This window comes from Rhinoraja longicauda, chromosome 5 (assembly GCF_053455715.1).
Source record: "Rhinoraja longicauda isolate Sanriku21f chromosome 5, sRhiLon1.1, whole genome shotgun sequence".
Taxonomy (NCBI): domain Eukaryota; kingdom Metazoa; phylum Chordata; class Chondrichthyes; order Rajiformes; family Arhynchobatidae; genus Rhinoraja; species Rhinoraja longicauda.
Window position 1 is genome coordinate 87,753,493 of NC_135957.1, and position 121,896 is coordinate 87,875,388.

The window sequence follows — 121,896 nt, forward strand, 5'->3', positions numbered from 1 at the left end:
AATAGGCAATAGACAATAGACAATAGGTGCAGGAGGAGGCCATTCGGCCCTTTGAGCCAGCACCGCCAGTCAATGTGATCATGGCTGATCATTCTCAATCAGTACCCCGTTCCTGCCTTCTCCCCATACCCCCTGACTCCGCTATCCTTAAAAGCTCTATCTAGCTCTCTCTTGAATGCATTCAGAGAATTGGCCTCCACTGCCTTCTGAGGCAGAGAATTCCACAGATTCACAACTCTCTGACTGAAAAAGTTTTTCCTCATCTCCGTTCTAAATGGCCTACCCCTTATTCTTAAACTGTGGCCCCTTGTTCTAGACTCCCCCAACATTGGGAACATGTTTCCTGCCTCTAACGTGTCCAACCCCTTAATAATCTTATACGTTTCGATAAGATCCCCTCTCATCCTTCTAAATTCCAGTGTATACAAGCCTAGTCGCTCCAGTCTTTCAACATATGACAGTCCCGCCATTCCGGGAATTAACCTAGTAAACCTACGCTGTACACCCTCAATAGCAAGAATATCCTTCCTCAAATTTGGAGACCAAAATTGCACACAGTACTCCAAGTGCGGTCTCACTAGGGCCCTGTACAACTGCAGAAGGACCTCTTTGCTCCTATACTCAACTTCTCTTGTTATGAAGGCCAACATTCCATTGGCTTTCTTCACTGCCTGCTGTACCTGCATACTTCCTTTCAGTGACTGATGCACTAAGACACCCAGATCACGTTGTACGTCCCCTTTTCCTAACTTGACACCATTCAAATAATAATCTGCCTTCCTATTCTTACCACCAATGTGGATAACGTCACACTTATCCACATTAAACTGCATCTGCCATGCATCCGCCCACTCACACAACCTGTCCAAGTCACCCTGCAACCTCATAGCAACCTGTCCAAGTCCCAGGGAGAATGTGCTGGCAGCACCCGTAGTCACCCACGGCCCAACTCACCCATGCCGACCAAGATGCCCAATCTAAACTAATCGCATCTGCCTCCATTCGCCCATATCTCTCTCATCCCAACCTATCCATGCACTGCCCAAATGTCCATTAAACAAAACAAACATCTAGCACAGGGCGGCACAGTGGCACAGCGGGTAGAGCTGCTGCCTCACAGCGCCCAAGACCACTGCTCAATCCTGACCGCGAGTGCTGTCTGTGTGGAGTTTGTATGTCGTTCCCCCTATGATCGCGTGGGTTTTCTCCGGGTGCTCCGGTTTCCTCCCACACTCCAATGGCGTGAGGGTTGGTAGGTTAATTGGCTTCTGTACGCTGGTGTGTGGGGAGTGGATGGGACAGTGGGATAAATGTGAAAAGGTGATCGATGGTGGGTGTGGACTCATAAACAAGCCAGAGGAGTAGAACTAGGCCATTCGGCCCATCAAGTCTACTCCTTGGCTGATCTACCTTCCCTCTCAACCCCATTCCTCTGCCTACCCCCCACAACGTTTGAACACTCACGACTCAAGACGGTGCTCAGTGGGCCGAAGGGCCTGTTTCCACGCGGTATCACTAAACTAAAAACCTAATAGGTTGGTTGCCTAGAGTTGGACAACACCAATCTTAATACCCAAAACACCACCCATTCCTTCTCTCCCGAGATGCTGCCTGACCCACTGAGTTACTCCAGCACTCTGTGAAACGTCACCTATCCATGTTCTCCACAGATGCTGCCTGACCCGCTGAGTTACTCCAGCACTTTGTGTCTTTCTTTGGTGTAAACCAGCACCTGCAGTTCCTTCCTGAATGCAGTATTTGTGAGAAGTTTCCTTGAATCAGATCACAATGTTTAAGAGGTACAACACCTTGCTTATAGGTCGCACTTTGGGCTAGAAAACAAGAGGGAGCTCCAGGGGAAATGTGTCTCCAAACTGGATCTGATAAACTGTAGCAGTGATGGTTTGAGTGTGGGAGCCAATGTAGGTCAGAAACGTGAGCCGCTGTGCCGATGAGCAGTATTCTGGCATTCTGTGCATGACAGTCAGCTCACCCTGCGATGCATTAGGATCGAGTGCCTTGCAAAGCTCACTGCTTGCTATTGTACCTTGACAAAACACTTCCACAGCAAGGTTACCAGGAGGCTGAGGGGCGACCTTATTGAGGTGTACAAGATCACAAGGGGCACGGATAAAGTCATCACTCACAGTCTGTTTCCCAGGGTAGAGGATTCTAAAACTAGAGGGCACAGGTAATAGATAAATAGGCAGGGTAGATGCACAGAGTCATTTACCCAGAGTAGGGGAATCAAGAACCAGTGGACATTATAGACAATAGGTGCAGGAGGATGCCATTCGGCCCTTCGAGCCAGCACCACCACTCACTGTGATCATGGCTGATCATCCACAATCAGTAGCCCGTGCCTGCCTTCTCCCCATATCCCTTGATTCCACTAGCCCCTAGAGCTCTATCTAACTCTCTTTTGAATGCATCCAATGAATTGGCCTCCACTTCTCTCTGTGGCAGAGAATTCCACAAATTCACAACTCTCTGGGTGAAAAGGTTTTTCCTCATCTCAGTTCTAAATGGCCTCCCCCTTATTCTTAAACTGTGGCCCCTGGTTCTGGACTCCCCCAACATTGGGAACATGTTTCCTGCCTCTAACGTGTCCAACCCCTTAATAATCTTATACGTTTCGATAAGATCTCCTCTCATCCTTCTAAATTCCATGTATACAAGCCTAGTCGCTCCAGTCTTTCAACATACGACAGTCCCGCCATTCCGGGAATTAACCTAGTAAACCTACGCTGCACGCCCTCATTGGTTTAAGGTGAAGGGGGAGAGATTCTATAGGTACCTGAGGGGCAGCTTTTTCACACAGCGGGTGGTAGTTACATGGAATCAGCTGCCAGAGGAGGTAGTTGAGGCAGGGACAATCGCAACGTTTAAGGAACATTTGGAGAGGTACATGGATAATAAAGGTTTAGTAGAAGATGGGTCAAACGCAGGCAGGTGGGACAAACGCAGGCAGGTAGGTCAAACGCAGGCAGGTGGGACAAACGCAGGCAGGTGGGACAAACGCAGGCAGGTGGGACAAACGCAGGCAGGTGGGTCAAACGCAGGCAGATGGGTCAAACGCAGGCAGATGGGTCAAACGCAGGCAGGTGGGACAAAACTGAGGCGAGAAGAAACCTTTTCACCCAGAGAGTTGTGAATTTGTGGAATTCTCTGCCACAGAGGGCAGTGGAGGCCAATTCACTGGATGCATTTAAAAGAGAGATACAATACAATACAATACAATATATCTTTATTGTCATTGTACCCAGGGGTACAACGAGATTGGGAATGCGCCTCCCATACGATGCAATAATTTAAGTAATTAAGACAGCAGCAACCCAACGAAACGAAACAATTGTAACAGTTTTTAGACAGGGTAAAGTGCAAGTTGATCTATGCGTTGTGGCCATCCGGCTCAGCAGGACCAGTTCATAGCAGCTATGGCCCTGGGGATGAAGCTGTTCCTGAGTCTGGAGGTGCGGGCGTAGAAGGCCTTGTATCGTCTGCCCGATGGAAGGAGTTCGAACAGACTGTTGCAGGGGTGTGAAGAGTCTTTGTGGATGCTGGTGGCTTTTCTGAGGCATCGTGTGTTGTAGATGCCCTCCAAGTCTGGTAGCTGTGTTGCGATGGCCATCTGAGCTCTATGGACTACCCGCTGTAGAGCATTCCTTTCTGCCTCCGTGCAGCTGAGGTACCACACAAGGATGCCATGCGTTAGGATGCTCTCTATGGTGCAGCGGTAGAAGGTCGTCAGCAGCTGTTGGGGTAGACCAGACTTTTTCAATGTTCTTAAGTAGAACAGTCGTTGCTGTGCCTTCTTGACCAGCGCAGCAGTGTTATTGGACCATGTTAGGTCCTCCGAAATGTGAGTGCCCAGAAACTTGAAGCTGGACACTCTCTCCACACTGTCCCCGTTGATAGAGATCGGGGCATATTCCCCGTTGTGTGACCTACGGAAGTTGATGATCAGCTCCTTGGTCTTGGTGGTATTTAGGGACAGGTTGTTATCCGAGCACCAGTCCGCCAGGTTCTGCACCTCCGCTCTGTATTTTGTTTCATCCCCGTTGGTGATCAGCCCGATCACCGTTGTGTCGTCTGCAAACTTGACAATGGTGTTGGTGTCGAATGCAGGAACACAGTCGTGTGTGAAGAGGGAGTAGAGCATGGGGCTCAGAACACAGCCCTGTGGTGTGCCGGTACTCAGGGTGATAGTGGAGGACAGGTGCGGGCCCATTCTCACTGCCTGCGGTCGTTCCAGCAGGAAGTCCAGGATCCAGTCACATAATGACGAGCTGAGGCCTAGCTGGTGGAGTTTGGTGATGAGCTTGGTGGGGATGACCGTGTTGAAGGCGGAGCTATAGTTAATAAATAGCATCCTCACGTACGTGCCCTGTCTCTCTTGGTGAGTCAGGACAGTGTGAAGAGCCAGAGAGATGGCGTCCTCTGTGGATCTATTTGCCCTGTATGCAAATTGATGTGGGTCCAGTGAGTCAGGGATGCTGGATTTGATGTGTGAGAGGACCAGCCTCTCAAAGCACTTCATGACTACCGGAGTTAGGGCAACCGGGCGGTAGTCGTTCAGGTTGGAGATCTTTGTTTTTTTCGGCACCGGAACTATGATAGCCGACTTCAGGCACTTGGGGACCGTAGCCAGAGATAATGACAGGTTAAAGATCCTGGTGAATACCTCAGCCAGCTGTTCAGCACAGTCCTTCAGTACCCTTCCTTGAACTCCATCCGGTCCTGCAGCCTTGCGTGGGTTGACCTTTTGCAGAGCGCGTTGTACTTCCTGTGTGCTCAGTTGCAAGACCTGTCCCTCCGCCTCGGCTGGGGTTCTTCCACTCAAGGTGGTTTTGCCAGTTTTAAAGCGGGCAAAGAAGGTGTTAAGCTCGTTGGTCAGTGCCATATCGCTGTGGGGGCAGGCAGGGCTGCTCTTGTAGCCAGTGATGTCCCTGACACCCTGCCACATGCTTCTGGTGTCCGTGGTGTTGAAGTGGTCTTCCACCCGTTGCCTGTGGGTGTCTTTGGCCCTTTTAATACCTTTGTTCAGGTTTGATCTGGCAACACTGTATACTGAGGTGTCACCAGATTTAAAGGCATTGTTGCGTGCCCTCAGCAGGTTCTGTACCTCCTTGTTCATCCAGGGTTTCCGGTTTGGGAACATCTTTATCTCCTTGTCCTCCGTGACATTCTCCACACAGCAGTTGATGTAGGAGAGCACAGTGGATGTGTATTCCTCCAAGTCTATCTCTGAACCGCAGGTGGCCTGTTGTTCAAACAGGTCCCAGTCGGTGCGATCAAAGCAGTCCTGGAGTTGTAGGGTGGCATCCTCGGGCTATATTTTGACCGTCTTTATTGTGGGTTTGGTCTTGCGGATGAGGGGTTTGTATGCGGGCAGTAAAAACAGTGAGAGGTGATCGGATTGTCCCAGGGGTGGGCAGGGGAGAGCTCTGTAGGCGTCCTTTACATTGGTGTACACCTTATCCAGTGTGTTTGAGCCCCTGGTAGAGCACTGCACATGCTGATGGAATTTGTGGAGCGAGGCTCGTAGGTCGACCTGATTGAAGTCCCCTGCAACAATGAAGGCACCGTTGGGGTGGGCATCCTGCTGCTTACTGATGGCCGAGTGCAGCTGTGCTAGCGCTAGGTTAGCATTAGCCTGTGGGGGAATGTATACGGCCATGATGATGACCACAGTAAACTCCCGCGGCAGATAGAATGGCCTACATATGAGCAGTAAGTACTCCAGGTCTGGGGAGCAGTAGCTCTCTATTGCGGAGCGGTTGGTGCACCAGTCATTGTTAATGTAGATGCAGAGCCCACCACCCTTGCTCTTACCGGAGTCCTTTGTTCTATCTGCACGATGTAGTGACCGGTTCATTAGCTCCACAGCCCCGTCGGGGACCAGCGTGTTGAGCCACGTCTCCGTGAAGATCAGCGCACAGCAGTCTTTCAGATAGAGCTCTAGGGGCTAGTGGAATCAAGGGATATGGGGAGAAGGCAGGCACGGGTTACTGATTGCGGATGATCAGCCATGATCACAATGAATGGCGGTGCTGGCTCGATGGGCCAAATGGCCTCCTCCTACACTTATTGTCTATGTTTCTATGTGTAGGCCATGTTGGTCGGTGTGGGCAAGTTGGGCCCAAGCTCCTGGTTCCACGCTGCATGACTCTATGACTTTACGAAAAAGGTACAAGGGGAGAGATGTTTAGGTTGGTTTATTATTGTCATGTGTAGTGAGAAGCAGTGGAAAGCTCTGTGTATACCTCACATAAATACAATCAAGTCAAACCCAAGTGCAATAGGTGGAGCAAAGCGGGACCTGAGGGGCAACGTTTTCACTCAGAGGAATGAGCTGGAATGAGCTGCCAGAGAGAACTCTTGGTTTGTTTTATGTGGGGAGGGGGGGGAGTTGGGGAAACTGTTTTTCAATCCCTTACCTCGACGGAGATGTGATGTTTCTCCATGTCGTATCTCCGTCCCCACTGGGGCCTGTGGACTTTAACACCATGAAGCCCGCGGTCTCTGGTGAGAAGGGGCCGACTCGGGAGCTCCGTGCCGCGGAGAGTTCAACCGTCCCGACGCGGGGAGTTCCGATCGCCCCGACGCGAGGGCCTCGGACAGTCGGCAGCTGCGACTGTGGACGGTTCAACAGCCCCGACCGCGGGTGAACAAAGAGGAAGATGGTTGGACTTTATTACCTTCCATCACAGTGAGGAATGTGGAACCTGCTGTGGTGGATGTTCATGGTAAATTGTGCTTTATGTGGCTGTGTGTCTTGTTGCTTTTCACTTAGTGTGGCTGTATGGAAACTCAAATTTCACTGCACCTTAATTGGTGCATGTGACAATAAACTGATCTTGAATCTTGAAACTTGAATCTAAAAGTGGAGACAACTACGATGTTTGAAAGACATTTGGACAGATGTATGGTTAGGAAGGGTTTAGAGGGCAATGGGCCAAATGCAGGCACTAGGAACAACAAACTATAGATGCTGGTTTAGATCGAAGGTAGACACAAAATGCTGGAGTAACTCAGCGGGTCAGGCAGCATCTGTGGAGAGAAGGAATGGGTGACGTTTCGGGTGGAGACCCTTCCTCAGTCAGGGACTAGCTCAAATGCCAACTTGGTCGGCATGGACAAGAGGGGCGGAAGGGCCTGTTTCCGTGCTGTACGTCTCGATGATTCTGTGAGGACAACACTCTCCATCCTGAAGTGTTCAGGATTTAACAAGAACATTGGTGCCCTGCCTCTCTGATCACCTTTAACAAGAACATAGGTGCCCTGCCTCTCTGATCACCTTTAAAGATCTCCTTTAAACTCACCTCTTTGATGGAGCTTTTGATGTTGCTCCCACAATTATTCCTTCTCACAGAAAGGAAACAGGTCCTTGGGCCCATCAGGTCCACACTAAGCACCAAGCACACGATCACTGGAGCCTGCAGAGTTCCCATCTGTTCTCCAGTGATGCTGCCTGACCCGCTGAGTTACTCCAGCACTCTGTGAAATGTCACCTATCCATGTTCTCCACAGATGCTGCCTGACCCGCTGAGTTACTCCAGCATTTTGTGTCTATCTTCTACGTTGTATACTCTGAATGATGAAGGCCAATAAAGCCTTCTTGACCACCTTATCCACACTGCATAGTGGGCTGACTCACACAAGGTAAAGCAGATTATGTCCCAGAGTATTGCAGTAGATATGTGTCTTTCTTGTTAAATGAGACATAGGAATGTCAGGTAAAGGAATGTTAACTATTTATGAGCTACCCAAATGCACCACATTACTTTGGGTACGAAGGGCAGCACTGCTGTGGAATGTGAAAATTCTTCCCTCATTCACTTTCTGCAGAGTTAGCTCCCAACCTGTCCCCTGCCACATGGATAATGTAATTAGGGATGCCAACTATCTCACTTCCAACTATGGGACAAGGTGACGTCACCGCCCCGCGCCCCACATGACCTCACCCAGCCAGCGGCCACGTGCTCCCGCTCCACCAATGGCGGCCGCCCGGGCCGGGAGGCAGCTTGCTACGCAACCTCCGTAAGACGGCACCTGGACCTCCGGACCTACAGTCTCCGGGCCTAGAGTGTCCGGGCCTACAGTGTCCGGAGCGAAAATGTCAGAAACCTAGAGTGTCAGAAACCTAGAGTGTTGGGAGCTAAACCGTCGGGACCTACAACCTCCGGGCCTACAGTATCGGGGCCTACAGTGTCCAGACATACAGTATCGGGGCCTGCAGTGTACGGGCCTACAGTGTCCGGGCCTACACTGTCCGGGCCTACAGTGTCGGGGCCTACAATGTCGGGGCCTACAGTGTCGGGGCCTACAATGTCGGGGCCTACAGTGTCCGGGCCTACAGCGCCACCCGGGCCTAAGACGGGACAAGGGCGGTCCCATACGGGACAAACCAATTTAGCCCAAAATTCAGGATGTCCCGGCTAATATGGGACAGTTGGCGACCCTAAGTGTAATCTTCCCATGTATGTGTGCACTTCCTGTCACCCAGCTGGGCTTGAGTTACAGTGAAAGGTTGGATAGGCTGTGACTTTGTTCTTTGGAGCGTAGGAGGCTGAGGGGCGACCTTATTGAGGTGTACAAAATCATGAGGGGCACGGATAAAGTGAACACTCACATTCTGTTTCCCAGGGTAGAGGATTATAAAACTAAAGGGCACAGGCTTAAGGTGAGAGGGGAGAGATTTAAGAGGGACGTCAGGGGCAACTTTTACCTAGATTTTCAGAAAGCCTTTGATAAAGTGCCACACGTCAGGCTGCTAAGGAAGATGAGAGCCCACGGTATCAGAGGGCAGATACTGGCATGGGTAGCAGGGTGGCTGGATGGCAGAAGAGAAAGAGTGGCAATGAAGGGGGCTGTTTCAGGTTGGCTGCCAGTGACTAGCAGAATTCCACAGGGGTCGGTGCTGGGGCCACGACTCCTCACGTTGTATATAAATGATTTAGACGAGGGGATTGAAGACTTTGTGGCCAGGTTTGCAGATGATACAAAGATAGGTGGAGGTGCAGGTAGTGTAGAGAAAGCAGGGACTCTGCAGAAGGACTTGCATTTATATTGGGAAACAAGGAAATGGCAGAACAGTTAAACGAGTACTTTGGTTCTGTCTTCACTAAGGAAACACAAACAATCTCCCAGAAATACTAGGGTACCGAGGATCTTGTGGGAGGGAGGAATGAAGGGAATACACATTAGTCATAAAATGGTGTTAGGTTAACTGTTGGGATTGAAGGCAGATAAATCCCCAGGGCCTGATGGTCTGCATCCCAGAGCATTTTCCAATGTTCTCTCGACTCTGGATCAGTTCCTGTGGACTGGAGGGTAGCCAATGTAACTTTTTAAGAAAGGAGGGAGAGAGAAAACGGGGAATTATAGACCAGTTAACCTTACATCGGTAGTGGGGAAGATGCTGGAGTTGATTATTATCGAAACGGAGATGAGGAAAAACCTTTATCAGTCAGAGTTGTGAATCTATGGAATTCTCTGCCTCAGAAGGCAGTGGAGGCCAATTCTCTGAATGCATTCAAGAGAGAGCTAGATAGAGCTCTTAAGGATAGCTGAGTCAAGGGGTATGGGGAGAAGGCAGGAACGGGGTACTGATTGAGAATGATCAGCCATGATCACATTGAATGGCGGTGCTGGCTTGAAGGGCCGAATGGCCTACTCCTGCATCTATTGTCTATTGTCTATTGTCTAAAGATGTTACAGCAGCACATTTGGAAAGCAGTGACAGGATCGGTCAAAGTCAGCATGGATTTATGAAGGGAAATCATGTTTAACTAATCTTCTGGAATTTTTTGAGGATGTAACAAGTAGAATGGATGAGGGAGAACCAGTTGATGTGGTGTATCTGGACTTTCAAAAAGCTTTTGACAAGGTCCCACACAAGAGATTAATGTGCAAAATTAGAGCACATTGGGGGTAGGGTGCTGACATGGATAGAGAACTGGTTGGCAGGCAGGAAGCAAAGAGTAGGAATTAATGGGTGCTTTTCAGAATGGCAGGCAGTGACTAGTGGGGTGCCGCAAGGCTCGGTGCTGGGACCCCAGTTATTTACAATACATATTAATGATTTAGATGAGGGAATTAAATGTAACATCTCCAAGTTTGCGGATGACACAAAGCTGGGTGGCAGTGTGAGCTGTGAGGAAGATGCTATGAGGTTGCAGGGTGACTTAGACAGGTTGTGTGAGTGGGCGGATGCATGGCAGATGCAGTTTAATGTGGATAAAAGTGAGGTTATCCACTTTGGTGTCTAGAACAGGAAGGCAGATTATTATCTGAATGGTGTCAAGTTAGGAAAAGGGGAGTTGCAACGAGATCTGGGTGTGCCTGTATATCAGTCACTGAAAGTAAGCATGCAGGTACAGCAGGCAGTGAAGAAAGCTAATGGCATGTTGGCCTTCATTGCGAGAGGATTTGAGTTTAGGAGCAAGAAGGTCCTACTGCAGTTGTACAGGGCCCTGGTGAGACCGCACCTGGAGTATTGTGTGCAATTTTGGTCTTGTAATTTGAGGAAGGACATTATTGCCATTGAGGGAGTGCAGCGTAGGTTCACCAGGTTAATTCCCGGGATGGTGGGACTGACATGATGAAAGAATGGGTCGACTGGGCTTGTATTTGCTGGAATTTAGAGGGATGAGAGGGGATCTGATAGAGACATGTTTATTTTTTAGAGGTTTGGACAGGCTAGATGCAGGAAACATTTGTTGCGGGAGTTGAGAACCAGGGGTAAAGGCGTGGATTATTTTCTAATTGTGGACAGAATCAAGAAATCAGAGGTTGAGTTGAATTGAATTGAATTGAATATTTTGTTGTCACATACGACAGGTCAGTGAAATTCTTTGCTTGCATACCCAAAGTATTTAAATAGTCGCCACGTAATCAGAATGATCAGCCATGATCACATTGAATGGCGGTGCTGGCTCGAAGGGCTGAATGGCCTACTCCTGCACCTATTGTCCATTGTCTATTGTCTATTGTAAAGGGTGCTGACAAAGCTACCCCACGCTGGGTCCACCATTGTCCCTGGCTGAGTAACCCCTGGCTCTGTTCAACGCAGGCACTGGCCATGGGCAATTGGACCTGGGAGTGAAACGTAGAAAATAGGTGCAGGAGGAGACCATTCGGCCCTTCGAGCCAGCACCGCCATTCATTGTCATCATGGCTGATCATTCACAATCAGTAACCCGTGCCTGCCTTCTCCCCATATCCCTTGATTCCGCAAATCCTGGTGCAGGATTCCCAAAAGATTCATCTACAAGTTGAATTGGTAGTAACGCAATGCTAGCATTTATTTCAAGAGGGCCAGAATACCAAAACAGGGATGTAATGCTGGGGGTCTATAAGGTGCTGGTCAGGCCACATTTGTGGGATGTTGTGAGCAAATTTGGGCCCCATATCTGAGGAAGGATGTGTTGGCTCTGGAGAAGGTCCAGAGGAGGTTTACAAGAACGATCCCAGGGATGGGTCAGTTTGCAAATGATGAGCGTTTGACGGCACTGGGCCTGTACTCGCTGGTTTTGTAGGTTGAGGGGGGACCTCATTGAAACTTACTGAATAGGGAAATGAAGTGGATGTGGAGAGGATGTTTCTACTAATGGGAGAGTCTAGGACCAGAGGTCACAGCCTCAGAATTAAAGGGTGTTCCTTTCGGATGAGGAGGTGGAATTTCTTTAGTCAGAGGGTTGTGAATCTGTGGAATTCTTTGCCACAGAAGGATGTGGAGGCCAAGTCAATAGATATTTTTAAGGCAGAGATAGATAGATTCTTGATTAGTGCGGGTGTCAGGGGTTATGGGGAGAAGATAGGAAAATGGGGTTGGGAGGGAGAGAAAGATCAGCCATGATTGAATGGCGGAGTGGACTTGATGGGCCGAATGGCCATATTCTACTCCTATCACTTCTGACGACCTTTTCCACTCAGTGGGTGGTCTGCATCTGGAATGAGCTGCCAGAGGAAGCCATAGAAGTGGATGCTATTCCAATTTTTAAAAGATATTTGGGCTGAAATACAGATCGGAAAGGTTTATGACGTTAATCCCCAGGATGGCGGGACAGTCATACGAGGAAAGATTGGAAAGACTGGGCTTGTATTCACTGGAGTTTAGAAGGATGAGAGGGAATCTTATAGAGACGTATAAAATTATAAAAGAACCGGACAAGTTAGATGCAGGAAAAATGTTCCCAATGTTGGGGGAGTCCAGAACCAGGGGCCACAGTCTAAGAATAAAGGGGAGGCCATTTAAAACTGAGGTGAGAAGAACTTTTTCACCCAGAGAGTTGTGAATTTGTGGAATTCTCTGCCACAGAGGGCAGTGGAGGCCAATTCACTGGATGAATTTAAAAGAGGGTTAGATAGAGCTCCAGGGGCTAGTGGAATCAAGGGATATGGGGAGAAGGCAGGCACGGGTTACTGATTGTGGATGATCAGCCATGATCACAATGAATAGCAGTGCTGGCTCGAAGGGCCGAATGGTCTCCTCCTGCACCTATTTTCTATTTTTCTAAGTTTAGAGGAATATGGGCCAAATGCAGGGAGATGTGACAAGCCCAGTGTGCCATTGTGGACAGCATGGACATGGTGGGCCAAATGGCCTGTTTCCGTGCTGTATTGCTGTGTGAGCTGATGTTTTTTTTTAGATTTAGAGATACAGCGCAGAAACAGGCCCTTCGGCCCACCGTGTCCGCGCCAACCAGTGATCCCCACACATTAACTATCCTACACCCACTAGGGACAATTTTTTTAAAACATTTGCCCTGCCAATTAACCTACAAACCTGCACGTCTTTGGAGTGTGGGAGGAAACCGAAGTTCTCGGAGAAAACCCACGCAGGTCACGGGGAGAACGTACAAACTCCGTACAGACAGCACCCGTAGTCAGGATGGAACCCGGGACTCTGGTGCTGCATTCGCTGTAAGGCAGCAACTCTACCGCTGCGCCACCGTGCCGCCCCTGATGTGATGAACTATTTCTTGACCGCAGCCCCTGAGGCAGGAGTGGTGCCTGTGGTCTCTAGTATCTCTCTCTCACTCTGTGATAAGGATCGGCGGCATTGCAAGAACACATGGATCTTGTTTTTCTGGAGCCGCTGAGAGTTTACATTCCTCAAGAATCTGACCATCATCTGCTGATGCTGCATGAATATGCACGGCATTCCACTCAGCTCATTCATGTTCCCAAACACAAACATCATCCCCACCTTCCCTCTGTATCTCCATCATTAATCTGCCATGGAAGGAGAGAGAGGGAGGAGTTCTAGTGAGAATATTTTGTGCTGAATTCATTTCAACAATCTCCCTTCAGGGCGGGCACTCCCAGCGTCATTTGTCACCCCATGTTCCTTCGGCCCTCTGAGTCCACGCCGACCATCGGTTGCCCGTTCACACTAGCTCCACGTTTTTTCAGCCACACCCGACACACTCGGGACGATTTACAGATGCCCATTAACCTACAAACCCACACGTCTTTGGCATGTGGGAGGAAACCGGAGCACCCGGAGGAAACCCACGCGATCATAGAGTCACATGGTGTGGAAACAGGCCCTTCGGCCCAACTTGCCCACACCAACCAACATTTCCCAGCTACACTAGTCCCACCTGCCTGCGCTTGGTCCCAACCTCAACTACCTCCTCCGGCGGCTTGTTCCATACACCCACCACCCTCTGTGTGAATGGTCTTGGTTTGTATTAATAGAAGTATTTTATGTGACCTTTGCCACAGAGACTGTCACCCCCACATTGGCCTCTTCAGCCACAAGCGACGCTGCTCTACCCGAGGTGTGGAGCAAGCAGCCAACCAGGATGCATCGCCCATTGTCGGCCATGACCGAGGGGGCCTAAGATGAAGAAAGAAGAAATATTGAGCGTTTTTGAATTACTGGACCTGTGATGCAACAGAAAGTTAATTTTGAAGATGGGTCCTGACCTGAAACGTCATCAATCCATGTACTCCAGTACTTTGTGTAGTTTGTTAACCAAGACGGCACTCCAATGGATCTACTTCAGTTGGAGACTAAGGAAATTCAGCACGTCTCCGCTGACTCTTACAAACCTCTACTGATGCCCCATAGAAAGCAGACTGGAGGGTTGGCTCACAACTTGGTTTGAGAACAGTTCAGCCCAACACTGCAAGAGATTGCAAAGAGTTGTGGAGGTAGCCCAGTCTATCACACACACCACACTCCCCACCATTGTAGATGTAGCCCAGCCCATCACACACACCACACTCCCCACCACTGACTCCATCTACATCCCACACACCACACTCCCCACCATTGTAGATGTAGCCCAGCCCATCACACACACCACACTCCCCACCATTGTAGATGTAGCCCAGTCCACCACACACACCACACTCCCCACCACTGACTCCATCTACACTTCACGCTGCCTCGGGAAAGCAGCCGACATAATCAAAGACTTGTCCCACCCCGGTCATTCCTTCTTCTCCCCACTCCCGTCCAGCAGAAGGTACAGAAGTTTGAAAGCTTGTTCCATGCACCCACCACCCTTTGTGTGGAAACAGTTACCCCTCAGATTCCTATTAAATCTTTTCTCCTTCACCTTAAACCTGTCAGCATAGGAGCTCCGCAAGGCTGCGTACTCTCCCCTCTCCTTTACTCTCTCTACACCAACGACTGCACCTCCACAGACTCCTCTGTCAAGCTCCACAAGTTTGCGGATGACACTACCCTGATTGGACTGATCCAGGATGGGGAGGAATCTTCCTACAGATGGGAAGTGACACAGCTGGCGTCCTGGTGCCATCGCAACAACCTGGAGCTCAATGCCCTCAAGACAGTGGAACTAATTGTAGACTTTCGAAGAGATCCCCCTCCCCTCCCCCCACTCACCATCAACAACACCACAGTCACATCTGTGGAGTCATTTAAGTTCCTTGGAACCATCATCTCCAGGGACCTTAAATGGGGGAGCCACCATTGACTCCACAGTCAAAAAGGCCCAACAGAGGATGTACTTCCTGCGGCAACTGAGGAAACACAATCTGCCACAGGCAATGATGGTCCAATTCTATGCTGCTATCATTGAGTCCGTCCTCACCTTCTCCATCATGGTCTGGTTTGGCTCAGCCACCAAGCACCACATCCGGAGGCTGTAACGGATCGTTCGCACAGCTGAGAAGGTTGTTGGCTACAACCTTCCCCCCATTGACGAACTGTACACTGCAAGGGCCAGGAAGCGAGCGGGCAAGATCATCTCTGACCCCTCTCACCCTGGCCACAAACTCTTTGAAGCACTTCCCTCTGGAAGGCGACTCCGGACTGTCAAAGCAGCCACAGCCGGACATCAAAACACCTTTTTTCCACGAGTGATAGTTCTACTCAATAACTAAAGTCCGTAGTCTCTTTTTTGCTCTGGTTTATTTTCACTCACATGTTTAGACCATAATGTTGTATCCTTAATGTTTTGATGTGTTTATGCTTTATTCTTAATTGTTAACTGTATGTTTGTGTTGTCATTTGTGAGCGGAGCACCAAGGCACATTCCTTGTATATGCACATACTTGGCCAATAAACTTATTCATTCATTCATTCATTCATTCATTCATTCATTCATTCATTCATGTCCTCTGGTCCTCGATTCCCCTACTCTGGGCAAGAGACTCTGTGCGTCTACCCGATCTATTCCTCTCATCATTTTGTACACCTCCATAAGATCTTAAGGGCGGCACGGTGGCGCAGCGGTAGAGTTGCTGCCTTATAGCGAATGCAGCGCCGGAGACTCAGGTTCGATCCTGACTACGGGTGCTGCACTGTAAGGAGTTTGTACGTTCTCCCCGTGACCTGCGTGGGTTTTCTCCGAGATCTTCGGTTTCCTCCCACACTCCAAAGACGTACAGGTTTGTAGGTTAATTGACAGGGTAAATGTAAAAATTGTGCCCAGTGGGTGTAGGATAGTGTTAATGTGCGGGGATCGCTGGGCGGCGCGGACCCGGTGGGCTGAAGGGCCTGTTTCTGCGCTGTATCTCTAAATCTAAATCTAAAAAAATCACCCCTCATCCTCCTGCGCTCCACGGAATAGAGACCCAGCCAACTCAACCTCTCCCTGTAGCTCACACCCTCTAGTCCTGGCAACATCCTCGTAAATCTTCTCTGAACCCTTTCAAGCTTGACAATATCTTTCCTATAACACGGTGCCCAGAACTGAACACAATATTCTAAATGTTGTCACACCAACGTCTTACACAACTGCAACATGACCTCCCAACAGGAAGGAGATCGAGAAGTTAGTGCCGTGGTGTCAGGACAAGAACCTCTCCCTCAATGTCAGCAAGACCAAGGAGCTAGTTACTGACTTCTGGAAGCATGGTGGAGTACAGGCCCCAATCAGCATCAATGAGACGCACGGGTGAAAGGTTGAGCTTCGTTCCTTGGTATTTATATGACCAACGATCTGTCATGGACCAACTACACTGATGCAATGGCCAAGGTCACACCAATGCCTCGACCTCCCGAGAAGATTCAGCACGTCTCCAGTGACTCTTACACACTTCCACAGATGCACCGAGAAAGGAGACTGTCAGGTTACATCTCAGCTTGGTTTGGGAACAGTTCTGCCCAAGACCACAAGAAACTGCAGAGAGTTGTAGATGTAACCCAGCCCATCACACACACCACACTCCCCACCATTGTAGATGTAGCCCAGTCCATCACACACACCACACTCCCCACCATTGTAGATGTAACCCAGCCCATCACACACACCACACTCCCCACCATTGTAGATGTAGCCCAGCCCATCACACACACCACACTCCCCACCATTGTAGATGTAGCCCAGCCCATCACACACACCACACTCCCCACCATTGTAGATGTAGCCCAGTCCATCCCATAGACCAGACTTCCCAGGAATGAATAGAATTCTGGACACGACGGGAATCAAGGAAAAGCCACAACCGGGACAACGCTGAGCTCTGTGAACCTGTGACAACTCGAGGGCAGTGCAGCGGTCGAGTTACTGCCTCACAGCGCCGGAGACCCGGGTTCCATCCTGACTGCGGGTGCTGTCTGTATGGAGTTTGTACGTTCCTCCCGTGACCGAGTGGGTTTCCTCAGGTGCTCCGGTTTCCTCCAACATTCCAAACATGTGAATGGGTGGTTGTTGGCCAGTGAAGACTCGGAAGCCCTGCTTCCATGTTGTATCTAGGGTTGCCAACTATTTCACTCCCAAATACGGGACAAGGTGACGTCACCGCCCCGCGCCCCACGTGACCTCACCCAGCCAGTGGCCACGTGCTCCCGCACCACCAATGGCGGCCGCCCGGGCCGGGAGGCGGGTTGCAACGTAACCTCCATTAGGCAAACACACTCCGTTAGCCAACACTGTCCTGGCCGACAGCAGCCCGCGGGCAAAATACAGGACAAGGGCGGTCCCCTACAGACAAACTAATTTAGCCCAAAATTCGGGAATACCCAGCTAATACGGGACAGTTGGCAACCCTAGCTCCGTTAGACTGGGCAATGCTCGAGGCCCCACTACAGCCTGGGGCTGGAGTGGATGGGACAGGGCCCAGGGTTACCATCTGTCCCGAATTAGCCGGGACATCCCGTATTGTGGGCTAAATTGGTTTGTCCCGTATGGGATCGCCTTTGTCCCGTATTAGGCCCAGACGTTGCTGTGGGCCCCGACACTATGCCTGGACACTGTAGGCCCGGACACTGTAGCCCGGGGGCCTCTGTAGTCCCAGACAGTGTAGGCCTGGGCGCTGCCAAACGGAGGTTGCGTAGCAACCCTCCTCCCGGCCCGGGCGGCCGCCATTGGTGGAGCGGGAGCACGTGGCCACTGGCTGGGTGAGGTCACGTGGCGGTGACGTCCCTTGTCCCATATTTGGGAGCGAGGAAGTTGCAACACTAACGGGGCCTGCAGCAGCGGCACGGAGCGGTGGGGCCGCGGTGTAGACACCGACAACATCACCAGGCCAGGCCAGGCCCACTCTGCAACTCCCACCCAGTGCCGTCGCCACGACAACCGGCCATTGTGGCCAAGGCAAGACTCTACAAATGGTACGCGCATGGTACAAGATGGCACCGCCACTCTGCACTCTACTATCAACACTTCTGTACTTATATATGATTGTGCTTATGTACAGTATGATTGTACGTTACTGTATGCAAAACCAAGCCTTTCACTGTATCTAGATACATGTGACAATAGAGTAAGTATGTTGATGGGCACCTTTTAATAAAACTAATTCCACATCGTTTGTACATCAGTCGACTGATGTAGCTTTCCGAGTCAGGCCCAGGAAATCGTAGCTGATCTCTGAAATATCAAAAACACGGTATGCGTGCTCTGGGGAGAGGAGGCTGTAGAGCGAGCCATTTTTCTCGGCTGTTTGGTGCAAGAAGCTGGCGATGTCCTTCCACCTGCTGCCTTCCACCTCGTCATCACCCGGTTTGTTCGCTGGCAGGGTGGTGGAGCGCAGGAGAGGGTACACACAGTCGTGGTACACCTGCACAAAGAGCCTCCTCATGAAGGCATCGTCCCTCTGCAACAACACAAACACGTGGAAACATGGACACTAGGTGCAGGAGGAGGCCATACGGCCCTTCCAGCCTGCACCGCCATTCACTGTGATCATGGCTGATCATCCACAATCAGTAACCCGTGCCAGCCTTCTCCCCATATCCCTTCGTTCCACTAGCCCCTAGAGCTCTATCTAACTCTCTTTTAAATTCATCCAGTGAATTGGCCTCCACTGCCCTCTGTGGCAGAGAATTCCACAAACTCACAACTCTAGATGCTTTCAAGAGTGAGTTAGATAGAGCTCTTGATGATAGCGGAGTCAAGGGATTTGGGGAGAAGGCAGGAATGGGGTACTGATTGTGGATTGTCAGCTATGATCACGGTGAATGGCGGTGCTGGTTCGAAGGGCCGAATGGCCTCCTCCTGCACCTATTGTCTATTGTCTCTGGGTGAAAAAGTTTCTTCTCGCCTCAGTTTTAAATGGCCTCCATCTTAAATGTAAAATTGTCCCGAGTAGGTGTAGGATAATGTTAGTGTGCGGGAATCGCTGGTCGGCGCGGACCCGGTGGGCTGAAGGGCCTGTTTCCACGCTGTATCTCGAAACTAAACTAAATCCAGATTTGCCTCAGTGGAGTTTAAATGTATTCCTTGAATCCTTGAGTTTTACTGGTGGGAGAGCTAGTTTGGTTTTTCTTCTAGCCTGCAAGTTGTGTTAGATTGTGTGAATCGTATACAATTAGACAAGTATCTATGGAATGTGTGGCCACACTGATGTTATCAGTTTACAAGGCCAGAGGGCACACTCAGATGCACGGTGAATGTTTCCCTCCCTCGATAACAATATGTGCATTGTGGAGTCGGATCAGTCTCAGAAACGTAGAATAACTGGAGACAGCACATCCTTCATGGTCAACATCTCTGACTAACTTTTCACAGGAGCAGATTACCCAGCGGTCTGAGAGAAGGCACAAGGATGTGCTCAAAGTCCCCACACTGAATGCCAACACTTCAGGCCCATGGCCACCCAGAATACAGGCACAAGGAACTGCAGATGCTGCAATCTTCAGCAAAACAAAAAGTGCTGGAGTATCTCTCACTGGGCCAGGCAGCATCTCTGGACAATATGGATAGGTGACGTATTGGGTCAGGACCCTTCTTCAGACAGATGTCTGAAGACCTCAGTCTGAAGAAGGGTCCTGACCTGAAACGTCACCTATCCATGTTCTCCACAGATGCTGCCTGACCCGCTGAGTTACTCCAGCACTCTGTGAAACATCACCTATCCATGTTCTCCACAGATGCTGCCTGACCCGCAGAGCTACTCCAGTAATTTGTCACTTTCCATTTTAACGCTGTTCTGCTTTAAGGATTGTATTAAGTTTTAAGTTAAGATGGTGGCGGTGGAACGTGGGGACTCTCTGCGTGCTGTTCCACAGGATGTTCTATTCTACTCATGCAGGATTTGAGTGGATAGCATGAAGAACATTGTTTTACTGTATCTCAGTACACCAGGCAATAAATACTCAACTAAACTAAACCCTGGTAAAAAAAACTGTGGGCGTTCCCTTTATTCATGCCCCTCATGATCTTGTACACCTCAATAAGTCACTGAAAGGAAGCATGCAGGTACAGCAGGCAGTGAAGAAAGCCAATGGAATGTTGGCCTTCATAACAAGAGGAGTTGAGTATAGGAGCAAAGAGGTCCTTCTGCAGTTGTACAGGGCCCTAGTGAGACCGCATCTGGAGTACTGTGTGCAGTTTTGGTCTCCATATTTGAGGAAGGATATTCTTGCTATTGAGGGCGTGCAGCGTAGGTTTACTAGGTTAATTCCCGGAATGGCGGGACTGTCGTATGTTGAAAGACTGGAGCGACTAGGCTTGTATACACTGGAATTTAGAAGGATGAGAGGGGATCTTATCGAAACATATAAGATTATTAAGGGGTTGGACAAATTAGAGGCAGGAAACATGTTCCCAATGTTGGGGGAGTCCTGAACCAGGTGCCACAGTTTAAGAATAAGGGGTAGGTCATTTAGTACAGAGATGAGGAAAAACGTTTTCAGTCAAAGAGTCAGGCAGCATCTCTGGAGAGAAGGAATGGGTGACGTTTCGGGTCGAGACCCTTCTTCAGACTGATGTTAGGGGAGTGGGCGGGACAAAGATAGGATGTGGTTAGAAACATAGAAACATAGAAAATAGGTGCAGGAGTAGGCCATTCGACCCTTCGAGCCTGCACCGCCATTCAATATGATCATGGCTGATCATCCAGCTCAGTAGCCTGTACCTGCCTTCTCTCCATACTCCCTGATCCCTTTAGCAAAAAGGGCCACATCTAACTCCCTCTTAAATATAGCCAATGAACTGGCCTCAACTACCTTCTGTGGCAGAGAATTCCACAGACTCACCACTCTCTGTGTGAAGAAATGTTTTCTCATCTCGGTCCTAAAAGACTTCCCCCTTATCCTTAAGCTGTGACCCCTGGTTCTGGACTCCCCCAACATTGGGAACAATCTTCCCGCATCTAGCCTGTCCAACCCCTTAAGAATTTTATATGTTTCTATAAGATCCCCCCTCAGTCTTCTAAATTCCAGTGAGTACAAGCCCAGTCTATCCAGTCTTTCCTCATATGTAAGTCCCGCCATCCCAGGCATCAATCTGGTGAACCTTCTCTGTACTCCCTCTAAGGCAAGAACGTCTTTCCTCAGGTTAGGAGACCAAAACGGCACACAATGCTCCAGGTGCGGTCTCACCAAGGCCCTGTACAACTGCAGCAGAACCTCCCTGCTCCTAAACTCAAATCCTCTTGCTATGAATGCCAACATACCATTCGCTTTCTTCACTGCCTGCTGCACCTGCATGCTTGCTTTCAATTTATTCACAAAATGCTGGAGTAACTCAGCAGGTCAGGCAGCATCTCGGGAGAGAAGGAATGGGTGACGTTTCGGATCGAGACCCTTCTTCAGTCTGAAGAAGGGTCTCGACCCGAAACGTCACCCATTCCTTCTCTCCCGAGATGCTGCCTGACCTGCTGAGTTACTCCAGCATTTTGTGAATAAATCGATTTGTACCAGCATCTGCAGTTATTTTCTTATGCTTGCTTTCAATGACTGGTGCACCACGACACCCAGGTCACGTTGCATCTCCCCTTCTCCCAATCGGTCACCATTCAGGTAATACTCTGCTTTCCTGTTCTTGCCGCCAAAGTGGATAACCTCACATTTATCCACATTATATTGCATCTGCCATGCATTTGCCCACTCGCCTAATCTATCCAAGTCCTGTTAGAGACAGGAAGACTGGTGGAAGAACTAGGAAGGGGGAGGGGATGGAGAGGGAGAGCAGGGACTATCTGAAGTTAGAGAAGTCAATGTTCATACCTCCGGGGGGTAAGCTGCCAAGCAAAATATGAGGAGCTGTTCCTCCAATTTGCGCTGGGCCTCACTCTGACAATGGAGGAGGCCCAGGACAGAAAGGTCAGATTGGGAATGGGAGGGGGAGTTGAAGTGCTGAGCCATTGGGAGATCAGGTAGGTTAAGGCGGACTGAGCGGAGGTGTTCAGTGAAATGATCGCCGAGCCTGTGTTTGGGTACAGAGAAGATTTACGAGGATGTTGCCAGGACTCGAGGTCTGAGCTATAGAAAGAGGTTGAGTAGGCTGTGAAGTTACATCAGGGTGTAATGCTGAGGCTGTATAAGGCGCTGGTCACAGGGGTGGGTGTAATGCTGGGGGTCTATAAGGCGCTGGTCACAGGGGTGGGTGTAATGCTGGGGCTGTATAAGGCGCTGGTCACAGGGGTGGGTGTAATGCTGGGGCTGTATAAGGCGCTGGTCACAGGGGTGGGTGTAATGCTGGGGCTGTATAAGGTGCTGGTCACAGGGGTGGGTGTAATGCTGGGGGTCTATAAGGCACTGGTCACAGGGGTGGGTGTAATGCTGAGGGTCTATAAGGCGCTGGTCACAGGGGTGGGTGTAATGCTGAGGGTCTATAAGGCGCTGGTCACAGGGGTGGGTGTAATGCTGAGGGTCTATAAGGCGCTGGTCACAGGGGTGGGTGTAATGCTGGGGCTGTATAAGGCGCTGGTCACAGGGGTGGGTGTAATGCTGGGGGTCTATAAGGCGCTGGTCACAGGGGTGGGTGTAATGCTGAGGGTCTATAAGGCGCTGGTCACAGGGGTGGGTGTAATGCTGGGGCTGTATAAGGCGCTGGTCACAGGGGTGGGTGTAATGCTGAGGGGCTATAAGACGCTGGTCAGGCCGCATTTGGAATATTGTGAGCTACTTTGGGCACATTATCTGAGGAAGGATGTGCTGGCTCTGGAGAGGGTCCAGAGGAAGTTTACAAGAACGATCCCAGGAATGAGTGGGTTAATATATGATGACTTTTAACAGCACTGGGCCTGTACTCGCTGGAGTTTAGAAGAATGAGGAGGGACCTCATTGAAACACACAGAATAGTGAAAGGCTTGGATAGAGTGGATGTGGAGAGGATGTTTCCACTAGTGGGAGAGTCTAGGACCAGAGGGCACAGCCTCAGAATTAAAGGATGTTCCTTTCGGATGATGATGAGGAATCTCTTTAGTCAGAGGGTGATGAATTTGTGGAACATCCCAATGAAGGCAAATGTGCCAAGTGCCTTCTTCACCTCCCTGTCGTCTGCACTCCTCGTTAATGGAACCGGGCACTTGTTCACACCCTGATGATACATCCTCTCATCCAGCTTTCCTTGTGATGACTCCAGTAAAGTTTCCTCATTCTAGACATTTCAAGCATACTCACTTTGGTCTCGGATTTCCACAACACCTCTGACCTACATTTCATAGCTTGGTCACTATTTTGTTATTCTATTCCTCTCTCCCGAACAGCTCTCAGCCCACTTGTCAACTAGAAAACACTGAGATCATCGGGGAAACTTAGATTATTCCCTTTGTCCTACTGATTGGTGAGACCGCACATGGAGTATGTGTGTTCAGTTTCGGCCACCCTGCTAGAGGGAAGATGTCGTTCAGCTGGACAGAGTCAGAGGAGATTTACAATGTTGTTGCCAGGACTCAAGGGCTTGAGCTAGTGGGAGCGGCTGGCCGGGTGATTTGTAATTCCCTGGAATGCTTGTGGCTCAGGGATGATCTTATAGAGGTGTATAAGATCACGATGGGAATAGATAGGGTGAATGGACAGAGTCTTTCCCCCAGGGTAGGGGAATCAAGAACCAGAGGACACAGGTTGAAGGTGAAAGGGGAAAGATTTAATAGGAACCTGAGGGGGTAACCTTTTCACACAGAGGGTGGTGGGTGTATGGAACAGGTTACCAGAAGAGGTAGTTGAGGCAGGGACTATAACAACATTCAAAAGACATCTGGACAGGTACTTGGATAGGAATGGTTTAGAGGGATATAGCAAATGGGATGTGTAGATGGGGCCATTGGTTGGCATGAGCAAGTTTCGCCGAACCACCTATTTGCTTGCTCCTGTATTCAAATCCTCTCGTTATGAAGGCCAACATGCCATTAGCTTTCTTCACTGTCTGCTGTACCTGCACGCCTACTTTCAGTGACCCAGGTCTCATTGCACTTTCTCTTTACCTAACCTGACACCATTGAGATAATAATCTGCCTCTTTGTTTTTGCCGCCAAAGTGGATAACCTCACATTTACCTCACATTGAATGGCGATGTGGACTGATGGGCTGAATGGCCTGATTCTGCTCCAATGTTTGATGGTCTTATCGAGTCGTACAGCATGAGAATGGGCCCTTCAGTCCAAGGCTCCCAGACTGACCACGATTCCCCATCTGCCTGCATTTGGTCCATATCCCCCTAAACCTTTCCTGTCCATGTACCTGCCCAAATGTCTTTCAAATGTTGTATTGTATCTGCCTCAACCATCTCTTCTGGCAGCTCGTTCCATATACCCATAGGGCACAGCAATAACTACAAGAGGGAGGAAGTCATGATGCAGCTTTATAGCACTTTTATTAGGTCGCGTTTGAAGTAACTGAAATTAAGCGTGCAGGTACAGCAGGTAGTGAAGAAAGCTAATGGCATATTGGCCTTCGTAACGAGAGGATTTGAGTATAGGAGCAAAGAGGTCCTTCTGCAGTTGTACAGGGCCCTAGTGAGACCACATCTGGAGTGCAGTTTTTGGTCTCCTAATTTGAGGAAGGACGTCCTTGCTATTGAGGCAGTGCAGCGTAGGTTCACCAGGTTAATCCCTGGGATGGCAGGACTGTCATATGAGGAAAGATTTGAAAGACTGGGCTTGTATTCACTGGAGTTTAGAAGGATGAGAGGGGATCTTATAAAGACTTATAAAATTATAAAAGGATTGGACAAGCTAGATGCAGAAAAAATGTTCCCAATGTTGGGCGAGTCCAGAACCAGGGGCCACAGTCTAAGAATAAAGGGGAGGCCATTTAAAACTGAGGTGAGAAAAAACTTTTTCACCCACAGAGTTGTGAATTTGTGGAATTCTCTGCCACAGAGGGCAGTGGAGGCCAATTCACTGGATGAATTTAAAAGATAATTAGATAGAGCTCTAGGGGCTAGTGGAATCAAGGGATATGGGGAGAAGGCAGGCACGGGTTACTGATTGTGGATGATCAGCCATGATCACAATGAATGGCGGTGCTGGCTTGAAGGCCCAAATGGCCTCCTATTTTCTATGTTTGTATGTTTCTATGTAATAATCAGTATGAGGTGCTGGTGAGGTATTGCACGATGAATCTTCACCTGATACACTTTGTTAGGTTACATGCCTGGGGTGCTTGCTGCCATTATAAATGCAACCGCTTGTTCCTCCTCTTGCCACTTCCGCAAGGCAGCTTCCCTCTCACGACCAACCTTTCACAAGCATCGCATTCCTCCCGCATTAGCATTACTGTGCTTTATTGTTAACTTGCTAACAAATTAGACATGCAATTAAATTAAAACAGAACAATTACCTTCTCGGATCGCTTCACGGTTAATCCCCTTTCAGACCAAGCGCTCTGTCAAAAAGGGGAAAGAGTCAGGTGTCAGTGAGAGTTTTACACAACAGCAGGAGTGCATTCCCATTCCCTGTCACAGAACCGATAACACCGCACCGAACAGTACAGGTGCTCCTTGACTTGCGATTGGGTTACGTTCCGATAAACCCATCATTAATCGATACTATCGTAGGTGGAACACGCATTGAATTCACCAAACCCACCAAACATCCCAGCATCACGAGAGAGTTGCGTACTGCATATCGCCAGCCCAGCCAAAGACCAACTTTCAAATTTGAAAACGGTTTTTACTGAATGTGTCTCGCTTTGCAACATCGTAAAGTCGAGATATCGTAAGTCGAAGCATCGTACGTCGAGGAGCATCTGCATTGTGTTTTAAATAAACCACAGACAATTCCACAGACAAATCATGATACAATTCACAAAATGAAAATCTTTTTTTTTTCCCCGATAACATCTGCAATTAATCAAATTGTAAATGCAGTTGAAAATCAGGACTCAAGAGTTTCATTGTTATTTGCAAAGGCAATGGAACAATGAGATTCTTACTTGTTGCAGCTTAACAGGCTCGTTAACACAGTAAGACACAAAAAGAGAGACACAAGAAGAGAGACACAAAAAGCCGGAGTAACTCAGCAGGTCAGGCAGCATCTGTGGAGAACATGGATAGGTGATGTTTCAGAGTGCTGGAGTAACTCAGCGGGTTAGGCAGCATTTGTGGAGAACATGGATAGGTGACGTTTCACAGAGTGCTGGAGTAACTCAGCGGGTCAGGCAGCATCTGTGGAGAACATGGATAGGTGACGTTTCACAGAGTGCTGGAGTAACTCAGCGGGTCAGGCAGCATCTGTGGAGCACATGGATAGGTGACGTTTCACAGAGTGCTGGAGTAACTCAGCGGGTCTCAACTCTGGAGTACATGGATAGGTGATGTTTTTCATCCCGACCAGAAATGTCATCTGTCCATGCTCTCCAAGAATGTAGCCTGACCCAGTGAGTTACTCCAGCACTTTATGTCTTTGTTGAATATAGTTGGGAGTTATGTTAGTCGTACATAACGTTGGTCAGGTTACAATTGAGTACTGCATTCAGTTTTTGTCACCCTGTGTGAGGAAAGATGCCATTAAGCTGGAAACGGTGCAGATAAGATTTACGAGGATGTTGCCAGGACTCGAGGGTCTCAGCTGTAAGGAGAGGCCGAGCAGGCTAGCACTTTATTCCTGGGAGAGCAAGAGGAAGAGGGGTGATCTTATGGAGGTGTGTAAGATCATTAGAGGAATAGATCGGAGGAATGCACAGAATCTTCTTCCCAGGTAGGGGAACAAAGATCAGAGGATTAAGGTGAGAGGGGGAAGATTTAATGGAGGATTTAATAGACGTAGTTTGACATTTGGACAGGTACATGTATAGGAAAGGTTTAGATACACAAAAACATAGAAAATAGGTGCAGGAGGAGGCCATTTGGCCCTTCGAGCCAGCACCGCCATTCATTGTGATCATGGCTGATCATCCACAATCAGTAACCCGTGCCTGCCTTCTCCCCATATCCCTTGATTCCACTAGTCCCTAGAGCTCTATCTAACGCTCTTTTAATTTCATCCAGTGAATTGGCCTTCAATGCCTTCTGTAGAAGAGAATTCCACAATTTCACGGCTCTCTGGGTGAAAAAGATTCTTCTCACTTCAGTTTTAAATGACCTCCCCTTTATTCTTAGACTGTGGCCCCTGGTTCTGGACTCCCCCAACATTGGGAACATTTCTCCTGCATCTAGCTTGTCCAGTCCTTTTATAATTTTACACGTTTCTATAATCCCCTCTTATCCTTCTAAACTCCAGTGAACGTACACACAATGTGCAGGCAGCACCCGTAGTCAGGATGGAACCCGGGTCTCTGGCGCTGTGAGGCAGCAACTCTACCGCTGCCTGTATTACAATTGGAAATTTTGAGTTGACAATTTTGGGGGAGAGTTTGTGGCAGAAGGAAGGAGTCATGTGTTGTCATCCATAACAAGGATGTATTATTTTCAAAAAGTTAATCATTATGTTGGACATGAGTTTCACCTTTCAGCTGATTTACCGGCTGCATGCATCTTTTGAACAAGATCTTGTTTGTTTTAATGTGGTTGGGGTTAGGAATAACTCTTGTTAGTAAAATGCAAATATACAAGCACAGGCAGGAATATTCTTTCGGCTGATAATATGCAAATCAGTATTTTTACCGAAAGTATGCAAAATGACAGGCCTGCTGATAACTAACCGGAACATTCTCTAAACACAGTGTAGGTTGAATTACCAAGTTTGGTCAAACAAGAGAAATCAGCTTTTTGTAATCCTTTCTTACAGGTCCATCACAGTTACTGATCTCCCCACCATCGAAGGCATCTACAGGAGGCGCTGCCTCAAAAAGGCAGCCAGCATCATCACTGACCCACACCACCCTGGCCACACTCTAACTGACCCACACCACCCTGGCCACACTCTCACTGACCCACACCACCCTGGCCACACTCTCACTGACCCACACCACCCTGGCCACACTCTCACTGACCCACACCACCCTGGCCACACTCTCACTGACCCACACCACCCTGGCCACACTCTCACTGACCCACACCACCCTGGCCACACTCTCACTGACCCACACCACCCTGGCCACACTCTCACTGACCCACACCACCCTGGCCACACTCGCACTGACCCACACCACCTTGACCACACTCTCACTGACCCACACCACCCTGGCCACACTCTCATCTCGCTGCTACCATCGGGAAGGTCCAGGAGCCTGAAAACCGTGACCTCCAGGTTCAAGAACAGCTTCTTCCCAGCAACCACCAGGCTCTTGAACACTGCACAACACTGACCCCAGCAACTGTGATCTTCTACAGACGGTGTCTTTGATTGCACTATCAACTTCGGATTAAGGTTATGAATTTACTGTATTATTGATTATATATATATGTATGTGCGTGACTGTTAAGTGCAGCAAGCAAGAATTGCATAGTTCTGTTGTCAGTACATTTGACAATTAAATATCCTTCACTCCTGTATGGTCAGGTTAAGAGGAGGTCAGATAGAGATGGAGATGGCAAGTTGGAGCTGCTGGGAGTGCGATAGTTTAATTCATTAGCTTGTTCCACACCTTCTCCCAAGTATTGAAGTAAAATAACATGGGAGAATGGTAGCCCTCCTCCTCTTAATTGAAATGATTCCAACTGAGACGTAACTAAAGTCCCGTAGAGCTGCATTATGGCTTCCTGACGCTTACACCGATTAGCCAAAACATTATGACCTGATGAGCCAGAACATTATGCCCACCTGCCTAATATGCTGTTGGTCCTCCGTGTGCAGCCCCATACGCAGCAGGGTGCGATGCACTGTGTATTGTGACACATTCCTCCCGTGACCACCATTAACATTTTCATGACTTGTGCCACAGTCGACCTTCTGTCGGTTCGGACCAGACGGGATAGCCTTCGTTGCCCTCGCACATCGATGAGCCTTGGGCGCCCAACACCCTGTCTGTCGCCGGTTTGTGGGTTGTCCCTCCTCGGACTACTGTCGGTCGGTACTCACCACTGCTGACCGGGAGCACCCCACAAGCCTTGCCGTTTCAGAGATGCTCTGACCCAGTCGTCTGGCCAGAACAATTTGGCCCTTGTCAAAGTCGCTCAGGTCTTTACTCCTGCATCTAACACATCAACTTCAAGGAGTGACTGTTCACTTGCTGCCTAATATATCCCACCCCTGACAGGTGCCATTGTAACAAGATAATCAATGTTATTCACTTGGCCTGTCAGTGGTCATAATGTTTTGGCTGATCGGTGTATATTCAATGTCCCTACCAATGATGAACCAATGCACTGTGAATGGAGACAGAGATGGAAGCCAAGTGTAGCCCTGGCGAACATGGTGCCAAAGGTGCACCTCCTCCAATCTGATCTACTGCATTCAGTGATCCAACAGTGGCCTGTTCATGAATGAGACCAAGTGTAGACTCAGCGACCATTTTGCCGAACACTTGCACTCGGTCTGCCAAGTCATAGAAACATAGAAAATAGGTGCCGGAGGAGGCCATTTGGCCCTTCGAGCCAGCACCGCCATTCATTGTGATCATCCACAATCAGTAACCCGTACCTGCCTTCTCCCCATATCCCTTGATTCCACTCGCCCCTAGAGTATCTAACTCTCTTTTAAATGCATCCAGTGAATTGGCCTCCACTGCCCTCTGTGGCAGAGAATTCCACGGATTCACAACTCTCTGGGTGAAACCCCTGCTGGATCTCCCGGTTGCCGACCATTTTAACTCCCCTTCCCATTCCCACATTGACCTTTCTGTCCTGGGCCTCCTCCATTGCCAAGGTGAGGTCACACCTAAACTGGAGCAACAGCTCCTCATATTCCACTTGCCCAGCTCACACCCCAACGGTTTGAACATTGAAGATGGACACAAAGTGTTGGAGCAACTCCTCTCTGGAGAAAAGGAATTGGTGACGTTTGGGGTCAAGACCCTTCATCAGTCTCACTGAGTATTGGATTCTCCAAATTCAAGTAAAACCTCACTCCCTCTCTTTCCCCCACCCCCACCCCCACCAAAGTTCACACGGATTTCGCCTGCCATCTCTCCCCCCCCCCCCCCCGTCACCCTGTCCCTATCACCTCCGCACTCATCCCCCACCCACAAGTCCCCCATTTCCTTTTTATCTTCCACCCACATCCCACCCTCCGACTCTACATTTCTCTCCGTATCTGACTCGCTTTGGTCTCCTTTTTACTTCCAGCCTTTGTCACTTACTCCACCCATCTGCCACCCCCCTCCCCCCCTCACCTGCATCCACCTATCACTCGGTAGACGCAAAATGCTGGTGTAACTCAGCGGGTCAGGCAGCATCTTGGGAAAGAAGCATTGGGTGACGTTTCAGGTCAAGACCTTTCTTCAGACTGAACCACCATCTGCAGTTCTTTCCTCCACTCGCCAGGCTTTGTCCCGCCCCCACCTCTCTTTCCCAGCTTTCTCCCTACCTCCTCCATCAGTCTGAAACGTCACCTATGTTCTCCGCAGATGCTGCCTGACCCGCTGAGTTACTCCAGCACTCTGTGAAACGTCACCTATCCATGTTCTCCACAGATGCTGCCTGACCCGCTGAGTTACTCCAGCACTCTGTGAAACGTCACCTATCCATGTTCTCCACAGATGCTGCCTGACCCGCTGAGTTACTCCAGCACATTGTTTTGAACACTGCATGCACAGACTGAACAACACAACAAATGTGAAGGACACTCGCTATCTGCTATGGAGGAGGAAAAAACTGCAGATGGTGGTTAAAATCGAAGGTAGACACAAAATGCTGGAGTAACTCAGCGGGTCAGGCAGCATCTCGGGAGCGAAGGAATTGGTGACGTTTCGGATCGAGACCCTTCTTCAGACTGATCCGTTTCGGGTTGAGACCCTTCTTCAGTCTGAAGAAGGGTCTCGAACCCGAAACGTCACCCATTCCTTCTCTCCCGAGATGCTGCCTGACCCGCTGAGTTACTCCTGCATTTTGTGTCTACCTGCGCTATATGCTATGTTTTTTATATATATATAGTTTTATGAACAAGGTTTATTATTTGAAATAAAAATATATAGTTAAAAGTTTGTAAGCAAAAGAACATTTTCACAGAGTATCGGAACCACCAGGGATGAGATGAATGAGAGTCAGGTGGGACTTCCCACAGTTGGAAACACTTGCGGCAAAAGGAAGCTACATTTTTAAGCAGATGTTGGTAAAAGATAACATTCCTGTCCAATTCCACTGAAAGAAAACCAGTAAAACAGCAAATGAAATGGGTTATATTGAAACCTGTTGAATATTTGATGTGTTCATTCCTTTAAGATAACAAGTTCCTTCACTGTCAAATGTATGTCCTCTAGTTCTTGATTGCCCCACTCTGGGCAAGAGACTCTGTGCGTCTATTCTTTCATCACTGTAGCTTTGTGCCAGAATATATAGCAGTAACCAAAGCCTTACCCTCAGAGCATCTACGATGTCAGTTTGTTCCAGAAGTTCTGAGAAGGTGGCCAGCACTGGGTTACAGAGGAGATCTGTAACACACGTAAAGAAGTCAATGCTGATACATGCACTTTATTCAAACATCTCGCATCTCTTTGAGCAAAGCACATTAGACAAAGTCCAAGAACTGTCTCTGTTTGTGATAGATATAAATGACTTGAACGTAAAAGTAGACAGGTTGGTTAATAAGTTTGCAGATGACACTAAGATTGATGGGGCCCCAGGCTGGAAGAATGTTTCTTTCAGCAGCATATTGATCAGCTACAGAAATGGGCAGAGAAATGGCAGATGGAGTTTAATACGAGCAAGTGAGAGGTGTTGGGAGGTCAAATGTAGGGAGAAAGTATCCAGTTAATGGTATGAACCTTAACATCAATGATGCACAGAAAGATTTTTGTGAAAAGCACTTTGGGTTGCATTCAATTGTACGAAAAGTACTATACAAATAAAGTTATTATTATTATTATTATTAGACCAACTATTAAGACCATCTTCCCAATGTTGGGGGAGTCCAGAACCAGGGGCCACAGCCTAAGAATAAAGGGGAGGCCATTTAAAACTGAGGTGAGAAGGAACTTTTTCACCCAGAGTTGTGAATTTGTGGAATTCTCTGCCGCAGAGGGCAGTGGAGGCCAATTCACTGGATGAATTTAAAAGAGAGTTACGTAGAGCTCTAGGGGCTAGTGGAATCAAGGGATATGGGGAGAAGGCAGGCATGGGTTACTGATTGTGGATGATCAGCCATGATCACAATGAATGGCGGTGCTGGCTCGAAGGGCCAATTGACCTCCTCCTGCACCTATTTTCTATGTTTCTATGTTTCTATTCTGAATGAGCTGTAACTTGTTGGTGGATTTTAAAGGCAGACGGGTACAATAAGGCACTACTTGGCATCATGTTCAGCATGGACATTGTGGGCCGAAGGGCTTGTACCTGTGCTGTACCGTCTACGCCTGTATGATGCTGCCACAGCCACTCACTGCATGAATTAATTCAGCAATCTGCTTGAGGTAAAATGCTCTGCTTTTAGAAACACACGAGACAGGCGCCGGTCCTCCCACCGGGGGGGGGAGGGGGAGCGCATTTATTAAAGTTTAATTGTTTTTAAAATGTAACAAAACAAGACCGCAGAGGAATGGTGGGTACGGTGGGCGTATAATTGTAGCGCTATCGTGTACCGTTATGGTGTATTTCGGGCATGTACTAAAATGCAATATATATAAACATAGCACAAAAAGTAAGGAAATTTGTGTTTGGTAGATTATTTCTTCAGAGCTGAGTATATGGGTTGCGCCCATGAAAAATTTGCCAAATCTTCTCTGCCAATGCCAAACAGCTTATTCTGCTGTTGCTATTGACTCTTGTTTTGAGCTTCTGGTACCCCCAGGTGCTGACAAGAATGGGATGCCATCCCACAACAGTGTGTGACCAGGCTGGTGACCAGCATGAGGAGGAGGAGGTGCCAGGCTGTTATGGCTGTGTATGGTTCTTCCACACGCTACTGTGGCTCCTGTTCATTAAATGAATAAATTGTTAAATTGCCAATATGTCTTGTTTCTTCAGACTTCAATCATCCAATCCACCAAACAACACCGAACAAGAGTCAATGGCAGAATAAGCTGTTTGGCATTGGCAGAGAAGATTTGGCAAATTTTTCATGGGCGCAACCCATATACTCAGCTCTGCTGCTCATCCCACAAATGCATGTTCCTTACAAATGTGGCACCATTTAAAAGGGAAATAAACAGGCTTTCCAACGGTATAAGATTTATTGCCAAGAAGCATTGTTACAACAAAGAAATAATCTACCAAACACAAATTTCCTTACTTTTTGTGCTATGTTTTTTATATACATACACCGACCGTCGGTAGGTACTCACCACTGCTGACCGGGAGCACCCCACAAGCCTTGCCGTTTCAGAGATGCTCTGACCCAGTCGTCTGGCCAGAACAATTTGGCCCTTGTCAAAGTGGCTCAGGTCTTTATTCCTGCCCATTTCTCCTGCATCGGTGTATGTATGTACGATGAGAGTTTTAGATTTATGATGATTGAACATGTCCCCAGTCTAATACATTGGAACCTGCTGACACATAGTGAGTTTCATGTGTGGGGGAGTGTTGCAATGGCTTGTGACCCAGTATTCTCACCAGCACTGAGCATATGAATTCTCTCTTCAAGGGCCTCCGCAAGTAACTGTCGATAATAGGCCAGTAGGTGGGCGTAGCACTTGGGACCAACCAGAGTCTCTGGAAGCAACCTGCAAATAATGCAAGAATTACTTCATAGGGGCAGAACTTTAACTGTTGCACCACATTCCCAGGCTCAACACCTCCACAGTTTCACCCTGGAAACACTCAGCAACTCAGGCAGCATCTGTGCAAAGAGAAAGAGTCACCTATCCATGTTCTCCAGAGATGCTGCCTGACCCGCTGAGTTACTCCAGCACTCTGTGAAACGTCACCTATCCATGTTCTCCACAGATGCTGCCTGACCCGCTGAGTTACTCCGGCACTCTGTGAAACGTCACCTATCCATGTTCTTCACAGATGCTGCCTGACCCACTGAGTTACTCCAGCACTTTGCGTCTACCTTCGGTGTAAACCAGCATCTGCAATTCCTTCCTGCACAAATAGTCAACACTTCAGGTTGAAGACCCTGGAAGGTGGCCAAATGTCAGGATGGAAACCCAGCCTGCAATGTGAAGCCTGTTTCTCTTTCCACACATACTACCTTGGTTGCTGAATGTTTCTGGCATTTCGCTTGTATTTCAGATGTGCTGCACCTAGTTTTCTGATGATTTTTCAATTGTTCCCCAGGTGCTGTACATCCCATTTATTGTGTTTCCTCTGCCGTCTTTAAACCTGCCCAACTCCACATAAAATTCCATTTGTCATTTTTGTGACCGACTGATTGAACTATCTATCTTCACCGAGAGTTGATAAATGACAAGCAGGCAGTGATGCCGTGACAAACAAAAACCTATTATCTCACAGCATCCATTTACACGTTTCTCAGAATAAAAATCATGGTTGAGCTGTCTTTTACATAGAAACATAGAAAATAGGTGCAGGAGGAGGCCATTTGGCCCTTCGAGCCTGTACGCACCGCCATTCAATGTGATCATGGCTGATCATCCACAATCAGGAACCTCTGCTTGCCTTCTCCCCATATCTGAAGAAGGGTCTCGACCCGAAACGTCACACATACCTTCTCTCCCGAGATGTCACCGCCCCGCTCCCCACGTGACCTCACCCAGCCAGCGGCCACGTGCTCCCGCTCCACCAATGGCAGCTGCCCGGGCCGGGAGGCGGGTTGCTATGCAACCACCGTTAGCCTAGACTGTCTGGAGCTAAAATGGCGGAAACCTCGAGTGTCGGGACCTAAACAGTTGGGGCCTACAGTGTCCGGGCCTACAGCGTCCGGGCCTACAGCGTCCGGGCCTACAGCGTCCGGGCCTACAGCGTCCGGGCCTACAGCGTCCGGGCCTACAGCGTCCGGGCCTACAGCGTCCGGGCCTACAGCGTCCGGGCCTACAGCGTCCGGGCCTACAGTGTCCAGGCCTACAGTGTCCGGGCCTACAGTGTTGGGGCCTACAGTGTCGGGGCCTACCACGTCCGGGCCTACAGCGTCCGGGCCTACAGCGTCCGGGCCTACAGCGTCCGGGCCTACAGCGTCCGGGCCTACAGCGTCCGGGCCTACAGTGTCCGGGCCTACAGTGTCCGGGCCTACAGTGTCCGGGCCTACAGTGTTGGGGCCTACAGTGTCGGGGCCTACCACGTCCGGGCCTACAGTGTCCGGGCCTACAGCACCCCCCGGGTCTAATACGGGACAAGGGCGGTCCAGTACGGGACAAAACTATTTAGCCCAAAATACGCGATGTCCCAGCTAATACGGAACAGTTGGCAACCCTACTAATACCCCCTAATCCAGGCAGCGTTCTGGTAAACCCCCTCTGCCCCCTCTCCAAAGCCTCCACATCCTTCCTGTAATGGGATGACTACAACTGCACACAAGAGTCCAAATGCAGCCTGACTATAGTCCTAGAAAGCTGCATCAGGCCTTCCTGACCCTCATACTCATTGTCCCAGGCAATGAAAGCAAGCATACCATATACCTTCTTTATCACTCTATCTACTGAGGTCGCCACTTTCTGGGAGTTATGGACTTGGACCCCAGAGAAGCAAGGGACTGCAAAGTTTACACAAAGTGCTGGAGTAACTCAACGGGTCAAGCAGTATTTCTGAAGAATATGGATAGGTGACGTTTAGGGTCAGGACCCTTTTTTCTGCCTAATTGTAGGGGCGGGAGAGTAGGCAGGAACAGGCTTTAGACAATAGACAATAGACAATAGACAATAGGTGCAGGAATAGGCCATTCGGCACTTCGAGCCAGCACCGCCATTCACCGTGATCGTGGCTGAACAATTATAAATGGACCAGACAAGCTAGATGCAGGAAAAATGTTCCCAATGTTGGGGGAGTCCAGAACCAGGGGCCACACAGTCCAAGAATAAAAGGGAGGCCATTTAAAACTGAGGTGAGAAGAAACTTTTTCACCCAGAGAGTTGTGAATTTGTGGAATTCTCTGCCACAGAGGGCAGTGGGGGCCAATTCACTGGATGAATTTAAAAGAAAGTTAGATAGAGCTCTAGGGGCTAGTGGAATCAAGGGATATGGGGAGAAGGCAGGCACGGGTTACTGATTGTGGATGATCAGCCATGATCACAATGAATGGCGGTGCTGGCTCGAAGGGCCGAATGGCCTCCTCCTGCACCTATTGTCTATTCTATCATGGCTGATCTATCTTTCCTTTGTAACCCCATTCTCCTGCCTGTTCCCCACAAACCCTGACACAAATACTAATCAAGAATCTATCTCTCTCTGCCTTAAAAATAAACTTTGATGGCCTCCACAGCCCTCTGTGGCAATGAATTCTACAGATTTACCACCCTCTGATGAAAGAAAATTCCTCATCATCTCCTTCCGAAAGGAAAATCCTTTAATTCTGAGGCTATGACCTCTGATTCTGAGGCTATGAACTCCCACATTCCAAAGATGTGTAGGTCTGTGGGTTAATTGGCTTCTGTAAATTGCCCCTTGTTTACACCCCTGTGTGCAAACTATTTGCGTCCTCATACGAATTAGTCGCCCCTCATTCAAGTTGCTCAAGTCATTCATGGTGAAGCAGCGGTGGAGGACACCGACACCATCGCCAGGCTAGGCCCACCCCTGCAACTCCCACCCAGTGCCGTCGCCACGACAACCGGCCTTCAAGCCCAAGGCAAGACCAACGTGTGGGAAATGTCGTAGAGTCAGAGGGAAGGAGGAAGCACAGAGGGGGAGCAGTAAGAATGTCGTAGAGTCGCAGGGAAGTTGTCAGAGTGAGGCCCAGCACAAATTGGAGGAACAGCATCTCATATTTCGCTTGGGTAGTTTACACCCCAGCAGTATGAACACTGACTTCTCTAACTACAGGTAGCCCTTGCTTTCCCTCTCTCTATCCCCTCCCCCTTCCCAGTTCTCCCACTAGTCTTCCTGTCACCGACTACATCCTATCTCTGTCCCACCCCCTCCCCTGACATCAGTCTGAAGAATGGTCTCGACCTGAAATGTCACCCATTCCTTCTCTCCCGAGATGCTGCCTGACCCGCTGAGTTACTCCAGCACTCTGTGTCTACCATTTTGAAAACAATTTTGGACTTGAAGGCTGCAATGTGGCAACTCTTGTGTACGCTCTTGTACTGAGTATGAGTGTGCCTAATGTACAGCAGGAACGTCCCTGAACTGTATGCAAAAAAACAATCTCACTGTCCTCAGGTATACATGACAGTAGACAATAGACAATAGGTGCAGGAGGAAGCCATTCGGCCCTTTGAGCCAGCACCGCCATTCACCGTGATCATGGCTGATCATCCACAATCAGTACCCCATTCCTCCCTTCTCCCCATATCCCTTGATTCCGCTATCTTTAAGAGCTCTATCTAACTCTCTCCTGAAAGCATCCAGAGAATTGGCCTCCACTGCCTTCTGAGGCAGAGAATTCCACAGATTCACAACTCTCTGACTGAAAAAGTTTTTCCTCATCTCCGTTCTAAATGGCCTACCCCTTATTCTTAAACTGTGGCCCCTTGTACTGGACTCCCCCAACATTGGGAACATGTTTCCTGCCTCTAGCGTGTCCAATCCCTTAATAATCTTATATGTTTCAATAAGGTCCCATCTCATCCTTCTAAATTCCAGTGTATACAAGCCCACTCGCTCCATTCTTTCAACATATGACAGTCCCGCCATCCCGGGAATTAACCTCGTGAACCTCGTGGGCAGTAAAGTACCATCGAATCATTACACTGTAAATAGTTGAGATCCCAACATCAATCTCTGTTACAGAACTGCGAAGGACCTTTTTGGCACAACTCACTATTTTCTGTTAGTTAACAAATCCTTATCAAGGTAACACCTGCAGCCTGATGAGTATTTAACGTTAATACTTCACCTAATCAAAATCCCTTTTGAATGTCCATATTCACGAGATCTACTGAGATGATTTCATCTATCCTGCTGATGATATTTTAGTGGTAGGTTTATGAAGTGGTGACACTAGAGACTGGAGCAAAAAAGCAAACAGGGAGCTAGAAGCCAGGTGTCAAAACAGAGCGTGAATGCTCTCTCTTTGCATAGATTTCACCGCTGACACAAACCATGCAGATTTCAGCAAAATGTAGATTTTCTATAAATCAAGAGTCAAAGAGCGTGGAAACATGGTCTTCGGCCCACTAAAGGTTCGTTGACCATTTACACTAATCCCACCTCTTGCTCCTACAGTCACATCAGTTCCCCAAGGATTCCACCACTCACCCAGACGCTCGAACCACAGAACAGAGAACAGTGCGGAGAGACACAAAAAGCTGGAGTAACTCAGCGGGTCAGGCAGCGGCTCTGGAGAGAAGGAATAGGTGACGTTTCAGTTCAAGACCCTTCTGCCGACTGAGATTCAGGGGAAAGGGAAACGAGAGATATAGAAAGTAAATAGAATTGGGCGGTCACGGTGGCGCAGCGGTAGAGTTGCTGCCTTACAGCGAATGCAGACCCGGGTTCCATCCTGACTACAGGCGCTGTCTGTACGGAGTTTGTACGTTCTCCCCGTGAGCTGCGTGGGTTTCCTCTGAGATCTTCGGTTTCCTCCCACACTCCAAAGACGTACAGGTATGTAGGTTAATTGGCTTGGTAAATGTAAAAATTGTCCCTAGTGTGTGTAGGATAGTGTTAATGTGTGGGGATCGTTGGTCGGCGTGGACCTGGTGGGCCGAAGAGCCTGTGTCCGCACTGTATCTCTAAACTAAACTAAACTAATGAATGAAAGATATGCAAAAAGCAAGGATGATCAAGGAAAGGCGGCCCATGGTCCATTGTTGGTGAGGGCTCGCTGATAACGACTTATACAGACAGTGAAACTCAACAGTACGAGAGTGAAACGAGCACGATATCTAGGGTGGGGACGGAGGCAAGTACGCAAGCCTTGCTCGATATCGGAAATGTTACGGATCAGAACTACCTACTTCAGGACGTTTCTCAAGTAGCCGGTCGGTGGTTTCAGCTTCACCAGGAGTTTGGGTTGCTTCCTGAACACCAACATCTGCTCCAAAAAGTTAGCTAAAGCAACAAAACAAAACACCATTAGAACAGAGTTGAAGGAACCAGAAATATCTGCATAAAATATGAATATGCCATACCTCTTCGATTGAGCATTGGGTCCACTTCCAAGCCTTTTTCATAAGGTGTTCCACCATTTAATACAACTTCATAGGTTCTTTATTGCAGATAAAGACATGAAATATATGGTATAAGGCACATATTTTTCATTTTGATATTTTGGAGTCCAAAGAAATCCAATACAATTATAATTATTACATTTGTGACAATATTATCTATCAAATGTTCCCAATGTTGGGGGAGTCCAGAACCAGGGGCCACAGTCTTAGAATAAAGGGGAGGCCATTTACAACTGACGTGAGAACAATCCTTTTCACCCAGAAAGTTGTGAGTTTGTGGAATTCTCTGCCATAGAAGGCAGTGGAGGCTAATTCACTGGATGAATTTAAAAGAGAGTTAGATAGAGCTCTAGGGCTAGTGGAATCAAGGGATATGGGGAGAAGGCAGGCACAGGTTACTGATTGTGGATGATCAGCCATGATCACAATGAATGGTGGTGCTGGCTCGAAGGGCCAAATGGCCTCCTCCTGCACCTGTTTTCTATTGTCTATTGTCTGTTAAGGTGCCAGTCCTGTCTCTCCCTGAGCCTATGTAAAATCAATGCAATTCTTTTACATTCCACATGATGTTACCAGGTTGAAGAGAATGCTCAAAATAAAAATCTGCTTCTGGGAAAGTCACAAAATCGCCATTAATTACGTCAGTATGAAGAGGATTTGGTTTATTTTCATTCATTGAATTCTGCTGCAGTCTTCTATTGAATTGAATGAAAAGGTACAGTATGGAAACAGGCCCCCTGGCCCACACCGGCCATCCACCGCCCGCTCACACCTGCTCTGTGTTATGCACTCACAGGGTGAACTTGCAAAGCCCACACTGCTACACCGGAGGCTGGATTGAACCTGGATCAGTGTGGGAAAGAAAACTGCAGATGCTGGATTAAATCAAAGGTGGACACAAACTGCTGGAGTAACTCAGCGGGTCAGGCAACATCTCTGGAGAGAAGGAATGGGTGACGTTTCGGGTCGAGACCCTTCTTCAGACTGATGTCAGGGGAGGGGGCGGGACAAAGATAGGATGTAGTCGGAGACAGGATGACTAGTGGGAGAACTGGGAATGGGGAGGGGATGGAGAGGGAAAGCAGGGACTATCTGAAGTTAGAGAAGTCAATGTTCATACTGCTGGGAAACGTCACCCATTCCTTCTCTCCCGAGGTGCTGCCTGACCTGCTGAGTTACTCCTGTATTTTGTGTCTACCAGGGACCTGAAACGTCACCCATTCCTTCTCTCCAGAGATAGACAATAGACAATAGGTGCAGGAGAGGGCCATTCGGCCCTTCGAGCCAGCACCACCATTCAATGTGATCATGGCTGATCATTCTCAATCAGTACCCCGTTCCTGCCTTCTCCCCTTTTTTTTCCCCGTTTTTCCTCATCTCTGTTCTAAATGGCCTACCCCTTATTCTTAAACTGTGGCCCCTGGTTCTGGACTCCCCCAACATTGGGAACATGTTTCGTGCCTCTAATGTGTCCAACCCCTTAATAATCTTACATGTTTCAATAAGATCCCCTCTCATCCTTCTAAATTCCAGTGTATACAAGCCTAGTCGCTCCAGTCTTTCAACATATGACAGTCCCGCCATTCCGGGAATAAACCTAGTGAACCTACGCTGCATGCCCTCAATAGCAAGAATATCCTTCCTCAAATTTGGAGACCAAAACTGCACACAGTACTCCAGGTGCGGTCTCACTAGGGCCCTGTACAACTGCAGAAGGACCTCTTTGCTCCTATACTCATCTTCCCTTGTTATGAAGGCCAACATTCCATTGGCTTTCTTCACTGCCTGCTGTACCTGCATGCTTCCTTTCAGTGACTGATGCACTAGGACACCCCGATCTCGTTGTACGTCCCCTTTTCCTAACTTGACACCATTCAGATAATAATATTCTGCCTTCCTATTCTGCCTGACCCGCTGAGTTGCTCCAGCATTTTGTGTGTACCACCTGTTTAGCAGTGATTCTACAAGCTATGCCACTATGGTCGGGACCCTTCTCCAGACTGATCCTAAATCAGTCCATCGCTCCACAGATACTGCCTGCCCTGCTGAGTTCCACCAGCACTCTGTGTTATGTATATAATTCATAGGTTAATAGATTAATAGTAGAAAAAATGGGTTTTTTCCCAGCTGTTAACAGGAACTGAGCCATCCTACTAACAACCAGAGAGCAGACCTGAGCTACTATCTTTCTCATTGGTGACCCTCGGACTATCTTTGATTGGACCTTACTGGCTTTACCTTGCACTAAACTATTCTAATGCCTGCCTCTCTGTTGTAGCATGTACTAACTTCCCTTATCATGCATCTTTACGCTGTGAATCCAGAACCAGGGGTCACAGCTTAAGGATAAGGGCGAAGTCTTTTAGGACCGAGATGAGAAAACATTTCTTCACACAGAGAGTGGTGAGTCTGTGGAATTCTCTGCCACAGAAGGTAGTTGAGGCCAGTTCATTGGCTATATTTAAGAGGGAGTTAGATGTGGCCCTTTTTGCTAAAGGGATCAGGGGGTATGGAGAGAAGGCAGGTACAGGCTACTGAGCTGGATGATCAGCCATGATCATATTGAATGGCGGTGCAGGCTCGAAGGGCCGAATGGCCTACTCCTGCACCTATTTTCTATGTTTCTATGATTGTAATCATGAATAGTCTTTCCGCTGAATGGTTAGCAACAAAAGCTTTCAACAAATAACAATAAACTAACAAATAAAAGCTTAAATAAAAAACAATAAACTAAGCTAAACTAAAATATTTGCATTTAATTCTCGGAACTGATATTTATCAAAACCCTTTATTACCTGTGGGGAACAGGAACTCCATCAGTCGTAAAGAGTGGCAAAAAGACCCATCCACAGCTCAAATCCCCTTGGTGACCGGTTGACTAAAATGTAAAAGAGATTCAGTCGGAACAAGAGGAGCTGATTAGTTCAGTTCAGTTCAGTTCAGATATACAGCGCGGAAACAGGCCCCCCGGCCCACGCCGACCAGCGATCCCCGCACACCAACACTATCCCACGCACACCAGGGACAGGCTTTACACTTACCAAGCCAATCAACCTACAAACCTGCACGCCCTTGGAGTGTGGGAGGAAATCGAAGATCCCGGACAAAACCCACGCAGGTCACGGGGAGAACGTGCAAACTCCGTACAGACAGCACCTGTAGTCAATTACTTCTTCACTTAGCTGATTTATTGAATGTTTGATCATCGCTAGTTATAACTAAAAGTTTGAAGAAGGGTCTCGACCCGAAACATCACCCATCCCTTCTCTCCTGAGATGCTGCCTGACCTGCTGAGTTACTTCAGCATATTGTGAATAAATATTCATGTTTGATCATCGCTAGTTATAACTAAAAGTCTGAAGAAGGGTCTCGACCCAAAACGTCACCCATCCCTTCTCTCCAGAGATGCTGCCTGACCCGCTGAGTTACTCCAGCAGTTTGTGTCTACCTTCTATTTAAACCAGCATCTGCAGTTTTCCCTCCAACGCAAGTTATAACTAAATGTATTGCAATTTACCAATCTAAATTAGTCGAAATGAAAGTAAATTGGAAACCCTGTGAACCTAACATGAAAGTGACAACATTTAAAAGACATTTGGATAGGTACATGTGTAGATTCAGAGTCATACAGCAAGGAACATTTTTGAGGCGGAGATTGACAGATTCTTTATTACTGAGGATGTCAGTAATTTAAATATTTATTCATGAGGAAAAGTCATAGATTTCCGCAGTGAATAATCTACATAATTGAAATAACACGTAGAGATATACATTCTTGATTAGTGCGGGTGTCAGGGGTTATGGGGAGAAGGCAGGGGAATGGGGTTGAAAGGGAGAGATCGATCAGCCATGATTGAATGGCGGAGTAGACGACAGGCCAAATGGCCTAATTCTACTCCTATCACTTATGAACGTGAAACAGGCCCTTTGGCCCAACTCGTGCATGCTGACCAAGAAGCCAGTGACATTTGCCCGCACGTATAGTGCAGGTAGGAGCGACTAGGCTTGTATACACTGGAATTTAGAAGGATGAGAGGAGATCTTATCGAAACGTATAAGATTATTAAGGGGTTGGACACGTTAGAGGCAGGAAACATGTTCCCAATGTTGGGGGAATCCAGAACAAGGGGCCACAGTTTAAGAATAAGGGGTAGGCCATTTAGAACTGAGATGAGGAAAATCTTTTTCAGTCAGAGAGTTGTGAATCTGTGGAATTCTCTGCCTCAGAAGGCAGTGGAGGCCAATTCTCTGAATGCATTCAAGAGGGAGCTAGATCGAGCTCTTAAGGATAGCGGAGTCAGGGGGTATGGGGAGAAGGCAGGAACGGGGTACCGATTGAGAATGATCAGCCATGATCACATTGAATGGCGGTGCTGGCTCAAAGGGCCGAATGGCCTCCTCCTGCACCTATTGTCTATTGTCTATTGTTTATTGGGATATGGGGTAAACACGGGCAGGTGCGACTAGTGGAGATGGGGCACCTTGCTCAGCATGCACGAGTTGGGCCAAAGGGCCTGATTCCGTGCTGTATGATAATAACCCTAAGCATCTCATAAGTGATAGGAGCAGAATTAGGCCATTTGGCCCGTTAAGTCTACTCCGCCATTCAATCATGGCTGATCTATCTCTCCCTCCTAAACCCATTCTCCTGTCTTCTCCCGACAACCCCGGATACCCGCACTGATCAAGAATGTTTATCTCTGCCTGTTGTTTCAATTATGTAGATTATTCACTTTGCGGAAATCTATTACTTTTCCGAATGAATAAATATTTAAATGAATAAATTTGTATTGAGAACCAGAGGACATCGGTTTAAGGTGAAGGGGAAAGATTTAGTAGGATCTGAGGGGTAACTTTTTCACACAAAAAGAGGTGGGTGTGTGGAACGAGCTGCCAGAGGAGATAGTTAAGGCAGGTATTATCGCAACGTTTAAGAGGTACCTGGATAGGACAAGTTTAGCGGGATGCTAGACGGCCATGGACCCGTTGTGTCCAAGCGTCTCCTGTGGGCCCAGCAACCCTCCCCCAACTGATGACCTGTGGACCCGTTGCCAGCCGGAGACTCTCCCCCGGGGCTGGGGGTGGGCGAGGGGGGAGAGGGAGCCACTCACCCCGGCCCCGGGCAGCCATCGCGGCGTCCAGAGCCAGCCGTAGACCCGTTGGGTGCAAACCTCTCGTGCAGCGGCAGCTCGGCGGCGACGGCCGTTGCTTTGAGCAGGAAGAAGCCCCGGCGGGCAACCAGCTTACTTTCAGCGCACTCGCGGATCCGGCAGCCATCTTACGCAAGTATTAGATCAACGGGCCCCAACTGTGCAGGCGCGGACACGTTGGGTTACCATTGTGACGTCGAACACGGACGTATTACTGCGCAGGCGCGGCTGACGGGCACGGCAGGCGGAAAAGGGGTTTATTATTAAAGTTTAAAAAGTGAATAACTTAAAAAATATAACAACAATATATAGATGGAGCAAACACAAGCAGGTGGGACGAGTGTAGATGGGACATGTCTGTCAGTGTGGGTAACATAGAAACATAGAAAATAGGTGCAGGAGTAGGCCATTCGGCCCTTCGAGCCTGCACCGCCATTCAATATGATCATGGCTGGGTGGTAAGTTGGGCCGAAGGGCCTGTTTCCATGCTGTGTGACTCCATGAACCTAAATGCTTTAATATTGTTCTGAAGTTGTAATTATGAGTAAATTAACACCGGACAACTCACGTGATAAATGTAGGTGATGCCCACTTCAAACAGAATACCGATTTCAGGAGACTGAGAGTTTGACCTCACAAAACATTCTCCATCCAACAGGCTGGGAAGTATACCTGTCACCTACAGCAGGGCAGAAAATTAAACATCTTATCACTCTTTTGATACAATAACTATCAACCACGAATAACTACTGGGAAACAAGATAAGAGGGTTATCTGCATTTACAATCAGCTTTAAACAAGATTGACTTCCTTTGTAAAGTTGAAACGTAGGAAAAATTTTCCCAACGTTGGGGGAGTCCAGAACCAGGGGCCACAGTCTTAGAATAAAGGGGAGGCCATTTAAAACTGAGGTGAGAAGGAACCTTTTCACCCAGAGAGTTGTGAATTTGTGGAATTCTCTGCCGTAGGATGCAGTGGAGGTTAATTCACTGGATGAATTTAAAAGAGAGTTAGATAGAGCTCTAGGGGCTAGTGGAATCAAGGGGTATGGGGAGAAGGCAGGCACGGGTTACTGATTGTGGACGATCAGCCATGATCACAGTGAATGGCGGTGCTGGCTCGAAGGGCTGAATGGCCTCCTCCTGCACCTAGTTTCTATGTTTCTATACAACTATATAATTCACAGATAAGAATTTATAATCAGAGATAAGCACAAATGCATTTGCTATCATTGAACTTGCTGTGGAAATCTACTTAGTTATTAGGGACATTGAGTGGCACATCGCAGAAACAGGGGCCAACTCGTCCATGTCACCAAGGTGCTCCACCTACACTTGTCCCACCTGCCCACCTTTGGTGCATATCCCTTTAAACCTTTCCTATCCATGTACCTGTCCAAGTGTCCATTAAATGATATTACAGTACCTGCGTCAACTACCTCCATAAACCCACCACCCACTGTGTGAAAATGTTATCCCTCAAGTTCTTGCCCCTTTCACCTTAAACCATTGTCCTCGAGTTCCTGGGTAGAGACAAAATGCTGGAGTAACTCAGCAGGTCAGGCAGCATCTGTGGAGAACATGGATAGGTGACGTTTCACAGAGTGCTGGAGTAACTCAGCGGGTCAGGCAGCATCTGTGGAGAACATGGATAGGTGACGTTTCACAGAGTGCTGGAGTAACTCAGCGGGTCAGGCAGCATCTGTGGAGAACATGGATAGGTGACGTTTCACATAGTGCTGGAGTTACTCAGCGGGTCAGGCAGCATCTGTGGAGAGAAGGAATGGGTGACGTTTTGGGTCGAGACCCTTCTTCAGACTGATGTCAGGGGAGGGGGTGGGACAAAGAAGATTTCTGCGAGTTCATGATTCCCCTACCCGAGAGAACAAAACTCTGTGCATTCATGCTACCCATCCCCCTCGCGGTTTTACACACTTCGATAAGATGGGTCCTCAGCCCCCTGCACTCCAAAGAGTAAAGTAAGAAAATAACTGCAGATGCTGGTACAAATCGAAGGTATTTATTCACAAAATGCTGGAGTAACTCAGCAGGTCAGGCAGCATCTCAGGAGAGAAGGAATGGGCGACGTTTCGGGTTGAGACCCTTCTTCAGACTGATGTCAGGGGGGCAGGACAAATGAAGGATATAGGTGGAGACAGGAAGATAGAGGGAGAACTGGGTAGGGGAGGGGAACCACGTGCACCTCCTCCAACCTCATCTATTGTCAACCTCATCTATTGCTGCTCTAGATGTCAACTTCTCTACATCGGCGAAACCAAGCGCAGGCTCGGCGATCATTTCGCTCAGTCCGCCTTAACCAACCTGATCTCCCGGTGGCTGAGCACTTCAACTCCCCTTCCCACTCCCAGTCTGACCTTTCTGTCATGGGCCTCCTCCAGTGCCATAGTGAGGCCCACCGGACATTGGAGGAACAGCACCTCATATTTCGCCTGGGCAGCTTGCAACTTTAGATAGTTCCTCTGTCCCTCTCTTCCCCTCCTCCTTCCCAGATCTCCCTCTATCTTCCTGTCTCCACCTACATCCTTCCTTTGTCCCGCCCCCCTGACATCAGTCTGAAGAAGGGTCTCAACCCGAAACGTCACCCATTCCTTCTCTCCCGAGATGCTGCCCGACCTGCTGAGTTACTCCAGCATTTTGTGAAATAAATACCAAAGAGTAAAGTCCTGGCCTGCCCAAGCTCTCCCTGCAGCTCAGCGCCCTCGAGTCCTGGCAACATCCTCATAAATCTCCGCACCCTTTCCAGCTCAACGACATTTTTACTATAGCAGGAATAGTTATTATTCACAGAGGATGTAGGATGTAGTACGAGAAGGACCAGAGGACATAGGTTCAAGGTGAAGGGGAAAAGATTTAATAGGAATCCGAGGGGTAACTTTTTCACACAGAGGGTGGTGGGTGTTTGGAACAAACTGGTTGAGGCCGGAACTATCCCAACGTTTAAGAAAAAGTTGGACAGGTACATGGATAGGACAGGTTTGGAGGGATATGGACCAAGCGCAGGCAAACATAAACCTAGAAAATAGGTGGAGGAGGCCATTTGGCCCTTCGAGCCAGCACCACCATTTATTGTGATCATGGATGATCATCTACATTCAGTTACCTGTGCCTGCCTTCTCCCCATATCCCTTGATTCCACTAGCCCCTAGAGCTCTATCTAACTCTCTTTTAAATTCATCCAGTGAATTGGCCTCCACTGCCCTCTGTGGCAGAGAATTCCACAAATTCACAACTCTCTGGGTGAAAAGGTTTCTTCTCACCTCAGTTTTAAATGGCCTTCCCTTTATTCTTAGACTGTGGCCCCTGGTTGTGGACTCCCCCAACATTGGGAACATTTTTCCTGCATCTAGCTTGTGGGACTAGTGTAGCTGGGACATTGTTGGCCAGTGTGGGCGAGTTGGGCTGAAGGGCCTGTTGCCATACTGTATCACTCTATGACTCTCAGGAATCTGAAAATTTCCAACGCATTACATATTCAGAAGTCTACAAAGAGAACCATAGGGAAAATGTTAAGACAGTGATTGATACATAACTGAAATAATGGTTTGAAATCCACCCAGAGAACGTAACTGTAAATGAAATTACCCACATCAGCATCATCTGCAACGCTTTGCAATATTCTAATCATTCCCATGGCAAAACATGGGGGCAAGGCCTTTGTGGAAGTTTTGCATAAGGGAACAGTGACAAATGCTGTGTGATTTCCACGTCCTTCAGGACACGGATAACTAAATATCATGACAGGAGGATGTGGAATTTGCATACATGAATGCGTTAATCTAAATAAATTAAATTACAGGCCCCAAAGGAAAGAAATAGCTCCTCTTAGTTCAATTATGTATATTGTTCACTTCAGGGAAATGTGTACAAAATCATGAGAGGAATAGATCGGGTAGATGCACAGAGTCTCTTGCCCAGAGTAGGGGAATCGAGGACCGGAGGACATAGGTTCAAGGTGAAGGGAAAAAGATTTAATAGGAATCTGAGGGGTAACCTTTTCCACTCAGAGGGTGGTGGGTGTATTGACCGAGCTGCCAGAGGAGGTAGTTGAGGCTGGGACTATCGAAACATTTAAGAAACAGGTTAGACAGGTTTGTGGGTTATAAGCCAAACACAGGAAGGTGGGACTAGTGTACATTGATACATAGACAATAGGTGCAGGAGGAGGCCATTTGGCCCTTTGAGCCAGCACCGCCATTTAACGTGATCATGGTTGATCATCCACAATCAGTACCCCGTTCCTGTCATCTCCCCATATCCCAGTGTAGATGGGGCATGTTGGCTGCTGTGGGCAAGTTGGGCCAAAGGGCCTGTTTCCACGCTGTATGACTCTAGATACACACAAACCAGCCTCCCCTCCATTGACACTTCACGCTACCTAGGGAAAGCAGCCAACATAATGAACAACCGCTCCCACCCCCTCATCCCCTCTCCTTTCGAGCATAAGATACAAAACCTGGAAAGCACAATCGAGCAGATTCAAGAACAGCTTCTTCCCCTCTGTTTTCACTCTCTTGAACAGAGCTCGCACATATACGGATAAATTCATGTCCATAGGTTCAAGGGGCAGAATTAGGCCATTTGGCCCATCTACTCTACTCCGCCATTCAAATCATGGCTGATCTATCTCTCCCTCTCAACCCCATTCTCCTGCCTTCTCCCCATAACGCCTGACATAGGAAAATTACCAATCTTCCAATCCAAGGTAACACAAAATGCTGGAGTAACTCAGCAGGTCAGGCAGCATCTCAGGAGAGATTCCCCTACTCTGGGCAAAAGACTCTGTGTGTCTACCCGATCTCAAAGTCAAGTCAAAGTCAATTTTATTGTCAATCCTCAGCCAGTTTACACAGACAGAAAATCGAAATACCGTTTCCCACAATCCCGAGGAACAAAGTGCATAAAACTAAGTTAAAATTAAAAAGGCACAGCAAACAACAATCAACATAAAATATAAAATATAAAATATAGTCACTTCAAATGCGTTAAAAAAATATTTTTTTAAAGTGTCTGGTGCTGGATGTGCGTGTGTGTGGGGTGTTAAAGTCCAGGTCCAATAGGGGCAGGGGAGAGAGGAGGAAGGGAGGGGAGAGAGTTCAGCATCCTGACAGCCTGGTGGAAAAAACTGTTCTTTAGTCGGGTGGTGCTTGACCTCAGGCTGCGAAACCTTCTCCCTGAAGGCAGGAGGGTGAAGAGGCTGTTGGAGGGGTGGGAGGGGTCACCCACAATGCTCAATGCTTTGCGGGTGAGGCGGGTGGTGTAAAGGACCAGGAGTGTTGGGAGTGAGGCGCCAGTGATCCTCTCAGCAGTGTTCACTATGCGCTGCAGGGTCTTGCGGCTGGAGGCTGTGCAGCTTCCGAACCACACAGTGATGCAGCTGCTGAGGATGCTCTCGATGGCGCCTCGGTAAAAAGTGTACATGATGGGTGTGGGGGCTCCCGCTCTCTTCAGTTTGCGGAGGAAGTAGAGGCGCTGCTGGGCTTTCTTGGCGATGGACGTGATGTTGTTGCTCCAGGAGAGATCCTCGGTGATGTTCACCCCCAGGAATTTGGTGCTGCTCACCTGCTCCACAGCAGCACCATTGATGGTCAGTGGGTGGGGGTGTTGGGTGTGCGTTCTCCTGAAGTCGACAACAATCTCCTTTGTTTTCTCCACATTCAGGAAGAGATTGTTGTCTGTGCACCACGCGGCCAGCTGGTCCACCTCCTTCCTGTAGTGGGTCTCGTCGTTGTTGCTGATGAGACCCACCACTGTTGTGTCATCCGCAAACTTGACGAAGTGGTTGGAGCTGTAGGTGGGTGTACAGTCGTGGGTCAGCAAAGTGAAGAGCAGGGGGCTTAGCACACATCCTTGTGGGGCACCCGTACTCAGCGTGATGGTGTCCGATGTGTTGCTGCCGACCCGTACGGACTGGGGTCTGGCAGTGAGGAAGTCCAGCAGCCAGTTGCAGAGAAGGGGGCTGAAGCCCAGATTTGTTAGTTTACAAACCAGCTGCTGGGGGATGATGGTGTTAAATGCTGAGCTAAAGTCTATGAACAGCATCCTAACATATGAGTTTTTAGTGTCCAAGTGGGTGAGGGCTGGGTGTAGAGCAGAGGAGATGGCATCCTCAGTGGACCGCTTAGCTCGATATGCAAACTGAAACGGGTCCAGGGAGGGGGGGAGGTTGGATCTGATCTGCTTCATGACCAGCCTCTCGAAGCACTTCATGATGGTTGAAGTCAGCGCTACAGGGCGGTAGTCGTTGAAGCAGGATGGAGAAGACTTCTTGGGCACAGGTATGATGGTGGTTTCTTTGAAGCACAAGGGAACAACAGCCTGGCTCAGGGAGATGTTGAAGATGTCTGTGAGGACATCTGTGAGCTCAGCTGCGCAGTCTTTTAGCACACGACCAGGAATGTTGTCAGGTCCAGAAGCTTTCCGGGTGTTAATCCTTAACAGTGTGCTCCTCACACTGCCTGGAGACAGACAAATAGCCTGGTCGTTGGGGGGGGGAGTTGTTTTCTGCGCAGGTGTGTTGCTCTGTGCTTCAAAGCGTGCGAAGAAGCCGTTGAGGTCGTTCAAGAGAGAGGTGTCACTGTCACAGGTCTGTGGTAGGGGTTTGTAGTCCGTGATAGTCCTAATACCCTTCCACAGGCTCCGTGTGTCTCTGCTGTCACTGAAGTGGGCTGTGATGCGCCGGGTGTAGTGTTGTTTGGCTTTCCTGATGCCACTGGAAAGGTTGGCCCTGGCTGCTCTGAGACCGGCTGGATTGCCCTCTCTGAAGGCAGCGTTGCGGACCCTCAGCAGCCCATGGACCTCCCCTGTCAGCCATGGCTTCTGGTTAGCCGGGATGGTGATGGCTCTGGTGTGGGTCACATCGTCAATGCATTTGGTGATGTAGCCTGTAACTGTCTCTGTGTATTCCTGAATGTTGGTTGTGTTGTTGTATGTTGCTGCCTGCTTGAACATGTCCCAGTCTGTAGTCTCAAAGCAGTTTTGGAATGCAGCTGTGCTGTCCTCTGACCACACACGTACCTCTTTTGAAACCGGTTTGGTGACTTTCACCCGGGGTCTGTATGCCGGTTTCAGCAGAACGGTGAGGTGATCAGAGAGGCCGATGTGGGGGAGGGGGGAAGCCTTGTATGCTCCTTTGATGGTCGTGTAGACAAGGTCCAAGGTGTTGTTTTCTCGTGTTGGGAAATCAACATGCTGGTATACTTTGGGCATGACAGTTTTTAGGTTAGCATGGTTGAAGTCCCCAGCTACGATGAGAAAGCCATCTGGGTGTGCTGTCTGCTGCTCAGAGATGGCCCGGTACAGTTCGCAGAGTGCCTCCTCTCTGTCCTTGTTGTTGGAACTGGGAGGGATGTAAACAGCGACTAACAGGATAGCTGTTAGCTCCCTCGGGAGGTAGAAAGGTCGGCACTTCACAACCATAAACTCCGCCAGCGGTGAACAGTGTTTGTAGACCAACACAGCGTCCCGACACCAAGCATCACTGATGTAAACAATCACACCGCCGCCGCGAGTCTTCCCCCCGCTAACCGTAGCTCTGTCCGATCGGTAGCATGTTAGCCGGTCGAGCTGAACAGCGGAGTCCGGGATGTTGTCATTAAGCCATGTTTCCGTAAAAACGTAAACACAGCATTCCCTCACCTCACGCTGGGTCGACCGGAGAAGTCTTATAGTGTCCATTTTATTGTCCAGTGAGCGTACATTAGCCATTAGCATGCTGGGAATAGCCGGTCTGTGTGGGCTAGCCGCTAGCCTAGCCCGGATGCCTCCGCGCTTACCCCTCTTCTGCTTCCTCTCACACCGCCTGCAGCGTCTCCTTTCCATCCGGGGGGCAGCACTCGAGGCCGAGGTCGAGGCCAGGCAGAGTATTCTGAGGCCGCTAAGTTCCTCTGCAAGCGTAGCGTCCAGTGTTGATGATGTTGTTTTCTTGTCCAGCAAGAACTCACGACTATACTGTCTACTGCTGACTGTCCAGAGTTGTTGAAGTGACAACCATGACGAACTTGAAAAAACATTAAAAACACTCGAAAAATCGGGAGAGTGTGGGGCCGCTGCGTCTGCACGCACTGCCATTCTTCTCATGATTTTATACACCTCTGTAAGATCACCCCTCATCCTTCTGCGCTCCAGGGAATAGAGACCCAGCCTACTCAACCTCTCCCTGTAGCTCACACCCTCTAGTCCTGGCAACATCTACGTAAATCTTCTTGGTACCCTTTCCGGCTTAATTACATATTTCTCATAACATGGTGCCCAGAACTGAACACAATACTCTAAATGCGGCCTCACCAACGTCATATACAACTGCAACATGACCTCCCAACCTATATACCCAATAGTTTAAGAAAATAACTGCAGATGCTGGTACAAATCGATTTATTCACAAAATGCTGGAGTAACTCAGCAGGTCAGGCAGCATCTCAGGAGAGAAGGAATGGGTGACGTTTCGGGTCAGTTTATTGTCACGTGTAACGAGGTACAGTGAAAAGCTTTTGTTGTGTGCTAACCAGTCAGCGGAAAGACAACACATGATTACAATCGAGCCATCTATTGTGCACAGATACATGATAAGGGAATAACGTTTAGTGCAAGGTAAAGCCAGCAAAGTCCTATCAAGGATAGTCCGAGGGTCACTAAAGAGGTAGATAGTAGTTCAGCACTGCTCTCTGGTTGTGGTAGGATGGTTCAGATGCCTGATAACAGCCGGGAAGAAACTGTCCCTGAATCTGGAGGTGTGCGTTTTCACATTTCTATACCTTTTGTCTGATGGGAGAGGGGAGAAGAGGGAGTGGCCGGGGTGAGACTGGTCCTTGATGATGCTGCTGGCCTTGCTGAGGCAGCGTGAGGTGTAGATGGAGTCAATGGAAGGGAGGTTGGTTTGTGTGATGGTCTGGGCTGTGTCCACAATTCGCTGCAATTACTTGTGGTCTTGGATGGAGCTGTTCCCAAACCAAGCTGTGATGCACCCTGATAAAATGCCTTCTCTGGTGCATCTGTAGAAGTTGGTGAGAGTCGAACACAATACACCAACTGCAGCCTCATCATTGTCTTGTGCAACTGTAACACAACCTCCCAACGTCTATACAAAATTGAAGGTAGACACAAAATGCTGGAGTAACTCAGTGGGTCAGGCAGCATCTCGGGAGAGAAGGAATGGGTGAGGTTTCGGGTCGAGACCCTTCTTCAGACTATACAAACTCACGTATATACAAAATTCCCTGTCTGATGAAAGGCAGCATGCCGTTGTCACCACCCTGTCGACCGGTGGAAGGTCTGGGATGAACCCTGGCAGACATATTAATTGACGTGGATAGTAGTAACAAGATCGTTCTGAGTCAGCATGGATTTACGAAGGGGAAATCATGCTTGACTAATCTTCTGGAATTCTTTGAGGATGTAACTAGGAAAATTGACAGGGGAGAGCCGGTGGATGTGGTGTACCTTGACTTTCAGAAAGCCTCCGATAAGGTCCCACATAGGAGATTAGTGGGCAAAACTAGAGCACATGGTATTGGGGGTAGGGTACTGACATGGATAGAAAATTGGTTGACAGACAGAAAGCAAAGAGTGGGGATAGAAACATAGAAAATAGGTGCAGGAGTAGGCCATTCGGCCCTTCGAGCCTGCACCGCCATTCAATATGATCATGGCTGATCATCCAACTCAGTATCCCGTACCTGCCTTCTCTCCATACCCCACTCACCTAACCTATCCAAGTCACGTTGCAGCCTCCTAGCATCCTCCTCACAGCTAACACTGTCCCCCAGCTTCGTGTCATCCGCAAACTTGGAGATGTTGCATTCAAATCATTAATATATATCGTAAATAGCTGGGGTACCAGCAATGAGCCTTGCGGTACCCCACTAGTTACTGCCTGCCATTCTGAAAAGGACTCGTTTATTCCTACTCTTTGCTTCCTGTCTGCCAGCCAGTTCTCTATCCATAAATAGGTCCCTTTCAGAATGGCTGGCAGTGACTAGTGGGGTTATTATCTGAATAGTGTCAAGTTAGGCAAAGGGGACGTACAACGAGATCTGGGTGTCCTAGTGCATCAGTCACTGAAAGGAAGCATGCAGGTACAGCAGGCAGTGAAGAAAGCCAATAAAATGTTGGCCTTAATAACAAGAGGAGTTGAGTATAGGAGCAAAGAGGTCCTTCTGCAGTTGTACAGGGCCCTAGTGAGACCGCACCCGGAGTACTGTGTGCAGTTTTGGTCTCCAAATTTGAGGAAGGATATTCTTGCTATTGAGGGCGTGCAGCGTAGGTTTACTAGGTTAATTCCCGGAATGGCGGGACTGTCGTATGTTGAAAGACTGGAGCGACTAGGCTTGTATACACTGGAATTTAGAAGGATGAGAGGGGAACTTATCGAAACATATAAGATTATTAAGGGGTTGGACACGTTAGAGGCAGGAAACATGTTCCAAATGTTTGGGGAGTCCAGAACCAGTCACAGTTTAAGAATAAGGGGTAGGCCATTTAGAACAGAGACGAGGAAAAACTTTGAGTCAGAGAGTTGTGAATCTGTGGAATTCTTTGCCTCAGAAGGCAGTGGAGGCCAATTCTCTGAATGCATTCAAGAGAGAGCTAGATAGAGCTCTTAAGGATAGCGGAGTCAGGGGGTATGGGGAGAAGGCAGGAACGGGGTACTGATTGGGAATGGTCAGCCATGATCACATTGAATGGCGGTGCTGGCTCGAAGGGCCAAATGGCCTCCTCCTGCACCTATTGTCTATTGTCTATTGTTCACATGGTCACGCAGTGAACGTGCAAACTCCACACAGAAAGCATCCGGAGGTCCCTGCAGCTATTGGGCTGCAGCTTTAAATGCCTAATGTTTACTCTTAATGAGGCAAACCTAAGGTGATGGAATTATATTCCAATAAAACTCTGTAAATGAGGCCAATAAAGAATAATCAGTAAATAATGAGTAACCTTGCACAGCTTCTGCGAATATTACCCAAGTATACACCGATCAGCCAAAACATTATGACCACTGACAGGCGAAGTGAATAACATTGATTATCTTGTTACAATGGCACCTGTCAAGGGGTGGGATATATTAGGCAGCAAGTGAACAGTCAGTTCTTGAAGTTGATGTGTTGGGTGCAGGAGAAATGGGCAGGAATAAAGACCTGAGCGACTTTGACAAGGGCCAAATTGTTATGGCCAGATGACTGGGTCAGAGCATCTCTGAAACGGCAAGGCTTGTGGGGTGCTCCCGGTCAGCAGTGGTGAGTACCTACCGACAGTGGTCCGAGGAGGGACAAACCACAAACCGGCAACAGACAGGGAGTTGGGCGCCCAAGGCTCATCGATGCGCGAGGGCAACGAAGGCTATCCCGTCTGGTCCGAACCAACAGAAGGTTGACTGTGGCACAAGTCACAGAAAATGTTAATGGTGGTCACGGGAGGAATGTGTCACAATACACAGTGCATCGCACCCTGCTGCGTATGGAGCTGCACACGGAGGACCAACAGCATATTAGGCAGGTGGGCATAATGTCATAATGTTTTGGCTGATTTGTTCTGTTATCCGCGGCAATAAATAATTTAAATGAGGCCGGAAACTGGACGGATATTGGTATTTCTCCAGTTGAGGTTTACTATCCTGGCAGGGAGATTTGCAACAGCTACTGGGGAGGAATTACACCAGTGTGGCAGGGGATGGGACCCAATGCAATACGGAGGATGTTGAGAAGCTGAGGCAAATATTAATTAAAGGAGACAAAGACAAGCAGGAGTGATGGAGGGTTCACAGGTCATGCAGATGCAATCAGATACATGAGACTGCGTGCCTTTGACACCATAAATCACTCCATTCTCCTCACCCGACTTGAAACCTCCTTTAACATCACCGGCACAGCCCTATCCTGGTTCAAATCTTACCTCTCTGACAGGCACCAGTTCATCTCCATTAACAACTGTAAATCCCCCACCGCTCCCCTCCCCCAAGGTGTCCCCCAAGGCTCAGTCCTTGGCCCCCTCCTCTTCATCCTCTCTACCTGTTCCCCCTTGGTCAATTAATCCGCCGTCATGGTCTCAACTTCCACTGCTTCGCCGATGATATCCAGCTCCTCATCTCCACCAAGTCAATCTCCACCACCACACACTCTACACTGACAAACTGCATCACTGAAATAAAATCTTGGCTTCAATCAAATTTCCTCAAACTCAACTGCAACAAATCTGAAATCATCATCTTTGATCCAAAAACGCTCACCAAATCCACCCAAAACATCATCCTCAATATTGATGGTCTCCCAGTATCCACCTCCCCTCACATCCGGAATCTTGGAATCATCTTTGATCAAACCCTCTCCTTCGACAAACACATCAAACACATCACAAAGACAGCCTTCTTCCACCTCAAAAATATTGCCCGCCCCGTCCATCCCTCTCCTCCACAGCTGCAGAAACCCTCATCCACGCCTTCATCACCTCCCGTCTGGACTACTGCAACAGCCTCCTTCAAAAATCTTCAGTAAACTTCAATACATTCAAAACTCCGCTGCCCGTCTACTCACCCACACCCCGATCCGTGACCATATCACCCCCGTCCTTTACAAACTCCACTGGCTCCCCATCCCCCAGAGAATCCAGTACAAAATCCTCCTCATGACCAACAAAGCCCTCTATAACCTGGCCCCATCCTACCTGACTGACCTCCTCCACAGGCACACTCCCACCTGCACCCTCCGCTCTGCTGCTGCCAATCTCCAATCCCCCCCCCTCCGGACCAAACTCAGATCCTGGGGGGACAGGGCTTTCTCCATCGCTGCTCCCACCCTATGGAACTCACTACCGCAAACCGTCAGAGACTCCTCCACACTCACCACATTCAAAACATTACTGAAGTCTCACCTGTTCAGTACTGCCTTCAACCACTGAAGGTCACCTCACCTTCTGTCTCCTTTCTCTGTTCGTTTACTTATTTATCTATTTATTCACTTCCCTATGTTCTTTAAATCCCTGTAAAGCGTCTTTGAGTGTATGAAAAGCGCTATATAAATGTAATGCATTATTATTATTATTATTATTATTATATTATAGCTAATACAGACACATGGCTCAGGCAGAGAAAGGACTGGCACCTTAACAGACAATAGACAATAGGTGCAGGAGGAGGCCATTTGGCCCTTCGCGCCAGCACCGCCGTTCACTGTGATCATGGCTGATCATCCACAATCAGTACCCCATTCCTGCCTCAAGAACAGCTTCTTCCCAGCAACCATCAGGCTCTTGAACACTGCACAACACTGACCCCAATCCTGCCTCAGCATGAGCCAAATATGGACTTTGTTTTTGGTTTCATATTATGGTCCGGTTGCCTAGTATTGCTGATTATTCAGTTCAGTTTAGGTTAATGTCACGTGTACTGAGATACAGCGAAAAGCTTTTGTTGCGTGCTAACCAGTCAGCAGAAAGACAATTATTCATTTATCAAACGATTATTGTATAATCATTATGGTGATTGAGGGTACAACAACAACATTCAAAATGGATCTGAAGAAGAGACTGTGCCTGAAATGTCACCTATCCATGTTCTCCACAGATGCTGCCTGACCCGCTGAGTTACTCCAGCACTCTGTGAAACGTCACCTATCCATGTTCTCCACAGATGCTGCCTGACCCGCTGAGTTACTCCAGCACTCTGTGAAACGTCACTTATCCATGTTCTCCACAGATGCTGCCTGACCTGCTGAGTTACTCCAGCACTCTGTGAAACGTCACCTATCCATGTTCTCCACAGATGCTGCCTGACCCGCTGAGTTACTCCAGCACTCTGTGAAACGTCACTTATCCATGTTCTCCACAGATGCTGCCTGACCCGCTGAGTTACTGTCTTTTTGTTTTGTACCCCAGCATCTGCAGTGCTTTGTATCTACGGTTAAAATGCACTGGGACAGGTACATAAATAGAAAGGTGAGGAGAGGTGTGGGCTCTGTGACAGGCAATTGGGACTAGCTCAGTGAGGCAGTTGTGGTTCCTGTTTCTGAGTTCTGTGATTCTATGACACTGATAACAATCAAGAAATCAAACCCAGTTAAGCAATTTAGTCAACATAAAATATCTGTTCCAGCATCTAAATATTTGGAAGATAAATATTTACAACTGTACCGCATTTCAATAAAAGTCTCACACTCCTCCTCGCACTCCTACCACATTCCAAGAAACGTACCTAGAAGGAGCTGCTCAAGGAAGGTATAGAAGTGGATACAATTACAGACAATAGACAATAGGTGCAGGAGGAGGCCATTCGGCCCTTTGAGCCAGCACCGCCATTCAATGTGATCATGGCTGATCATTCTCAATCAGTACCCCGTTCCTGCCTTCTCCCCATACCCCCTGACTCCGCTATCCTTAAGAGCTCTATCTAATTCTCTCTTGAATGCATTCAGAGAATTGGCCTCCACTGCCTTCAGAGGCAGAGAATTCCACAGATTCACAACTCTCTGACTGAAAAGGTTTTTCCTCATCTCAGTTCTAAATGGCCTACTCCTTATTCTTAAACTGTGACCCCTTGTTCTGGACTCCCCCAACATTGGGAACATGTTTCCTGCCTCTAACGTGTCCAACCCCTTAATAATCCTATATGTTTCGATAAGATCCCCTCTCATCCTTCTAAATTGCGACCTTTGAAAGAGATGGAACAGATTTATGGATGCGAAGGGTTTGGCGGTTACTGGCCTAAATGCAGGCAAAGGAACTAGTCCAGTGTGCCAAAGATAAACACAACATGCTGGAGTAACTCAGCGGGCAGGCAGTGTCTCTGGGGGGGGGGGGGTGGGAAGGAATGGGTGTTCTTCAGACTGGTCGGCATGGAGGAGGTGGGCCGAAGGGCCTGTTTCCATGCTGTCCATCGCACAATAAAACAAACGCTGAAACAAACCCAGAAAATATTAGAAAACGTAGACAATAGGTGCAGGAAGAGGCCATTTGGCCCTTTGAGCCAGCACCGCCATTCATTGTGATCATGGTTGATCATCCATAATCAGTAACTCGTGCCTGCCTTCTCCCCATATCCCTTGATTACACTAGACTCTAGAGCTCTATCTAACTCTATTTTAAATCCATCCAGTGAATTGGCCTCCACTGCCCTCTGTGGCAGAGAATTCCACAAATTCACAACTCTCAGGGTGAATAAGTTTCTTCTCACCTCAGTTTTAAATGGCCTCCCCTTTTCTTCTTAGACTGTGTGGCCCCTGGTTCTGGACTCCCCCAACATTAGGAACAATTTCCTGCATTGAGCTTGTCCAGTCCTTTTATAATTTTATACGTCTCTATAAGATCTCCTCTCATCCTTCTAAACTCCAGTGAATACAAGCCCAGTCTTTCCAATCTTTCCTCGTACGACAGTCCCGCCATCCCGGGAATTAACCTGGTGAACCTACGCTGCACTGCCTCAATAGCAAGGACGTCCTTCCTCAAATTAGGAGACCAAAACTGCACACAATACTCCAGATGTGGTCTCACCAGGGCAAGGAAGAGAGAAGTAAGATAGATAGTAAGTAAGTAAGTAAGAGAGGAAGTAAGGTGGGGTCTGTGCAGAGTGAAACAAATGTAATATTTCATCAGGAGCTGAATGAATCAGCCAGCTTGCCTCTCCACAGTAACTAGCACTTTGTTTGTATTTACAGCATCGTATCGCAGTGTCATGAAGCACAACTATTCCAAGCCACCATCACAACTGCAAACATAGGCATTTTCACAAACTAAACAAATATTACTCGGCGACAATCACTTCAGAAATAAATTTTGGAAAGTTAATAATGACTTTGTTATATTTACTGAAACCAGTTTTCCATAGAAACTGTACATAAACATGTGGTTTGGTCCAACACATTGCTGTCAAGGTGTAATCCTGACTCATTATACTTGATTTGTTCCTTTCATCAATCCTGAATCCAACCCATTCTTTAATATTGATGATCTTAATCTCTTTGATCATTAACTCCTGTAATGCGTTGCATAGCACCCCTGCTCACTGTCAGCAACAAGAAGTGGAAGGTAAACCTACTCGTGGAGAAAAGGTCCATGTTTTCGGGTTCTTTGATTGCCAAGTTGCTCTGATGGTGTGGATATTGCTGAGAACCTGAAATACAGGGAAATTGCCATTAAGTAAAGACAAATTATGTTGTTTAAACCAACTTCCAGCTTCCTCATCCCCTCTATCAGTCTGAAGAAGGGTCCCAACCTGACACATCACCTATTCACATTCTCCAGAGAAGGGGCCTGACCTGCTAGTACTCCAGCACTGTGCTTTTTTTTCCCCATCTGAGATGTTGCCTGACCCATTGAGCTACTGCAGGTAGACACTAAATGCTGGAGTAACTCAGCGGGTCAGGCAGCATCTCAGGAGAGAAGGAATGGGTGACGTTTCGGGTCGAGACCCTTCTTCAGACAGTAGCTCAATGTTTTTTCCTACACATTGAGCTACTGCAGCACTTTGTGTCTGTTTTGGTAAACCAGTGCCTGCAGTTCCTCCTGCCTACATCTGACCAGAATGCTACCTGGATTACAGAGTATTAGCTACGAGCAGAGGTTGAACAATCTTGGATTGTTTTATAGACAATGGACAATAGGTGCAGGAGGAGGCCATTCGGCCCTTCGCGCCAGCACCGCCATTCACTGTGATCATGGCTGATCATCCACAATCAGTACCCCGTTCCTGCCTTCTCCCCAAATCCCTTGACTCCGCTATCTTTAAGAGCTCCACCTAACTCTCTCTTGACAGCATCCAGAGAATTGGCCTCCACTGCCTTCCGAGGCAGAGAATTCCACAGATTCACAACTCTGAGTGTTTTGTCTGGAGCGTCAGAAGCTGATTAAAAAAATCCGTATTATTTGAGAAATATATAAAATTATAGGAGGCCGAGAGAGGGTGGGCAGTCAGAATCCTTATCCCTGGGTGGACATGTCTGAGACGATAGCCCAGGCACCCACCAGATGCTGCAAAAATAACCTAGCCCCCCACATCAGGTGACATGGGCAAAGTTGAGAGGAGATGTGCGGGCCAAGGCTTTGCACAGCATTTGGCCGATGCCTGGAATGCACTGCCAAGGGTGGTGGTTGTGGCAGATACAAGAGGTGCCTTTTGGATTGGCACATGGAGATGCCTGGAATGGAGGGAGATGGGTCAAGTACAGACAGAGGAGCTTGGTTTAACCTGGCATCATGTCTGGCTGCCGTGCTGTTCGATGCAAGGTCTGCTTCTTCTGGGCCCCATCACCATTTCTCTTCTCCACCCAGGTAGTTTAGTTTATTTAGTTTATTTAGTTTATTTAGTTTAGAGGTACAGCGCAGAAACAGGTCAGGTCAAGTCCAGTTTATTTGTCACATACATATACAAGATGTGCAGTGAAATGAAAGTGGCAACGCCTGCGGATTGTGCTAAACTACAAACACAATAGAAAAATAAAGTTTTAACACAAAAAATTAATTAATACAGTAAATTAAATGAGTCCCTGGTTATATGAGAGTTAACAGTCCTGATGGCCTGTGGGATGAAACTCTGTCTCATCCTCTCTGTTTTCACAGCGTGACAGCGGAGGCGTTTGCCTGACCGTAGCGGCTGGAACAGTCCATTACTGGGGTGGTAGGGGTCCCCCATAATGTTGCCTGACCGTAGCAGCTGGAACAGTCCATTGCTGGGGTGGTAGGGGTCCCCCATAATGTTGCCTGACCGTAGCAGCTGGAACAGTCCATTGCTGGGGTGGTAGGGGTCCCCCATAATGTTGCTGGCAGAGAGGTAACTACCTGGTGGGACAAGCGAAAATGTGCTCCATAGTATCAGTAAAACTGAAGGACATACACCGATCAGCCAAAACACTGTGACCACCAACAGGCCAAGTGAATAACATTGATTATCTTACAATGGCACCTGTCAAGGGGTGGGATATATTAGGCAGCAAGTGAACAGACAGTTCCTGAAGTTGATGTGTTGGATGCGGGAGAAATGGGCAGGAGTAAAGACCTGAGCGACTTTGACAAGGGCCAAATTGTTATGGCCAGACGACTGGGTCAGAGCATCTCTGAAACGGCAAGGCTTGTGGGGTGCTCCCGGTCAGCAGTGGTGAGTACCGACCGACAGTGGTCCGAGGAGGGACAAACCACAAACCGGCGACAGACAGGGTGTTGGGCGCCCAAGGCTCATCGATGCGCGAGGGCAACGAAGGCTATCCCGTCTGGTCCGAACCGACAGAAGGTCGACTGTGGCACAAGTCACAGAAAATGTTAATGGTGGTCACGGGAGGAATGTGTCACAATACACAGTGCATCGCACCCTGCTGCGTATGGGGCTGCACACGGAGGACCAACAGCATATTAGGCAGGTGGTCATAATGTTCTGGCTCATCAGGTCATGGTGTTACGGCTGGTCGGTGCATTAGCAGGTGGCTTACCCTTTGGCCATCAAATAGGCAGCAGCGAACTTGTCTGCTCAACACCTGGACGCCAGTCACCGGGAAAGGAATCATCTTGCAGCTCCACAGCGTAAACATCAGCTCTGTGTGTGTCTTCCTTGGGTGCAGCTGCCAAGGTGAAACAAAGTGAGCACGCCAGACCGAGAGGCTAAAGTTAAAAGCCCATTATTTACCCAGTGTTAATGCAGATGGCAGAACAAGAGAGCAGTAAACACTCAGCAGACCCGGCAGAGCAAGGAACAGTCAATGCTTTAACAGGGTGTTGACCTGTTCTCGTGAAACAAGGATGAAGAATGAAATTAAATCAAGTATTACCACTCTTCAAGAACACAAACAAACCTCCGCTCAGTCCGTCTTAACCAACCTGATCTCCCGGTGGCTCAGCACTTCAACTCCCCCTCCCACTCCCAGTCTGACCTTTCTGTCCTGGGCCTCCTCCATTGTCAGAGTGAGGCCCAGTGCAAATTGGAGGAACAGCACCTCATATTTCGCTTGGGTAGTTTACACCCCAGCGGTATGAACATTGACTTCTCTAAGTTCAGATAGTCCCTGCTTTCCCTCTCTATCCCCTCCCCCTTCTCCCACTAGTCTTCCTGTCCCCTTAAAGAGCGGATTTTGAATTATATAGGAAGTGGGTTTGTGGAAGTACCATTTGTTTACCAAATTATCTGTATTAGTATTATGTCAGGGCAGAAAGCAGGGTTGCCAACTTCCTCACTCCCAAATACAGGACAAAGGGTGACGTCACCGCCCCACCGCGCCCCGCATGACCTCACCCAGCCAGCAGCCACGTGCTCCCGCTCCACCAATGGCGGCCACCCGGGCCGGGAGCACGTGGCCGCTGGCTGGGTGAGGTCACGCGGGGCGGTGATGTCACCCTTTGTCCCTGATTTGGGAGTGAGGAAGTTGCCAACCCTACTAAATACGGGACAAGGGCCGTATGAGTACGGGACAGACCACTTTAGCCCAAAATACGGGATGTCACGGCTAATACGGGACAGTTGGCAACCCTGGCAGGAAGGCAGAATGTACAAATGAATAACTGAAGAATACTTACACCCCCACACACTTTGTCCCAATGAAGGTCTTTAAAGCACAGATTAGATTGGGTTAATGTTGGCTGCAGGAAGTAACTCATGTGGAATTTATTTCCTGTGGAAGGGAAATAAGTAATGAGGCTATTTGTACACTAATTGCAATAATAGTTGGAGTAATCGTGCAGGTATGAGTTATGAGGCAGGATCAGCATTCACACAGGGGTGGCACAGTGGCTCAGCTGGTAGAGCTGCTGCATTAAACTGCAGATGCCGTTTAATGTGGATAAATGTGAGGTTATCCACTTTGGTGGTAGAAACAGGAAGGCAGATTATTACCTGAATAGTGTCAAGTTAGGAAATGGGGAAGTACAAAGAGATCTGGGTGTCCTTGTTTATCAGTCACTTAAAGTTAGCACGCACCTGGAGTACTGTGTGCAGTTTTGGTCTCCAAATTTGAGGAAGGGCATTCTTCTTATTGAGGGCGTGCAACGTAGGTTTACTAGGTTAATTCCCGGAATGGCGGGACTGTCGTATGTTGAAAGACTGGAGCGACTAGGCTTGTATACACTGGAATTTAGAAGGATGAGAGGGGATCTTATTGAAACATATAAGATTATCAAGGGATTGGACACGCTAGAGTTCCCAATGTTGGGGGAGTCCAGAACAAGGGGCCACTGTTTAAGAAAAAGGGAATGGCCATTTAGAACGGAGATGAGGAAAAACTTTTTCAGTCAGAGAGTTGTGAATCTGTGGAATTCTCTGTCTCAGAAGGCAGTGGACGCCAATTCTCTGAATGCATTCAAGAGAGAGCTAGATAGAGCTCTTAAGGATAGCGGAGTCAGGGGGTATGGGGAGAAGGCAGGAACGGGGTACTGATTGAGAATGATCAGCCACGATCACATTGAATGGTGGTGCTGGCTCGAAGGGCCGAATGGCCTCCTCCTGCACCTGTTGTCTATTGTCTATTGTCACAGCGGCACAGACCCAGGTTGATACCCTGCGGCCTCTGACTGTGGGGAGCTTGGGTTTCTCCCACTGCTCCGGTTTCCACCCGCGGCCGAACCCAGGCCGGTGAACGACAGCCTGGTGCGGGGGAAGCCACCGCGCCGGTTCCCTACACGTGGGAGCCGGTGGACCGCCTGGAAGGGGGAGCCCGCCGAGCCGAGCCGAGCCCGGCTCAAGAGTGGGACAAGGGAGCCGGCAATGAAGGACGCCATGGGCAAGGAGCGAGGCTGGTAGGGGAGGGGAAGGGAGGGGAGGGAACCTGGGTTCATTAGCTCATAAGTGATAGGAACAGAATTAGGCCATTCGGCCCATCAATTCTATCCCACCATTCAATCATGGTTGATTCAACTCTCCCACCGAACCCCATTCTCCTGCCTTCTCCCCATAACCTCGGACACGTACTCAGGGTTGCCAACTGTCCCGTATTAGCCAGGCCATCCCATATTATGGGCTAAATTGGTTTGTCCTGTACGGAACCACCCTTGTCCTGTATTAGGCCCGGGGGGCGCTGTAGGCCCGGGGGCCGCTGTAGGCTCAGACGCTGTAGGCCCGGGGGCCGCTGTAGGCCCGGACGCTGTAGGCTCAGACGCTGTAGGCCCGGACGCTGTAGGCCCGGGGGCAGCTGTAGGCTCAGACGCTGTAGGCCCGGATGCTGTAGGCCCGGGGGCCGCTGTAGGCTCAGACGCTGTAGGCCCGGGGGCCGCTGTAGGCCCGGACGCTGTTGGCCCGGGGGCCACTGTAGGCTCAGACGCTGTAGGCCCGGGGGCCACTGTAGGCTCAGACGCTGTAGGCCCAGGGACCGCTGTAGGCTCAGACGCTGTAGGCCCGGGGGCCACTGTAGGCTCAGACGCTGTAGGCCCGGGGGCCACTGTAGGCCCGGACGCTGTAGGCCCGGGGGCCACTGTAGGCTCAGACGCTGTAGGCCCGGGGGCCGCTGTAGGCCCGGACGCTGTAGGCCCGGGGGCCGCTGTAGGCTCAGACGCTGTAGGCCCGGGGGCCACTGTAGGCTCAGACGCTGTAGGCCCGGGGGCCACTGTAGGCTCAGACGCTGTAGGCCCGGGGGCCGCTGTAGGCCCGGGGGCCGCTGTAGGCCCGGACGCTGTACGCCCGGACGCCACTGTAGGCCCGGGGGCCACTGTAGGCCCAGACGCTGTAGGCCCGGGGGCCACTGTAGGCCCGGACGCTGTAGGCCCGGGGGCCGCTGTAGGCTCAGACGCTGTAGGCTAATGGAGTGTGTTCGGGGAGCGGGACCAAGTGTGTCCGCCTAACGGAGGTTGCATAGCAATCCGCCTCCCAGCCCGGATGGCCGCCATTGGTGGAGCGGGAGCATGTGGCCGCTGGCTGGGTGAGGTCACGCGGGGCGGTGACGTCACCTTTTGTCTCTTATTTGGGAGTCAGATAGATGGTAACCCTAGGAGTAAGTGACAAAGACTGGAGGTGAAAAGGAGATAAAAGGGTGTCAGATAAGGAGAGGAGTGAAATGTAAAGCCGCAGCGAGGGATTATGGGTGGAATGGGACCGGGGAGGGGATGAAAGGGAAATATGGGGCTCAGGGATGAAAGATGAGTGTATGGAAGAGTGGAATGGAGGAGAGTGACGGGGGGAAGGGAGGCACAAAAGGTGACCTCACCCAGCCAGCGGCCACGTGCTCTCGCTCCACCAATGGCAGCCGCCCGGGCCTGGAGGCGAGTTGCTACGCAACCTCCGCTAGGCGGCGCCCGGGACTCCGGGCCTACACTGTCAGGGCCTACGGTGACCGGGCCCACAGTGTCCGGGCCTAGAGTGTCCGGGCCTAATACAGGACAAGGGCGGTCCCATACGGGACAAACCAGCTTAGCCCAATATACGGGATGTCCCGGCTAATACGGGACAGTTGGCAACCCTGCTTACTCCACCCCATCACCTCCACCTCCACCCCTCCACCTATTACTCGCCAGGCTTTGTCCCACCCTCCCCCCTCTTTCCCAACTTTCTCCCCCCCTACTCCATCATTGTGAAGAATGTTGTCACCTGTCCATGTTCTCCACAGATGCTGCCTGACCCACTGAGTTACTCCAGCATTCTGTGAAACGTCACCTATCCATGTTCTCCACAGATGCTGCCTGACCCACTGAGTTACTCCAGCACTCTGTGAAACGTCACCTATCCATGTTCTCCACAGATGCTGCCTGACCCACTGAGTTACTCCAGCACTGTGAAACGTCACCTATCCATGTTCTCCACAGATGCTGCCTGACCCGCTGAGTTACTCCAGCACTTTGTATTTTACTCCATTTTATTAATGGCTGCCTGTCTCCTTGATCATCACCCAAGCTGCTAATCCCAAGAAATTCCTCGCAACGATTTTAGACCTCCTCAAACAAATACACTCTGTGTGTTATGATGGTGTAATTAATATTGGACACAGTAGCTGTGTGCTCATTGAGATTCATTTGACATACACAGGATAATGTAGCATAAGAAAATAACTGCAGATGCTGGTACAAATCGAAGGTATTTATTTCACAAGATGCTGGAGTAACTCAGCAAGTCAGGCAGCATCTCAGGAGAGAAGGAATGGGTGACGTTTCGGGTCGAGAAGTAGAGGGGTCAGTCTGAAGAAAGGTCTCGACCCGAAACGTCACCCATTCCTTCTCTCCTGAGATGCTGCCTGACCCGCTGAGTTACTCCAGCATTTTGTGAAATAAATACCTTGGATAATGTAGCATGATCATTGCAAATGAATACGTTCATATTTAATTACTGTTAATAATTGGTTAACGTGATACATGTCTACCTTCTGCCAACAGCTGGGCCAGAGTGGAAGCTCTGAATCCTGAGGGAATGGCTGCTTTTTCCACCAGCATATCTACAGCAGTAATCTGAGTAAATAAAAGATTCTAGATTAGTTGCTAGATACCTTTAGGAAGGAGATAAGGAGGAATTTCTTTGGCCAGAGGGTGGTAAATCTGTGGAATTCATTGCCACAGACGGCTGTGGAGGCCAAGTCTTTGGGTATTTTAAAAGCGGAGATTGACAGTTTCTTGATTAGTAAGGAGGTCAGAGAGGGCAGGAGAATGGGGTTGAGAGGGAGAGATAGATCAGCCATGATTGAATGGCGGAGTAGACTTGATGGGCCAAATGGCCCAATGCTACTCTGCTCCTACGAATCAAGAACATACAAACTCTACTAAATGATTACATTGAGTGCAGATGTGATATAACTAATAATGTAACATCTTGAGTATTCCCAAAACATGTTACATTTATCTAGTACCTTAAATACAGAAATATGCTACTTCACAGAAGAGCTAGAAAGTAATAAATTGTAAACAATTGTTTACTCGAGTTGGTTGCTTTATGCGATTGCATGGCAATGAAAGATTCTGGCATTAATATATTTAAATTATTAGCAATATGGAAAAAAACAGGCAGGATTCAATATGATGGGTAATATTTAAGTAACGGATTCATTTACAGACTCAGTCATATAGTGGGATAAAGGCCCTTTGGCCCAACTTGCCTCCGCCAACCAAGATGCCACATGTAGGCTAGTCGCACGTGTCCACGTTTGGCCCAGAAACCTCTAAATCTTTCCTATCCATATTTCTGTCCAAATGCATTTTAAGAGTCCAGAGTTATGAGTGTTTTATTGTCATATATACCAAAGCAGAAGAGTTGAATTCTTCCTTACAACATTTTTCAAGCTATTATAGTACTTGCCTCAACTACCACGTCTGGCAGCTCATTCCATACACCCACCACCCAGTGTGTGAAAAAGTTGCCCCTCAGGTTCCTATTAAATCTTTCCCCTCCCACTTTCAACCTAAGTCCTCTGGTTCTTGAATCCCCTGCCCTGGGTAAAAGTCACTCCATCTGTTCCCCTCAAGATTTTACACACCTCTGTAAGATCAGCCCTCAGCCTCCTGTCCAAATACAATACAATACAATATATCTTTATTGTCATTGTACAAGGAGATTGGGAATATGCTTTCCATACGATGCAATAAATGAATTAGCTAATCAGTATAAATTTAGACAACCCAGTGAAACAAAATTAGAAACAGTTTTAAAACAGAATAAAGTTCAAGTAGGTCTGTGCCGGTTCGCTGTGCGATGTGACCATCCGGCTCAGCAGGACCGGTTCATGGCAGCTATATATTTGATATGCTCAGATAACAGGGAATTATAGGTTCCAACCCATCTCTAATATATTCCTAAATGGGAATGCACTGATTGGAGAATTACTTATATATCAGTAATATACATATATGAAATTAAGAGGTTGGATATGGGATTTGGGTAGATGTTGGAACCTTTTACCAATGTCCAACACGAGAGGGCACAGCTACAAGGTGAGAGGGGAAAGTTTAAAGGAGATGAGTGGGGCAGAATTTTTTTACACAGAGTGGTGGGGGATTGGAATGCATTGCCAGGGGTGGTAGTGGAGGTGAATACCATAGTGGCGTTTAAGAAACTTTTGCATCATAACATGGATATGCAGAGAATGGAGGGATATGGATCATGAGACGTATAAAATTATAAAAGGACTGGACAAGCTAGATGCAGGAAAGATGTTCCCAATGTTGGGGGAGTCCAGAACCAGGGGCCAATCCTGTCTAAATGATTCTTAAAAGTTGCAATAGCATCAGCCTCAACTACCTCCTCTGGCAGTTTGTTCCATACACCCACCACCCTCTGTGTGAAAAACTTACCTCTCAAGTCTAAGAATAAAGGGGAGGCCATATAAAATTGAGGTGAGAAGAAACCTTTTCACCCAGAGAATTGTGAATTTGTGGAATTCTCTGCCACAGAGGGCAGTGGAGGCCAATTCACTGGATGAATTTAAAAGAGAGTTAGAGCTCTAGGGGCTAGTGGAATCAAGGGATATGGGGAGAAGGTAGGCACGGGTTACTGATTGTGGATGATCAGCCATGATCATAAGGAATGGCGGTGCTGGCTCGAAGGGTCGAATGGCCTCCTCCTGCACCTATTTTCGATGTTTCTATGCACAGTCAGATGTACGGGTGATCACGGGTCGGCACGGACTCAGTGGGCTGAAGAACCTGTTTCCACAATTTATCTTTAAGCTAAACTAAACTGCGAACCAGCTTGTGTTGCTTTCACATCACGTTACTCTTTCACCTTACAGCCAGCCGTTCAATTTTATTGCTCAGTTGTACAGATATTGATGGAATTTAAAGTGCACTAGACCAAGTGGACCCGTTGGGCCCAAACCTCTTCTGCATAGGTGCAGCACCCTCTCCTCCCCCCCTCCCTCCTCCCCCCTCCCCTTCCCCACTACCCTCTCCCTCAATCCCCCTCCCCTCCCTGCCCCCTACCCCTTCCCTCCCCCACCCTCCCTCCTCCCCTCCCCCTTCCCTCTCCTCCCTCCACACCCCCCACTACATCCCCCTCAACCCCCCTTATCCTCCCCCTGCCCTGCTCCCCTCCCCCCCTCAACCTCCCTCAACCCCCCTCCTCCTCCCTCTACCCCCTCCCTCCCCCTCCCCCCTCCACTCCCCCTCCCTCTCCCACCCCCCCCACTACATCCCCCTCAACCCCCCTTATCCTCCCTCCCCCTCCCTCCAACCCCCCTCCCTTCTCCCTCCCTCCACCCTCCCTCCACCCCCCACCCTCCCTCCCTAGGAGATAGATTTAAACTTTAAATTGTGAATAACTTTTAAAATATAACACTGATTTCAATGAAACCTTCCATTAGCACCAAAGGGATGACGGTGAGTAAGGTGGGCCTAACATTGTTGCGCTGTCGTGTACCGTTTTGGCTGTAGTTCAGGAACAAACAAACAAACAAACAAGAGTTTTAGTGTATAGATTTCTGGTTCTAGTGCGCCCTCTGCTGCACACAAACACCACTGACACCCATCGTGTGCCTGGCTTTACACAGAGTAACAGGCAACTGAAGGAGCTGCCAGTGCTGGAATCTGCAGCAAAGAACACAGAGCGCTGCAGTAAAGGCCCTGTCCCACTTTAGGCGATTTTAAGGCGACTGCCGGCGACTGCCGGCGACTGTCAAAGTCGTAGCAGATCGCCAAACTTTTCTTTTACCCGACGACAATGACCACGACAATGCTGAGTCAGGTCGAGATTACACCGTCTTCTGAAATATCGCGAAATTCCCACGCTGTCAATGCTTCTCCGGCGTCCTGGTTTTCGCTGAAATCACTGACAAGTCGGTAAGTACTTGAGGGTTTTGAACTATAACACCTTGTATGGGTTACTTAAAAACCAAGCTTCACTGTAACAAGGAATAAACTGGACTTACTTCCAGTTTACTAATAGCTGTATTAAAAAAAAAAAATGTAAGTGGTTCAGTGGATTTTTGTGAAAAGTGTGTGGGCATTCTTTAAAAATGTATGGGAGATGCACCCTTTCCAGCTTAACATCTTTCCTACACCATCTTTCCTAAAACCAAACACAATACTCCAAATGTGGCCTCACCGATGCCTAATACAACTGTAACATGACATCCCAACTTCTATTCTGAATACCCTGACTGATGAAGGCCAAAGAATCAAAAGCCTTCTTGACCACCCAATCTATCTGTGATGCCATGTTCAAGGGACTATGTACCTGCACCTCCTAGATCCCTCTGCACTACAACACTGCCCAGGACCCTGCTATTCACTATGTAGGTCCTGCACTGGTTTTGACTTCACAAAATGCAATGCCTCGCACTTATCTACATTAGATTCCATTAACCATCCCCCACTTGCCCAACTGATCAATATCTTGCTACAGTTTTTGATGAGCATCTTTGCTATTTACAATGCCACCCACTTTCGTGTCATCTCCAAACTTAACCATGCCTTGAAAATGTTTAGTTTAGAGATACAGCGCGGAAACAGGCCCTTTCAGCCCACCGGGTCCGCGCCGACCAGCGATCCCCGCACACTAACACTATCCTAAACCCACTAGGGTATACCCACTATCCTATACCCACTCCAAAGACGTACAGGTATGTAGGTTAATTGGCTTGGTAAATGTAAAAATTGTCCTTAGTGGGTGTAGGATAGTATTAGTGTGCGGGGATCGCTGGGCGGCACGGACCCAGTGGGCCGAAGGGCCTGTTTCTGCGCTGTATCTCTAGGAACAATTTTTTACATTTACCAAGCCAATTAACCTACAAACCTGTACGTCTTTGGAGTGTGGGAGGAAACCGAAGATCTCGGAGAAAACCCACGCAGGTCACGGGGAGAACGTATAAACTCCGTACAGACGGCGCCCGTAGTCGGGATGGAACCCGGGTCTCCGGCGCTGCATTCGCTGTAAGGCGGCAACTCTACAGTTGCGCCACCGTGCCGACCTTGTTCAAACAAGCACTCCCGGCTTACGATGTTTCGACTTGCCGCCGCTCGCTTCCGGCCACGTGATCGCGTGTATTACAACGCATTTCCACTTACAATACTTTCGGTTTGCGATGGGCTTCTCGGAACAAAACCCCATCTGAAGCTGAAGAGCACCTGTATAAACCACAACCAGCAATGGGCTCGGCACTGGTCCCACACACACCACATGTCACAGGCCTCCAGTCTGAAACCTTCTGCTTTCTTCCAATGAAGCCAATTCTCTATCGTGGAATGGCATGGGATCAGTGGGATCTAATCCAGGTTTCTCATGTGCAAACCACCAGCGAGGAACAGCGAACAGTGCGGGTGTCGGGGGTTATGGGGAGAAGGCAGGAGAATGGGGTTGAGAGGGAGAGTTAGATCAGACATGATTGAATGGCGGTGTACACTCGATGGGCCGAATGGCCTCATTCTCCACCGAGAACATAAACTTATGAACACAAGAGATTGTAGATACTTTAATCTAGAGCAGAAATCAAATTGCTGGAGGAAGTCAGCGAGTCAGTCGACATCTGTGGGGACAAAGGGATAATTCCACAGATGCTGCCCGACAGGTTGAATTCCTCCAGTAGTTTATGTTTGTTTTTCACTCCATTCATACAGAGGTTTATCCACGCATCTTAAAAAGAATGTTTAAAAAAATGCAAAATCTGCTTACCTCTGAAACAACCTTTTTGACTGAGAGTCTGTGCTTTCGTGATTCTTCACTGTGGAAAAAACATTTGTTAATTCCCTTTACAACACACATCCTATAACCATACAGATATCTACTGTGCAAGATGAGGACCCTAACAGAAAACTGATAAGGGCTTGTAAGAGGCTTTCAAATAGTTATGCAGATATGCAATAAAGGGAGGAATATGGATCACATTCAAGCAGAGGTGATTAGGTTTAACTCAGCATAGTGGTTGCCAACTTCCTCACTCCCAAATACGGGACAAGGTGACGTCACCGCCCCGCGCCCCACGTGACCTCACCCAGCCAGCGGCCACGTGCTCCCGCTCCACCAATGGCGGCCGTCCGGGCCGGGAGGCGGGTTGCTACGCAACCTCCGTTAGGCAGTGCCCGGGCCTACACTGTCCGGGACTGCTGCGGTCCCCGGCCTACAGTGTCCGGGCCTCCAGTGTCCGGGCCTACAGCGCCTCCCGAGCCTACAGAGTCCAGACCTACAGCACCCCCCGGGTCTACAGTGTCCGGGCCTACAGCGCGCCCCGGGCCTAATACGGGGCAAGGGCGGTCCCGTACGGGATAAACCAATTAACCCAAAATACGGGATGTCCTGGCTAATACGGGACAGTTGGCAGCCCTCCCTACCTCACTCAGCACAATGTAAGGCACAGACACTGTGGGCCACAGGGCCTGCTCCTGTGCTGCAGCTTAGTTTTGTTTAGAGACACAGCACAGAAATAGGCCCACACATTAACACTATACTACACACACTAGAGATCATTTACATTTATACCAAGTCAATTAACCTACAAACCTGTACGTCTTTATAATGTGGGAGAAACCAGAGCACCTTGCATTCAAGAGAGAGCTAGATAGAGCTCTTAAGAATAGCGGAGTCAGAGGGTGTGGGGAGAAGGCAGGAACGGGGTACTGATTGTAGATGATCAGCCATGATAATTTTGAATGGTGGTGCTAGCTCGAAGGGCCGAATGGCCTACTCCTGCACCTATTGTCTATTGTTTATAGCACCCGGAGAAAACCCAAGTGGTCACAGGGAGAACATACAAATTCCGCACAGACAGCGAGCACCTGTAGTCAGGATCTAACCCGGGTCTCTGGCGCTGTGAGGCAGCAACTCTACTGCTGTGCCACCGTGTCACCCATTATCCCACTCCCAAGTGGGTGTTGAAATCTCCCACTCGCTCTCCTCTTCTATTTATTTTACCTGATGGGACAGGGGAGAAACCCAAATGTATCTGTACACTGTGGATGGCTCCATTGTAACCATGGATTGCCTTTCCGCTGACTGGTTAGTATACAACTAAAGCTTTTCACTGTACCATAACTCAAACTCCAAGCCACACAAGACATGTGCTTCAGAACTGTGGAAGTTAGTGTATCCATTTGAGACCAGCTGTAAAATGCCTACATAGTTCTCTGATTGATGTTATGCTGCAATGTAATCCCATGCCACTTAAAACCATATGTTGTTCAATTTAATTACTAGATATTCAACTTAATTAGTAGCTATTCAGGTATTCAACCTGATTTTCTGAACAATAGAACCTATGTTTCTATTTTGGTATTCAAAACTATCTGCAGTTTAAAAAGAAGGCTTGTGTTTATTTGTCAATAACATTGTGATTGTTTGAGACTTCCTATGTCTCAATGCCTAGTTTGCTAAATAACCCTCCACCTCTCTTTTCCAGCTTTCTCACCCCAACCCAAAACATCTTTGATCCATTCCCTCCACAGAGGCTGTCTGACCCCCTGAGTTCCTCCAGCACTTTGTGTTTTGCTCAAGATTTCAGCACCTGCAATTACTTGTGCCTGCATTATTTGTCATGATGACAGACAAAGAAACTGGAGTCTGCAAAAGTGAACTGAGATGCACGGTTCACTGCTTAATGGAACATAACATTGCCCATTTAAATTCATTATGTGTAATTGAGGCTGCAGGTGATGGAGACTGACGATCAAGGACACACTGAATGCTTCAACAAGCCAACGGCACTTTCGTTGTTACAAGCTAAGACTTCAGGTTAATAAATGTACCTTTGGTTCTAAGCACTAAATGCGCACACAAGTGTTGGCCATCGGATGCATGCAGTGGAACTAAAAGCTTAAACAGGCCAATTCACTAGATTAATTTAAAAGAGAGTTAGATAGAGCTCTAGGGGCTAGTGGAATCTTGGTATATGGGGAGAAGGCAGGCACGGGTTACTGATTGTGGATGATCAGCCATGATCACAATGAATGGCGGTGCTGGCACGAAGGGCCAAATGTCCTCCTCCTGCACCTATTTTCTATGTTTCTATAACATTTAAAAGGACAGTATGCATAATATGTTACATTTGGTTATTCCATCAATAAGCTAAACATTATTTAGAATTGCTATACTACATCTGCCACGAGTGGAAATGAAATAATGATTCTGTTCCAAGATTGTTTAGCCACTTTACACTGTAGTTGATGTGCTCTCAGCCACTGTATTGTTAGAGTAACATGAGCTGATGGATTAGGAATCGCCAAGAAAACAACCATTTCCCCCACAATTTTATGTGCCTTTGCAAAAATGCAACTGTCAGGATAATTCCTGAAAGTACAAGAAAGCCTTGAAGCAACAGGATAAAGCACAAATTACCACTAACTGGTGGCACATTCACGGAAACCACAAAGGTAGTGGACGTGAGAAATGGGATTCCATCCCAGTGTTAACGAGCAGCTCTGAGGCTAGGAGGGAACGGCAGCGTTCAGCAAACCATGCTCTGATCCAAGGACCCAAACAGTCTTTCCAAGAGAGGCAGAGGTTCACCTGCACCTCCTCCAACCTCATTTATTGTATCCGCTGTTCCAGGTGTCAACTTCTCTACATCGGCGAGACCAAACGCAGGCTCGGCGATCGTTTCGCTCAACACCTCCGCTCAGTCTGCCTTAACCAACCTGATCTCCCGGTGGCTGAGCACTTCAACTCCCCCTCCCACTCCCAGTCTGACCTTTCTGTCCTGGGCCACCTCCATTGTCAGAGTGAGGCTCAGCGCAAATTGGAGCACCTCATATTTCGCTTGGATAGTTTACACCCCAGCAGTATGAACATTGACTTCTCTAACTTCAGATAGTCCCTGCTTTCCCTCTCTATCCCCTCCCCCTTCTCCCACCAGTCTTCCTGTCTCCGACTACATCCTATCCTTGTCCCGGTCCCTCCACTGACATCAGTCTGAAGAAGGGTCTCGACCCGAAACGTCACCCATTCCTTCTCTCTAGAGATGCTAGCTGACCCGCTGAGTTACTCCAGCATTTTGTGTCTTCCTTCGATTTAAACCAGCGTCTGCAATCCTTTTTCCTATGCTCTATCCAATGATGTACAAAGTCTCTTTCAATCTATTCCTCCCTGGAACTAACCTCCATCGATTTGCTGACCAATTTCACTGTGCCAGATACCAGCAATGAATCATTGTGGTTCAATATTTGAACATAAAAATTGCTTAATTCTTTTGGTATACTTCTTTGACACTCTCCAAAACCTGATTGCATTAATGTTTAAGTTGTATGTATGGGGCATGTTTTGTTTGCACAGAGGGTGTTGGGGGCCTGGAACGTGCTGCCAGGGGTGGTGGTGGAGGCAGGTATGATAGAGGCATTTAAGAGGCTTGTGCATAGACGCAAGGATATGTGGGGAATAGAGGGATATGGATCATGTGGAGGCAGAGGACACTAGATTAACTTGGCATCATGTTTGGCATGGACATTGTGGGGCGAAGGGCCTGTCCTGTTATGTTCTATGCTTATCTCTCAAGTTGCTCAATGACTTCTCAACACAAACCTACCTTTTTAGACGTAGGCACAAGAATCAGCTGATGTTGGTTTACAAATCAGACACAAAGCGTGGCAGTAACTCTGTGGGTCTGGCATCACCTTTGGAGAACTTGGATAGATGACATTTCAGGTCAGGACCCTTCTTCAGACCATGGCGATGTTTCTGATCAATTGTTCAATGCTTCTTTATTTTCACCAAACTGCAGTGAAATTCACTTTTTTGCATCCAGATCAATAAAGTTATTGCCATAAGTACAATCTTTGTCATAGAAATAGCCCACTGAGTCTATGTGCAAAAGTGGCCAGGTTTTGGAGCCATTTCACAGTCCCAGCTACAGTTGGCCATCATAGAAACACACAAAATAGGTGCAGGAGAAGGCCATTTGGCCCTTTGAGCTAGCACCGCCATTCATTGTGATCATAGCTGATCATCCACAATCAGTAACCTGTGCCTGCCTTCTCCCCATATCCCTTGATTCCACTAGCCCCTAGAGCTCTATCTAACTCTCTTTTAAATCCATCCAGTGAATTGGCCTCCACTGCCCTCTGTGGCAGAGAATTCCACAAATTCACAACTCTCTGGGTGAAAACGTTTCTTCTCACCTTCTTCTCAGTTCTTCTTAAGACTCTTACTCAGACTATAGTTGGAAGTTGGTCTCACCCTGAAACGTCACCTGTCCATGTTCTCCTAGGACGTTGCCTGACCTGATCTGGTGAGTTAGTCCAGCACTTTGTGTCTAACCTTTTAGAGCACAGTCTTAAACCAAATTGGCAGTTGTTTAAAACCAGGAAGTGAACTATCTAACACAGGAATGGAATACCTCTGCAATTCATGGGCTTTTGTCTTATGAGATTTTGTTTTTGGTTCCTCCTCATCTTCCTCTTCATCTTCCTCTTCCTCCTCCTCCTCCTCCACCTCCTCCTCCTCCTCCTCCTCCTCATCTTCCTCCTCGCCTTCATCAGCATCATCATTCTCCTTATCTTTATTAATATCTGATGCCTCCTGAATTTGCTTTCTGTACACCTGTAGTTGAGAAAGTGGAAATGCAGCTTTTATTTGCAATATGTTAAAATTACATTTGGGCAAGTACAATTTAAATTAGAATGTAGTAAATTATGATCAGTGGAATCATATTTTAAAAGTTTTATAAACAGGACAGAAATGCATCAAGCAAAATTAATAGGCACGGCGCTAGAAGCTTGTCTGCTAACCTGATAGTAGAATATTAAATTATGAGAGGCGTAGAACTGTATCGCATGTACAGGCCTTTTGGACCACAATTGCTGTGCCAAACAAGATGCCAAGACCAACTCATACCTGCCTGAATATAATCCATATCCCTCCATTCTCTGCATATCCATGTGCCCATCCAAAAGCCTCTTAAACACCACTATGGTACCTGCCTCCACCCCCACCCCAGGCAGCACGTTCCAGGCCCCCACCCCAGGCAGCACGTTCCAGGCCCCCACCCCAGGCAGCACGTTCCAGGCCCCCACCCCAGGCAGCACGTTCCAGGCCCCCACCCCAGGCAGCACGTTCCAGGCCCCCACCCCAGGCAGCACGTTCCAGGCCCCCACCCCAGGCAGCACGTTCCAGGCCCCCACCCCAGGCAGCACGTTCCAGGCCCCCACCCCAGGCAGCACGTTCCAGGCCCCCACCCCCCTCTGTGTAAAACACTTACCCTACACATCTCCTTTAATCTTTGCTCCTCTCACGTTAAAGCTGTGCCCTCTAGTGTTTGATTTTTTCCTTCCTGGGAACAGGAAGGTTCTGACTATCTACCCTATCTGTACCTCTCCTAATTTTATATTCTTCTATCAGGCCAAACATTCCAGAGAGAACAATACAAGTCTGTCTCTCCTCTCCCTGTAGCTAGACACAAAAAGCTGGAGTAACTCAGCAGGCCAGGCAGCATCTCTGGAGAGAAGGAATGGGTGACGTTTCTTCTGAAGAAGAAGGGTCTCGACCCGAAACGTCACCATTCCTTCTCTCCAAAGATGCTGCCTGACCCGCTGAGTAACTCCAGCATTTTGTGTCTACCTTCGATTTAAACCACCATCTGCAATTTTCTTTCCTACACGTCTCGCTGTAGCTAGTAGCTTGTTAGTTTATTATTGTCACATGTACACAGGTACAGTAAAAGCGCAACAAATACTTTTCACTGTACCTCGGTAGACATGACAATGATAAACTAAACTAAGCTTTTAGTTTAGTTTAGTTTAGTTTAGAGATACAGCGCGGAAACAGGCCCTTCGGCCCACCGGGTCCGCGCCGACCAGCGATCCCCGCACATTAACACCATCCTACAACCACTAGGGACAATTTTTACATTTACCAAGCCAATTAACCTACAAACCTGTACGTCTTTGATGTGTGGGAGGAAACCGAAGATCTCGGAGAAAACCCACGCAGGTCACGGGGAGAACGTACAAACTCCGTACAGAAAGCACCCGTAGTCGGAATCGAACCTGAGTCTCCGGCGCTGCATTCGCTGTAAGGCTGCAAGCGGCGAGGCGAGGCCAGCAGCGTGAGGCGAGGCCAGCGGCAGGGCGAGGCGACCGGCGGGGCGGGGCGGGGCGAGAGGTGAGCGGCGGGGCGGGGCGAGAGGCGGGAGGTGAGCGGTGGGGCGGGGCGAGAGACAGGGTGAGCGGCGAGGCGAGGCCGGGCCAGCGGCGTGAGGTGAGCGGCGGGGCGGGGCGAGGCGAGTGGCGAGGCGAGTGGCGAGGCGAGTGTTTTGTGGAAAAATGTGAGGTGAAATCGGAATGGTGGAAATGAAATAAGAAAGCGGAAACTTTCTGCCAAATTCGGAAGGGTATGGGAGGTCTGTAAGAGGCTTTTGTGTAGGCACATGGATATGCGGGGAATGGAAGGCTGTGTTCTTTGTTCTGTGTTCTACAATGGATCCTGCTTGTGAAGCCTGTTTATGGGAGGCTACATTAACCATTACTTCTCCGTGGATTGTCACCGTGTCGTGGTGGAGAAGCTTGTGTGGTCCTGAGATCCTGAGAGCGATGCCGTCTGGAGCTACGCTCCTGGTAGGGTCACCCATGGCGGTAAGGTCGAGGGGGAGGTCCCTGACAAAGAGCAATCCGACCAAGATCTCAACGGTGGAACAGGCGGAGGGAGGGTGACGGCTGACTTTAGTGGAGCGTCACAACGGCTGGGAAGGCGGACGGATGAAGGCTGCAGCAGAAAAGGGTTCCTGGTCGTCTTGGACTCCACGCCACTGGATCCTGACCCAGATCTGTCAAGGACCGTGTGGTGGCTGTCTGTGCACCAGTCTCCCCACGTTAAACAAAGTCACACACAGGCGTCCGACCCTATGGAGAGGACAGTCACACTCGCTTCCAGTGACCGCGATGGTGATGATGAGTAGCTATTAGAGATTCTAAATCGTGCAAAAATTGAAGCATTGTGTGCTTTACAACAGTTCTTGAACAAAGGTGTTGAACAAAGAGGTCTTCACACTCCACAAGAAATCAGCCCAACTGCTAACTGAAATTAGAGGGTGGAGGTGTGGGAAAGGGAGGAACTGAGGGTAATAAGAATCAGTCAGTAGTGATCAAATGGGACACTGCCAACAACATGCTTCCACGATGGTGCCCAACCCAGGTGGCGATTTGCGTACTAGCCAGAGGGTTATAGTCAACAGTTGTGCATCGACATGGAAACTAGTCCTGAGTGGAGTCCCTCAGGGCACTGTATTCAGCCCACACCTTTCTATCCCATTCATAAATGACATTATTGAAGTTGTTAAATCTACCACAAGACTGTTTGCAGACGACTGCATCTACATACTGAAACTCTCGTTTGTTTGTTTGTTCCTGAACTACAGCCAAAACGGTACACGATAGCGCGACAATGTTAGGCCCATCTTACTCACCGTCGTCCCTTTGGTGCTAATGGAAGAAGTTTCATTGAAATTGGTGTTAGATTTTTGAAGTTATTCACATTTTAAAGTTTAAATCTATCTCCTAGGGAGGGAAGGGGGAGGATAAGGGTGGTTGAGGGGGCTGGAGTAGGGGGGGGGTGGAGTGGGGGGTGGGGGGTAGGGGGAGGGGAGGGAGGGGGAGGGGGGAGGGAGGGGGAGGAGGGAAGGAGGGGGAGGAGGGAAGGAGGGGGGAAGGGGGGAGGGGGAGGAGAGGGGAGGAGGGGAAGAGGGGGAGGAGGGGAGGGTGTGGCACCAATGCAGGAGAGGTGTGGGCCCAATGGGTCCACTTGGTCTTATTGAAACATATAAGATTATTAAGGAGTTGGACACATTAGAGGCAGGAAACATGTTCCCAATGTTGGGGGAGTCCAGAACAAGGGGCCACAGTTTAAGAATAAGGGGTAGGCCTCCTCCTGCACCTATTGCCTATTGTCTATTGTCTAGTCATATATAAAGCCATCAATTCTCAAGAGGATGAAGCTTTTCTTCAGTCTGGCCACACAAGCCTTGTTAACTGGTCCAAAGAATAGAGCATGGGTTTTAATGCATCAAAATGTAAAGTGATGAGGATGTCCAGGAAACGTAAACCAGGATCGGCAAAGTATTCTGTGCTTGGCCAAACCTTACAGGAAGGCACTGAAGACAAATATCTCGGTGTCTTTATACAAAACAACCTGAAGTGGGATAAGCAGTCACATTATGCTGCAAACAACGCCATGAAGATGCTCAACTTCATCCAGAGAAACTTCCACATTGTTCCAAAACTGTTTAAAAAAACATTTGGGCCAAACAATAGTCCAACTGCACTTGGGATACACCTCCACTGCTTGGAACCCTGGTACCAAGAAAAATAAAGATGGTCTTCAAAATGTTCAACGAGGAGCAGCCTGGTTTGTGTACTTCAGACTTCAGACTTCAGACGACAATCCAGTGTAACCAAAATGCTCACCGACTTAAACTGGGACTCCCTTGAAACCAGACTCCAGATGTTCAGATGGACGACCCTTCACAAGGTCATCAACACGGACATCGACCTCGACCCTGACTTACTTGTCGAAGAGAAAACAACAAGATCCAGAAGAAGCCACAACAAGCAACTTGTTGTTCAACAACACACATCTACTCCCGACATCCAGCCTTTTATCCCTGGGGCAATTTCCCTCTGGAATAACCTCCCACAATCCTCTGTTGACATGCACACCTACGCAACCTTCAAGACCCCCACCCAGGCCCACAGACGGCACAGTCCCCATTAGACCAGACCCACTCTCGCCAACTTCCAGTATAGTCCCTGGTGGACTCTTCAGAGGTGATGACTACAAGATACCAGATACAAGACAGGGAAGCAGATCTACCATCACATATTACAATCACTCCACAGTCTTGAATCTCTACCCCTACAGCAACATTTATACACTGTGGACGGCTCGATTGTAATCATGTATTGTCTTTCTGCTGACTGGTTAGCACGTAACAAAAGCTTTTCACTGCACCTCGGTACACGTGACAATAAACTAGACTGCACTGAGATCCAGGACATTGGAAATGAAATCAAGAATCAGGGGACTGAGATAGCCACACTGCTTTCTATATATATATGTACAGATTTAGCGTTGTTCCTGATCTACAGCCAAAATGGTGCACGATACCGCAAAAACCTTAGGCCCACCCTTCCCACCATTCCCTCACGGTCTGAATAAACCCACTTTTGTTACTTTTTAAAACCAATTTACTTAATAAACTTTAATAAATGCGCTCCCCCCCCCCCCCCCTCCCGGGAGAACCAGAGCCTGACCTTCCTCCCGTGGTGCAGCGCGGCAGCAGAGGGTCCAACAAGTTTGTCCGTCGCCGCCGATCGCAGCCAAGCTGCAGGAGAGGCTTTGCTCCACACCCGGCCCGTAGGAGAAACGGGGCCGAGGCCAGTGCCTTCTCCCCGTCCCGCCCATGGCCCCGGGGACCACTCCCCGCCCGGCAACAGCCCCGTGGACCACTCCCCGCCCGGCAACGGTGCCTGCGGGTTGCCTGGTCCGCAGGATCATCAGTTGCGACAGGGTTCCCAGCCTGCAGGAGAAACGGGGCCGAGGCAAGAGCACCCACAGCCCCGGGGGGAATGCTCCCCGCCGGCCAAAGGGTGCACCGATTGGTAGGGTTGCTGGGCCCGGCATGGCCCCGTGGGACACTCCCCGCCCGCCGCCGGCTCCCACCCACAGCCCCGGGGGCCACGCTCCCCGCCGGCCAACGGGTGCACCAATCGGTAGGGTTGCTGGGCCCGGCACGGCCCCGTGGGACACTCCCCGCCGGCCACCGGCCAAAGGGTGCACCGATCGGTAGGGTTGCTGGGCCCAGCATGGCCCCGGGGGACACTCCCCGTCCGGCAATGGGTCCACGGGTTGCCGGGGCCGCAGGATCGTCAGTTGGGGAGGGTGGCTGGGCCCACGGGAGGGGTGTCCACCCAACGGCGTTTGCCGCGCCCGCAGGACCGCCCACAGCAGAGTTTCCACCCAGCAGGTCAGTTGGGGACAGTTACTGGGCCTACAGCAAAGGGTTCCACCCAGCGGGGATTACCGGGCCCGCAGCAGAGTTTCCACCCAGCAGGTGCACACCCGTCTAGTGAACTACAAAAATCTGACCTGTAAATAAGTCTTTGGGACCAGACCTTGCTTTCCTTCAGCATTTTTTGCAAGCCACCATCCATCAGGTTTTTGATCCAGGATTGATATAACTTCACCTTTCTGCAACATCGGAACAAATCAACATTGTAATTAAGCCGTGTAACAAGCAATCGTTTTAAATCGCTGAGGCATTATGTTCATTCCATTTAACTTTCTTCGGGGACCTGCAAAGATGACGTCTCCTCGGGGACAGGGGGAGGGAGCTCCATTAGGCTCGGAGGTGGAGACGAAGGAAGGGCTGGAGTGGGAATCGACCCAGTGACTCTCCATCACAAGTGCGCTGTCCATTTAGCTATCCCGCTACATCGTGTGGTGAGCATGTACGAACCACTCAATCAGAAAATCAATGAAACTGAAGCAAACCATTGTAACCGCACCAATTAAAAAGCTACCCAATCTCAGCCATGCTCCTAGATCTTTGTCCATGGCTCTGTAAGTCAGGGTACAAGGAGGTGCAGCGTAGGTTCACTAGGTTAATCCCCGGAATGGCGGGACTGTCATATGTTGAAAGACTGGAGCGACTAGGCTTGTATACACTGGAATATAGAAGGATGAGAGGAGATCTTATCGAAACGTATAAGATTATTAAGGGGTTGGACATGTTAGAGGCAGGAAACATGTTCCCAATGTTGGGGGAGTCCAGAACAAGGGGCCACAGTTTAAGAATAAGGGGTAGGCCATTTAGAACTGAGATGAGGAAAACCTTTTTCAGTCAGAGAGTTGTGAATCTGTGGAATTCTCTGCCTCAGAAGGCAGTGGAGGCCAATTCTCTGAATGCATTCAAGAGAGAGCTAGATAGAGCTCTTAAGGATAGCGGAGTCAGGGGGTATGGGGAGAAGGCAGGAACGGGGTACTGATTGAGAATGATCAGCCATGATCACATTGAATGGCGGTGCTGGCTCGAATGGCCGAATGGCCTCCTCCTGCACCTATTGTCTATTGTCTACACACTCAAGTACTTTGTGAATGTGAGGACGGTTTCTGCTGCTACCATTCGACTGGGCAGTAATTTTAGTTTAGAGATACAGCGCGGAAACAGGCCCTTCGGCCCACCAGGTCCACGCCGACCGGCGATCCCCGCACACTAACACTATCCTACACCCACTAGGGACAATTTACATTTTATACCAAGCCAATTAACCTACAAAACCCACACTCTTTGGAGTGTGGGAGGAAACCGAAGATCTCAGAGAAAACCTACGCAGGTCACGGGGAGAATGTACAAACTCCGTACAGACGGCGCCCGTAGTCGGGATGGAACCCGGGTCTCCGGCGCTGCATTCGCTGTAAGGCGGCAACTCTATCGCTGCGCCACTGTAACCGCCCTCTGGACTCTAATTTTTTCTAATAATAACTTGAAATGTATGCCTTCTTTTTTCGCCTTTCTTGGAGTCATTGAGCATGGACGAGCCCACACCCACGTCCTCTGGCTTTTGACCCATCGGCTAAGAGAAGCAAGTCCTTCCTATCTACTCCATTTAAAATCCTCATAACTTTATACATCACAATAAAATCTCCTTCAGCTGTTCCAAGCAAATCAAATCCAGCCTACTCATAGAGTCATAGAGTGATATAGCGTTGAAACAGGCACTTCACCCCACACTGGCCAACATGTCCTAGCAACACTAGTCCCATCTGCCAGCGTTTGATTCATATCCCTCCAAACTTGTCCTATCCATGTAATTGTCTAACTGCTTCTTAACTTTAGGATAGTCCCAGCCTCAACTACCTCCTCTGGCATCTTGTGTGCAAAAGTTACCCCTCAGATTCCTATTAAATCTTTTTCCCTTCACCTTAAACCTATATCCTCTGGTCCTCAATTCACCTACTCTGGACAAGAAGCTCTGTGCGTCTACCCGATCTACTCCTCTCATGATTTTATACACCTCTATAAGATCTCCCCTCATCCTCACGGAAACAGAGCCTTGGAATTCTCTGCCTCAGAAGGCAGTGGAGGCCAATTCTCTGAATGCATTCAAGAGAGAGCTAGATAGAGCTCTTAAGGATAGCGGAGTCAGGGGGTATGGGGAGAAGGCAGGAACGGGGTACTGATTGAGAATGATCAGCCATGATCACATTGAATGGCGGTGCTGGCTCGAAGGGCCGAATGGCCTCCTCCTGCACCTATTGTCTATTGGTGTGTTTTCCCACACCAAGCTTTTTAATTATAAAATGTAGCAAAATATCTCACTGACATTTTTTTTTTAAAGAGCAGACAGGGAGTGTTGAACAGTCTTTTTAGACTTTAGACATACAGATTGTAAGCAGGCCCTTCGGCCCAACGAGTCTGCGATCCCCGCACACCAACGCTATCCTACACATTAGCGGCAATTTACAAATCTACCAAAGCCAATTAGCCTACAATCCTGTACACCTTTGGAGTGTGGAAGGAAACTGGAGCACCCAGAGAAAGCCCACGCAGGTCACGGGGAGAAAGCATAAACTCCGTACAGACAGCACACATAGTCAGGATCGAACGTGGGTCTCAGGCGCTGTGAGGCAGAAACTTTACTGCTGCGCCATCGTGCCACCCTTTTTATTTGAAATGTTTCTCTCTCGTTATAAAGAATATTGAAATTGGAAAATTGCCAATATTACCCCGCTGCACAAGAAGGGAGCAAAGCAGAATTGTGGAAAATATAGGCCAGTTAGTCTGACTTCAGTGGTTAGTAACATCTTAAGAGTCCGTAATAAACTACGAGGTTACGGAGTACTTAGAAGTTCATGATAAAATCGGCATGGTTTTGTGGGAGATCTTGCCTGGTGAATCTGCTGGAATTCTTTGAAGTAAAATAGCAGGACAGATAAAGGAGAGTCGGAGTAGGAAAAAAAACTGCAGGTGCTGGTTTAAATCGAAGGTGGACACAGAATGCTGGAGTAACTCAGCGGTTCAGGCAGCATCTCTGGAGAACATGGATAGGTAACGTTTCAGAGTACTGGAGTAGTTTAGCGGGTCAGGCAGCATCTCAGGAGAGAAGGAATGGGTGACATTTCACAGAGTGCTGGAGTAACTCAGCGGGTCAGACAGCATCTTGGGAGAGAAGGAATGGGTGACGTTTCGGGTCGAGACCCTTCTTCAGACTGGTGTCAGGGGAGGGGGCGTGACAAAGATAGGATGTATAAAGGAGAGTCAGTGGATGTTGTAGACCTATATTTTCATAAAGCCTTGGACAAGGTGCCAAACACTAGGCTGCTAAGGAAGATGAGACCCCACAGTATCAGAGGGCAGATACCAGCATGGGTAGTAGGTTGGCTGGATGGCAGAAGGCAAAGAGTGGCAGTAAAGGGGGCTTTTTCTGGTTGGTTGCCAGTGACTCGCGGAGTTCCACAGGGGTCGGTGCTGGGGCCGCTACTCCTCACGTTTTATATAAATGATTTAGACGAGGGGATTGAAGGCTTTGTGGCCAGGTTTGCAGATGATACGAAAATAGGTGGAGGGGCAGGTAATGTAGAGAAAGCAGGGCAAGTTGGGAGAGTGGGCAGAGAAGCTGCTGATGGAATATAGTGTAGCAAAATGTGGAGTCGTGCATTTTGGGAGTAGGAATAAAGGTGTAGACTATTTTCTAAATGGGGAGAGAGTTCACAAATCGGAGGTGCAAAGGGCCTTGGGTGTGCTGGTGCAGGATTCCCAAAAAGTTAATTTGTTTCTTAAACGTTGGGATAGTCCCAGCCTCAACTACCTCCTCTGGCAGCTTGTTCCATACACCCACCACCCACTGTGTGAAAAAGTTACCCCTCGGATTCCTATTAAATCTTTTCCCCTTCACCTTGAACCTATGTCCTCTGGTCCTCGATTCCCCCACTCTGAGCAAGAGACTCTGTGCATCTACCCGATCTATTCCTCTCATGATTTTATACACCTCTATAAGATCACCCCTCATCCTCCTGCGCTCCATGGAATAGAGACCCAGCCTTCTCAACCTCTCCCTACAGCTCACACCCTCTAGTCCTGACAGCATCCTCGTAAATCTTCTCTGAATCCTTTCAAGCTTGACAATATCTTTCCTAAAACATGGTGGCCAGAACTGAACACGATACTCTATATGCGGCCTCACCAACGTCTTATACAACTGCAACATGACCTCCCAACTTCTACACTCAATGCTTTGACGGATGAAGGCCAATGTATCAAAAGCCTTTTTGACCACCTTATCTACCTGTGACTCGATCTTCAAGGTACCATGCACCTGCACTCTTAGATCCCTCTGCTCTACAACACTCCCCAGAGCCCTACCATTCACTGCCCATGTTAGACTTCGCAAATTGCGACATCTCACATTTCTATGTGTTAAATTCCATCAACCATTTCTCAGCCCACCTGGCCAATCGATCAAGATCCTGCTGCAATTTTTCACACCCATCTTCACTATCTGAAGAAGGATGTACTGACTCTGGAGAGGGCCGAGAGGAGGCTTACAAGAATTACCCCAGGAATGATTGGGTTAACATATGATAAGCGTTTAACAGCACTGGGCCCGTACTCACTGGAGTTTAGAAGGATGAGGGGGGACCTCATTGAAACTTACCAAATATTGAAAGGTTTGGATAGAGTGGATGTGGAGGGGATGTTTCCACTAATGGGAGAGTCTAGGACCAGAGGTCACAGCCTCAAAAATAAAGGATGTTCCTTTAGGAAGGAAATGAGGAAGAATTTCTTCAGTCAGAGGGTGGTGAATCTGTGGAATTCTTTGCCACAGAAGGCTGTGGAGGCCAAGTCAATGGATATTTTAAAGGCATAGAGATGCTTGATTAGTACGGGTGTCAAGGGTAACGGGGAGAAGGCAGGAGAATGGGGTTAGGAGGGAGAGATGGATCAGTCATGATTGAATGGCGGAGTAGACTTGATGGGCCGAATGATCTAATTCTGCTCCTTTCACATGACCAATGACCTAATTCCGGATCCAATGCTGTGCACACGGCAGCCAGCCAACAGTCGGTCGTCTTTTCCTTCATTTTTTGTTTTATGACTGTTGGCAGATCAATTTCCAACCTGGGATAAATAAAGTTCTATCATAGAAACACAGAAACAAAGAAAATAGGTGCAGGAGGAGGCCATTTGGCCCTTCGAGCCAGCACCGCCATTCATTGTGATCATGGCTGATCATCCACAATCAGTAACCCGTGCCTGCCTTCGCCCCATATCCCTTGATTCCACTAGCCCCTAGAGCTCTATCTAACTCTCTTTTAAATCCATCCAGTGAATTGGCCTCCACTGTCTTCTGTGGCAGAGAATTCCACAAATTCACAACTCTCTGGGTCAAAAAGGTTTCTTCTCACCTGGTATGAATGGCCTCCCCTTTATTCTTAGACTGTGGCCCCTGGTTCTGGACTCCCCCAACATTTTTCCTGCATCTAGCTTGTCCAGTCCTTTCATAATTTTATACGTATCGTATCGTATCGTTATCATAATACATAACATTTTACCTTAACACTCAGATCATGTTCTTCCTGAGCTTGAAAGTCACTTATTGTAATAAAGAGTTCTCCATCAGATTCTTCATCTTCATCACTTTCATCCTCATCATCTCCGGCTGCATCCTCATCATCCTCATTGCTTTTGTTTCTCTGCTTTGCTGCAGCGGCCTTGCTCTTTGTGTTCCTTCCAAAAGTAAATGAATCGGGTTATTTCCACAGTTGCAAATCACGGAGTTAGAGTCATACAGCCCTTTATCCTAACTCACCCCTGCCACCCACAGTGGCAGCACGGTGGCACAGCAATAGAGTTGCTGCCTTACAGCCCGACTACGGGCGCTGTCTGTACGCAGTTTGCACGTTCTCCCCGTGACCTGCGTGGTCTTCGATTTCCTCCCACACTCCAAAGACGTGCGGGTTTGTAGGTTAATTGGCTTGGTAAATGTAAAAATTGTCCCTAGTGTGTGTAGGATAGTGTTAGTGTGCAGGGATCGCTGGTCGGCGCGGACCCGATGGGCCGTAGGGCTTGTTTCCGCGCTGTATCTCTAAACTAAAATAAACTGAACTAAACCCACATTGTCCTTTTAAGTTTGTTCCACCTGCTCATATCCTTCTGAAACTCTCCTATCCATGCACCTGTCCAAGTGTTATTATAGTTTTAAATGTTGTTATAGTACCTGCCTCTACTACCTCCTCTGGCAGCTCGTTCATATACTCACCACCCTCTGTGTGGAAAAGGTGCCCTCAGGTTCCTATAAAATTTTCTCCTCTCACCTTAAATCTATGTCATAGAAACATAGAAAATAGGTGCAGGAGTAGGCCATTCGGCCCTTTGAGCCTGCACCGCCATTCAATATGATCATGGCTGATCATCCAACTCAGTATCCTGTACCTGCCTTCTCTCCATACCCCCTGATCCCTTTGGCCACAAGGGCCACATCTAACTCCCTCTTAAATATAGCCAATGAACTGGCAAAAGACAATAGACAATAGGTGCAGGAGGAGGCCATTCAGCCCTTCGAGCCAGCACCACCATTCACTGTGACCATTGCTGATCATCCGTTCCTGCCTTCTCCCCATGTCCCCTGACTCCGCTATCTTTAAGAGCTCTATCTAACTCTCTCTTGAAAGCATCTAGAGAATTGGCGTCCACTGTCCTCTGAGGTGTTCTGGTCCTTGATTCCCCTACCCTTGACAAAATAAACTATGCATTCACCCTATTTATTCTTCCCATTACTTTACACACCCTGTGATATCATGAGAGGTAGAGTCATAGAGGGGAGATACATTTCCTCCCGGTGGATGCAACAAGGACTACAAACCATCATGGCTGCCAGCAAAAGACTACAAACCCCATAGTCAGCAGGGCTGCCTGCCCTGCAGGCACTGATTGCTGCCGGCACTGATTGCTGCCCAGCTGAACCAGATGAGCTGATTGCCTCAGTGAGAGAGCTAAAAGGGAAGGGAAGCAGTATATTTAAAGAGAGAGACAACGACTGGAGCAGACAGGGAGAGAGACAACGACTGGAGCAGACAGGGAGAGAGACAACGACTGGAGCAGACAGGGAGAGAGACAACGACTGGAGCAGACAGGGAGAGAGACAACGACTGGAGCAGACAGGGAGAGACAACGACTGGAGCAGACAGACAGGGAGAGACAACGACTGGAGCAGACAGACAGGGAGAGACAACGACTGGAGCAGACAGACAGGGAGAGAAGCAGTGTTTGAGTTATATTTTGTAAGAAGGCAGCAAGCTACAGTTTTGATTTAACTACCTGTTTTGGTTTTGTGTACCTGTCTGCAAACAATTAAGTTTACCTGTTTTTGGAAAAGACTAAATATATGGTATTTAAATTTGAAAACAAGAACGTTTCTGTCTTCATTTCCGGCACCCACACCTCCCAACCTTCAAGAGAAAAGCTCCCGACCTCTCAAGACATCACAATGGTGGAGAATTCCAAATAAGGAGGGGTGGGTGAGTACGAATGTCCATCAGTGATTTGACTATCCGCTTGGCACAATTGAGAACCAGTGAGAACGACATGGAGGAAATGTTGAAGATGCTAGCTCAGAGTAACCAGCTCCAAATAGAGACGAGCCGGGCTCTTTTGGAGGAACAAAGAAAAGCCAATATGTTGAAAGAAGAGGAACTCGGGTTACAAAGGATCCAGTCTCAAGGAGCGGGGCCATCAACCACCAACCCGAGGGTCCATGCCAGTGATTTTATTCCTAAAATGGGACCCACCGATGATCTAGAGGCCTATCTCCATGCATTCGAGACTACTGCAACCAGAGAAAAGTGGCCTAAAGACCAGTGGGTTGGTATCCTAGCCCCGTTCCTAGCTGGAGAATCACAGAAAGCTTTTCAAGACTTGGACAGTACAATAGCGAATAACTATGACATCTTGAAGCAGGAAATATTGAGCAGAATAGGACTTACAAAGTTTGGAATGGCTCAGCGTTTCCATAATTGGGGTTTTAGGAACGACCAACCCCCCCCCCCCCGGACTCAGATGCATGAACTTATTCGTATTACAAAGAAGTGGCTTGATCCTGATAAAAACTCTGCAGTAGCCATTGTGGAAGCCATTGTTGTGGATCGATATTTACGTGCTCTACCCTATGAGGCAAAAAGGGTTATCGGCCACAGTGCTCCTGTTGCAGCTAGTGCCTTAGTGGATGCAGTTGAACAGTTTCAGGCTACTAATGAAATGCTCCGTATGGGGAAAAAAGAGCAACCTATCGTTCAAGGACGTCAAGCAAATCCTGGGCCACAGCCCCAAAAACCCATACAGGGCAACCCAACCAGACAAGTTAATGTACAGGGATTATATCAGGCTGAACAAAGGGGAAAAATCCTGGACAGGGACACCAGAAGATGCTACAAATGTGGGGAAATGGGTCATATTTCATGGCAATGTGACAAAGTGGATGAATTGATGCCCACTGCAGACTCCTCTGGCAGCCAACCCACAAACCTTTATGCTGCCTTGATGGAGGGTGCTGAACACCCAGCTTTTATGTGCCCTGTGAAGCTAAATAACCAAGATGTGGAAGCTTTGCTGGACTCAGGGAGTAATTTCACACTAGTTCACAAATCTTTAATAGATGAAACAGACTTGCTGCAGGAAAAGACCCGAGCCGTCTCCTGCGTCCATGGTGACACTCGTGAGTATCCTACTAGTAGTTTGAAGCTAGTCACAACCCAAGGCATGTGTGAAGTCAACGCAGGGGTTTTGGATGCCCTGCCAGTCCCACTCTTAATGGGACGAGACTGCCCCCTGTTCCACAGACTCTGGAGGGAAATACAAGAGAGACGATCTAGGGAGACATCACTGCCCAGAGGTAAGAACAAACATAAGAGAAGCAGTCCTAAGAATAGGTCCAGTGCTAGTTTAACGCCTACTTCTCCTCCAGTAAATGGTCTCCTGGGCGCGGTAGCATCATCCAGTGATACGGGGCCGCCTTCTGAAGGGGAGGGGCCGCAAGGAAACAATTGGCCATCATCAAGTAAGGATTCCAACCGGGTAGCAGACAGACCACCCCTGCTTTCAGGCCAGTATGGTACTGCTCAGCTCAAAGATCCTACATTGATAAATGTTAGAGTACTAGAGGGTGTGGACCAGGGGCCGGGAAGTGGTTTAACTTGCCCTCATTTTGCTATAAAGAATGGGCTTCTGTACCAGATGAAAAAAGGGCAAGATGAGGTAAGAGAGCAGTTGTTAGTGCCAAAAGCTTTTGGTCTCACAGTGTTGCAACTGGCCCATACACACTTGCTCGGGGCACATCTAGGAGTGGAAAAAACAAAAGACAGAATTCTGCAGAGGTTCTTTTGGCCAGGCATCCACAAAGAAGTTGAAAATTATTGCCGTAGTTGTCCAGAATGCCAGCTCACTGCCCCCCCGGCCCTCATTTAGGAATCCCCTTATCCCACTACCGATCATTGAAGTCCCCTTTGAAAGGATTGGGTTAGATATTGTGGGCCCCCTACCCAAAAGTGCTCGGGGGGCATCAGTATATTCTGGTCCTGGTAGACTATGCTACCCGTTATCCCGAGGCTGTACCCCTCAGAAAGGCTACAGCCCAGCATATCTCAAAGGAACTGTTCCTCCTGTGCAGTAGAGTAGGGATTCCAAAAGAAATATTAACAGACCAGGGGACCCCTTTCATGTCTCGTGTCACCAAGGGCCTGTGCTCCCTCCTAAGGATCAAGCACCTCAGAACATCAGTATACCACCCTCAACCTGATGGTCTGGTAGAGGTTCAACAAGACCCTTAAAGCCATGCTAAGGAAGTCAATTGAAAGAGATGGTTGCAACTGGGACCAGCTCCTTCCGTACCTGATGTTTGCAGTTAGGGAGGTGCCCCAAGCTTCTACAGGCTTCTCACCCTTTGAGCTCCTATACTGTCACAAACCCAGGGGGCTTCTTGACCTAGCTAAAGAATCATGGGAGAAACAGCCTTGTCCTCACCGCACTGTTATTGAGCATGTGGAGGCCATGAAAGACAGGGTGGCTACTATCTATCCTATTGTCAGAGAACATATGGAAAAAGCTCAAAGGGAACAGCAAGCATCCTACAACCGCCCTGCACAGCCCTGAGAGTTCCAGCTAGGCGACCGGGTTCTGGTTCTGGTGCCCACTGTTGAGTGTAAATTTTTAGCCACTTGGCAGGGGCCATACAAAATCATCGAAAAGGTGGAAGAGGTAAACTACAAGGTAAAGCAACCGGGAAGGAGAAAACCAGAACAGACTTGCCACGTGAACCTGTTGAAAAAATGGCACCCGGCAGAGGTTCTATTAAGTTGTTTGCCCCCAAAAGAGTCAGGAGCACCACCAAGAGATGACATAAAGGTGGGCCCAGAGCTGTCACCCCAGCAACGTCAAGAGTGCATGGAGCTGGTTGACCGTAACCAAGATGTGTTCTCGGCCAAGCCAGGCACTACACATCTCGCGGTACATGAAATTCGCACTAAGCCTGGAAAGGTAGTCCATCAGCGGCCATATAGAGTTCCAGAAGCCCATAAGGAAACAATTAGAGAGGAAGTTAAAAAGATGCTTGAACTAGGAGTTATTGAAGAATCCCATAGTGCCTGGGCAAGCCCAATTGTACTGGTCCCCAAACCTGATACGTCGACTCGATTCTGCAATGACTTTAGAAAACTAAATGAAGTGTCCGAGTTTGATGCTTACCCCATGCCCCTAGTAGATGAACTAATAGACCGTCTGGGAATGGCTCGCTTCATCACAACCCTTGACCTCACAAAGGGGTACTGGCAAGTTCCGCTTTCCCTAGAATCCCGAGAGAAAACAGCCTTTGCAACAAGTGAGGGGCTTTTCCAGTACACCAAGTTACCATTTGGTCTACACGGAGCGCCTGCCACCTTCCAGCGGCTGATGGACCGGGTCCTGCGGCCCCACAAAGAATATGCTGCAGCCTATTTAGCTGACATAGTGATACATAGCACAGATTGGGAAAGTCATTTGCCCCGAGTACAGAAGGTACTGGATGCTCTTCGTGTAGCAGGTCTCACAGCCAATCCCCGCAAGTGCAGGCTAGCCTATAGGGAAACAGAGTACCTTGGTTACACAATAGGGCGTGGCCTTGTTAAACCTCAAGATGCTAAACTAAGGGCCATCCAAGATTGGCCACGACCTGTATCAAAGAGACAAGTAAAATCCTTTATAGGCCTTGCAAACTACTATAGACGCTTTGTTCCCAACTTCTCTGATCTAATTGCCCCCCTAACAAATCTGACAACTAAAAGACAGTCCCGAATGGTGAAATGGTCACAGGAAGCAGAGGAGGCTTTCACCAGCCTGAAGAAGGCCTTGTGTTCCCACCCAGTTCTGGCCGTCCCAGACTTCAACAAGGAGTTTGTTGTTCAGGTAGATGCCTCAGAGGTGGGTCTTGGGGCGGTACTCTCTCAGATACAGAAGGGTGAGGAGCACCCAATCCTCTACAGTAGCAGAAAGCTTTTGGCCCATGAGAAAAGATACTCTACACCGGAGAAAGAATGTCTGGCAGTTAAGTGGGCCCTTGAAACCCTTCGCTATTACCTTATTGTGCGCAAATTCACTCTACTCACAGACCATGCTCCTTTGCAGTGGATGTCAAGAAATAAAGAAACAAACAGTCGGGTAACAAGATGGTTTCTCAGCCTCCAGGCTTTGAACTTCTCGGTTGTCCACAGGGCAGGTCGGAAACATGGGAATGCAGATGCCCTTTCCCGAAGAGACGTCCTGTGGGCCTCCTTCCACAGTCCGGAGGCCTCAAGTCAGGGGAGGGGGAAATGTGATATCATGAGAGGTAGAGTCATAGAGGGGAGATACATTTCCTCCCGGTGGATGCAACAAGGACTACAAACCATCATGGCTGCCAGCAAAAGACTACAAAACCCATAGTCAGCAGGGCTGCCTGCCCTGCCGGCACTGATAGCTGCCGGCACTGATAGCTGCCGGCACTGATTGCTGCCGGCACTGATTGCTGCCGGCACTGATTGCTGCCCAGCTGAACCAGATGAGCTGATTGCCTCAGTGAGAGAGCTAAAAGGGAAGGGCAGCAGTGTATTTAAAAAGAGAGACAACGACTGGAGCAGACAGGGAGAGAGACAACGACTGGAGCAGACAGGGAGAGAGACAACGACTGGAGCAGACAGACAGGGAGAGACAACGACTGGAGCAGACAGACAGGGAGAGACAACGACTGGAGCAGACAGACAGGGAGAGACAACGACTGGAGCAGACAGGGAGAGAGACAACGACTGGAGCAGACAGGGAGAGAAGCAGTGTTTGAGTTATATTTTGTAGGATCTTGGTGGGAGCCAGCGCTGCCGTCGCAGCTGCGGCTTGTCTGTCTTTTGTGTTTTTTGTTGTTATTGTATGAATTTGTATGAATTGTAGTTTTAATATGGTGTAGTGTTTGTATGTTATGTGGGGGGGAGGGGGTGGGAGGGAACGGGAACTGTAAAAAATGATCTCTCCCGAACAGAGACACGAACTTTGTTTCTGTGTCGTGTCTCCGTTCCCGCTGCAGCCTACCACCGGCCATGCACCTGGGACCACCTGGGGCTCTGGTTCACAGAGCCCGCGGCCCGGACTCACCACCTGCGGCGCTGGCTGCCTGCGGATGCTGCGGGAGCGGCTGCGACTCGTCTCCGAAGGCTCCGGCGCGGGCCGCGTGGACGTGGGAACCCCGCAGGCCCCTGGGTGGGAGGGCCGACATCGGGAGTTCCGGCAGTGGCAGCGTGTTCGCCCGCCCCGAATCGCGGGGCTTGGGTCGGCCCGCAGCGGACCTTTCACCGTCCGGCGTGGCCTGGAGTAGGCCGTGGACCTTTCACCGTCCGGCGTGGCCTGGAGTAGGCCGTGGACCTTTCACCGCCCAACGGGGGCTCCAATGTCGGGAGCCCTGACCGCCCCGACGTGGCAAGTTCAACAGCCTGACCTCGGGAGAAGACGGCAGGGGAAGAGAAAAGACATTCTGGCCTTCCATCACTGTGAGAAGGGACTGGAGGAGACTCACTGTGTTGGGATGTTTCTTTTGTTTGGTGTTAGTGTATGATTGTATGTGTTATTGCATTTTTATTGATTATTCTTATTGGTCTTAGTGTTTCAACTGCGGGTAATGTTTCATTTCACTACACATTTATGTGTATGTGACAAATAAACGACTATTGACTATTGATTGATTGTAAGAAGGCAGCAAGCTACAGTTTTGATTTAACTACCTGTTTTGGTTTTGTGTACCTGTCTGCAAACAATTAAGTTTACCTGTTTTTGGAAAAGACTAAATATATGGTATTTAAATTTGAAAACAAGAACGTTTCTGTCTTCATTTCCGGCACCCACACCTCCCAACCTTCAAGAGAAAAGCTCCCGACCTCTCAAGACATCACAACCTCTATAAGATCACCCCTGCACTGCATGGAATAAAGTTCTAGCCTGCCCAACCTCTCCCATAGCTCAGGCCCTCGTGGCCTGGCAACATCTTCATCAATCTTCTCTGTGCTCTTCTCTTTCCAGCTTAGTAACATCTTTTTGCAGGTGACCAAAACTGAACACAACACACCAAGTACATCCTCAGTTTATTATAACAAAATCTCCCCTTAATTTATCTCAGAGGAGTTAGTTGAGGCAGGTTCTATAAACCTTTCATTCATTTGACCTGATTTGACCTTTCATTCATTTGTTCTTTGCATTCCTTCATATCTCTAGTTTCCCTCTCCCCAGACTCTCAGTCTGATGAAGGGTCTCAACCCATAAACGTCACCTACTATCTACCCCATGGGTGCCTCTAGGACTATCCTTGATCGGACTTTGCTGGCTTTACTTTGCACTAAATGTTATTCCCTTATCATGCATCTATACACTGTAAATGGCTTGATTATAATCTGGTATTGTCTTTCTGCTGACTGGCTAGCACACATATAACATATAACAACTACAGCATGGAAACAGGCCTGTCCGGCCCTACCAGTCCACGCCGACCATTCTCCCTGACCTAGTCTCATCTACCTGCACTCAGACCATAACCCTCCAATCCCCTCCTATCCATATACCTATCCAATTTACTCTTAAATAATAAAATCGAGCCAGCCTCCACCACTTCCACCGGAAGCCCATTCCATACAGCCACAACCCTCTGAGTAAAGAAGTTCCCCCTCATGTTACCCCTAAACCTTTGTCCCTCAATTCTGAAGCTATGTCCCCTTGTTGGAATCTTCCCCACTCTCAAAGGGAAAAGCCTACCCACGTCAACTCTGTCCGTCCCTCTCAAAATTTTAAAAACCTCTATCAAGTCCCCCCTCAACCTTCTACGCTCCAAAGAATAAAGACCCAACCTATTCAACCTCTCTCTGTAGCCTAAGTGCTGAAACCCAGGCAACATTCTAGTAAATCTCCTCTGTACCCTCTCCATTTTGTCGACATCCTTCCTATAATTTGGCGACCAGAACTGCACACCATACTCCAGATTCGGCCTCACCAATGCCCTGTACAATTTCAACATTACATCCCAACTTCTATACTCGATGCTCTGATTTATAAAGGCAAGCATACCAAACGCCTTCTTCACCACCCTATCCACATGAGATTCCACCTTCAGGGAACAATGCACAGTTATTCCCAGATCCCTCTGTTCCACTGCATTCCTCAATTCCCTACCATTTACCCTGTACGTCCTATTTTGATTTGTCCTACCAAAATGCAGCACCTCACACTTATCAGCATTAAACTCCATCTGCCATCTTTCAGCCCACCCTTCCAAAAGGCCCAAGTCTCTCTGTAGACTTTGAAAATCTACCTCACTATCAACTACTCCACCTATCTTAGTATCATCTGCATATTTACTAATCCAATTTGCCACACCATCATCCAGATCATTAATGTAAATGACAAACAACAGTGGACCCAACACAGATCCTTGGGGCACTCCACTAGACACTGGCCTCCAACCTGACATACAATTGTCAACCATTACCCTCTGGTATCTCCCATTCAGCCATTGTTGAATCCATCTTGCAACCTCACTATTAATACCCAACGATTTAACCTTCTTAATCAACCTTCCATGTGGAACCTTGTCAAATGCCTTACTGAAGTCCATATAGACAACATCCACAGCCTTGCCCTTATCAATTTCCCTGGTAACCTCTTCAAAGAATTCAAGAAGATTAGTCAAACATGACCTTCCAGGCACAAATCCATGTTGACTGTTTCTAATCAGGCCTTGATTATCCAAATAATTATATATATTGTCCCTAAGTATCTTTTCCATTAATTTTCCCACCACAGACGTCAAACTAATAGGTCTATAATTGCTAGGTTTACTTTTAGAACCTTTTTTAAACAAAGGCACAACATGCGCAATGCGCCAATCTTCCGGCACCATCCCTGTTTCTAATGACGTTTGAAATATTTCCGTCATAGCCCCTGCTATTTCTGCACTAACTTCCCTCAATGTCCTAGGGAATATCCTATCAGGACCTGGAGACTTATCCACTTTTATATTCTTCAAAAGTGTCCGTACCTCCTCTTCTTTAATCCTCCTAATTTCCATCACTACTCTACTTGTTTCGCTTACCTCACATAATTCAATATCCTTCTCCTCGGTAAATACCGAAGAAAAGAAATTGTTTAATATCTCCCCCATTTCTTCCGGCTCAGCACATAGCTGTCCACTCTGACTCTCTAATGGACCAATTTTATCCCTCACTATCCTTTTGCTATTGACATATCTGTAGAACCCCTTGGGGTTTACTTTTACATTACTTGCCAAAGCAGCCTCATATCTTTTTTTCGCTTTTCTAATTTCCTTTTTAAGATTCCTTTTACATTCTTTATATTCCTCAAAAACCTAATTTACTCCCTGCCGCTTATATTTATTGTATATCTCCCTCTTTTTCCGAACCAAGTGTCCAATTTCCCTGGAAAACCACGGCTCTTTCAAATTATTATTCTTTCCTTTCCACCGAACAGGGACATAAAGACTCTGTACTCTCAAAATTTCACCTTTAAATATCCTCCATTTCTCTATTATATCCTTTTCATAAAACAACAATTTCCATTTCACTCCTTTTAAATCCTTTCTCATCTCCTCAAAATTAGCCTTTCTCCAATCCAAAATCTCAACCCTTGGTCCAGATTTGACCTTCTCCATAATGATATTGAAACTAATGGCATTATGATCACTAGACCCAAAGTGCTCCTCAACACATACCTCCGTCACCTGACCCATCTCATTTCCTAACAGGAGGTCCAACACTGCCCCTTCTCTGGTAGGCACCTCTACGTATTGCTGCAAAAAACTATCCTGCACACATTTTACAAACTCCAAACCATCCAGCCCTTTAACAGAATGTGATTCCCAGTCTATATACGGAAAATTGAAATCACCCACAATCACCACTCTGTGCTTACTACTAATATCTGCTATCTCCTTACATATTTGCTCTTCCAATTCTCGTTCCCTATTTGGCGGTCTATAATACACCCCTATAAGTGTTGCTAAACCTTTCTCATTTCTGAGTTCCACCCAAACAGCCTCCTTAATCGAGCCTTCTAGTCTGTCCTGCCAAAGCACTGCTGTGATATCCTCCCTGACAAGCAATGCAACACCCCCACCTCTTGCCCCTCAGATTCTATCACATCTGAAACAATGAAATCCTGGAATATTTAATTGCCAATCGCAACCCTCCTGCAACCATGTTTCACTGATCGCCACAACATCATACTTCCAGATGTCAATCCAGGCTCTAAGCTCATCCACCTTTCTTACAATGCTCCTAGCATTAAAATATACACATTTAAGGGACCCATCATTTCTTATTCTCAGTTTATTTCTTTTCCCTTCTTTCTCTCCTACATATTGGGTCTGAGTGTTTCCCTTTTCTGCCTCCTGCCTCACACACTGCCTATTAGCTATCTGTGTTTGAGTCCCTCCCCCCAACCGTACTAGTTTAAGTCTCCGCAGTTATTTTAGCAAATCTCCCCGCCAGGATATTGGTTCCCCTCGGGTTCAGATGCAACCCGTCCTTTTTGTACAGGTCATACTTCCCCCAGAAGAGGTCCCAATGATCCAGAAACTTGAAACCCTGCTCCCTGCACCAGTTCCTCAGCCATGTATTTATCCTCCACCTCACTCCATTCCTATTCTCACTATCGCGTGGCACAGGCAGTAAGCCTGAGATTATTACTTTGGAAGTCCTTTTTTTTAACTCTCTTCCTAGCCCCCTGAATTCTCCTTTCAGGACCTCTTCCCTTATCCTACCTATATTGTTGGTACCTATATGTACCACGACCTCTGGCTCCTCTCCCTCCCCTTTCAGGATATCCTGGACACGCTCAGACACATCCCGGACACCGGCACCAGGGAGGCAAACCACCATCCGGGTCTCCCGACTGCGTCCACAGAAACGCCTATCTGACCCCCTCACTATAGAGTCCCCTATTACTACTGCTCTCCTCTTCCTTTCCCTACCCTTCTGAGCAACAGGGCCGGACTCCTTGCCAGAGGCCCGGGCACCGTCGTTGCCCCCAGGTAGGCTGTCCCCCCCAACAGTACTTAAACAGGAGTACTTATTTCCAAGGGGTACAGCCACCGGGGTACTCCCTAGTCCCTGCCTCTGTTCCTTGCCCCCCCTAACAGTGACCCACTTGTCTACCTCCCGTGGTCTAGGAGTGACCACCTCCCTGTAACTCCTATCTATAACCTCCTCACTCTCCCTGATCAGACGGAGGTCATCAATCTGCCGCTCCAGGTTCCTAATACGGTCCCTTAGGAGCCCCATCTCGTCACACCTGGCGCAGATGTGGATGTCTGGAAGACTATCAGACTCCCAGATTCCCCACATCTGACACCCAGAACAAAAAACTGCCCTGGCAGTCATACTCTCCAAACAAAGCCCCGCGCTCAGTTACTAAACCTACCGCCCGGCCGCTACTCCAACCGCTCCAACCTCCAAGAAAAGCCTTTTCACTATACCTCGGTCCAAGTGACAATAAGCTAAACTAAACTATTCCTTTTCTCCAGAGGTGCTGCCTGACCTGCTGAGTTACTCCAGCATTTTGTGTTTATCTTCGGTGTAAACCAACATCTGCAGTTCCTTCCTAAACATTTAAAAGACAATTGGACAGGACCTGGATAGGAAAGATTTAGTGGGTTTAGTTTAGTTTAGAGATACAGCGCGGAAACAGGCCCTTCGGCCCACCGGGTCCGCGCCGACCAGCAATCCCCGCACACTAACACTATCCTACACCCACTAGGGACAATTTTTACATTTACCAAGCCAATTAACCTACAAACCTGCACGTCTTTGGAGTGTGGGAGGAAACTGAAGATCTCGGAGAAAACCCACGCAGGTCACGGGGAGAACGTACAAACTCCGTACAGACAGCACCCGTAGTCGGGATGGAACCCGGGTCTCCGGCGCTGCATTCGCTGAAAGGCAGCAACTATACCGCTGCGCCACCGTGCGAGATAGCTGGACAGGTTAGCTCTTGAGCTACGCCATCTTGAGCGAGATAGCTGGACAGGTTAGCTCTTGAGCTACGCCATCTTGAGCGAGATAGCTGGACAGGGTTAGCTCTTGAGCTACGCCATCTTGAGCGAGATGGCTTGACAGGTTAGCTCAGCGGTCTCTTACTTATCTGCGGCATCAATTTTCTGTTTCAGGAGCTCTTTGTGTATTCTCCGACCAAGTTCTTGAAGCAGTTCTGACATGCCCATCAGTCGCCTCTCCTCAGACTTCTTCCGCTGATCATAGTTCTGTACCTGACTAATTTCATTTCCCTGAGGAAGGGACAAAGTCCCGGTGAGACCACAAGCAGTTGAGACACGGACAACAGCAACAGTTCAATATTTGCACAGATACTGTACATAGCAAGGTACAACATTACCGTAGGTTTGGGCGGCACGGTGGCGCAGCGGTAGAGTTGCTGCCTCACAGCGCCGGAGACCCGGGTTCCATCCCGACTACGGATGCTGTCTGTACGGAGTTTGTACCTTCTCCCCGTGACCTGCATGGGTTTTCTCCGAGATCTTCGGTTTCCTCCCACACTCCAAAGACGTGCAGGTTTATAGGTTAATTGGCTTGGTATGAATGTAAAATTGTCCCCAGTTTAGGATAGGGCTCGTGTGCAAGGGATCGCTGGTCGGTGCGGATTCGGTGGGCCGAAGGGTCGGTTTCCGTGCTGTATCTCTAAAAACTAAAACTAAAACCTAGGAAGACACAGATGCTGCCTGACCCGCTGAGTTAATCCAGCACTCTGTGATACGTCACCTATCCATGTTCTCCAGAGATGCTGCCTGACCCGCTGAGTTACCCCAGCACTCTGTGAAACGTCACCAATCCATGGGGAGGCCGTTTAAAACTTTTTCACCCAGAGAGTTGTGAATTTGTGGGATACAGGTAGGGTAGTTTATGGATACAGCGCGGAAACAGGCCCTTCGGCCCACCGAGTCCGCGCCGACCGGCATTCACCCCATACGCCAGCACTACCTTACACACGAGAGACAATTTACAACCTTTACCGAAACCAGTTATCCTATAAACCTGCACGTCTTTGGAGTGTTGGAGGAAACCGGAGCACCCAGAGGAAAACCACACAGTCACGGGGAGAACGTACAAACTCTGTACAGACAGCACCCATAGTGTGGATGAAATCCCAGGTCTCTGGTGATGTGAGACAGCAACTCTACCACTGCGCCACTATGCCAATACCCTACACAATAGTATTTAGCAGTAAGCTTTACCTCTAAGCAGAAGTACCTAAACAATGGTCTGATTTCTTGGAAAATAACTGTCAGCCACGGAAGGAAAAGATTGTCAACAACTTAATAAATTTCACCTTACCTTCTTCAACTTGCGAAGAATGTCCAAAGTTCCATCAACAGATCCCTTTATTTGAAGACAACTGTGGGAACATAATAATATCTATTAAAAGCAATCAATATGCACAAAGACAAAAACCATTAACAGGAAAACAATTAAGCTCCAACTCCAAACACATGTGAGCATGCTTTTAAGTTGTAGGTATCACAAAATGCTGGAGTAACTCAGCAGGTCAGGCAGCATCTCTGGAGAGAGGGAATGGGTGACGTTTCGGGTCAAGACCCTTCTTCAGACTGATGTCGGGGGTGGGACAAAGGAAGGATATAGGTGGAGACAGGAAGACAGTGGGAGAACTGGGAAGGTGGAGGGGAAAAGAGGGACAGAGGAACTATCTAAAGTTGGAGAAGTCGATGTTCATACCGCTGGGCTGTAGGCTGCCCAAGCGAAATATGAGGTGCTGTGAGGTAAGTTCAGGTAATTTCTATGACATTTATCATTCTGTTCATTCTTTAACCCAAAACGTGGATCTGCCATATGACCATGCTGTATGACACGAAGGTATCACAAAATGCTGGAGTAACTCAGTGGGCCAGGCAGCACTGGAGAGAAGGAATAGGTGACGTTTCGGGTCGAGACCTTTCTTCAGACTGTGGGTCTCGACCCAAAACGTCTCCCATTCCTTCTCTCCAGAGATGCTGCCTGACCCGCTGAGTTACTCCAGCATTTTGTGCGTTTAGCCAAATGCTGTATGACTCTATGACTCTGAGCTGAAAGGGTGCATAAAAGATTTACGAGGATGTTGCCTGAACTCGAGGGCCTGAGCTATAGGGAGAGGTTGTGCAAGCATGGACTTTATTCATTACAGTGCAGAAAGCTTAGGGGGTGATCTAATAGAGGTGTATAAAATCATGAGGGACATTGGCCGGGTGAATGGATAGAGTTTTATTTCCCCTAAGGTAGGGGAATCTAAAATTAGAGGGCACAGATATTAATGGTAGCTGGATTGTAAGATCATTACAACTGATCATTACAACTGACTGAAAAGATGCAGGGGGACTGGGGTGTGACAGGAGATCACTAGTAATGGATGGTTATACCTTAAAAAATAAAAAGTTATTGATTTAAACTGTTTTCAAATTCAACCTTTCCTTGCAAAGCTACTGAATAGATGGGCATATATCTTGCTAAATATATCTTGGCAACATGGTGGCATCGGTAGAGTTGCTGCCCAACAGCGCCAGAGGTGCGGGTTCGATCCTGACTGGCAAAGAATCCCACAGATCCTGGCAAAGAATCCCACAGATCCTGGCAAAGAATCCCACAGGGTTTGTATATTTTAGTTTTAGTTTTTAGAGATACAGCGCGGAAACAGGCCCTTCGGCCCACCAAGTCGGCACTGACCAGCGATCCCTGCACATTAACATTACCCTACACACACTAGGGATAATTTACACTTATACCAAGCCAATTAACCTACAAACCTATACGTCTTTGGAGTGTGGGAGAAAACTGGAGATCTTGGAGAAAACCCACGCCAAGTCACGGGGAGAACGTACAAACTCCGTACAGACAGCACCCGTAGTCGGGATGGAACCCGGGTCTCTGGCGCTGCAAGCTCTGTAAGGCAGCAACTCTACCGCTGCTGGCTACTGTACGAGGGTTTGTAAATAACCCCCATCAGTCTTTTTACCCTTGCAGTTGCTACACACAAGGATTCTACATCTTCTGATCCTCTGTCATCCCTTGCTAAGGAGTTAACAATGGCCTGTTTCCTTTATCATCCTTACATTTTTGCATATCTTTCATTCATTGTTCCATATCTCTCTACATCATCATCAGTATCTCTCGCTTCCCTTTCCCGTGACTTTCAGTCTGAAGAAGGGTCTCAACCTGAAACGTCACCTATTCCTTCTCTCCAGAGATGCTCGCCTGACCCGCTGAGTTACTCCAGCTTTTTGTGTCTATCTTCGGTTTAAACCAGCATCTGCAGTTCGTTCCGACATATATTTTTGGTGTGACCTTGAATATTCAGCTCCCAGCTCCAATCCTCTTCCAGCCACGTCTCCAGAATGCCCACAGCGTCGTGCCTACCAATTAGTAAGCGCGCTATACAGCTCATCCACTTTGTTCCATCTACCTTGTGCATTGTACACTGCAGCTGTACATTGTACGTTGTGAACTGTACCCTGCAAGGGCCAGGAAGCGAGCGGGCAAGATCATCTCTGACCCCTCTCACCCTGGCCACAAACTCTTTGAAGCACTTCCCTCTGGAAGGCGACTCCGGACTGTCAAAGCAGCCACAGCCAGACATCAAAACAGCTTTTTTTCCCACGAGTGATAGTTCTACTCAATAACCAAAAGTCTGTAGTCTCTTTTTTGCTCTGATTTATTTTCACCCACATGTTTAGACCGTAATGGTGTATCCTTATTGTTTTGATGTGGTTATGCTTTATTAATTGTTAACTGTGTGCTTGTGTTGTCATTTGTGAGCGGAGCACCAAGGCACATTCCTTGTATATGCATATACTTGGCCAATAAACCTATTCATTCATTCAAATATAACACCTTTAGTCCGGTATTCACCAGCCCTCTTCCCACATTGGTCCCAATTTTACCTGGCATTCGTCTCTTATCCTTTCTTAAACTTTCTGTCCTCCTACATCTGGAGACTTCAGTAACTCTTCTGCGCTCTCCTTCCCTTTAACTTCATCCATACATTTCCAATTTGTTGACTCCACTGCCCATTTAAGAGGAACATGAGGAGTAACTTTTCTGACACAAAGGGCAGCTGGCAGGCGTATGGATCGAGCTGCCAGAGGAGTTGGTTGAGGCAGGTACCTTTGCAACGTTTAAGTAACATTCGGACAGGTACATGGATACGACAGGTTTGGAGGGATGTGGGCCAAACGTTGGCAAGTTGGACGGGTGTAGATAGGACATGTTGGGCAAGTTGGGCCGAAAGGCCTGCATCCACGCTGTATCACTCTATGACTCTAACTGTGAGGAGAAACCAACAGCACAATGGTCTGTTTGACCACATTGTACACGGCAAACCTGTATGATGCTAACTCATTTTGAATGTTTTAGCCTCTAGGCAAGAGTTTGAGTTTAGTTTGAGTTTGCGCATAAGTTTGAGCATGCCACAATATGTCAGGAACTGCACCATCACCCTACTCCGACACACATGGAATTAATTTTATTCAGTGGGACAGTGCTGAAGGTTAACGTTCATACTGTATAATAACAATATATTAATAGCAAAATATTAAAACAAACTAAACGACTTACTTTGCATAAAGTTCCTCTCTTTTTTCAGGATGTTTAATTTTCTTTAGTAAGTCATCAAGCTTAACAGAAAAAAAAATGGTAATATAATTTGTACGGGTATGTTTATAGAATTATATTGTCACGCCACTGGAGGCCATTGAGTGTTTTCTGACTCACCAAACAATTCCCATCCGTTCACCCTCCACCGTTTTCCTCGTATCTACCCAATTCCCTTTTGAAGGCCCTGGCTCATCATTCCCATTGCCCACACAAGCCAGTCTCCAGATAACAGTACGTTTTCCGCTCATATCCCACGTATGATTTCCAAACTACTTTGAAACTGCATCCCATAGTCTTTCAGCCGTCCACCAATGAAACCAGCTTCTCTCAATCTCCTCTATCTAAATAAGTCATGATATTGTACACATTCCAACAAATGTCCTTTCAAAATCTTTACCCATGGAGAACAGGTTGGCAGGTTAATTGTTAGCAAGGTGGTGCAGCAGGTAGAGCTGTTGCCTCACTGTGTCAGAGACCCAGGTTTGAGTACAGGAGTAAAGAGGTCCTTCTGCAGTTGTACAGGGCCCTGGTGGGACCACATCTGGAGTATTGTGTGCAGTTTTGGTCTCCTAACTTGAGGAAGGACATCCTTGCTATTGAGGCAGTGGGGCATAGGTTCACCAGGTTAATCCCCGGGATTGTCATGAGGAAAGATTGGAAAGACTGGGCTTGTATTCACTGGAGTTTAGAAGGATGAGAGGGGGTCTTATAGAGATGTATAAAATTATAAAAGGACTGGATAAGCTAGATCCAGGAAAAATGTTCCCAATGTTGGGGGAGTCCAGAACCAGGGACCACAGTCTAAGAATAAAGGGGAGGCCATTTAAAACTGAGGTGAGAAGAAACATTTTCACCCAGAGAGTTGTGAATTTGTGGAATTCTCTGCCACAGAAGGCAGTGGAGGCCAATTCACTGGATGAATTTAAAGGAGAGTTAGCTAGAGCTCTAGGGGTTAGTGGAATCACAGGATATGGGGAGAAGGCAGGCACGGGTTACTGATTGTGGACGATCAGCCATGATCACAATGAATGGTGGTGCTGGCTCAAAGGGCCAAATGGCTCTTTGGGATAGGATTCTTTGAGATATCATTTACTGGATCTCCAACAACGATGAGAAGGCCTACCGGGAGGAGGTGGCTGATCTGGCACTCTGGTGTCAGGACAATAGCCTCCTCTTGAATGTCACTAAAACAAAGGAGCTGATTGTGGACTTCAGAAGGGCTAAACATCCAAGGACGTACACGACACTGGAGATAAATGGGTCTATTGTGGATAGGGTGAGCAGTTTCAAATACTTGGGAGTCCGCATCGCAGAGGATCTGACGTGGGCAACGCACATTGCCGCACTGGTGGGTAAGGCTAAGCAGCGCCTTTACCACCTTAGACAACTGAGGAAATTCAGAGTGTCGCTGAGGATCCTTCATTGCTTCTACTCTGGGGCTGTAGAGAGCATCCTGTCCGGCAACATTACAGTCTGGTTTGGGAACAGCTCTGCCCAGGACAGGATGGCCCTGCAGAGAGTAGTGCGTTCGGCAGAACGCACCATGGGAACTACACTCGTCCCCCTGCAGGACCTATACATCAGGAGGTGCAGATCCAGAGCAAGCAAGATCATGAGGGACCCCTGCCACCCCACTAACGGACTGTTCCAGATGCTACGGTCAGGCAAACGCCTCCGCTGTCACGCTGTGAAAACGGAGAGGATGAGACGGAGCTTCTTCCCACAGGCCATCAGGACTGTCAACTTTGATAACCCCAGAGACTAAATTTTGTCGACATTTTTTGTGCTATGTTTAGTAACTTATTAACTTTATTTATATGCTGTAACTGTAATTCTTTTTGTGCACAACCCGCAGGCATTGCCACTTTCATTTCACTGCACATCGAGTATGTGTATGTGACAAATAAATTTGAATAAATTTGACTTGACTTGACTTCCATTTGGAAGAGAATGGATTAATTATGAACAGTCAGCACGGTATTCTGCATGGCAGTTCATGCCTCACTGCCTTGATTGAGTTTTTTGAAGAGGTGAAGTGTGGTGTTTGATGAGGGTGGTGAAATTTACTAACTCATTTGATAAGTAACACCGGGTGGCGCTTCGATGGCAGCCTCGCCAACAGTCTGTCTGTCCTTTTCATCTTTTTTTGTTATTTTTTAATAAGCTTTAAAAGTATGTGTTAATGTTCTCTGGTTTGTTTTATGTGGGGTGGGGGAGGGGGTCGGGGGAAACTTTTTTTCAATCTCTTATCTTGCCGGGGATGCGATTATTTTCCGGATCGTATCTCCGGTCGCTCTGCGGCCTAACATCGTGGAGCTGGCGGCCTTGCTCGGGACTGACTGAGCCCCACCGCGGGGCCGTGGACTTAACATCCGAGCCTGCGATCCCTTGCCCGGGATCGACACTCGAACCACGGCCTGCGGACTTCAACAACGAGGAGTTCGCAGTCTCGGGTTGAGACTGACGTCAGGAAGCTCCAAAAGCCGCACAACGTTCGACAAGCCCCGACCCGGGGTCCGAACCCCCGATGCAGGAGCTTGATCGCCCCGATAAGGAAGGCCCGCCACCGGCTACGGGAGTAAGATCGTCCCGTCAATGGAAGGTTCGAGGCCCCCGACCGCTGGAGGACAAAGAAGGGAGAGATTGAACTATTTTTCATCTTCCATCACAGTGAGGAAGTCGGAGGAGTCACTGTGGTGGATGTTCAAGTTAAAATGTATCTTGTGGGTTCTGTTTGCTTTTTATTGTTGTGACTGTAAGGCAAATTGAATTCCTCGTATGTTGCAAAACATACTTGGCTAATAAAGTATGATTATGATGATAAATCCATCATGATAGACTGATCTAGAAGATTAAGATGCACGGGATTAATAATGACGTGGTCATATGGATTTAGAACTGGCTTACTGATAGAAGACAGAGGGTTGTAGTGGAAGGACAACATTCAGGCTGGAGATCTGTGACCAGTGGAGTTCCGCATGGATCCATGCTGGGACCGCTACTGTTTGTGTGATAGGTTTAAATGACTTGGACGTAAACAAAGATGGTTGATGTGTAACTTTGCAGATGGCACCACGCATGCCATGGTCGTGGTCTGTAATGAAAGCTGTCAAGGTATACATTGCGAGATAGATCAGCTACAGAAATAGGCAGATAAATGGCAGATGGAGTTTAATCTCACCAAGTGTGAGGTGTTACATGTGGGAGGTTGCACATGGACAAAATCAATTAATGGCAAGACCTTCAACGGCACTGATGTACAGAAGGATCTTGGGATCCAAGTCCATAACTCCCTGAAAGTGGCATCATAAGTAGATAGAGTGGTAAACATAGAAAATAGGTGCAGGAGGAGGCCATTTGGCCCTTCGAGCCAGCACCGCCATTCAATAGACAATAGATGCAGGAGGAGGCCATTTGGCCCTTCGAGCCAGCACCGCCATTCATTGTGATCATGGCTGATGATCCACAATCAGTAACCCGTGCCTGCCTTCTTCCCATATCCCTTGATTCCACTAGCCCCTAGAGCTCTATCTAACTCTTCTCTTCAATCCATCCAGTGAATTGGCCTCCACTGCCCTCTGTGGCAGAGAATTCCACAAATTCACAACTCTCTGGGTGAAACAATTCCTTCTCACCTGTTTTAAATGGCCTCCCCTTTACTCTTAGACTGTGTGACCCCTAGTTCTGGACTCCCCCAACATTGGGAACATTTTTCCTGCATCTAGCTTGTCCAAAGTCAAGAGTGGTTTATGTCAACGGAATACTGAAATGCTTACTACCAGCTTTACAGGGACATTAACGCAACAGCATACCACCATCCGATTGAGTCTGGTCAGCAGGGACTAGGGTCCTAACCTCCATTGTCCACGCCTTGGATGGAGTACGTACCCTGCCCACCATGGGAACTCACTGCATCAGCTCCGTTCTATTGCACTGTGGCATCAAAATCTTCCGCTGCCTCAAAAGTTCAAACCAAAGTCCTGTACGTTCTGGTTTGAGATATCTTGCTATTGCCCACTCGGTGGAAAGATGAAAATATGTAGCAAATAAATAAGAAAGCACCAAAATGGAGGAAAGATATCCTCAGCATCCTTCTGATCGTTTTGACAAAGTGTTTAATTCAGAAACAAGTGTGGGGAATAGTCTGTTTTCTAGGCAGAAAAACTATTATAGACCCTGCCAATGTAGAAAAAGGAAAATAAGCACTACTTTAAGTCGACAAGTGTAGGACAGTGGGACCAAAATGTTGGAGTAACTCAGTGAGCCAGGCAGCATCTCTGGAGAACATGGATAGGTGGCCTTTTGGGTAGTGACTTTCGTGAATCGAAACATCACCTAGCCATGTTCTCCAGAGACGCTGCCTGACCCCGCGAGCTTTTCCAGGAATTTGCAGGTGCTGGTGATGATATTTATGAGTCGTCATAAATCCGGGTGAAATGTTGTGCCTCTATTGAAGAAGGGCAGCAGGGGACTACAGGCCAGTGATTCTAGCATCTGTGCTCAGACAGTTACCAGAGAGTATTCCGAGGGATAGGATATACATGCATTTAGATGGACAGGGACCGATTAGGGATTGTCAGCATGGTTTTGTATGTGGGAGATCGTGTTGCATGAATCTTATTTTTTTGTAGATGTGACCACAAAAGGTTGACAAGGGCAGAGCTGTGGACATCCATATATATGGATTTCAGTAAGGCATTTGACAAGGTTCCACATGGTAGGCCGCTCTGGAAAGTTAAATCGCATGGGATCAAAGGAGTTTGGCTGAATGGATAGAAAGTTGGCTTCATGGAAGGAAGCAGAGGGTGATGGTGGAAGGTTGCTTCTTGGACTGGAGGCCTGTGACTAGTGGTGTGCCTCAGGGTTCAGCGCTGGGCCATTTGCTGCTTGTTATCTATATCAACGATTTGGTTGAGAACATATCAGGCATGATTAGCAAGTTTGCAGATGACACTAAAGTGGATGTAAATGTATTTAGTGAAGATGGTTGTCAAACTTTTACAGCAAAATCTTAATCGGTTGGGCAGGTGGGCTGAGGATTGATTGATGGAATTTAATACAGAGAAGTGCAAGGTGCTGCATTTTGGGAAGTCTAACTAGGACAGGACTTTGGGAAGTGTCGGAGAGCAGAGGGATCTAGGAGTGCAGGGACAATGTCCCTTGAAAATTGAGTCACAGGTGGATAGGGTGGTCAAGAAGGCTTTCGACACATTGGCCTTCATCAGTCAAGAGTATTGAGTATAGAAGTTGAGTATAGAAGCCATATGGTATACAGGTACTCCCCAGGTTACGATGGTTCGACTTTGCGTTGGTGCAAACGCCAGCGACCCGTAGCGAGCCGCCGCTCGCTTCCGGCCACATGATCGGGCGTTTTCAATGCATTTCGACTTACAATACTTTCGGTTTGCGCTGGGTTTCTCGGAACGGAACCCCATCGTGAGCTGAGGAGAACCTACCTGTACTTGCCTTCATCAATCAGGACATTAAGTAGAAACATCAGGAAGTCATGATGCAGCTTTGTTTAGGCTGCATTTGGAGTATTGTGTGTAGTTCTGGTCACCCAATCACAGGAAGGATGTGGAGGCTTTGGAAGAGGTGGAGAGGAGGTTTACCAGAATGATGCCTGGATTAGAGGGTATTAGCTACAGGGAGAGGTTGGACAGGCTTGGAGTGTTTTCTCTGGAACACTGTAGGTTGAGTAGAAACCTAATTGAAATATATACAATTATGAGAAGCATAGTTGGGGTGGACTGCCAGTGCCTTGTTTCCCATCAGGGAGGAAATATCAAACACTAGAGGGCATTGTTTGAAGGTGAGAGAGACAAAGTTTAAAGGAGATGTGCAGGCCAAGGTTTTTTTACACAGAGGGTGGTGGGTGCCTGGAACACGCTGCCAGGGGTGGTGGAGGAGGAAGATACCATAATGGCCCTGATGACGTTTTTGAATAGGCACATAGATATGCAGAGAATGGAGAGATATGGATTATGTATAGGCAGATGAGAGTTGGTCTTGGAATCATGTTTGACACAGACAATATGGGCTAAATGGCCTGTTCCAGTGCTGTAGTTCTTTATTGCATAAAAATATATATCATGAAACAATTGACTCATTTAAAAGACATTTGGACGGGTACATGGAAAGGAAAGGATTAGCGGTATACAGACTAAACGCAGGCAAAAGGGATTAGTATAGAATGGGTATCTTGGTCAACAGGGACGAGTCGGGCCGAAGGGACTGTTTTTGTGCTGTGTGACTCGACTCCTGAAATTTCCTGCGCAGATTTTCTCCAGGATCTCTGGTTTCCTTCCACACTCCAAAGACAGAGGGGTTTGTACGCTTATTGGCTTGGTATAATTGTAAATTGTCCCGAGTGCCACTAATTCCTTGTATACACTGGAATTTAGAAGAATGAGAGGGGATCTTATTGAAACATATAAAATTATTAAGGGATTGGACACGCTAGAGGCAGGAAACATGTTCCCAATGTTGGGGGAGTCCAGAACTAGGGGCCATAGTTTAAGAATAAGGGGTAGGCCATTTAGAACGGAGATGAGGAAAAAAAAATTTGCTCAGATTTCTGAATCTGTGGAATTCTCCGCCTCAGAAGGCGGTGGAGGCCAATTCTCTAGATGCTTTCAAGAGAGAGTTAGGTGGAGCTCTTAATGATAGCAGAGTCAAGGGATATGGGGAGAAGGCAGAAACAGGGTACTGAATGTGGATGATCAGCCATGATCACAGTGAATGGCGGTGCTGGCTCGAAGGGCCGAATGGCCTATCCCTGCACCTACTGTCTATTGTCTATAGTGTGTGTAGGATAGTGTTAATGTGCGGGAATCACTGGTCAGCGCGGATTTGGTGGGCCGAAGGGCCTGATATTGTGCTGGATCTATCAACCAAAACTAAAGAAAATTAAGAAGTGATTCTGGCTGCAGCACGCTGGGTGATGGTGGAGATGGGACAGGCAGGCCGGAGCTGTTCCGATGATGCTCTGCTGGTCCTTGTGTCAGCCCTCAGCCTGCCATGGATCACCCCCTCCATCCTTACTCTCCATCCACCCATCACTCCCACCTGCCAGCACTCCCCCACAAACCCCAGCTCTCCCCAACCCAAACTCGGGGTGCCAACTATCTCACTCCCAAATACGGGACAAGGTGAGGTCACCGCCCTGCATGCCACATGCTCCCGCTGCACCAATGGCGGTAAATGGTAGGCCCCTGGGTAGTGTTGTAGAGCAGAGGGGCCTAGGAGACCGCATTTAGAATATTGTGTTCAGTTCTGGGCACCATGTTATAGGAAAGATATTGTCAAGCTTGAAAGGGTTTAGAAACGATTGACGAGGATGTTGCCAGGACTAGAGGGTGTGAGGTATAGGGAGAGGTTGAGTAGGCTGGGTCTCTATTCCATGGAGCGCAGGAGGATGAGGGGTGATCTTATAGAGGTGTACAAAATCATGAGGAATAGATCGGGTAGATGCACAGTCTTTTACCCAGAGTGGGGGAATCGAGGACCAGATGACATTGGTTCAAGGTGAAGGGGAAAATATTTAATAGGAATCCGAAGGGTAACTTTTTCACACAGAGGATGGTGGGTGTGTGGAACAAGCTGCCAGAGGAGGTAGTTGAGGTTCTGGTTCTGGTTGATTACTGCGCAAACACCTCATAAGTAGTTATCTCGCGCAGATCGGAGTGAGTAGAGTAGTGATTAAATTTTGAAGTGGACCTTTTTGACCAAATTGAGGAGATCTAGTTGATCAATCCCCTTTTTAAATGACTGAACATCGGGAGTGGCACGTGTGTTGGGACTATCGCAATGTTTAAGAAACAGTATGACAGGTACATGGATAGGACAGGTTTGGAGGGATATGGACCAAGCGCAGGCAGGTGGGACGTGTAGCTGGGACATTGTTGGCCAGTGTGGGCGAGTTGGGCAGAAGGGCCTGTTTCCATGCTGTATCACTCTATGACTAGTGTAGTTGGGACATTGTTGGCCGGTGTGGGCGAGTTGGGTCGAAGGGCCTGTTTCCATGCTGTATCACTCTGTGATTCCAGAACCAAGGGTCACAGTTTAAGAATAAAAATAAGAAGGTCGATTTATTCACAAAACGCTGGAGTAACTCAGCAGGTCAGGCAGCATCTCGGGAGAGAAGGAATGGGTGACGTTTCGGGTCGAGACCCTTCTTCAGACTGATGTCGGGGGTGGGACAAAGGAAGGATATAGGTGGAGACAGGAAGATAGAGGGAGATCTGGGAAGGAGGAGGGGAAGGGAGGGACAGAGGAGCTATCTGAAGTTGGAGAAGTCGACGTTCATACCACCGGGCTGCAAGCTGCCCAGGCGAAATATGAGGTGCTGCTCCTCCAATTTCCAGCGGGCCTCACTATGGCACTGGAGGAGGCCCATGACAGAGAGGTCAGACTGGGAATGGGAGGGGGAGTTAAAGTGCTGGGCCACCGGGAGATCAGTTTTGTTAATGGGGACCGAGCGCAGGTGTTCAGCATTTTGCGAATACATCGATTTGTACCAGCATCTGCAGTTATTTTCTTAAAATAAGAAGGTCCTTCTACAGTTGTACAGGGCCCCAGTGAGACCGCACCTGGAGTACTGTGTGCAGTTTTGGTCTCCAAATTTGAGGAAGGATATTCTTGCTATTGAGGGCGTGCAGCGTAGGTTCACTAGGTTAATTCCCGGAATGGCGGGACTGTCATATGTTGAAAGACTGGAGCGACTAGGCTTGTATACACTGGAATTTAGAAGGATGAGAGGGGATCTTATCGAAACGTATAAGATTATTAAGGGGTTGGACACGTTAGAGGCAGGAAACATGTTCCCAATGTTGGGGGAGTCCAGAACAAGGGGCCACAGTTTAAGAATAAGGGGTGGGCCTTTTAGAACGGAGATGAGGAAAAACTTTTTCAGTCAGAGAGTTGTGAATCTGTGGAATTCTCTGCCTCAGAAGGCAGTGGAGGCCAATTCTCTGAATGCTTTAAAGAGAGAGTTAGATAGAGCTCTTAAGGATAGCGGAGTCAGGGGGTATGGGGAGAAGGCAGGAACGGGGTACTGATTGAGAATGATCAGCCATGATCACATTGAATGGCGGTGCGTACAGGCTCGAAGGGCCGAATGGCCTCCTCCTGCACCTATTGTCCATGTTTCTATGTTTCCCTCTCTCTCCATCCCTCTCTCCCTCCCCCCCTACCTCCTCTCTCCCACACATTTACCTACTCTCCCTCGCTCCTCTCCCTCCCCTCAACCCACTCCCCTCCACCACCATCCCATTCCCTCCCCCCCCCCCCCCCCCCCCGTTACCTGTGACTGCAGGCTGTCTGTCGTTACCTGCACCACCCGCAGCGAGCCTCTCCGCGGGTAGGCCATGGCAGCACTCCAGGCCCAGGCTGCGGGCGTCGCTAGGCCCGGTCTCCATGGCAGCGGCGCGGCGGCCCGTCACGTCAGCGCGCAGGCAGCGGCGGAGAGGGTCCGTGACGTCAGCGCGCAGGCGGCGGCAGAGAGGGTCCGTGACGTCGGCGCTGCGGCAGCGGAGGTCAGAGCGGTGGAGCGGGTCCGTGACGTCAACGCGCAGGTGGCGGCGGAGCGGGTCCGTGGCGTCAGCGCGCAGGCGGCGGGGCCGCGCACGTTGCGACATGTTGCAAACATCAATGTAGCAAATAGAAACATAGACAATAGGTGCAGGAGGAGGCCATTTGGCCCTTCGAGCCAGCACCGCCATTCACTGTGATCATGGCTGATCATCCACAATCGGTAACCCGTGCCTGCCTTCTCCCCATACCCCTTGACTCCACTAGTCCCTAGAGAATGGATGTTTAGGAGGGAGAGATAGATCAACCATGATTGAATGGTGGGATAGACTCGATGGGCCGAATGGCCTAATTCTGCTTCTCTCACTTAAGGGCATGGATGGTGATGTAGATACAAGGAACGGCAGATTCGGGTTAATCCTGAAAAGTGCTGGGGTTTATCAGCATACATAGAAACATGGAAACATAGACAATATGTGCAGGAGGAGGCCATTCAACCCTTCGAGCCAGCACCGCCTTTCAATATGATCATGGCTGATCATCCACAATCAGTACCCGTTCCTGCTTTTTCCCCATATCCCTTGATTCCGTTACCCCGAAGAGCTCTAACTAGCTCTCCCTTGCAAGCATCCAGAGAATTGGCCTCCACTGCCTTCTGAGGCAGAGAATTCCACAGATTCACAACTCTGGGTGAAGAGGTTTTTCCTCATCGCAGTCCTAAATGGCCTAACCCTTAATCTTAAACTGTGGCCCCTGGTTCTGGACTCCCCCTACATAGGGAACATTTTTTTTGCATCTAGCCTGTCCAATCCTCTAAGAATCTTATATGTTTCTATAAGATCCTTCTAAATTCCGAATACAAGCCCAGTCAACCCATTCTTTCATTGCTGCCAGTCCCGACATCTCAGGAATTAACCTGGCGAACCATGATGGTTTGGTTTGGGACCCTTCAGAATGGGAGGGGGGGAGAAGTAGGTGCGAAAAGGACATGATTAAGTGTTAATATTGTACAATGCCATTCTCCTGCCTTCTCCCCATAACCCCCGACACCCGTACTAAACACCTTAAAAATACCTAGTCACTTGGCCTCCACAGCAATGAATTTCACAGATTCTCCACCCCTTGGCTAAAATTCCTCATCTCCTTCCTAAAGGTAAGTCCTTTTTTTCTGCTCCTGGACTCTCCCACTAGTGAAAACTTTCTCTACGGGTGTTGCCTGAACCGCACTTGGAATTTTGTTCAAGATTCCAGCATCTGCAGTTCCTTGTGTCTCAAAATGCATGACATTTTGTGAAAGACTTGACGATGTGCATCAAAAATGCTGCTTCTTGTTGATCAACCCCAGTGCATATCTGAAGAAGGGTCTCAACCCGAAACGTCAGCTGTTCCTTTTCTCCAGAGATGCTGTCTGACTAGGGTGGCCAAATGTCACGCATTAGCCAGGACATCCCGTATTTTGGGCTAAATTGGTTTGGCCCGTACAGGACTGCCCTTGTCCTGTATTAGGCCCGGGGGGCGCTGTAGGCCGAGACAGTACAGGTCTGGATGCTGTAGGCCCGGACCCTGTAGGTCCGGACAATGTAGGGCCAGACAGAGTAGGTCCGGAGGACCGGGCGCTGCCTAACGGAGGTTGCATAGCAACCCTCCTCCCGGCGTGGGCGGCCGCCATTGGTGGAGCGGGAGCACGTGGCCGCTGGCTGGGTGAGGTCATGTGGGGCGCGGGGTGGTGACGTCACCTTGTCCCTTATTTGGGAGTGAGATAGTTGGCACCCCTATGTCTGACCCACTGAAATACTCCAGCTTTTTGTTTCTATCTTCGCAGAAAAGGTACACCGTGTGTAACAAAAAACCCCTACTTTATTAGAAGAGTCATTACGTTGATCAGGTACCACACTCGAGACATCCACCCACATCTCCTAGTGCTCCACACAGCATGTTTTGTGCAACATTAGTCCTGAGTTTTTTTAGATAGAATATAAGAACCAAAACAAAAATCACACCATTCCTTTCCCAGTAACAATTGAAAACCACACACAGTCAGTGTAAATTAGGGTTGCCATCTGTCCCATATTATCTGGGACATCCTGTATTTTGGGCTAAAATGGTTTGTCCTGTACGGATCCGCCCTTGTCCCGAATTAGGCCCGGGCGGCGCTGTAGGCCCGGACACTGTAGGCCCGGACACTGTAGGCCTGGACACTGTAGGCCCAGGCACCGCCTGACGGAGGTTGCAGAGCAACCCGCCTCCCAGCCCGGACGGATGTTGGCTGGGTGAAGTCACTTGGGACGCGGGGCGATGATGCCACCTTATCCCGTATTTGGGAGTGAGGAAGTTGGCAACCCTAGTGTAAATAGACACAAAACTATTAGCAGTATCAACCACTGCAATTAGCGACAACAAATCTTGACAGAAAAAGGAAAATCTAACTATTTTATAACTTCAAATAGGATCAGGGCTGGAGAATTATATGCAGCACATCCACAGTTCAGGTTAAGGAATCACACAGGTTTCATCCTTCAGCCCACCGAGTCCACGCCGAACAGCGATCCCCGCACACTAACACTATCCTACACACACTAGGACAATTTACTTTTTTTTTTAACCAAAGCCAATTAACCTACAGACCTGTTCGTCTTTGGAGTATTGGAAGAAACCAGAGAACCCGGAGAAAACCCACGCGGTCACGGGGAGAAGGTACAAACTCCATACAGACAGCATCCGCAGTCAGCTTAGAGCCCGGGTCTCTGGCGCTGTAAGGCAGCAGCTCTACCCGCTGCGCCACCGTGCCGCCCTTTTTCAGGAGGAACAATGCTCTGGGAACGATGGCGCAGCGGTAGAGTTGCCGCCTTACAGCGAATGCAGCGCCGGAGACCCGGGTTCCATCCTGACTACGGGTGCTGTCTGTACGGAGTTTGTACGTTCTCCCCGTGACCTGCGTGGGTTTTCTCTGAGATCTTCAGTTTCCTCCCACACTCCAAAGACGTACAGGTTTGTAGGTTAATTGGCTTCTGCGAATTGTAAATTGGCCCTCGTGGGTATAGTATAGTGTTAGTGTGCAGGGATCGCTGGTCGGCGCGGACCCGGTGGGCCAAAGGGCCTGTTTCCGCGGTGTATCTCTAAACTGAGCTAAACTAAACTGAACTCATGGTCAGTATTTGTCATTTCTGATGCACACACGCACACAACTTATTTTTCAAAAAACATGTCTTATTTGAAAGTGAGAAATGGTAAATCAGTTTGCACATAAAAAGGGAGTATTTGGAGCACCATGATCAACAGTTGACACAGCAGTAAACATCAGGCAGCAAATGCCAGTCGCTGGCTTCAGCAAGAGTGCTGAACTATACTTCGTAAAGTTGATGGGCTCAGCTTCCTCATGGCCACCCTTAACATTCCAGAACTTTCTCTGTGGAGACGGGTTATCTGAAGAAAGAATAACAACAATATATAAAATTATGAGAGGCATAGAGAGAGGGTGGACATGACAGTCAGAAGCATTTTTCCCCAGATGAAAAAGTCAAAGACTTGAAGGCGCAGCTTTATGGTGAGAGGGGCAAAGTTTAAAGGAGATGCCCGGGACCAGTATTTTACGAATTCAAGTACAAATTATAATCTGGTTACATATTGGATATAAACAAACATTTGAATTTTATTTTTAAAATACACAGAGTGCTGGAGTAACTCAGCGGGTCAGGCAGCATCTGTGGAGAACATGGATAGGTGACGTTTCACAGAGTGCTGGAGTAACTCAGCGGGTCAGGCAGCAACTGTGGAGAACATGGATAGGTGACGTTTCACAGAGTGCTGGAGTAACTCAGCGGGTCAGGCAGCAACTGTGGAGAACATGGATAGGTGACGTTTCACAGAGTGCTGGAGTAACTCAGCGGGTCGGGCAGCATCTCTGGAGAACATGGATAGGTGACGTTTCGTCCAGTTTAGTTTATTGTCACGTGTACTGAGGTACAGTGAAAAGCTTTTGTTGTGTGCTAACCAGTCAGCAGAAAATTGTGAAGCCAAGTATGATGGCACGGTGAGCAAGAGCGGAGCTGCGGGATGTAGAAGAGACCCTAGTGAGAGCCTCATCTATAATGGAAGAGGGGAAGTCCCGTTTCCTGAAGAATGAGGACATCTCTGACGCCCTAGTGTGAAACACCTCATCCCGGGCGCAGATGCGGCGTAGACGGAGGAATTGGGAGTAGGGGATAGACTTTTTTGCAGGGGGCCGGGTGGGAAGAAGTGTAGTCCAGATTGCTGTGGGAGTCAGTAGGTTTGTAGTAGATGTCAGTCACTAGTCTGTCTCCTGTGATGGAGATGGTGAGATCCAGAAACGGTAGGGAGATGTCGGAGATAGTCCAGGTATATTTAAGAGCAAGATGGAAATTAGTGGTGAAATTGATCAATTTCACTTGGGTAGTTTACACCCCTGCAGTATGAACATTAACTTCAGATAGTCCCTGCTTCCCCTCTCTATCCACTCCCCCTTCCCAGTTCTCCCACCAGTCTTCCTGCCTCCGACTACATCCTATCTTTGTCCTGCCCCCCCCCCCCCCCCTTTTACATCAGTTTGAAGAAGGATCTCGACCCGCAACATCACCTATCCATGTTCTCCACAGATGCTGCCTGACCCGCTGAGTTACTCCAGCACTCTGTGAAACGTCTAAGATTATTAAGGGGTTGGACACGTTAGAGGCAGGAAACATGTTCCCAATGTTGGGGGAGTCCAGAACCAGGAGCCACAGTTTAAGAATAAGGGATAGGCCATTTAGAACGGAGATGAGGAAAAACTTTTCACTCAGAGAGTTGTGAATCTGTGGAATTCTCTGCCTCAGAAGGCAGTGGAGGCCAATTCTTTGAATGCATTCAAGAGAGAACTAGATAGAGCTCTTAAGGATAGCGGAGTCAGGGGGTATGGGGAGAAGGCAGGAACGGGGTACTGATTGAGAATGATCAGCCATGATCACATTGAATGGCGGTGCTGGCTGGAAGGGCCGAATGGCCTCCTCCTGCACCTATTGTCTATAACTACAGGTCACTAACACAGTAACTACAGGCAGGAGGCCCGCACCTCTCTCTCTCTCTCTCTCTCTCTCACCTCTCTCTCCTCAGGCCAGGTCCAGTTTTTTCTGTGTCTCCACCAGCTTGGAGTGGAGCCGTTTCCTCCGCCAGTCCAGGAAGCGGCGGCGCACGATGTTGGCCTGCCAGCCCACGATCAGACCCGACGTGAAGGACAAGAGCACGGCCAGATGTAGAGTCCGCTCCGACACCTCGCCCATGGCCAACGCCGCCGCCTCCGCCTCTACCGCTGCTGGCTGCTGCTGGGACGTCCCGTCCCGTCCCTCCCCTCCCCTCCCCGCCTGTCTGTCTGTCCTTCAAGCCTGCTGCAAATCCCTGTCGCAGCCAATGCTGTAAATAACACACAACACGCACGCCTGTATCAGCCCTGTAGGTCACATACAACACGCACGCCTGTATCAGCCCCTGTAGGTCACATACAACACGCACGCCTGTATCAGCCATGTAGTAGGTCACATACAACACGCTCGCCTGTATCAGCCATGTAGTAGGTCACATATAACACGCACAGGAAAAAAACCTGCCGGTACACAGCAAAAGCTGGAGTAACTCAGCAGGTCAGGCAGCATCTGTGGAGAAAAGGAATGGGTGACGTTTCGTGTCCAGACCCTTCTTCAGACTGAGAGTCAGGGCAAGGGAAACGTGAGATATAGACGGTGATGTGGAGAGATCTAGAACAAATGAATGAAAGATGCGCAAAAAGGTGACGATGATAAAGGAAGCAGGCCATTGTTGGCTGTGGTCGAGGTGAGAACAAGTACAGACAATGAGACTCAACAAGACGACCTTGAAGCTGGTGTGATGGGTGGGGGAGGGACAGAGAGAGAGAGAGAGGGAACGCAGGGG

At 48.5% G+C, this 121,896-nt stretch overlaps 2 protein-coding genes across 2 annotated transcripts; both read right to left on the minus strand.

The window, feature by feature from the left end:
* Positions 1–18,216: 18,216 nt before the first annotated feature.
* nphp1 (nephronophthisis 1) lies at positions 18,217–115,867 on the minus strand. The gene is made up of 20 exons (XM_078400271.1): positions 115,751–115,867; positions 106,408–106,466; positions 103,141–103,201; positions 101,932–102,077; positions 88,801–88,975; positions 83,335–83,436; positions 77,594–77,796; positions 72,946–72,994; positions 67,715–67,799; positions 63,954–64,048; positions 62,876–63,004; positions 60,493–60,567; positions 45,026–45,136; positions 42,103–42,185; positions 39,269–39,345; positions 39,095–39,188; positions 33,687–33,796; positions 31,497–31,570; positions 25,442–25,486; positions 18,217–18,528 (listed from the first exon to the last, which is right to left on the minus strand). Exons 1-20 carry the CDS (start codon positions 115,814–115,816, stop codon positions 18,250–18,252), a joined length of 2,118 nt encoding a protein of 705 aa, XP_078256397.1. The 5' UTR covers positions 115,817–115,867; the 3' UTR covers positions 18,217–18,249.
* Positions 115,868–117,832: 1,965 nt separating this feature from the next.
* lnc.lemp (lncRNA encoded micropeptide) lies at positions 117,833–121,467 on the minus strand. The gene is made up of 2 exons (XM_078400274.1): positions 121,070–121,467; positions 117,833–119,400 (listed from the first exon to the last, which is right to left on the minus strand). Exon 1 carries the CDS (start codon positions 121,248–121,250, stop codon positions 121,080–121,082), a length of 171 nt encoding a protein of 56 aa, XP_078256400.1. The 5' UTR covers positions 121,251–121,467; the 3' UTR covers positions 117,833–119,400; positions 121,070–121,079.
* Positions 121,468–121,896: the final 429 nt, after the last annotated feature.

What these genes read in the sequence shown, in the direction of transcription:
- lnc.lemp (XM_078400274.1), bottom strand. Translation starts at nt 121,250, where the DNA reads ATGGGCGAGGTGTCGGAGCGGACTCTACATCTGGCCGTGCTCTTGTCC.
- nphp1 (XM_078400271.1), bottom strand. Translation starts at nt 115,816, where the DNA reads ATGGCCTACCCGCGGAGAGGCTCGCTGCGGGTGGTGCAGGTAACGACA. An exon ending in CATGGACCTTTTCTCCACGA is followed by an intron (nt 45,137 to 60,492) that starts GTAGGTTTACCT and finishes GCCCTGCTGTAG; the next exon opens with GTGACAGGTATACTTCCCAG. An exon ending in AATTCATATGCTCAGTGCTG is followed by an intron (nt 31,571 to 33,686) that starts GTGAGAATACTG and finishes CGTGTGTTACAG; the next exon opens with ATCTCCTCTGTAACCCAGTG.